The sequence below is a fragment of the Callospermophilus lateralis genome, chromosome 12, assembly GCF_048772815.1.
Source record: "Callospermophilus lateralis isolate mCalLat2 chromosome 12, mCalLat2.hap1, whole genome shotgun sequence".
Classification (NCBI taxonomy): domain Eukaryota; kingdom Metazoa; phylum Chordata; class Mammalia; order Rodentia; family Sciuridae; genus Callospermophilus; species Callospermophilus lateralis.
The window spans coordinates 56,047,427-56,191,605 of NC_135316.1; the positions used below are offsets into that span (position 1 = coordinate 56,047,427).

A 144,179-nucleotide genomic window follows, 5' to 3' on the forward strand; every position below is an offset into this window, starting at 1 on the left:
TAGGAAGATCTTCCCTTACATCCTCCAGCTTTGTGGCAATCATAGCAATTTCTGCTACATCCACAGGTTAATCATCCCTTCTCTTATCTGCTTAAAAGTATATAGAAAATGTCACAAAGTAACATTTATCTTTAAGTTCTTCATTTGTTAAAAATATATGCTCTTATTCTAAATACATCTTTCTATGAAGAAAAAAAAATAAGTTGAACTAGGAATCAAGCTCTCAGAAGGAGAGATTAGTTATACAGAAATGACCCAATTTTTTGACTAGGAATATATTTTTAGTTATGAGAAAAAGACAGTAAATAATGATGTGTTGATGATATTAGAAAGGTAAAACTTGGTGTTATAAGTCATGAAATTTTGACAGTAATGTCCCAAAATGATACAGTAAATGTCTCTTAACTTTTACAATGTCTTTAGATTAAATCAATGTAAAGATGGGAGTAATAAAATATAGTCAAACGATGGCAGAGGGAGTATTGTCATATATACTTTCTTTATCATGTATCATTTTGTGGTCTAGTAATTTCCACCTAATAAAACCATGAACTTACAAAGGGAATATATCCAATACCTTCAAATATAATCATTTAAGGATGAAGAACATTCAAATATGTCAAATATACAATCACAATATATGATGGAAGACTCCTTGTTTAAAATAATTTTTCTCACATGCAATTTTTTTAATTGTAGATGGCACAATACATTTTATTTATTTATTTATTTTTATATGGTGCCGAGGACTTAACCAAACACAGTGCCTCACAAATGCTAGGCAAGCATGCTATCACTGAGATACAACCACAGCCCTAGAAGACTCCTTTTACAAAGTACTTTATGGATTTGAGAATATTGAATTTGCCACTAAAAGGTAAATAAATTAAGAATAAGTATATGACACATTAGTGAACGTTAGTGTAGTTGGCAGATTTTAATTAGACAAAAACAATTATGTGGTGAGAACTCCTGAAGATCACACAAATGGTTTCTTAGCAGAGATATTTGCATGGTAATGGTTACTATCTGTTAATAAAATAGATATTATCTCAGAAAATATTGAAAAACTATGAATCAATCATACAAAGGGTTAATGTACAGAATATATAAAGGAACTCAATTCATTTGGAAAAGAACAAAGATTTCAATTTTTTTAAATGTGTAAATGACTTGAATAGACATTTCTCTAAAGATATACAAAGGACCAACAGTACATAAAAAAATGCTCAACATTACTAATCATCAGGGGAATGTAAATTAATACCAAAGACATATCGTCTGACCCCAATTAAAGTGGTAACTATCAAAACAATAAGAAATATTATCACAGATTGAAAGAAATGGGAATTCTATACACTGTCAGTGGGTATGCAAATTGATAGACATTACAGAAAACAGTCTCGTACAGCTTTCAAAATTTTAGAATAGAATTACTCTATGATTCTTCAAACCCACCACTGAATATTTATCCAAAGGAATGAAATCAGCTTGTCAAATAAAACCATGTTGTTTGAAGAACTATTCATTAAAGCTAAAATACAGAATTAGTCTAGGTTTCCATCAACAGATAAATGAATAAATAAAATGTGGCATATATATACAATGGAGTATTATTTAGTCATAAAAAGGAATAAAATCCTATCACTTGTGGTGAGATAAATGAAACTGGAGGACTGTCTGTTAAGTAAAAGTAGCTAGAAACATATAGACAAGTAGCTCTATAGGGAAGGTAAAAAAAAAAAATGTTGACTTCAATGTAAATAGTGATTACCAGAGGTTGGGAATAGTGTAGAACAGATGGGAGGATGGAAAAATTGAGGTTAGATTTGATTAGTGAAAGTTGTAAGGATGCATGGAAAAATCACACAGAAAAACTATTAACATATACAATTAACACAGGATAATCAAAGTAAAATAATTTTTTAAATTTTGTGAAATATACATGTGCTTGTATTTTTTCTGGCAGTTACTTAAGGGTAGAATTTGTGGTGTGAGACTTTATTATAATTTGTTTATGGGTCAAATCAAACATACAAAATATTATTAGGGAAGCACTATAAAGCATATATTATAAAAGACATGTTACAACCAAAATGGATTGCATTGGAGGGGTTCCTCTTGGAAAATGAATTAAGCTACAGTATTCAACAAAATATTGAATTTTAGTGTCACTGTAAACTGAATACTGTTTCAGTCCAACTATCATGTACACTCTGTGGAGCTGTAGAGATCCTCCATTCTGCATCAGTTTGAATTCCATGTATACAACTTCAGTCTTGGGGAAAACTCCATTTTCTGCTCTGAGATTAGCTTTATTGGCATCATAAGAAGTTATATTTTTGAAGCATAACCAAGGCATGCACCATTATGAGAATGTAAAAAAAAAAAAAAGAAGTGTAAAGAAAGCTACATGAGGCAAAAATATTAAGGTCAAAGTTCAGTCTGGATCAATTGTACTTTCATTATTCTGATGAAGAACATATTCACATGATGTCATACCATCCATCATGTGGATAGAAATTAAGTGATAACTGAAATTACAAAAAGCTCTTGGATGGTGGAGATACTTGTAGAATGTCAGGTTTCCAGAAAAAAAAAAAAAAAAGTACGTATTGGAATGTGGCTTAGTGAAAGTTTTATTTTCCTAAATATATTTTGCTCTGAGCAAACTTATAGAACAGAATTTGTCACAACAAATTTTAGGTCCCTGGGTTCCTAGAGCAACCACTCAAAGAGTCAGCCCCAAGGTCACAGTATCATTAATTAGTAATTAAGTGTCTTTGAATTCTGATATCTCTCTCCTTAGGGCCAACCTGGAGAAAACAATCAAATGAAGAAAAAGGAGGAGTAGGAATAAAAAAAAGGACATCCAGTAAAGGACAACTGTTTCCCTAATACAGGGTTCCTAGTTGGGGTCAAGCTTGAGCCAATCAAAGAGGAAATACTGTGAACTGGTATGTGGTGAGAACATATTATTTAGATTAAATTGGTCACATTTATAAGCAAAATTGAGAACAAGCAAGTACTTAAGTGAAAGAAAAGATATGGAAATTGCTCAACATATCAGCCATAGGTGAGAAAGAGATGTGGAAAAATGTGGGTTCAAGTGAGAAAAAAATGACAACTTCTTGTTTACTTCCTGCCATGATTTGAATATTGAATATTTCCCAAAGTTGCACATGCTGAATGCTTGGTCCCAAGTTTGAGGCCATTGGAAGGTGGTGAATTCTTTGAGAAATGTGGCCTTGTGGGAGATTCATAGATTATTTGGGGCATGCTTATTAAAGACATTAGGAGACACTGATCTTTTCCACTATCTCTTTTACTCACTGGAAAGAGAAAAGTTTAAGCACCTTTTTCCCTGCTGCTGTGTTCCTGCCATTAGGTGGTTCTTTACCACAGGCCCAAAGAAACTAGATTAAGTGATGATTGAATGGAACCTCTAAAACTGTAAGCCATAAAAACCTTTCCTTTTTATAAATTGTTTATTTCAAATCTTTTATTATATTAGTGGAAAGCTGATTAATACCCTAACTAAAAGGACCATCTCATTAAACAGGCTAGTTACAAATAAATGCACATTTCTTATTTTTATATGAAGATATGAATGATAATTATGGTAAGAAGTTAAGATGTTTATTCCCTGGCATTTTGAAAATATACTAGGGGAATTAATATTTCAAATCTCAATTCAGTGAAAGATTAGATTAAATAACAATACATCAGGATGTACACATAAATGTCACAACAAACTTACTTTAGCAAAAAGAATTAAAATAACCATGCTGTTGATTCATAAGAATCCTTTCTGGAAAACAAAATATGAGTGTTTTATTATTCAAAACAAACAAAAAAATCATTTTCAGAATAGGTTTCAACAAATGTGAAGTTATTAATGTAGATTTTTTTATTGCCTCTATTAGGAAAGATGTGCTTTGGGAAAAGTGAGGTATCTAGTAAGATATTTCCATTAGTTAATTCTGGAAATTAGGAAGAAGAAGGAGAAAAATGATCTACTTGAGAACAATGATAATCAATAGCAGTTACAAAAAAAAATCCGTGAAACAAATATCTTTTCCTAAAAATTCTGTATCCTTGTCAAGTCACTTTAAATATGAATCATGTCCCTTTTGAACCAAAAGACAGACATAATTAGAAAATTAGTGAACTGAATGAACTAGGATAGATTGTGCCTAGAGAAGAAAGCAGTTATAAAATGAATAAGTTCTAGGAATATGGTGTACAGCATGGTGACTATTATATATAAGAGTGTATTATTTACTTGAAACTTGATAGGAGGGCACCACAGCACAGATATGTATGTTTGCACACAAGCACATGAATTCAAGTGGTAAGTAGATAGAGGCAATATGTGAATTAATTAGGTGGTAGTTACCATTACACAGTGTGTATGTATATCAAAACATACCATCATATACATAATAATTTACTAATACAAAAATAATATGAGCATTTATTAGATACAACCATTCAATCATCATATATTTAAGATAATGCAGGTTTGTAAATATATTCTTCTCATTTTGATCCTTATTATTTAAAGAGAAACCACAAGTACATTGGACTTTTGGAAAGATGACTAAGAAAACTCCCAAGAATTAGAGTTTCTGTCTTGTTAGTATAGAATGTGGCTTAGTGAAAGTTTTATTTTCTTAAATATATTTTGCTCTGAGCAAACATATAGAACAAAATTTGTCACAACAATAATGTAGTGGCCATCTCTGTGTGAGCTTATCCTTCATAATTACTTTAGTAAATAAGTGTCCCATAGTGATACCTCAATAGTTTTAGGAGAAAAAAGGTAATTAGTTTTCCAAGATTTAATAATGCAACAAGGAATATTATCACACTTATTTAATAAGTAAAGTTTAATGTCATCTTGACATATTTGATAAATCATGTCAACTAATGCCAAGAAAAATAACAAGTCAGCTTTAGCTTATAAATAGAAATAATCAAGGTAGATAAAATTTCCATGGCTGAAAGCAAAATTTCACCAATAATATACACAACAGGTGGCTATCTCTTAAGATGAACAGTCAAGTACCAATAAATAGAATGTTCCACTGGTTGAAGTTAAATAAAAACTCTCTGTAGAATCTAAGCATTTTAGTGCAGAATCCATATGTCTTATGACTGTCAGAGGGTTGAGAAAATTATTTAATCATACATGAAATGTAGTGAACAAAACTCAATTTATTTGAATAGTGTTGTATTTTTTAAGTTTCCTGAAAATATAATGCATTACATGCATACTTCAATCTATAAAAATTGACATGAAGGAGACAACAAAATAAATGTAAACCTAGTAAAATTTCGAGAAAAAATAAAAGTGAATGTCTTTACAACCTTGCATCAGAAAACTATTCTTAGATTTAAATCTATATGCAGGATCTACACAAATCACTCTTAAGAGATTAAAAAAATATTAGTAATAAATTTCTAATTAGTTTCCAATATGTTAAATCAGTTGATATAAAAGATAAAATTTTATGTTAATATATGAACACTAAAGGAAAAAATACATATCATTTTCCTAACAGAAGAGCAATAATTTTTTCCAAAGAAATGGATAAATAAAAAAATATAGAAGACATTTGTCATAATTATCACTATTTGATGTTAAAAAATTGCTAGATATTTAAGGATATGACCTTGTTAATGATAATTTACCATCACATGTATAATTTTTATGGTTTTATATGTAGGTTTCAACATAAAAGTAATTTAAAAATGAAGATTAACATACTTTCCAAAATTCTTGGAAGACTACATGAAACAAAAAGCATAAACATCAAGAATAATAAAAATATAAATGGCAGGTTTTCTTAATGAGCATAGTTAGCTACCTGAAGATATGCCACATTCAAAAATTGTGACTACATTTCGCTTCTAATGCTCATTTTATTATCATTGTGTATATATATATATCATATTACTAGTATCACTTGTAGTTTGGCAACAGGACATCAATGTGCATGATGAATTGTCAAGAAAATGTATGTCATTTTCACCCTTTGCACCATTGCTCCATTTTGGAAACTGTTTAAGAAAAATTTGAAAAGGAATTGTTTAATTTAATTAAGGAAATCTAAGTCTTGGGAGTTTTCTTAGTCATCTTCCTAAATGTCCAATGTACTTGTGGTTTGTATTTAAATTGTAATGATCAAAATGAGAAGAATATTTATAAACATGCATTATCTGAAATATATGATGATTGAGACAACAAAAAGCACATACACATAAAAAGATGGAATAAATAAAATAGAATGGAAAAACTCATTTTTTGATGAACATTCTGCCTCCTCAAAGAAAATGAATTCAGAACCTCTTCAAATTCCTTGAAGCTCTAAATACTTTTTCTGAAGAGAAAAGATCAAAATTAAAAACATTGCTTTCAGGTGTAGAGCTCTGATTTTGTAGTCTGATAAACCCGGCTCGTTTTCTAATTTCCCCTTATAATTAGTTATCAGTCAAACTGTTTCTTAAAGTTGCTGTTTTGGCTATCATATCTAAAAGTAGACTTGATAACTGGTATCTCACAGAGCTGCATTGATAGTGAAGAGAGTGAATTTTATGCTTATTAAACAATTCCTTTTTTAAATTTTTCTCTAAATATTATTTCATTAATAGGGCTTCAAAAATGCAGAAGGCTCTTATTCAACACCACAGGTTATTCAGAAAGATATTTTACATTGATAAAATATTGCACCAACAATTAAGTGAAAGTTTTCCCTCTTATATACTTATATTTATAGTGCTGTTTCCTATAAATAACATCAACATTGAGTGTAATTTAACCTGATTCATACTAATATAATTTTTTTAACTAAGAAATTAGCTATAAGCAAACTGAATTGGGACTGGTATCTTTGTGCACAACCAAGTCAGTAATGTGATCTATTAAGAGATTATAATTTATAATTATCTATAATTTCATGAGTCTTGCTATCTGATCATGTTTGATAAAGTACTTGCTGATAGATAGCCAGATGATGCAGATAGATAGGAAATTTAAAAATAATAATAATAAAGATCAAACCTGTTTGCCTAATAGAGATATTTCTCTTAATCAATGTCAAATTTAACTCTCATCTCCAGTGAATGGATAATTGCATCATTATTTGCCTTTAAATTTGAAAGATAATCTATTTGGATTACACAGCTGGTAATTCCTGCCACAGAAATAGATGAGGTTGGTCTTTTAGATTTATCATCATAGCCACAAGAGACAATATTGAACAACTTAGGTTCAGTAAAGAGATTTGATGAGTATATTGTCATTCACAGACAAGGTTCTGGAGGACTAAAACATGATTGCTAATTGCTCCTATTATGATTAATGTAGAATGTTTTTTTGTTGCATAAATTTATCTACAAGAAATGACCTTCCTTAAGGGTAGAAAATACTAATTTCACCATTTTTTGACAACAAAAACATTCTGAAATAGCAGTAAAATGGGGTACATTTGTGTACTCTTCTATATTGTTTTAATATGCCCTAAAAATTAGTTTATAGGTAAGAAAATTATGCAATTCAATATTAATATATAGTTAAACTACAAAAACATTGTTCTACATTTCATTTATATTGAAATTTTTGAACAAATACAGTTTTTGTAACAATTATGATTTTATTAGTCATAATATCAATAAGACTTTAAAAATAAATATTATAAATATGTTAAAATATTTTGTTAATTCAAAAATTGTCATGTGTACTCCTTATCTTTTGTAAACAGTGTTGCAATTACTGTGGAAACTATTGCACAATTTATGTGCTTGACAATTATGTATTAACATTATTGATGAATTTCCTGACACTTATTTTTAACATAGATTAGAAAATCATAATTTGTAACTCTTGTCTTTGTAAGATAAATCAACTAGGAAAATAATTTTAATTAAATAACTTGATAAGAATTAATTTGGCTATGACATAATTTTGACATGATAGAAAGTATATCTTGTACAGCCCTCTTCATAAAATTTAGATTTTACTAGGTTACAATAAAATAGAACTTTTTTTGTTTTGCTTTATAAATTTTATTTATATAAAATATAAACCTTTTTATTATATCATAATACATAATGTTTTTAACACTTGGATTTTGGTTTTTAATTTTTTATTCATTTTTTATTCAAATTAGTCATATATAACAGCGCAATGCATTATAATTCATATTACACGTATAGAGCACAATTTTCCACATCTCTGGTTGTATACAAATATCTTCATACCATTCATGTCTTCATACATGTATGTAAGGTAATGATGTCCACTCAATCCATCATCTTCCCTACTCCCATGCCCCTCCCTTCCCCTCCTACCCCTTTACCCTATCTAGAGTTTGTCTAATCCTCCCATGCCCTATCCCAACCCCATTATTATTTCAGCTTCCTTATCTGAGAGAAAACATTCTGCATTTGATTTGGGAGGATTGGATAACTTCACTGAGCATGATATTCTCCAACTCCAATCACTTACCTGCAAATGCCATGATTTTATTCTCCTTTAGTAGTTATTAATATTCCCTTGTGTATATATGCCACATTTTCTTTATCCATTTATCTACTGAAGGACATCTCAGTTGGTTCCACAGTTTAGATATTGTGAATTGTGCTGCTATAAACATTGATATGTCTGTATCCTTGTATATTCTGTTTTTAAGTCATTTGGGTATAGGCTGAGAAGTGGGAGAGCTAGGTCAAATGGTGGTTCCATTCCCAGTTTTCCAAGGAATCTCCATACTTCTTTCCATATTGGTTGCACCAATTTGCAGTCCCACCAGCAATGTATGAGTATACCTTTTTCCCCACATCCTCACCAATACATATTATTGTTTGTAATCTTAATGCCTGCCAATCTGACTGGAGTGAGTTGAAATCTTAGAGTAGTTTTGATTTCCCTTTCTCCAATTGCTACAGATGGGAACATTTTTTCATATATTTTTTGATTGAATGTATATCATTTTCTGAGAAGTGTCTGTTCAGATCCTTGGTTCATTTATTGATTGTGTATTTGTATTTTTTGTTTTTTTGGTTTTTTTTTGATGTTAAAAAAATTTTTGGGTTCTTTATATACCCTAGAATAGTGTTGTATCTGATGTGTGAAGGGTAAAAATTTTCTCCCAAGATGTAGGCTTTCTATTCACTTCACAGATTGTTTCTTTTGATGAGAAAAAGCTTTGTAGTTTGAATAAACCCCATTTATTGATTCTGGATTTATTTCTTTCACTATAGGAATCTTAGTAAGGAAGTCAGTGCCCAATCCAACATGAAGGAGATTTGGGTCTACTTTTCCTTCTATTACATGCCATATTTCTGGTTAAATTCCTAGGTCTTTGATACATTTTGAGTTAAGTTTTGTGCATGGTGAGTAATAGGGGTTTAATTTCATTTTGTTGCATATGGATTTTCAGTTTTTCCAGCAACATTTGTTGAATAGGCTATCTTTTCTCCAATGTATATTTTTGGCATCTTTGTTTAATTTAAGATAACTGTAATATGTGGGTTAGTCTTTGTGTCCTCTAGTCTGTACCATTGGTCTACCAGTCTATTTTAGTGCCAATATCATGCTGTTTTTCTTACTATTGCTCTATATTATAGTTCAACATCTGTTCTAGTATTGCCACCTAATTCACTCTTCTTGCTAAGGATTGCTTAGCTATTCTGGGTTTATTATTTTTTCCAGATAGATTTCATGACTGTCTTTTTACTTCCTATGTCATTGGGATTGTAATTGGAATTGCATTAATCCTGTATAGTGCTTTAGATTCTATGATCATTTTGATAATATAAATTCTGCCTATCCAAGAACAAGGGGTAGATAGAACAAGGGATTCCATATTCTAAGGTCTTCTTTAATTTTTTTCTTTAGTGTTCTGTAGTTTTCATTATAGAGGTCTTTCACCTCTTTCATTTGGTTGATTCCCAAGTATTTTATTTATTAATTTTTTTTCTGAGGCTAAATGGGGTAATTTTTCTCATTTTCCTTTCAGAGGATTTGTCACTGATATACAGAAATGCCTTTGATTTATGGGTGTTGATTTTATATTTTACTACTTTGCTGAATTCATTTACTATTTCTAGAAGTTTTCTGGTGGAATTTTTTTTGGTCTTCTAGGTATAGAATCATATTGTCTGCCAATAGTTCCAATTTGCGTTCTTCTCTTCCTATTTGTATTTCTTTAATTTCTTTTGTCTGTCTAATTGCTCTGGCCAGTGTCTCAAGAACTATGTTAAATAGAAATGGTGAAGGAGAGAATCCCTGTCTTGTTCCCATTTTTAGAGGGAATGTTTTCAATTTTTCTCCATTTAGAGGGATGAAGGCCTGGAGCTTAGCATAAATAGGTTTTATGATGTTGAGATATGTTCCTGTTATCCCTAGTTTTTTCTAGTGTTTTGAGAACGCATTTTCTGCATCAGTTGAGATGATCATATGATTCTTATTTTTAAGTCTATTGATGTGACTTATTTATTGATTTCTGTATTTTGAAACAACCTTCCATCCTTAGGATGAACACAAATTGATTGTGATGCACTATATTTTTGTATTCAATTTGCCAGAATTTTATTGATAATTTTTGCATTTATTAGAGATATTGGTTCATTAGAGATATTTTTTCATTATAGATATTGGTCTAAAATTTTCTTTCCTTGATGTGTCTTTGCCTGGTTTTGGAATCAGGATGATATTGGCCTCATAGAATGAGTTTGGAAGTACTCCCTGTTTTTCTATTTCATGAAATAATTTGAAGAGTATTGGTATTAGCTCTTCATTAAAGGTTTTTCAGAATATTATAGTAATAATGATAATAATAATGATAAATAATAATAATAATAGGTCAGTTTTAAAGAAAGATTCATCAGTCCAAAATTCAAAATTCTACATATGAAAATCTTACAAAGTTGAAGTATTTTTAATCTTATGTTCTTTTTATTGCATTAACTATTGTTCAAACTTTTATTGTGGACTTTAAAATACACAGTACATGTTTACACATATAAGTGTATGCATTTGTACAAACATCTTTGTTGACTATTTATAAAGCACAAGGGTATTAATTTATTTATCTGAAAGTATTCTATATTTACATACAGCAGTATAAGAACTGTGAAGAGTGATTGATGAACATATATCCTAGAAAAATATTTCACCAGATACAAATAATTATAAAATTATAAGAAAAATATAGCAAAATTATTTAAAATTATTTGAAATGCATACTATTTTAATTTTACCTTTTTATTTATTTTTGTGTGTAATATAAAAATAAAGTTTATTAAAATTCCTTAATAAATATAATAACAAGAAGGTCAGACACAGAAGAAAAAAGATGAGGGGAATATATATTAAATAATTTTTTAAAATTTCAAAGCAAACTTATTATCAGTTACATTAGAAATCATTGATTAAATATTTAGACCAGAGGCAGAGATTATCATACTCTGTGAGTAGGTATGCTACAAATTTAAACCTACCCTTATCATAAAACCCATCAATCCCACTTCTGGATGCTTTACCATAGAAATGGGCACATAAGTTCAGAAAAAGAATACCACATTAATGTTCATTGAGGTCTTGTTTATACAACACCTAAAATTTGGAAATTTTAAAAAATTCCTATCACACATTGCCAAAAAATGGGCATTTTTTAAAATATAAACATACATTAAAGACTATAGAGCAAACAAAACAATCATGCATTAACAGAAATAACAACATGGATGGATTTCAAAATCCTATACTAAATGAAAAATACCAAAGTACACACTATATGAATTATAATTGGATTTTTATGAAATAAGGTAATACTTATGTTAAAACAATAATCAATTTGAAAGGTATGGAATGGCAATTAAAGTCAAATCTGTAAACTTTAGACAACTTCAGTTTTTAATATATTTTCACATCTTACTGTGATTTTTTTTGTTTGGATCTCTTTTTTACTATTTTTAAATTTATTAAAAATGTAAGGTACAATTAATGTTTAAGATAAAATCATCAGCATAGAGCTAAATGCTAACGAGATTTTATAGCTTGGTTTGTAAAATCAGATTATTTTTTGCAAGTCTTAAAAAAAGCAGTATATCTTTGTTTTACATTAAATTATCATCAATATGAATATTTTCAAAAGTCTTGTCATTAATCTAAACATCAGACAAAATCTATTCACAACTGTGAATAAACATTGAAAAATTTGTGTAGGTGAGAGTTCTCAAAAAGCTGAATTTTTTTCAATCTGATATAGAAATTGAATATGGCTCCATATATAATCTATACCAGAAGCATTTGTTAATCAACTTAGAAGAAGCAACATGTTAAAGGTCTGGATTTAAAAATGAAAAGTTAAGAGTTGCTATCTAACCTGTAATAATGAACCTAATGATGAATCTCTGGGTATAACCTTTCCTAAGAGGAGCCAGATAGGTTTCTGGTTAATAGCTGATTATATTGAATAGCTTTCTGCATGGATAGACAACAATTTGTCCTCATTAGAATACTCATTTATTTTGTATATAGATTCATTTTTCATGGTTTGCTGTGCTTCTGCAATCACATGGAGAATCACTGTTATTATCATTGTTTTGTGGGTCAAAGTTAAATATCTAAGTTGCTTTATGATCATTATCTTCTTGTAAATCTACCCTATTAATAAACTAGGTTTACAGTTCAGGTACATAGAGCTTTGTACAAAAATTTAAGAATTTGCTCTGCTATTCAACAAGGCAGTGATTCTTATCTCTAAGTTACTGTTCCAAATTCTCATATTTAATCTTTATTTTAACAGTAATGAGCTGACCCAAACTGACAAGAATATGCCAATTATCTAAGTAGAATCATAAGGAGACTAGTACTCACTTCTTAGTGATGAGACATCTGTGTCAATGAAATAGCAAAACAAAGCATCTTTATTTGCTGGGACAAAATATTGCAAATTAGGCAATAATATGCTGTTAACATAATTTTCAAAATCAAATATCTACAGAATATAAACTGAGCAGAAAACTCTTTGTTCATTATTTTTTATGCAAATATGTCTATGTATTGTTTTAGGTATATATTGCTATATAGTTTTCATAAGAAACCTTCAAAACTTATTTGCTTAAAACAATGAATACTTTTCCGGACTCTGTCTAGGCTTGCTGAGACATAACCTAGAAGGTTATTCTTACTTGAAGCCTGTCAAGTAATTCCAGTCAGAAATTGACAAGAGCTGAAACATCCAAAAGACTTCACTCACAAGGCTTAAAATTTATTAGGATTTATAGGGGTCTCCTTGCTCATAATAAATCTTGAGTTTTTATTCAAGTTCAGGAGATAAAAAGTCAAAGCTGATGCTTCTCTTTCTAAACTAAAAATTCCAAAGTATCCTTTTCATGACACAACATAATTCTGTTATTCTGTATACACACACACACACACACACACACACACACACACATATATATATATAATGTAAATAATATGTATTTATGTCAATACACACATTTTATTTTTTTCATGTTTTTAAATTATTTATTTTTTATTGCAATTTGTTATATATGGCAGTAGAATGCATTACAATTCATATTACACATATGCATCATAATTTTTCGTATCTCTGGTTGTATACAAAGTATACTCACACCATTTGTGTCTTCATACATGTACTTAGGGTACATTAGGTACCTCTCATTCTATCACCTTTTCTATCCCCATCCCCCTTCCTTCCCCTCCCACCCCTTTCCCCTTTATAGGATTCATCTAATCCTCCCATGTTCCCCCTTCCAACCCCACTATGAATCAGAGAAAACATTTGGCATTTGGGTTTGGGGGATTGGCTAACTTCACTTAGCATTATATCCTCCAACTCCATCCATTTACCTGAAAATGCCATGATTTTATTCTCTTTTATTGCCGAGTAATATTCCATTGTCCATACACGCATTTCTTTATCAGTTTGTTTGTTGATGGACATTTAGATGAGCTATATATTCTGGCTATGTTGAATATTGCTTCAATAAACATGAAAATGCATGTGTTGTTTTGACAATGTTTTCATTTCATTTGGGCATGTACCCCTTAGTGGCTTAAACAGCATGAAATCCTGTCATTTGAAAAAAAAAATGGATGCACTTGGAGAACATCATGTTAACTAAGTCAAACAGAAAAGAAAATAAAAACAATTTCACTCATATATGCAGTCAAAAAATGTTGAATTCATAGAAGTTGGAAGTAGAGTGGTGGTTGTGAAAGACTAAGGAGAAAAAATGGGTATAGATAAGAGAAAGAAGATAGTCGGAAAATATTACAGTTTTACAGGGTAAAAAAAATCCCGTTATTCTATGGTACATTGGAATGAATATAATTTATAAAAATACTTTATATATCTCAAAATAGTTAGAAGAGACTAATGTGCAATGCGTTCACTGTAAAGAAATGATGAGATTTAAGATGATGGATATGCCATGACACTGAGTCATTAACTACCCAATGTGTACATGAATCAAAACTTATCATTATATTCCATAAATATGTACAAATACTTTTTAAAATATAAACACAAGACTCCTATTATTTATTTATTTTATTTTATTTTTTCTGGTGGCGCTGGGCATTGAACTTTATGTATTAAAGACAAGCACTCTACCAACTTAGCTATATCCCCAATAGGTACAAATATTATATGTCAATCCAAAAATAAAATAAATTCCATGCTGAGAGTGGTGTCACATGCCTGTAATCCCAGTATATTAGGAGGCTAACAGAAGAGAATCTTGAGTTCAAAACCAGCATCAGCCACTTAGTGAGGCCCTAAGCAATTTAAGGATACCCTGTCTCTAAATCAAATATTTTAAAAAGGGTTTGGATGTGGCTCAGTGATTAAGCATGTCTGGGTTCAATACCTGGTACCAATAAATTAATAATTAAATAAATAATAAAAGAAACTCCAGAACATCAATTTGAAAGCATTATTCAAAGCCAGAAGGAGAGAATGAGAAGCAGTTAGCCTATAGGAAGAAGACGAAATTGTGTTTGTTATAATTGTTTGTTTCATTATTTTTAGCAACTAGGGTCAATTTGAAGAAACTATCTGCCCAGTACCTTGTTAATATTAGAAAAAATAGATTCCAAACAAGATATTTAGAGGATGAAGTTGCTCCCTAGATCTTCTGAGATGTGATTAGATAATTTTGGGTGTACACAACTAAGTATATCTTGCTACAGTTTCAGAAAGTAAAAATAATAAATTTTTATATGAACTTTAAGTCAAAAGATATGATTGGCCCATTTGAATCCATCCATCTCTTTTACTGGGCTCAGGGTTTCATGGACCACAAGCTAGGAAAGAAATTTTTCAGTCCCCCCTTACACTTTTACATTGCATGTCTCCAAATATTCCATGTGAGCAGAAGTGGTGGGTTCAATATCTACATACGTTACTTAAAAGCTATTTGAACAACCTGTACATTCACTTTTTCCCTTTGGTTGTGTTAACTGAACTGATTTTCCTGAACTCTATTTATTCATTCTTGGTTTATTGCTTTGGTGGTTAAGATTATTTTAATGTCAGAAAGTAGGTGGAGCAGTAAGAAAGAAGAAATCAGGGTCCATGAATCTCGTGAATGCAGCAGGCTTCCAAGTTAGAAAAGCATAACTTTTAATTAACTGACAACTTTTTTTTTTCCTCCGCTTAAACCAATACAATGTTTTTGATAGTAGAGTGTTTAGTCTTTCCCAATCAAAAATAAATTCTGTTATGATATTGATTTTATGTGTATTAATAGGGTCAATCTCACTTTAAACCAAGATGAATTTACAAGAATTATGGTCTTTGAACACAATGGAAATTATTGAAGATTAAAAAGGCATATATGAAAAAGAATGGAATAAATTTGAATAATTTTGTACTTTTTTAATGGTACTTGTGATTAAACGCAGAGACACTTTACCCCTGAGCTGTATTCCACAGTTATTTTTAAGTTTTATTTTGAGAGAGGGTTTTGAAAAGTTGCTGAGGGTCTCATTAAGTTGCTAAGACTGGCCTCAAACTTGCAATCCTTTTGCTTCATTTGCTGCAATTACAGGTGTTCACCATTGTGCCAGGCTCTTTCATACTTTCAAAATATATTCACTTTAGAAAGATTTATTTCTTCAGTTTCTCTGTTAGAAATTAACATATTTGATATATATTAATTAATTAAAATCTAATGATAGAAGAAATAAGAATTTGCTGGTGTTTAAGCATTTGTTAGGTGTCAACCTAAAATAAAAAATGGATAACGATTTTTAAGAAAGCATAGACAAATAGCGAACAATGACAGAAATGAATCTGTAAATCAATAAACAGAGAATTTTTCAGAGGGCTCTTTTTAATCTAGCTCATTCAATTATATTGCTACAAATCAAGAAAAAGAATATGTTTATCTAACAAATACATTCCTCTAAAAGACCAAAATTATATCATAATTTAATATGACTTTGTTTCACTTTAAAACATTTGGTTACATGGCCTTTCCTATGTTTTACCTAAGTACATTGTAAAATGTCCATAGAGAGAGATGTAAATCTATCTATATATTCATTCATTCCATTCTGTCCAGTCATCATTCATCTAGCTACCTAACAAGTTATGAGCACACAAACATAAACATATAAATATGAATTTTCATCACAGTAATTAAAATACATGATGTTCCTCTGTAATGTTTGATTCTTCTGTATCTTTGCTTCTCTATTGTAGTTTTCAGAAGTTTCGCTACAATATCTTCAAGGGCTTTAATTTGCCTAGTGTTTTAATCTGACAATTCATACTTTAGCACTTTTTTTTTCCACCTATTTCTGCTCTTCTCTCCTCATTATATACTTAGAACTATGCAAACTTTTAATTTTTTTAATTCTAAACCCCATTAATTTTAGTTAAACCCAAGCTTAAATTCTCTTGAATTTTCATCTTTGTTGTATAAATGTTGTTTCTGTGGTAACTGTAAAATGTTCATAAGTCTTAATTCTCTAACACATTTTCACCTATGGGTAGCCTGTCCTTTCTTTGGTAAGTGCAAATTTTTATATCTAGAATTTTTAATTAGTTATTAATAAAGATTTATAGACTTATTTTTAAAACACTTGTTTGATGATTGTGGTTTTGGTCTATTTGTGGTGTGAGACTTAATGCCACAGACCAGGTAATTTATAAAGAATAGAAAATTACTTCTCATAATTTTAGAGGTTGGGAAATCCAAGATCAAGAGGCTACTCTCTGCTTCCAAGTTGGCACCTTGTTTTGCATCCTGTGGAAGAGAATAACTCTATGTACTAATGTGGCAAGAGACAGGATGGTAAATTAGTCCCTGAAAATTTTTAATAAAGCACTAGTCCACATATGAGGTTGGAACCTCTTAAAAGCCTCACCTCTTAATTCTGTTGCATTGAATATTTAGTTTCAACATCAATTTAGATGGGACACAAATATTGTAATCCACTATTTTTGTGTAGATCATACAATTATTCATGTTATAGTCTTTGTATTTTGCTTTATCTCTACATACTCTAGTATTTGTTTCTTGGTTTACTGAGTATTTCATATTTGTCCAATATTTTGACTTTATTTTAATGCTTTGTAAAACTTGATTTTAAAATCATCTTACACAGAAGATACATTTTACTTGACCTTGCAAAATTCCATGCATCTCGTTTTGACTAGAGCTTCCTAAGCAAGCACTCTACTTATTGTTCTTCCAAGTATGATTCCTATTATGTGTAGGTTACTTGGTATTGATCCATACTTCCAGACCCTAGACAGGCTGGGGTCTGGTTGAGAAGGATTGCTGTGCCCAATGCTCATTTCACATTTGTAGTCTTTTCAGTTTTGAACATACTCAGGCTGTAAGACTCCAATCATGGGATCTCAGCCTTTTAATCCAGCTGTGTTTCTCTACTTTCCTACAAATGGCCTAACTTCAGTTTCTGCTGTACAATGTGCAGGTGGTCTGCTTCTTCCTTCCCCTTCCTGCCCACTCCTCTTCTTATTTATTTATTTATTTGTTTATTTATGTGTTTATTTATTTATTTATTTATTTATTTTTGATCAGTACTACATTTTCTGTGTCTACATGTATTTTAACATGTTTTCAAGTCAAGGAATTTTCAATGTTTTGTTTTGTACAGTACATCAATTCTTCACATTTCAGTCCTGTAACACTTGGGTTGTTTTTGTTAACTATCATAAATACATTTCCTGACACCCTTTTAAGAATTTCAGTTGTCTAAGGCATAGATTTTCACCAAGAAAAATCTAGTATATGTCAGTTGTAACCTCAGGTTTTATTTTCAAAAGTGTTACCAATTTTCAGTGTTCCAAAAGGGAATATTATAAATATAAGTCATATGTTTACAAAAATAATACAGCCTTTCTGCTTGCTACAATTGCAGACCCCTTCCGTTATCCCAATAATAATTGAATCCTGTGTGTACTGCTCCTGGCTATAGTGTAATTATTTATCACCAGGAGTTATGATATGTACTATAAGGGTATAAATAAAATACTATGAATCGCTTGCCACCAAATATATATTACTTTCATTTGATATTGCAATAATTGGTTCAAGTTCTCAATTTTAAACCTTAAAAGTTATTAGTAAAGTCTATGGTGCCTGGACATTTTTGCCTCATTATAAATTATTACAGCATTGACAAGAGGCTGCTACAATAAGGAGATATTAGCTTAGAGCAGCATCTTAGGAAAATGTTCCCAGTAATGTGAGAGAATAATTTCTTCTGCTTACACAGAATATGCTTAATGAAGGAAACATGAAAACATTATTTTGAGTGAAAAATCAAAATTTTATGTTGTAAAAATATCTACTTAAATCTTATTTGTTGGATAAAAAAAGCCCTGAGGTTATGCTGTATTTTTGAAAGCTATTTATATCCCTGTCTGTTCATCTTAGCAATATAGCTAAATGATTTATCACAGCTGTGTCAGCATTTATCTCGACAAAGTTTTCTAACAGAGTATGGAAAGGCATGCAAGCCAGAGGAAGATTTTATGACTAGTCAGTGTACATGTGTTTGGTAGTATAAATGATTAATATATTCAAGTTGTATATCCACAACACTTCTCTCCACTGACAAAAAAAAATATAAAACTATTAAAATTAATTTGTACATATTATAGGTGTGGTTGTGTGGACAAGGACACACACACACACATACACTCACAGAGACACACACATGCACATACCTCAGTTATTCTTGGGGAATTTCCATATTTTCTAAGGTAATAACTTGCTATGTCCTTCAGTTTTATGAACCATAGTATTTAAATATCCAGTATGGTCAGAAGTATGACACATGATGCTTTTTTCTATGGATTTTGTAGATTTTTATGTTTGAAATCATTTTTCTATAAATAATTTAGTGCATGGAAAAGGAAGATCTGTTGTGTATAAGGTCAGATTCATTGTAGGAAACTCAATGGGGTCATCTAGCTCTAATTTTGAGGTTCCAAGCTTTGGTACCCAGTTTTATAAAAATCCACTGGAAAGTCTCAATCTAATTTTCATTGACCTGTCACCAATATTGTGATAATGTCTACATATATAATTTGATTCTCAAAATCTCAGAACAAAAAAAAAAAATATGTCTTTAACATATCTTTAGCCATCTGCCACTTAATTCTAAGTCAAAGAGAAATTGTTATAATATATGTACTCCATTGAGTTTTCTCCATATTTCTAGAGATAGGCTATATATCTATATCTTTTTGAAAATATGACAGTTTCTTTAAAACATACCTTAGAATCTTTTTCTTCCACCATGTTCTCTAAAAATTCATTAGTTACCAGGCGCAACCGGTAAATATTTAGCCAGGGACTCCAAAATTGTAGCATTTTGATTGTTGAGTAGTTGACAATAAGACTCCATAATAATATTAATAAATATACAGATAAATTCCTGATATGGTCATAGAGATTCATATTCTGCACAGGTGACATACTGCCGGGAATTCATGTTTTTAGCCAGAGATATTTGCAGACATCACCACAGTCAAAGTTAGTAGATTTTCATCAGCATTTTCTTCAAGATGCTATTCAATAAGGACATAAGTAAAAGAAGCACATACATTACTTAATAGCTATGTACCTATTGTATAAAGTTTGAATAGATAAAAATAAATAATTACTATTTGCCAAAGACATAATTAGGCTTATAAGGAATCAATAAGATCCAACAGATAAATGACTTAAAACAGTAATTAAAACTGGCAAAGTTAACATAAAGTTAATGTACATAAACTTACATAGCAATTTTTAAAAAGCAAAATTAAATTTAAACAAAGCAAATGCATAGTAACATAAAATCAAATGTGGAGTTATAAAAAGAGATATAGCATCAAACAAAAAATTGCCATAAATTAAGAAAATCTATTTAAATAAATGGATTTACCCTGTAGACTGACTGAAAAACTTTGCTTTTAATTTATTTCTAAGTCAATCTTCATAATTTCTTCAAGTAAATTATACTTTATATAATTAAATCTTACAAAATTATTTATAAAAGTAAATTGTAGTGGTATTTCAACAGATAATGTTATGTGGAAATTCAAAATACCACAGCCAATCCTACTGAAATAAGAAGAAAAGAAACTATAAGTTTCCTGATGTTATAAAAACGTAGTAATTAAGATACTGTGATATACATAAAGAATGAACAAATAGTGCTAGTATACAAATTCCCTGTGCCTACCTGGAAACTTGATTTTGACAAAGGATACTTAAGATCAATAGTAAAAGAATGCCCTTCCACAATATAAAACAACTCCAAAATAATAAAAACAAAAGATAATCTAAGAAAATTGTGCATGAGTCCAATTTTATATAGAAAGTCTACAGTCAACCTTAAAATAAATCTGAAATCCATTTTATATTAAATGAATACAACTAAAAAGAGTGATATATTACTATAATACCAAATATGGGTTGGGATGAAAAGTAATAGGTCTTCTCATTATTTTTTTTTAGTAATTCATTTGTAACTTCACTGAAAATCAGTATGATAATAAAATATGCACAAGAATGCTGAGAGAATTATTATTCATAGTAACCAAAAAAATAAAGGTAATACATAAATGTTTTGAGTTATTCAGTCATTAAATGGAATATCCTACATCATTGAAAATTAACAAGCTATTGATATATAAAATTCATAATGAGTTATTCTCATAATTAAATAGTTCTTTTATATTTTCTGCTTTGATTCATAAAATTCAGACACTATTGGCATTACTGAAACTTATCTATGAACTTGAAAGTCTTGATAGTGATTACTTTGGAATGGGTAGAATGAGAAATGCTCCTGATTTTCAAGGAACATAAAGAAAGCTTATATAGGCTTTCAATATTGTTCTATATTTTGTACTGTAGACTATAGATATGGATGTGTTTCACATTAAACCTTTTTGAATTCCCTACTCTCCCAGAAAGAGATTATTTTGTAATCACAGAAAGAAGTAACAATCAGGTTCCTTTTTTAATCTAATTAAATTTATTGGTGTCAACCTCATTCAGTTTAATCAATTGGACCTTTGAACCAATAACACTTCTAAACCTTTTCCAGGTTAGCGGATACATTTGCAACTGAGCCAATCAATGTAAACCTCCTGCATTGAATGCACCATCAGCTATTCAACAGTCTCACTTGAATATCCACACTTAAACAGCTGACTTTAACCAATACTTCTCTGTAAAACAGAGAAGTAAAAACAAACCTTGAATCCCTTGAACTTCTCTAAACCTTGAATTTTATTAGATCTCTGTTTTGTACAGAGAAACTGAGCTACAAAAAACATAGCTCTCTCCTATTTTGTATGTAATGCATTGTTTTGTTTTCTGAATTCCATTGCTTCATTCTCTCTCACCTTTTATATATGATTGATAATTTATTAACTAAGTGTATTTAAAATTTTTGCACTGTTAGATTTATTTAGTTCAGAGAGTGTTTGTAAGTCTAACAATGTCCCTTAAAATTCAGAAAACTTTGCAAGAACAGTCAAAGGAAATCAGTGTAAAAAGCAACTAGGTTCAGTCCAAAAGCACCAGTAGGCTTTCGGCAACAAAGGATAAAGCTGCACGTAACATTGGCTTCATATATTTTGCTAATGCAATTTCTGTTAACTAAAGCCAATTTATCATTATTTGTTGTTAACAGCTGATGTTGGTAACAAAAGTATAATAAAAAATAGCAGTGTTAAAATATGACAATAAAGTTCCTTTTCTTATATGTTCATTCTCATTGTTTTCATGGTTTGGGCTGTTTTGTCTGCTGTGAAAAGCAGTTATTAACTATCCCACTTACAACGCTAATAAGTCATTATAAAGTATTCTGTGCAATTTCTGCATGGATGTGTTCACAGTCTTTCAGATACCTAGACTGGAAGTCCAAAATGTAGAGATTTTTATTTTTTTTTTTAACCAACAGGAGGCCTTAACTTTATTAATAATAGAAACAGTACAAAGTCAAACCAAGCTACAATTCATAGCTGCAATTTAGTTGACAAGTTTACTAAAGTCACTATCCAGAAATCTAAGCATATCCTCTTTTCATTACAAAAAAACGGGTCATAAAAGAGTCAAGCCTTAGACATCAATCAATCAATCAGTCAATGCCTGATTTTAGAAGGTTACACTGTTGATTCTACTACAGCATTACAAGATGATTGATGTTGTTCTTTAAGGATCAGACTGTCTTTGCTCTCTACACATTTGCCTCTGAAACCACCAATTCTGTGTCCTTAACTTCCACTGCTGTTTTTTATTATAACTTTTGTTACCAACATCAGCTGATAACAACAAATAGCAATAAACTGGCTTTAGCTAACAGAAAATGTATGAGCAGAATATATGAAGTCAATGTTATATGCAACTTATACTTTTTTGCCAAAAGCCTCCTGGTGTTTTTGGACTGAACCTAGTTGCTTTTTACACTGATTTCCTTTGACTGTTCTTGTAAAGTTTTCTTAATTTTAAGGGACATTCTTAGACTTAGTCTTACAAATGCTCACTGAAATATATATATATATATATACACATACACCCAGTTAAGGTTTCATCGACCTCTCCCTCTTCATTCTCCTCTTGTACAACTGGAGTAAGAGTGTCTTTCTGAATGTTGGAAGGAGCTTCACCTTGAACTTTGAATTTCTTCGCAGCTGCTAACTGTGCTTGCTGAGATAAATTCTCCATCTTTGTCTTCAGCAAAAGGATTTAGGTATCTGAAGCTGGGCTCTTGTAGATACCTGTCTTTGTAATGACAAAGAAGATGTTCTTAGATTTCTGGATAGTGACTCTAGTAACCTTGGTAACCTGCTGGAGACTCAGTTTGGACATAGCCTTCTTGACTTCTTTTCATTGTAAAAAAAAAGGAACTCTTGCTTCACTCTCCCCTCCATTTCAGTTGCTGCTGCCACTTGGTCTTCTGGCATGGCTTCCTGTGTTAAACTTGTTTCTCATGACTGTCACATTCTGTTCCAAACCTTGTCTCAGCCTGAGGCTGTGGCAATTCCTGCTCTGCAGCAAGAATGGTTTCCATGGAATCACTGGACATTTTTGTGGGGAACATAAGATGATGATGGCAGAATAAGATGATGGCAGAAAGTCACAATGTAGACTTGAAAGTCCTGTTTCTCTTCCCTCACCAATCACATCCAGTTATGTAAGTATAAATCTCTTAAGTCTGTTCTTTAATTTTTAGTCACATTGCCACCACCAGTACTGGAACCTTCATTTCACACCCAAAGTATAGCCACAGTCTTCCTGCCCAATATTGTTCATCTTTTCTTCCAAATGTAATCATTCTATCAAAAAGACAATTGCTTCTGTTGTAATCAGTGGTTTATTAAAACTGACACATCACTATTCTGCTTAAAATAAATATTTTGATGCTGTATTTTAAGAAAAACATGTTTAGAGGAGTATCAAGTTTCTCCATAATTGTATTTTTTCTCTGTCATCTTATTTATCTCAGTATGGATAATATTAACAAAAAACCCCGCAGTTTTAATTATTCATATTTCTTTTTAATAACTGAGGTCCTTGCCTTACTATTGGATATTTGCATTTTTATTAAATTCAAGAATGGTATCTCCAATGATAGTGGAATAAATTCAGTTCTTGACCTTTATGTTTTAAAATCCTGTTTCTCGTGATGCAATATGTGTATTGCAAGAAATTAAAAAGTAGATTTCAAAGTTACATGGTGAATCAAATTAAAGTGTCTAACCTCTGAAAATAGAGCTGCTGCATAGTTTGAGAACAGTCAGAGATAAAGGGATCAGAACATAAATATATCCCAATTCCCAAGGGCAGGGGCAACCTTGTTCTCTTCCCTGTTTTTCCCTAGGAAGTCCATTGTTGAAAATAAGTAAGTGATAGAATTTCCAGATGTATCTGTACAACTCAAAAGTCCTGGATAATCAGAGAAACAATAACATACCAGATTAGAAGAGTAGCATGGTTCTTGGAGAAGTCTCCTGAATTTCAGAAAGGACCAGGACAAGCAGAATGTCTTCATGTACCTGGAAAAGGCAGGAGAACCTGAATCATCCCTGATATCCACACAAAAATAATTTCAGCAACAATTCATGAGTTCTTTGAAAAATACAAAAAAAAAAAACTGGTTAAAAAATAAGATAGCTTTATAATACATCAATAAAAATAGTGATCAACATTAATATGACTCTTAGTCACTATGAATTCCTTAAGGCTTAAATTAGTCCCTGAGACTGAAAAGAAATTCAAAAGGGAGTTAAATTATCAGTCAAAAATTTAAGACTCACTCAACAAATGAAATTATAGGAAGATTAAGATAAATAGATTATTTTGTAGAGTGAATCATATAGGATATATAACTTCCAAATACTTTTTTAAAGTTAATTGTTAAATATATCTGCAACTGGGGAGCGGGGGAGGGAGGAAGGGGGGGAACGGGGGAGGGGGGCAAAACAGGGTCTCACTAAGTTACTTTGGTCACCATTAAGTAGCTGAAGCTAGCTTTTAACTTAGGATCCTACTGCTCAACCCCCCCCCCCCCCGCCCCATGTTGCTGGGATGAAGGGAATGTGCCACAACATGGTCCCAATCCCTTTCTTTTTACAAAAATTTTTCTGAGACACGGTTTTATTAATAGCTGCCCAGGGTGACCTCAAACTTACTACTTTCCTGCCTCACCTTCCAGAGTCACCATGCAAGGATAGTTTTGTAGACTGAATTTCATCAGATCTTTCATTGTTTTCTTCAACTGGCTTCACCTAATTTTTAGGTAGTTTGCAAAAACATTGAAGCCAGTTTATGTGACTCAAAACATACCAAATAAGATCTATTTTTCTAAACATTTTTTTTCTTTGAAATTGATTGATATATTAAGTTCCTCTATGAAACAACACATTTTTGAGGTAATAAATTACCTATCACTTAAGTATTATATGCATTTTGATAATTTAATAGCTAATATGTCTAAAGCAAATTATGTATAAATCTATAAACTCATGCAATTTTAAACCCATAATATTTCTTCTACACTGTAGATGACAAAACAAAAACATTCAAGTGAATGAAAAATTTTCATTATGAGATCTAAAGACAGATTGATAGCCCACTGTTATGGTTTGGATGTGAGGTATATCCCTCAAAACTCACTTGTGAGATAATGTTCAGAGAAGAAATGACTGGGTTATGAGATCCTTAACCCAATCAGTGAATTAATCATCTGATGGCATTAATTGAGTGGTGACTGAAGGCAGTAGGGAGTGGTTAGAGGAGGTGGGCATTGGTGGAATGGATATGGGGTACAAATTTTGTATCCAGAGGGTGGAGTCTCTTTCTCTGCTTTCTGATCATCATGTGAGCTGTTTCCCTGTGCCAAACTCTTATCCCCTTATGTTCTGCCTCAGCTTGAGCCCTCAAGGAATTAACTCTGATGTGGATTGAAACCTCTGAAACTATGAGCCCCAAATAAACTCTTTGTCCTATACACTTTTTCTGGTTGGGTCCTTTTAGTCACATCAGTGAAAAAGCTGACTAAAACATCCACTGTCATATATTTCTAGTGTGAAGACTAACACATATAAATTAAAATGTGAAAAACATAAGTAGAATCATCAATGAATTATCATAATTTGTCAATAAATATACCTGAAAAATCAACATTTAGTTTGAAATGTCCATTCGTTGTATCAGGATACCCAAAGTCCTCCTCATATCCATTTCAATTACTAAAATCTTCCTCCTTTACAGGATTATCAATAGCAAAATTTCTTATAGTATTTTAGATTTACCTTTACTCAAAATTTTTAAAAATAAGTTTATACTTCATTTTTATTTCATATTTGACTTTCTTTACTCAATAGTGTATCTGTGAGCTACAGCATGTTTTATATATTCCTCAAATTTCATTTGGTTTTAATGTTCATTGTGATGAATGACTGAGGCAGGATCTTAGCACCACATTACTGTTCAGAATGGATTTTTGAAATTTTTTTTTCCTCTCTAAAACCTAAATGGGCTACTGAATAATTTCTATTCTTCAGACTGCTATATCCTCAAAATTCTTTAATTCCAGGTTTCATTAGTAAATAATCCAAACGAAACATAGCAGATCTAGAATATAGTAGCCCCTAAAACTACTTCATTTATATTCCATCATGTAGATTGTAGCAGAATGTTGACTAGGAAGATATTGAAATTCAACATTAACTCAGAAGTCACCAAAGAAGCATTATATTCACCTATTCTTAATTCTTCAGTGCTAAATGTATGCAAGCATTTTTTGCCAGTTAAATGTGATGAAAAATTACCATTGTATTAGTGGCTTGTCTCTTTTAATCTCCTTAAATATGGGGTTTGGTAAATATCAAAATTTAACATTAACATTATTTAAATTATAACTTTGATTATTGTTTGATGTTTTATTTAATACACACTCCCTACTTCAGTGTTACATACACACCATGCCTAAACTGTTTTCTGAAATCTTCAGAATTTTTTCTTCTGCTTTTAGTTATAGAAAACATATGTATTGTTATGAATTGTTATAAATGTCATGAATCAGCATGAGGTATTCAAAAGGATAAAGATATTCCATTGAACCAGCACCATTTATCAAAGGCCTTTTCTTATTTTTTTTTAAATTACAATTCTATCTTTTTTTTTTCAGTCAAGTGCCCTACACATGGATCTATTTCTGCCCTGTACATATATTCTTTGTTCATTTCTTTTGAATCTTAGGCCAATACCATATGTACCCCTTCATATTTTTTATAATTTAATATCTTCTTGCCAATGTTTGGATCTTTCTGTTTTCACATACAAAATATCATTATTTTAGTTTCCGCATCTTTTTTTTATTATTTTTACTAACATTTCATTAACTGTTTAAATCAATTTTATCAAATTAAAGACACTTAAAAACTTTCAAATTTTTAATGACTGAATTTTTCCCAATATCATTTTTATATATGTGTTGTGCATTTTTTAGACATAGGCTTATGGCATTTTGGGATAGTATTTTAAATATATTTCAATTTCCTTTTCAAATATGCATTATAACTGTGTGGAAATGAAATTAATGTCTGTATATTGATGTACAAAAACTGTATTAATCTTATCTATTTATTTTAATATTTTTTTAATTTACTACAAAGTTTCTGGAGTGAGAGAAGAAAAGAAAGAGGTAAAGAAGTATTCAAGTTACAAATTCAATAAAGGGTTACTTAAGTATTCTGTGTATTGTTTTGCTTTCATATATAACATAATCCTAGCAATTTTATATTCCATCTACATTTCAACCTGACTAGTGCTGTTATCCATATGTTATTATTAATGTCATATAGTTGTTAATCAAGGAAGAGCTTACGAATTTTATTACTTCAGATGAATTTGTTGAAACGCTATCATATTTTTGTTTTCTCTATCCTTCATTTATGCCTCTTCCTGTATTATCTCCTTTCCTCACAATTTTTTTTAATATTTATTTATTTATTTTAAGAAGGAATAGTTTATTTGTGGGCTCACTGTTTCAAAGTTCTCAGTCCATAGACAGCAGGCACCATTCCTTGGGGTGTAAAGTCAGGCAGAATATCATGGCAAAGCAGTATAGTAAAGGGAATTGACTCTGGACATTACACCAGGAAGCAGAGAGACAACACTAGAATATATTCATACTCCGCTTTACATAAATCATTGAGATAAATGTTTTTTTCATTAATTTTGCCCTTTGTTTTTTAATAAAATAAAATTTTAAGATGGTACATTTTCTTCTGGCTATATCAAATAAGTGATAACATGTAACACTTTTTTAAAAATTTCTATATACATTGCATTTTTATTTTGATACATGAATAATTTAGGTGTGTATTTCCTAATTTCAAGTTAATATTTGTAATTGGTTTTAACATTAATTCTACTATGATCAGAGTAAATACTGGGCATGCATTTAAGCTTTTCAATTGTCTTTAGTTCTGCTTTATGTTCTCTGTCATGTAATTAAAATTAATTGCTTCTGGCCAGCACAGTTGTAAAGAATGCATTCCAACTCTTGGAGGCTAGACATACAGGATGAAGGAGTTTACAGGTTTCATTTCTCTTGAAGTGTCCCTCTTTGTTTTTAGTCATTTTCTTCTTATTTTGTCCTCACATGGTCTTTGACCTGTGCATGAACATTTCTGATATCTCTCCCTCTTAGAAAATCTATTGGAGGAATTAGGTCACTAGGGGAAATGACCTGGAAAGGTTTATCTCCCCAGTACCTTCCTCTCTTTGTCTGTGCTTCCTGCCTGCCATAAGCTGAGCATCTTTCCTCCACCATACACTTACTTCCTCCATGATGATCTGCCTCATCTCTGGCCCAAATAAATGTAATCCTAATGGACTAACTGCCAGTAGTTCATTAAACTGTCGACAGATTAATATATTAATGAATTAATCCACTGATGAGGTCAGAGTCCTCATGATTCAATCATTGCCTAAAAAACCCTTTGTCTAAACCTTGCTGTCTTGGAGCTATACTTCCAAAATATGAGCCTTTTGGAGTATATTCCAAAGACTCATAACCATAACTATGTATTAAACAGTTAATTTACAAGTTTTGTGAAAATTTGCAATTCATTTCTTATTTTCTCAGTTGTTTCTTTTAATACTGTTACAAGATACATTCAGTTTGAATCATTATATATTAGTAATTATAAATCCAATCTTTTTATTTTTCAAGGTTGTTGTCTTTTTCTTACACAACTGCTTGCTTTAAGGTCATATTAATATAATAAAGCTTTTTTGGTTAGTATATATTTTAGATTTTCATCACTTTGATAAAATATGTGATGAAATCAACTTTCAGCAGGAAATTTTTACTATGACTCCTGGTTTCAGAGCCTTTAGTCTGTGGTCAGTTGACTCCATTGCTTTGAACCTAAGGGGATGCAGAACATCATGGTGGAAAGGTGTGGCAGAGGAAAGCCTCTCAGCTAATGGCAGTAAGAAAACAGAGTGAAAGAATCTGAAAATAAGATTTAGGACCTCAGAGCACACCCCCAAGACCCACTCCCTCCACAGTAGTTCTGACCCCCTCAGACTTCACCACCTTGGAATAGTCCATCATGATTATGAATCCATCAATAAATAAGTCACTAATTGATTAGGATAACAACATTATGATCCAATCACTTCTCATAAGTCCTGCCTCTGAATATTGCTGCCCTGGGGACCAACATTTTAACACATGAGACTTTTGGGGACATTTCAAATCCAAACCTTTTTTGTGCATATGCATTATTTTCCTCATATTTCCTTGTATGTTTGTTTAAGTATTATTGATCCTATACAGTTGAAGTGTTCTTTGTAGAGTGTGTATTTATCCTACTTAAATTGAGATTCTATTCTTTAAATGTATTAGTCTATTTACATACATTTAACTTTTGATCTACATATATAAGTCACACACTGTTTTTTGTTTATCCAATTCAATCTTTGTTCATTCTTTCTTTTGGATTAATATACAGTTTTAAAAAACATCATTATTACTATAAAATTTATAAGGTTGTTAGTTTTTCTCATTTTTACTTTTTTTTTACAAACATGAAAATTTTTTTGGAATGAAAAAAGCATAGCAAATTACAAATTTTTAAAAACTTTATAATTGTTTATTATGGAGTGGATATTATGCTTCTTATCTTTTAAAAACCTCTATGCTAAGCAATATTTCCCTCCTTTCCTAAGCAAAGTTAAGTCCTTTGAACACAATACTTCTTTAAATCTCTCCTGATATATACACTACATTTTCTTTAAACTACATTAATATTACATTTTCTTTAAACAATGAATTTTAATTTGATAAGCATATCAAATTATGAATGCATTTCTATTTGTATATTATTTTCTTGATGCATCACAAACTTTTATTTTATGTTTATCTAAGAAAAGCAGTGTAGATTTGTTAAACAATTAGTCAGTGACAGCACCATCACAACATAACTCTTGAAATGTCCCTCAGCACTCTATTATTGTTGACAAATACAATTACCTGTAGAAATTATTGTAATGTGTTTTATAATCATAGGTATGACCATTTAATTAGAATCATGAACATTAAAACAAAAGTAAAAGTATTTTGCATTCATATAACATGTAATTACATTAAATAATGGTGATTATTCTTGAAGTATTGCTTGGATGTCATTAGCCTAAAAGTTTGTCATTCCATATAAAAATTTTTTATAGTAACTTTACTGTGGTGTAAGTTGAATTAAATTTATGCAGTTTCCTCATTGTCTTTATTTTTGTGAGTTTATTCTATTGAAATATCTGTCTGGACTTTCAAACATATTTTCTGTATTAAGCCAAGCACAAATCTCAACTTGCATTATTTTTCAAAGATAATGCTATGAATCAGTCAATTGGTATTTACAGCAGAGCTTATGAGCAATATGCATCTCAATGTAGATTTTATTAAAGAACAGGGTACAATATTATGTGTAATCTGTTCAATGTTCCAGGTTAATTTTAGTAATTACTTTTAGAGTTCAAAATTAAATAACTAATACAAGATTTATGAATGTGCATAGTATGAAATGAAGATAATCTAAAAGAATATTCAAAAAATAATCCCAGAATCATTCCTACAATACTTAACTTTTAGTTCAATAACATGAATCATGGCTTCAAATCTGCAAAAGCAACTAGCCTCATAAAGCAACACATTCACTATACAAAAGTAGGAAAGGGAAATCCTAACCTCCTTTTTGTACCCCTTTCCAGCACACACATTTCCTGACATCTTAATCAGAATCCTCATTTCTCAGTCTCCCATTTGAAGGTAATTATATGAAAAAGGCAAAATGGTTTTGACAATGAAGATTAAAATAAAACAATTTAATGAGCAAACTAACTTGCTGTTGAGAGAATTTTGGTTGAATATATAAATAATCATTTAAGTAGTCGGAAAATCACTTTTTTAAGTTTTTATTTTAATATATATAGAACATATCAATTCTCATCTTGCATGGAAAGGAAAATTTGAAAGGACTAAAGTTATAAAATCAGTACAAATTAAAACAGCAAGATAAGTAGAGGTACTATGTAAATCACTATTTCAGAGTCCCTAAAACTCAGAGTATGAGTAAGGATGTTTAGGAATAATTGGCAATGTTTAAACATAATTAAGGCAATTTTATGATTAGGACTATTTTAAGAATGAGTAAGTTGAGGAGAAAAATTAATTGTAGTTCAACTAAAAAAGTAAAGTTTTAAGAAGGAACTCAAAATTAACTTCAGATTAATACAGTGATTATTAATTTTCCTGGAATGAATTTACTGTGCATTGCTTGATAAATTTATAATGGAATACTTTCTATATGTAGAAGGAAAATAAAGATCTAGAATAATAAAATTGCTTGCTCAATTTTATAGCCATATATTTCACCATATTTAAAGTAAATGTGTTATATATTTTAATAAGCATATTTGTATACATAATTGTATAATATTAAGTTTAAAAATCTGAAAAACACTTTCACACATTTGAGCATCACATTGACATATAATGTGAAATTGAAATGAAAATTGACCATATCAACCTAGTGTAAATTATGTAAGATTCATTTTTTTCCATCAGACCACAAAAATGTAATTATAGATATATCAGGCTGTCTTATACAGTTATGGAGTGAATCTTAGACTGGTAGTATGCCTAGTATTACATTGAATCACTAATACAAAACACCTCTGACATTCCCTATAGGGTTGTATTATAGGCTAGATAGTCCATTTATGCTCAAAACAAGATGAAACAATAGAAAAAAAGTTTTTCAAGTTAATTTCCAAGATTGCTTTTGTTAAGTAACTTGTGCTTCCATACTGACCATATGTATTTTTATTATTCGACTCAGTTGACAATTTGGTAGGGAAAGTTATGTAAAAATTATTATGTCCACTTTACATGTGTAGAAAGCTGGTTCACATAGGTGAAAGGCTATATAGTGACAATAACCTTGAGTTTTCACCCCTTAGTCAATGTTTCACTTAGAATGTAGTGAGTGGAAGGCGAGTGACCCACTCGAGATGGAAATTCAACCAAGAGATTTTATTGGGGGGGGGGGCTGCCTGAAGGGGAATAAAAGGAGAGGAAGAGAAGAGAAAAGAAGAGGAAGAGAACAGAGACAATGAGCTTGCAAGCTTCAGCTTAAGAAGGGTTGCATAGGGGACATGGTGGGTGTTGATTGGCAGGGTGACTCATGAATGGGCAGACACTGTGTCCCTAGGGGATTGGTTGAGAAAACTTTTGACTTTAATGTCCTTCCATTTGGTGTCCTTTTGAGAGGAAGCAGAGGGGTAAGGGGTTATGTGATGTTCTTCTACTGGGATGGAAACAACTTCAGCCAGGAGAAACCTGATGTTTTGGGAAAATCAAACGAAAAGTCAAGGTCTCCCGCAGACCCAACAGTGACTCATAATTTTCAGGAACAAATATTGTGAACATAAAAATTAGGAGTTGTATCATAAAACTAGTGGCTGAATTGATTATAGAGAAAGTGAATCAGAGAAATATAGAAATGCATTTTGTTAATCATTGTGAAATAATTCAGTTTTGAAGATTTTGTGGACAAAAGCAAATGACCAACATATTTGATATCATTAGCACTTTCCTGTTGTTAGCACTAAAATTTCTGAATTTGGGGATTATCCTTGGTCCCAAATAAATTGAGATACAATGCTTGAGAATGTAATAGTTTCAAAATTTATATATCCACATGATAGAAAAGCCCTCAGTTCTGGGTAATCTGGAATGGCTGGTAATCCTAGGACAAAGAGTAGACTAAGTTCTTTTAACTCTAAGGGCTACCTGCAAGAAGAAAAAGTGAGATGAGGTAAGGGCATGGTAAGAAATATAAGAAGAAGTAAAAGAAAAATAATAACTGGAATTTTTAGCATGAAATAAGAGAAAAACCATGAGAGGATAAAGTTCAATTGACATATTTTCTGGGATTAATTAGAGAGAAAAGTGCAGGAAGTTTTTGAGTGAAATAAGTAAAAGAACAGAAAGAGAAAACTTGTTCCAAACTAAGAGAGATTATAGGACCAAGCAAAATAAAACATTAAAAAGATATGAGAAAAGAAAAATAATGGAATGAAACAATCTTTATTTTAATTCAAATTGGTAGATATTAAACTATGACCAAAAGAAAAGACCTAATTTTTAACATATTGTATTGATTCAATCATAAAAATATTCTTGCATAATGGACAGAAAGACAGGCAACAAATTAATTGGCTTTAGGATAAAGAAGGCAGAGGACATGTTCTTAGGTAAGAATCAGGGAAGGAATGCTTCCTTGCTGTGATGTTTTATTCCCTTCAAAATGTTTATCATTATTTGTATTGCTTCATTTAGTCATCAAAATTTTATTCTATGATCAGCTACAACATGCTAGATACTCTAATAAATGTTATAAATAAAACAGTGAAAAACATATTTTAAAAGGTTGCCAAGTGAATATTATAATTCTAGTGAGTGATAAAAGAAATATAGTTTGTATTAGTTCCTGTTTGTGTTATAAAAAATTACCAGGGACTTAGAAAAACAAAACTTTTATTAGTTGTGGAGTTCATAATTCTAAACTAGGTCTCACGGAGTTATAATAAAGGTGTTTGCTGGGCAGCATTTTGTTCTGGAAAGTTCTTGGGGAGGATCCATTTTGTGGCTGTTTCCACTTTCTAAAGGTGACTCAACATTCAGGAATATATCCACATTCCATCTTCAGTGCCAGGGATAATCTCTTCAGTCATTTTATATTGCATCACCCTGACATCTCAACTTTTCTGCCTCCTTATACACTGGTTTAAAACACCCTTAAATTTGTATTTATCCTGCCCAGATTATCCTGGATAATCGCTTTACTTTAATGTCAGATAATTAATAACACTAATTCCATCTGCCACATAAATTTTGCTTTGCCATACAACATAATAGTTTCTTTCAGTCCAGAAATCAGGACAGGAACTTCTCTGGGGAATCATGACACTTTCTATCACAAAGCTGAATAAGTAAAGAATATTCATTATTAAATAGAAGTAGTTGTTGTGTACAAGGAAAAGAGATTAGAAGTTACAGTGTGGGTATAGGGGATAAATTTTTTAATTGAATGAGAAGCCCTAAAGGTTTTATGTTTCAAAAAAAAAAAAAAAAGGAAGACATGGAAGGAACAAGGGTATTAATAGCCCAAAAAGAGTAAAGCAAGCAGGAAAAGTTAGCTCTAAATTTTTTTTAAGAAGGCTTGTGTGTGTGTATGTGTGTATGTGTGTGTGTGTGTGTATGTGTGTGTGTGTGTATGTGTGTGTGCATGTGTGAACAGAGATAAAGAATGAGAACAATGAGGCTAGTTGATACTTTTTTGTTCTAATCCAGGTTGCAGATGTGGATCTGGATAGTGTGTCAATGCTGGGGAAAAAATGGCAAGAGTTTATTTTTGCCACATTAATATAATTTTTTATGTATCAATTATCAACACATGTAAAAAGTAAATAATTCCATTATTTACAAAGCCAGCACCCAACTTTGTTTAAAGCAAAGGTCATTTTTTAGAATTTCTCAGATTTAGTCAAATTTTACACTAACTTTGGTGAAAATCATTTCACATATTATTTTAATTTATTTAAATAAATGACCTCAAACTATTTGTGAAACAAGTGTTTTTTATAATGGTGTAGTATGCAACACAATGTTGAGTCATATTTACTTTTTCTGATGAAAGGTATTAGAAAAATAAAGTATTCATGGACTCTCTTTTAATAATCCTATCTACATGCCACCCTCATAGCTTGTGGCTACTTTATGAAATTTATTTCAAAATAGCTTAAATCCCTGCAGCTATATGTAACATTCAAAAGCTTTGTTTTCATCCTAAAAGGCATATCTGAGTATAGGCAATAATCTTTTCAATTTAATGGTTGCTCTGAGCATTTTCTCCTGCTGAGGATCAACTGCCTTGAGCTGCATAGAAATCACAACCTCGCATTCTCCTGCTAAAGAGAAAATCCAAAATGGCAGAAGAGATTTTCATAGCTCCTGAGATAACTTTCTGAAGATCTCAGCTGCTTGTGTATCTTTCTGATATATAACAATAGAAATGTAAGAAATAAGAATACAATTAATTAAGTAATCACTGATTCCCAAACATAGTTCAAAGTGAAAAGCACTAGAGTGCTTCACTTTAGGGGTGAAGAAACCATGATTTTTCTTTACTTGGGAATAAAGAGAAAACAGACTTCACCAACAAATCAGGTGGTATATAACAGAAGAAAAGAAGTTTAAACTTTCCTTAACCATTGTTTTGGCTGAAATTATGGAGAATATATATTTCCTATTTTCTCCTAAGGACATATGATGGAAGGAATACCATGGGTATTAAAAATAAAAACAATGTGGTTGGAGACAGCTTGAATTGAAAAGACTGACTTTTAAGTGTGTGGGCTCCCTCTCATCCAATGAGGAGGTTCATGGAACAGGGTGGAGGAGAGTGTGGATGTGGAGCCACTAATCAAGAACTCTGAAAACCAAGCAGGAAGCAGGTCTAATTTTATTGTGCAGTTACCAAGTATATATAGTCAGGCAGTAGCTAAGCCGATTACAGGCAGCCACCAATACAATTTCTGGCCAACTGTCCTTGCAGCGACCAATTGAGGAGCAGGCCATGGAGCAAGTGCAGGGACTGCAACACAGTGGCCTCATGCCCAGGGCTGTGCTTATGGGGTAAGCAGTTTGCCTTACCCCTAGCACCTAGCACCTGGGAGTAGTTTTTCACTAAGATGCCCTTAATATATGCCATGTATGCAGTACTTCAGGCACTTGTCCCCACATTTAAGAAGAGAAGTTTAGTAAGAGGTTAAATATGTCACTCTAAGATTTAAAGAAAAGGTTATTATGACATAAAAATTAGGGGTATAACAGCAAAGAGAAAAGCACTAAACTGGGTTACTTATAGATCCTCTATAAAATAAGTTTTATATATAAAATATATTAACTTTATATCAATATATTAAGAGGTCAAAATGTGCATTAAATTTAAAATAAGATAGTCAAGACTAATGAAATAATTTAGCTATTGCCTAGAATTAGCCTGAATTTTTTCTTCAATATGTGTGTAGATGGAGACAAATAAAAAACATAAGAGCTGTTGCCTAGGGTATCTCAAAGTTTTGGTTGAGATAGAAGAAGGAAAAGGAGAGATCCAACATGGCGGCGGGCGGAGAGGCAGCGCTTTCAAATCCCCCACAGTGATGGGGTCATAAAGATGCATAGATAACACTTAGATTCTGCCAACAGAGAATCTCCTAGCAAAATTCCACTGAAGAGAGACCAGCTGGGAGCTACTAGGATTTTTTGAAGCGTCACTTTGCCCCAGATGAGCGAAACCCTGCCACGAGACGCAGAGGTCCAGATCCACCAGCCGCAGTCCACGCGCCGCGGGGGTGGCTGCCAGTCTGTCCGCCCACAGCCAACATGACTGGGTCCCACTAGCCTCTGAGACGCAGCTTGGCAGGAAGAAGTCTTTAGCCAAGCCTTCATGAAATAGCGAGCCAGGAGCTGAGGCCAACCGGGGATGAACCAGTCCCACCCCTCCCTTCGGACACCCCAGCAAGGAGCCTGGGGCCCGCCATAGCAGAGAGGTGATGTCATCAGAGTTTGGCCGATGGAATTCCTTCCCAGCAGAATCCACTTTAGCAGGTGAGTGACTCCCTCCCCATCCAGATACAAGCAGCCAGGAAACTTCAGGGACCTCTCAGGGGTCGTGTCTGTAGGGAAGCAGAGGGGATCCCTGACCTCCAACCCCCCATATCACCAACGGTGATTCCCAAGGTCTTAGCGGCCAGTTTACCACAGCACTGGGGCTTAAAAGGGACACGCGGTGGGGCTGCAAGTGTAACTAGATCTCTGGGGAACCGCTTCTGGGGAACAGGACCTGGCTGGCTGGCTGACAGGAGGAAGGGGGGTAAGGGCTGGAGAAGTGAAACGGCTCTGGACTGACAACTCTGAGAGACTCCCAGTAGACACCTTACAGGAATTGCTATCAGCAGGTAGAGAGCAGAAGCTCCGCTCGGAAGGCACAGCTCCGCCTACCGGAAGAGAAGAAAGTGGATCTCTAAGACTTCAATATTTTTTTTGTTTGTTTATTCGTTGTTTTTTTTTCTTCTTCTCTCTCTGTTCCTTTTTCCCCTTTTCCTTCTCTCTTTCTTTCCTGTTTCAAATTTTATTGTTCTTTTCATTCTCCTCTAATCTATCTATCTCTCTCTCCTTCTTTCTTTTTAAGAGCACCTTCGTTCCCCTACCCCCCAACTTTCATCCCAAGCATTATGTCTTCCATTACTTGTAATTGTCTAAATGCAAATAGGTGAATGTCTCGAGGCTGTCTATAGGACTCCTAAATACCTAGCTACTACCAACACCCTGATCCAATTGTCTGGTAGTATCCACCTTCAGTGGAGCAATCTTCTAAAGTAGCCAAGACATACTAACCCTCATACCATCATAGTACCTAACCTAAACATATAGTCCTAAGAACAAACAACAAATCACTATATGCATACAGAACCTGGAAGCCTTTATGAATTGAATGAATCAGCTTTTAAGTACAACAAAGCCCAACATTTCTAGGCATAATCTCCCACCACAAAGGAGAGACAACAGAGATATACAAAGTCAAAACAAATGTATAGCAGAAAGCAGTTACAAAGCAGTCAAACAGAGCTGGAAAGTAAAGTGAACAACATGAAAAAACAAGGGAAAAAAGGATTACAAACAATGCAGGACAACTAAAATATACAGGAGGACCTAGAAGAATCAGAAACATGAACAGGGGAAGAAATCAAGGCATACCTAACTCAGATGGAACGGAATATTAGAGAAGACATGAGACAGCAAGTCCAAGCAATGGAAGTATATTTTGAAAACGAACTAAACAAACAAATTCAAACTGCAAAGAACGACCTTAACCAGGAGATAGAGATTTAAAAAAAAAACAAAAACAAACAGTAATCCTAGAAATGCAAGAAACCATAACCCAGATTAAAAACTCTAAGGAGAATATTACAAATAGACTAGATCAAGTAGAAGTCAGAACATCAGATAATGAAGACAAAGTTTATCAACTTGAAAAGAATATAGTCAACACAGAAAAGATGCTTAAATCTCACGAGCAATCTATCCAAGAGATATGGGATCTCATAAAAAAAATCAAATTTGAGAGTCATTGGGATAGAAGAAGGCACAGAGGTTCAAACCGAAGGAATGGATAACTTATTAAATGAAATAATCCTAGAAAACTTCCCAGAGATGAAAGATGGAATGGATTGCCAAATCCTGGAAGCCTACAGGACCCCAAACATCCAAAACCATAATAGACCAACTCCAAGACATATAATTATGAAAATAGCTAACATACAGAACAAGGAGAGAATATTAAAAGCTACGAGAGAAAGGAGGCAGATTACATTCAGGGGTAAACCAATTAGGTTAACGACTGATTTTTCATCACAGACTTTGAAAGTGAGAAGATCCTGGAACAACGTATTTCAAATACTGAAAAATAATGGATTCCAACCAAGAATTCTGTATCCAGAAAAATTAAGCTTCAGATTTGACAATGAAATTAAAATATTTCACGATAACAAAAGCTAAAAGAATTCACAGCCAGAAAACCAGCACTGCAAAGCATTTTGAGCAAAATACTACAAGAAGAGGAATTGAAAAGTAGCGCCCAAAACTAACAGTGGGAGGTATCTCAGTAAAGGGGGAGAAAAATAACCAAAGAGGGAAAACTAGCCAAACTAAAATAAATAAATAAATAAACATGACTGGAAGTACAAACCATATTTCAATTGTAACCTTAAATGTTAATGGCTTAAATTCACCAATCAAGAGACATAGGCTAGTAACCTGGATTAAAAAAACAAATCCAACAATATGCTGCCTTCAGGAGACTCATATGATAGGAAAAGACATACAGGCTGAAGGTGAAAGGTTGGGAAAAATCATACCACTCACATGGCCCTCGGAAGCAATCAAGAGTGGCCATACTCATATCGAATAAAATCAACTTCAAACCTAAGTTAATCAAAAGGGATAAAGAAGGACACTATATACTGGTAAAAGGAACCATCCACCATCAAGACATAAGAATTATCAATTTGTATGCACCAAACAATGGTGCTGCAATGTTCATAAAACAAACTCTCCTCAAGTTCAATAGTCAAATAGACCACAACACAATAATTATGGGGGACTTCAACACACCGCTCTCACCATTGGATAGATCCTCTAGACAAAAACTGAACAAAGAAACTATAAAACTCAATAACGCAATCAATAACCTATATTTAACCGACATATATAGAATATATCAACCATCATCAAGTGGATACACGTTCTTCTCAGCAGCACCTGGATCCTACTCAAAGATAGACCATATATTATGCCATAGGGTGACTCTCAGTAAATATAAAGGTGTGGAGATAATACCATGCACCATATCTGACCATAATGGAATGAAATTGGAAACCAATGATAAAAGAAGGAAGGAAAAATCCTGCATCACCTGGAAAATGAACAATATGTTACTGAATGATCAATGGGTTACAGAAGACATAAAGGAGGAAATCAAAAAATTATTAGAGATAAACGACAATACAGACACAACATACCGGAATCTATGGGACACAATGAAAGCAGTTTTAAGAGGGAAATTCATTTCCTGGAGTTCATTCTTCTAAAAAAGAAAAAAACAACAAATAAATGAACTCACACTACATCTTAAAACCCTAGAAAAGGAAGAGCAAAACAACAGCAAATGTAGTAGAAGAAAAGAAATAATTAAAATCAGAGCGGAAATCAACGAAATTGAAACAAACAAACAAAAAAAAACATGAAAAAAATTGATAAAACTAAAAGTTGGTCCTTTGAAAAAACAAATAAGATCGACAGACCCTTAGCCATGCTAACGAAGAGAAGAAGAGAGAGAACTAAAATTACTAACATATGGATGAAAAAGGCAATATCACAACAGACACTACAGAAATACAGAAGATAATTAGAAAGTATTTTGAAACCCTATATTCAAATAAAATAGAAGATAGTGAAGATATCGATAAATTTCTTAAGTCATATGATCTGCCCAGATTGAGTCAGGAAGACACACACAATTTAAACAGACCAATAATAAAAGGAAGAAAAAGAAGAGACCATCAAAAGACTACCAACCAAGAAAAGCCCTGGACCGGATGGGTATACAGGAGAGTTTTACAAAAACTTCAAAGAAGAATTAATACCAATATTTTTCAAGCTATTTCAAGAAATAGAAAAAGAAGGAGCTCTTCCAAATTCATTCTATGTGGCCAACATCACCCTGATCCCGAAACCAGACAAAGACACTTCAAAGAAAGAAAACTACAGACCAATATCTCTAACAAATAACCCAATCAACAAATGGGCCAAGGACCTGAACAGACACTTCTCAGAGGAGGACATACAATCAATCAACCAGTACATGAAAAAATGCTCACCATCTCTAGCAGTCAGAGAAATGCAAGTCAAAACCACCCTAAGATACCATGTCACTCCAGTAAGATTGGCAGCCATTCTGAAGTCAAACAACAACAAGTGCTGGCGAGGATGTGGGGAAAAGGGTACTCTTGTACATTGCTGGTGGGACTGCAAATTGGTGCGGCCAATTTGGAAAGCAATATGGAGATTCCTGGGAATGCTGGGAATGGAACCACCATTTGACCCAGCTATTGCCCTTCCCGGACTATTCCCTGAAGACCTTAAAAGAGCATACTATAGGGATACTGCCACATCGATGTTTATAGCAGCACAATTCACAATTGCTAGACTGTGGAACCAACACAGATGCCCTTCAATAGATGAATGGATAAAAAAAATGTGGCATTTATACACCATGAAGTATTACGCAGCACTAAAAAATGACAAAATCATGGAATTTGCAGGGAAATGGATGGCATTACAGCAGATTATGCTAAGTGAAGCTAGCCAATCCCTAAAAAACAAATGCCAAATGTCTTCTTTGATATAATGAGAGCAACTAAGAACAGAGCAGGGAGGAAGAGCAGGAGGATAAGATTAACATTAAACAGAGACGTGAGGTGGGAGGGAAAGGGAGAGAAAAGGGAAATTGCATGGAAATGGAAGGAGACCCTCATTGTTATACAAAATTACATATAAGAGGTTGTGAGGGGAAAGGGGGATGGAAACAAGGGAGAGAACTGAACAACAACAGATGAGGTAGAGAGGGAAGATGGGAGGGGAGGGAAGGGGGGATAGTAGGGGATAGGAAAGGCAGCAGAATACAACAGTCACTAATATGGCATTATGTAAACATTGTGAATGTGTAACTGATGTGATTCTACAATTTGTATTTGGGGTAAAAATGGAAGTTCATAACTCACTTGAATCAAATGTATGAAAATCATATGTCATGAGCTTTGTAATGTTTTGAATAACCAAAAAAAAATTTAAAAAATTAAAAATAAATAAATTTTCAAAAAAAAAAATAAAATTGACTCATAATTGTAAAAAAAAAATAAAGAAGAGGGAAAAGAATAATCCAGGAGACTGAGAGATAGTTATATGTAAAGTAGGAGCAAAATCAGTACTGCAGGTGTTCAGAGTCATGAAAGAAGCAGGAACTTATCATCTAGCATACTCCTGAGAAACCAAAGTGTTCAGGACAAAGAAAACTGAACAAGTTTCAGATAATTTGTGATCTAAAACTATTCCTATAATGGTGGCAGCAGAATTTTGATTGGAAGAAATTTTAAGAAAAAAGTAGTTGAGGAAGAACTGAGTAGAATACATATTACAATGCTTCAAACTGTTTGGGCATAAAAGGTAATAGAAATACTGTAGAAACTGCTGGTGTATGTGATGGAATATATACTATATTCTGATAGGAAAAAATAGATCATATTGTTATATGCTATGGTTTGTATATGGCTTATGCTCCAAATGTTCATTTCCTACAAGGTTAGTCCACAATATAATCATAATGAGAGATGGTGGAACCGTTAAGATGTGGGGATCCTGGGAGTTAGGTCACCACCCTCAGAAGGGATTATTGCCAGTCTCATGGGAGCTGGCTAGTTCTCCAGGGACTAAATTGATTATCAGGAGAGTAGTGTAAGAGAAAGTAAGTACATTCTTCTCAGATCACTTTTTTCCCCCTCTTCCCATGTTACCTCTGTCACACATACTCCTAACATGTGATGCTATTCACCATGTGCCAACACCATATTTTGAGACCTTGAGGACTTTAAACTGAACAAACCTCTTTTCTTTGTAAAGTATCCAGCCTGATGTTTTTATAGCAACCTAAAATGAACTTAAGATGTTAATTGGAATTTTTAATAAAATGGTGAATCAGTCTAAAACAGAAGAATAGCTGAGGGCATTTTCTTGAATAGTCAGGAGAAGGACAAGGTTATACATATAGAACACTAATCCAACCACATATGTAGATATAAAAGTAGTGGATAGATAGATGTGGTAATGGGATTTGTAAGTTTCTTTTTGTTTCACTTATGTAAATTAAGACAAAGCACAATCATCTACTGTGAGTAAGAGCAGCTATTATTAACAGTATAAAAAGAAAGTTTTTGCATTGAATAAACAATAATTCAAAACCTTAATTTCAATAGTTTTTACGAAAAAAATGGTAGGGTGTTCAGAAAGAATCTAATGAAATATGCACAAGAATTGTATTTATGTATGTATGTATGTATACATATATACACATATATGTATATTAGCAATTCATTCATATAAAGCACTATATATCTGTAGTATGGTACTTTCTACAGATACTGAGGCATAAACAAATTATATTAAATGTTAAAAGAACTGAGATTTCTTTAGAACTTATAAGGTGTAAGGGAAAAAGTAAGTATATGGGAGTCACCACAGAAAACTTTATTGCATAAAAATGATAGTTTTAAAAATGATATTTTTGAAGCTCTTAAACTTTTGAGAGAAAGCATAGGATTGTTCATGTGATTATAATTTTGAGTTATGTTTCTTCCAAGAATCAGGATACAGTAATAGTTTATCCTTCTTTGTATATAGTGGTTTCTTTTAGAGTTTAGAATTCGTGTAAGACTTTATGTATTAGTAAAGCAGTATTATTTTGCATGTTTATATTTTTAAAATGTAATTCAGACAAAAATTGTAATCAAATTATGAGATTGTCAGAATGATATATTTTATATCTGTATTTTAATATCATTTAAAATCAGTAGCTCTGAATTTAAAAACACGTATGTTCATAAAGAAAAATTATTTTACATATCTATGTAAGTTCCATTCTATTTGCCATATGAAAGATATGTTTTGAAAAAAAAACTGATTTGCTATTGAACATAGGCTTTTTTAGAGTATAAGGAATTCATTGTATGTAAAGTTCATTTCTTATTCTTCTGCATCTAATGTCATTTTAGCATAAGTTAATATTACAAACACAATAAAATTTACAAGTTCAAATATTCTTTTAATCATGTATTATTACCTTTTTTCTGGTATTTTAATTGATTGTTTTATTTAGATCTTCATCTCTGTCATCATCATACCTGACAAGAACTATGTTGAGGAGAAAAAGTTTATTTTGGATATTTATTCCATGGTTCACCAACTCCAATGCTCTGGAGGCAAGGGGAGGCAGAACATTTTGGTGGAAAGGTGTGGTGGGAGAGTGCTCCTCCACTCAAAGCAGCCAAAAAGCATGGTGAGGTATGTCCACAGTGACCCACTTCCTCCAGCCATCCCTGAAATGCCTATAGCTACCACCCAGTTTTCCATTCAAACTAGGATGAACCAATTAGGTTATAAGTGCTCAGAATTAATTTCTGCATTAACACAGGTGATTTTGAAGGACACCTCATATCCAAAACAACATTTTGCCTCTGACCCCAAAAATCTCATGTCCATTTCACAATGCAAAATAAATTTAGTCCAATACCAAGAGTTCCATAGTCTAGCATGGCCCAAAAGTGTAAGTCCAAAGATTCATCTGAGACTTAGCAAACTGTAAACTGTGAAGTCCTGTAATGACCAAAGCATAATACATATATCCAATAAATAATAGCAGAGAGAAAATATTCCCATTACAAATGACAGGAATGGGGCATAGACGGAAGAGATTGGGCCAAGATGAGAATAAAACCAAGCTGAGTAAATATTTCCTGTAATTCAACATCTGGCATCTGGGGAATTTGTTGGTGAGATGTGATCTTAAAGGGCTAGGACAACCCTGCTCCTTTGGCCTTGCTGGTTGAAACCCACATGCCTTCTCTTTTAGCCTGGATCTGTCTGCAGACAGCAACTTTGCTTGGCAGATATACCACGTTATGATAATCTCTTAATCCCTGGAGTCTCCACTTCAGCTTCTGCTTCACCTTCATACATTGTCCTCTCAGAGGCATGCTACAGGGATTTCAACCCTGCTACACTTTGCCCAGCCTTCCTGAACTTCCTTTGAAATCTCTATGGAAACCTCCATGGTTTACTAACTCCAGCATTCTGCATTCCCACAAATCCACCACCATATGGATAACACTAATGTCTGCCACTAATTTGAGCACTAACTCGACCCCCTTTGAACATGGCTGATACTATGTGAGTTTCTTGACAGGTGTGCATGGAGAAACAATATCCCTTTTCCTCCCCTTCACCTCATGGAAGAAGGGTGGCCCCTGAATGTTTTCTCAGTGGGAATATTCCTTTGTAACCCTTGAACTTATAATGGACATAGTCTTTCATATTCCTCAAACTATCCTTTCTATTATTTCTGTTGAAAATACTTAATTTCTCTTGATTGATGGCAGTTTCTTGAACAACCACACCTTCTGTGGCTCAAATTTTGCATGTACTTTTGTGGTCAAATTTCAAATCTTTAAAATCCTTCTGCTCTGCAGTTTGCTCCCAATTTCACTGTAAACCCGGCAAAAGTCTGCAAGCAAAGCCTGTTCCATGTTCTAATTGTTGTACTGCCTTACAATCTTCTTCACCAAGTTAATTATCCCATCAATTTTAAATTCGGCGTCATACAAAGTCTCAGAATATGGGTCAAATGAAACCAAAATTCTTTGCCAGAACATCCCGAGTACAATTTTCAATTGAGTGCCATTTCCCTCTGAAACCTCATGAGGACAGCCTTTACTGTCTGCATTCCCATGAGCATTCTGGTCTTCTGAGCTTCCACCAGCACGAGCCACTAACCTCTGCTAACAGTATTATAAGATTTCTGCAAATTGTATCTCCAAACTTTTCTAATATACTCCATCAAATTGTTTCCATGTTTCTGGTTAGTCACATAAATGATCCTACTCCTTCTGGTACCAATCTGTATGTTAGGTTTTCTTTACTATGAACAAAATACAAGAGGAAAATAACTAGAGGAGGAAAAGTTAATTTCTGATCATGGATTCAAAGGTTTAGTATGTGGTTTGTCAACTCCATTACTATGGACCCAGGGTGAGGTAGAGCATCATGATGGTAAGGTGTGAATGAGGAGTGCTGCTTCTCTCATACTGGCCAGGGAGTGGAGAGTAAGATGAAGGGGGTACAGTAAAGTTGAATCCTTTCAGGAAATGCTGACAGTGATGCAACTTTTCTAGTCATGACCCATCTACCTATTGTGACCACACTGTCCATTCAAAGTAGGATGGACTGATCAGGTTATAGCTTTTGAAATCTAATCATTATACCTCTGAATATTTCTGCATTAACACATAAGGTTTGGGTAGACACCTCATATCCAAATCATGGCAAGACCATACACAATTATACTAAATGTGATTAAAAATTCCAATTCTAAATGTGTAAACTCAATTTTTCAGAAAGCATCTTATTCATGTCTGGTCAATTTGTGGAACAGAACCTGCTCAGGCAGTTGTTATGACACTTTCTAAGTTCCATCTCCATTCTCTTGATTTGACCCATGGACTTCAAATTTGTGAAGGGTTATAAAGAAGAGTTTGATACATTTCCAATATACTAGATTGTGGTTGCTTACACTACTTTGAAACTACCAATAACAATGTAGATTTTAAGATTACAACACAGAAAATAAATCACAGCTGAAAATAGGAATACTAATGATTATTTGTTAGCACTTAAATAATAATTTAATTTGTTTTGTAGTTCAGAATTCCAACGGAATAATGAAAACAAAAAATAAAATAAAATTAATTTTAAAAGATTAAAATCTGTTGGAGTATATAATGAGTACTTTAAATTAAATGAAATATTAATGTTACTTGCAGAAAGAAGTTGAGTTATAAGAATCACTTGTAAATATGTTTCATACTGTTGAAATTTTATTATCGTACTCAGTAGGGCTTATATAGTAGGTAATTATAAAAAATAACAGGATTTAGGTGATGGAAACAAAAAATGCAGGACCATCTTCTTTAATTTTTTAATTCTAATTTGTTATATATGGTAGAATGCATTAAAGTTCATATTACACATACAGAGCACAATTTTTCATATCTCTGGTTGTATACAAAGTATATTCACACCAATTCATTTCTTCATACATGTACTTTGGATAATGATGTTCATCACATTCCACCATCATTTCTAACCCTCTGCTCCTCCCTTCACCTCCCACCCCTCTGCCCTATCTAGAGTTTCTCTATTCCTCCCATGCCCCCCCCCCACCTCACTCTGCTTCAACCTCTTTATATCAGAGAAGACATTCAGCATTTGGTTTTTGGGGATTGGCTAATTTCAGTTAGCATTACCTTATCCACCTCCATCAATTTACCTGCAAATGCCATGATTATATTCTCTTTTACTGCTAAGTAATATTCCATTGTGCATATACATCACATATTTTTTATTCATTTATCTATTGAAGGACTTCTAAGTTGGTTTCATGATTTAGCTATTGTGAATTGTGCTGCTATAAACATTGATGCACCTGTGTCCCTGTAGTGTGCTGTTTTTAAGGCCTTTGGGTATAGACTGAGGATAGGGATAGCTGAGTCAAATTGTGGTTCCATTCCCAGTTTTCCAAGGAATCTACATACTGCTTTCCATATTGGCTGCACCAATTTGCAGTCCCAACAGCAATGTATTAGTGTGCCTTTTTCCCCACATCCTAGCAAACATGTATTGTTGTTTGCATTCTTAATAGCTGCCATATTTCCTGGAGTGAGATGAAATCTTAGAGGACTTTTGATTTGCATTTCTTTAATTGCTAGAGATGATAAACTTTTTTTCATATATTTGTTAATAGGTTGTATATCATCTTCTGAGAAGTGTCTGTCCAGGTCCTTGGCCCATTTGTTGATTGAGTTATTTGTTTTTTGTTTTGTTTTGTTTTGTTTTTTGTTTTGTTTTTTTGATGTTTAGCTTTTTGAGTTCTTTATATACCCTAGAGATTATTGTTCTATCTGATGTGTGAGGGGTAAAAATTTGCTCCCAAGATGTATGCTCTGTATTCACCTCAAAATTTGTTTTCTTTGCTGAGAAAAAAAAACTTTTCAGTTTGAATACATCCCATTTATTGATTTTTTTAATTTTAATCCTCTTGCTATAAGTGTCTTAGTAAGGAAATTGGGGCTTAATCTGGCATGATGGAGATTAGGGCCTAATTGTTGTTTTTTATTATACGCACTTATCTGGTTTAATTTCTAGGTTCTTGATCCACTTTGAATTGAGTTTTGTGCATGGTAAGAAATAGGAGTTTAATACCATTTTGTTGCATATGAATTTCCAGTTCTCCCAGCACTATTTGTTAAAGAGGCTAACTTTTCTCCAATGTATGTTTATGGGGCCTGTGTCTAATATAAGACAATTGCAATTTTGTGGGTTAGTCTCTGTAAACTCTATTCTGTACTATTGGTCTACCAGTCTATTTTGGTGCCAATACCATGCTGTTTGAGTTACTATTATTCTGTAGTATAGTTTAAAGTCTGATATAGTGATGCCACCTGGTTCACTCTTTCTGCTAAGGATTGCTTTAGCTATTCTGGGTCTCTTACTTTTCCATATCAATTTCATGATTGCTTTTTGTATTTCTATGAGTAATGCCATTGGGATTTTGATTGGAATTGCATTAAATCCGTATAGTGCTTTTGATAGTGTTGTCATTTTGATAATATTAATCTTGGCTATACAAGATCAAGGTAGATCTTTCCAACTACTAAGATCCTCTTTGATTTTTTTCTTTGAGGTCCTGTAGTTTTCATTGTACAGGTTTTCATCTCTTTCCTTGATTCCCCAAATTTTTTTTTGTTTGTTTGTCTTTTTCTTAAGGCTATTGCAAATGGGGTAGTTTTCCTTTCAGAGGTTTTATCACTGATATACAGAAATGCCTTTGATTTATGCATGTTGATTTTATATCCTGCTATTTTGTTGAATTTATTTATTATTTTAAGTTTTAGAATTTTTCTGGTGAATCTTTTTGGTCTTGTACGTATAGAATCATATCGTCAACAATTAGTGCTAATTTGAGTTCTTCTTTTCCTGTTTGTATCCCTTTAGTTTCTTTCATCTGTCAAATTGCTCTGGAAAGTGTTTCAAAACCATGTTAAATAGAAGTGGTGAAAGAGGGTATCCCTGTCTTGTTCCAGTTTTTAGAGGGAATGCCTTCGATGTTTCTCCATTTAGAATGATGTTGGTCTGGGACTTAGCATAGATAGTCTGTACAATGTTGAGATATGTTCCTTTTAACCCTAATTTTTCTGGTGCTTTCAACATGAAGGAGTGTTTTATTTTGTTGAATGCTTTTTCTGCATCTATTGAGATGATCATGTGATTCTCATCTTTAAGTCTATTGATGTTATGAATTATATTTATTGATTTCTATATGTTGAACCAAACTTGCATCCTTGGGATGACTCCCACTTGATAGTAGTGCATGATATTTTTGATGTTTTATTATTCAATTTGTCAGAATATTTTTAGAAGTTTTGCATCTATTTTCATTAGAGATATTGGTCTAAAATTTTCTTTCTTTGATGTGTCTTTGCCAGGTTTTGGAATCAGGGTGATATTGGCCTCATAGAATTAGTTTGGAAGTGTTCCCTCTTTTTTGTGTTTTCTAAAAAAAAATTGAAAAGAATTGGCATTCATTCTTCTTTAAGGTCTTGTAGAAATTGTCTGTGTATCCATATGGTCCTGGAATTTTCGAGGTTGGTAAGCTTCTGATGGTGTCTTGTATTTCATTGTTTGATATTGGTCTGTTTAAATTGTGTATATCATCCCGATAAAATTTGAGCAATTCATATGACTTAAGAAATTTTTCAATGTATTCATTTTTTTCTATTTTATTAGAGTACAAGTTTTCAAGATAATTTCTAATCATCTTATGTATTTCTGCAGTGTGTCTGTTGTGATATTACTTTTTTCATCATGCATATTAGTAATTTGAGTTTTCTCTCTTCTTCTCTTTATTAGCGTAACTAAGGGTATGTCAATTTTATTTATTTTTTCAAAGAACCAACTTTTTGGTTTGCCATTTTTTTAAATGGTTTATTTTGCTCCAATTTCATTGATTTCAGCTCTAATTTTAATTATTTTCTGTCTTCTACTGCTTTTGGTGTTGATTTGTTCTTCTTTTTCTAGGGCTTTGAGATGTAATGTTATGTCATTTATTTGTTGACTTTTTCTTCTTAAGAAAGGAAATCTATGTAATGAACTGTTCTCTTAGTATTGCCTTCATAGTGTTCCAGAGATTTTGATATGTTGTATCAATGTTGTAATTTACCTCTAAGAATTTTATAATCTCCTCCTTGATGTCTTTTACAACTCTAGGTCTTGAAGTAGTTTTGATTTTTTATTTTGTCATTGTTTTCTAATTTTATTCCATCATAATCTGATAAAATGCAGGGTAATTTCTCTATTTTTTTTGTATTTCCTCAGAGTTGCTTTGTGCCATATTATATGGCCTATTTTAGAGAAGCATCCATGTATAAACTCATTGAAGGATAAATTATTCTATATATGTCAGTTAAGTCTAAATTATTGATTGTATTATTATATCTATAGTTTCTTTGTTCAGCTTTTGTTTGGAAGATCTATTCAGTGGTGTGAGAGGTGTGTTAAAGTCACCCAAGATTATTGTGTTCTGGTCAATTTGACTCTTCAACTTGAGAAGCATTTGTTCGATGAACATAGGTGCTCTATTGAGGGATATATATTGATAATTGTTATGTCTTGTTGGTGTATGGCTACTTTGAGCAGTATAAAATGTTTTTCTTTATCCATTTTGATTAACATTAACTTGAAGTCTACTTTATTTGATAAGAAGATTCAAATCCCTGCTTCCTTCTGCAGTCTATGTGAGTGGTATGATTTTTCTCAATCTTTCACCTTCAGTATGTGTATGTCTTTTCCTACCAGATGAGTCTCCTGGAGGCAGCATATTGTTGGGTCTTTTTTTTTTTTAAATCCATTCTGCTAGCCTATGTCTTCTAATTGTGAAATTAGGCCACTAACATTCAGGGTTATTATTGAGACATGATTTGTATTTCCAGCCATTTTGTTTACTTTTTGTTATTTCACTTGACTCAGTTTCTCCTTTGATTAGATTTTTCTTTACTTTCATGCCTCCCTCTGCTGACTTTCATTGTTGGTTTTTTGTTTCCACTTCATGGAGTATTTTGCCAAGGATTTTTGTAGTGCCCAGTTTCTAGCTGTGAATTCTTTTAACTTTTGTTTATCATGGAAGGTTTTAATTTCATCATCAAATATAATGTTTAATTTTGCTGGATATAATATTCTTGGTTGGCATCCATTTGCTTTCAGAGCTTGATATATGTTGTTCCAGGATATTCTATTTTTCAGGGTCTGGGGAAAACAAGCAAACAAACAAACAAAAAACTGCAGTTATCCTAATTTGTTTTCCCCTAAATGTAAACTGATTGCTTTTTCTCCTGCCTTTTAATATTCTCTATGTTGGACATTTTTATTATAATGTGTCTTGGTGTGGATCTGTTGTGATCATATACACTTGGTATCCTGTAAGCTTTTTGAATTTGGTTTTCCAATCATTCTTTATGTTTGGAAAGTTTTCTGATATTATTTAATTGAGTAAATTGCTCATTTCTTTGGTTTGGAACTCTATGCCTTCCTGTATCCCAATAACTCTTAAATTTGATCTTTTAATCCTATCCCATATTTCTTGAAATCTGCTGTTCATGATTTCTTACCATTTTCCCTATGTGGTCTACGATATTTTCAAGATTATATATTTTGTCTTCATTGTCTGAGGTCCTATCTTCCAAGTGCTTTTTGTTATTGTTGTTTTCTTTTGTTTTGTTTTAGAACTTTGAAAAAGTTTATTGAAATAATCTTTTCCTTTCTGTATACTTTATGTAGCTCTTTTTTGAAATGAAATTTGCTCCATTTTCTCGCTTATATCATCCTTTAATTCACAGAACATTTTGTCATGTACATTCTGAACCCCTTCTCTGTCTTTTCTTCTGCTGTGCTAGCCATGGATTCTAAAAATGTGGTATCTTGATTTGTTTGGGGTGCTTTCCTTTTTTGTCTTTTCATGTTGTTCATGTATCTTCCCTTCTAGTGCTGTGGGTCTGAGGCATTATCATTTTTTGCCCTATAGGCTTATTGTGCTCCTGTAGGTTTGCAATACCCTTCTTTTGTGGGGGAAGGACAATATTAACAGATCCAAATATAAAGAATATAACCTATAAACAATTTGTTGTTATGGAGACATTTACAGTTAAGTCACAATGTATGGAAATGTTGAATTTGATTATTATCTACAATAGAAACAATAGGTTTGCAAAGGATTTACAGTTTCTGACAGTGGACAATAAACTAGGGATGAGGTGAAGAATGATTTGCTGAGGAGGCAGGATCTGAGGATAAAGAGCTAGTATATTTTAGGAAGTGCGAAAAAGGACTATAATGAAGAGATTGGTAGCAGAATAGACAAGAAGTAATTTTGAGTAGACAAGTATGTGGAAAAGCAGTAGAGTACATAAAACAAACACACATAGGTATTAAGAAAAATAAATGATATTTCAATAGTAAAAATTGGAGGGAAAAAAAAGAAGAGAAAAAAAGGCATACACAACACAACTATAATATGCTATTCAGACATCCCAGTCCTCAAAATCCTAATGCATGCAAAGTACTTGGCTTCACATATGCTGGGGGTGTGAGGGCAGGAGGATAGAGAGGGAGGAAAAAAAAAAAAACAAAGAAAAACAAATCTCGAAGGAAGAAACCAGGATTGTTAATTTTTTGGGTTGGAGATCAGTATCTTTCCTGCTTCCCTTCTCCTCCAATAGGTGGCATTGTCTGTTATTAGGTGGTATCTCCACCCTCAGGATGAAGAAGGTAATGAGGGTGGGAAGGCTGATCCTAGAGCAGGGTACCTGGAAGTGAGGTATAGCACCCACCAGTCCCTGAAAGGAGACTGCACCTCAAGGGTTTCTTTTTTGGATCTGCTCATATGACTTGGGCACCCAGTCCTATCTCCCTATCTTGCCTGAAGATTCCCCAGTTCCTAGTCTCTCTGTTAGTCTTCAATCTGTTATGCCCTCTCCTTCTCCCTTACTAATTCCCTATTAAGGGGCCTCTCTCACAGGGGTTCCTGTGGGTGGTTACCTGGTCACACTGTGCACCCAACCCACTGAGAGCTGTTTTGTGTTAGGTAGTTACTCTTCCATGTTATGGGGGGAGGGTGCTGAAACCATATACCTGGCCAGCTGTTGTTCCAATCTGGGAGCTGCCCTCACCAAAGATGGAGAGAAAGGTGGGCTGCTTCCAGCACTGGGGTATTGGGTCAGGTGGGCAGAGCTAGGAGAAGAGATTGCTTGTGCAATGTATTCAGAGATGAGCTCAGTGGCATGTAGCATTGGGGCTTTTGGCTGTCTTCAGAGCTTGTGGGATGTCCCCAGGTACAAGCTGACTACCACTTGTAAGGGACTTTGGCAGTAAGTGTTGAATCGAGTCAAGAGATGGAGGCAACTGGGGTAGCCCCTTGTTGGTAGATGGGATCCTCAGGGTAGTGGCTGCCAGATTTCCTGTGGGTTGGTAACACCTGAGTGTCCTTTGTGGGAGCAGAGCATTGTTTGGGAGTTCTGCAGTGGTGCGGATGTGGCAATCCTGTTGAGGTCTTCATGAGCCTTTCATGGGCTAGAACTTCAGGAGTTGGGTTTTAGGAGTTAGTAGTCCTCTCTAATGCTTAGGCCCAGAGCCCTGTGTGCAAGAACAGCTCTAGTGATTTCTGCATGAGAGCAGCAATGTAGGGGTCCTCTGTCACTCCTTGAGAAGCAGAATTCCTACTATTTGAGACCTGGGTTATAGTGACACAGAATGCTGCCTGCCTCCAGCCTGCCATCTTGGATCCATTTGAGGAGTCAAATGAAGCACCATTTAAACTAGCCTGTTTTTGTTTGGAATAGATAATAAATTAAATGACACAATTGAATGAGCTCATCTGAAAACATCTTGATTTATTGAAAAATGTAGAATAAAACATATAAAATAACCCAGGCTTGAGTTTCATATTCATGCTCTACTAAATGTACAGACATTATTGATTGACAAGAACTGTTTAACAATTATAATCAATTTAACTCGAATTGAGGTAATAATGACTATCATAATACTTTCTGAAGACTAACTTAAATACTCCAAAAATTGTTCCACTGGCTCCAAATTTATTTAAAAAAAATTGGTTTACTTATCAATTACAGACTATAGATTTGAAAGGACAGGCATTTATATTTTACCAATTTATTTATTTATTTATTTGTTTGTTTGTTTATTTATTTATTTTTAGGAAGTATGGAATAGCAATCAACAGTTTTGTGGGCCATATAATTTCAGTCACAACTACTTAGTTCTATCATTGTTCTAAAAGAACAGCTCTAAGCAATACATAAATAAATGAATGTGACTGTATTGCAATAAAGTTTTATTTAGAAAAAAATATGTTGGCTTGATTTGGCCCATCATAATTATTTATCTTTGTTGTAGATGATAATATTTAACATTAGACACTACATCACAAGAAGAGATTAATATCTTTGTTCATGCACTTTTAAAAAAAATTGGGACTTTAACTTTAAAAATAAAAATGAAAAATTAGCTAATATTTTTTAAAAACAATATTATTATAGATTAATATGACCAAAAATAGACTTTACATAAAGTGTTTGAGTCAGGAAAATGTTTAGCCTGTAAAGTCTTATTAGTTGTCCTATTGGAAGACTGAATAAGTTTCTTTTTTCCAAATATTCCTTCACTTTACCATGATACTCATTATTATGTCTGTATTTAGTGGGGCCATTGGTTTTAATTTAGAGTTGCATAATAATCTTAAAAGTTTATCTAGTAAATCTGGAACATTTGTTTTGTTTTTGAGTTACTGGAGACTGAACCCAGAGACACTCTACCAGTGAGCAACATCCGCAGTTCTTTTTATTTCTTATTTTGAGACAAAATTCTGCTAAATTTTCAGAGGAAGGCCTTCAAGTTGCAAACCTCCTTCCTCTGTCTCCCAAGTATCTAGGATTACAGGCATGCACTACCACACTTGGTTAAATTCAGAATTTTTGCACTTGCTGTGGTAACTGCATAGTTCATTTTACTATATATTTTCAATGAATACATTCTCAGAAAATTAAACAAAATTTTAAAACAGAGAGTTTTATAACTATAAACTGGACACAAAACAACTCTTTATATTGGGTATTTTCTAAATGTCTTACTTTATAACCTTCATGTAAATATTCCTTAAGTCTCAAAAATTATTTCTCTTCTAGTATCGTTTTCTATTTTTATCTCTTGTTATCTTACTTTTATGGCCCCATTTTTATAATTTTCATCTTTGACTGTTCAGTTCTTTATCCTCCCAGCATTCTCCAGCTTCATATATTTAAACTTTCATTGGAAAATTTCTTTTTATTGGTTTTTTTTATTATTGTTGTTGTTGCTGGTACCTGGGATTGAACTCAAAGGCACTTAAATACTAAGCCACATTCCCAGACCTTTTTATTTTTATTTTGAGACAAAGTCTCACTAGTTTGCTAACAGCCTTGCTGGCTTCCTTTGAACCTATGATCCTCCTGCCTCAGCCATCTGGGCGTCTGGTATTACAGGCATGCACTGCTATACCAGGATTACTGGCTTTTATTTATCTTTACTGATTAATTAAAAAAAAAAATTATCCAAACAGCTTATTTTCTTTTCAAAGATATTGATTTTTTAGTTGTAGTTTGACACAATACATTTATTTTATTTATTTATTTATTTATTTTTATGTGGTGCTGAGGATCAAACCCAGGGCTTCACACATGCTAGATGAGTGCTCTGCCTCTCAGCCACAACCCCAGCCCAAACAATTTATTTTAATTTCCTTGAAACAAAGCCTATTTCTTCCTTTTTTAAAAAACTAATATCATTATCCCTCCCAAAATTGTATTGCCTTTCAATCTCAACATCATTGTGGTTTACAGTATTGGGTGAATAATGTAATCTCAATTTCCAATTCCCTTATTTTGAGGCATTGTTCAACTAAGTCCAGCTTTGTAACAAAATTAATTTATTGAGGCACATAACAGATGTGGTGAGAATTTTAGAAAATAATTCTTTGTTTTTTTCATATATAAAGATATAATAACTCAAAAACATAAACTATCCAGTATCCATGAAGAAAAAGCCATAAGAACATAAAAATTCAGTTCTAATATATTTGACCTTTTTACAGCTGAACCAATACTAGCAGCCACCTACCTCTTTGACATATTATGTGAGAAACAATCTCATATCTATTTAAGACACTTTCAGTAGATTTGTTATGCTCAGTGAAAGCATTCTAACAGATTAACTTATGTTTATTTGAAATTTTCAACTCTTTAGCCCCTTCCTTGGTATACTATTAGCTTCCAAATTCTTTTGGTACTTTTTTAGGAAATATGTTTCTATTGCCACTCCCAAACATTACACTCTGATTCTCTGACTTAGATGAATTTTTGTACTATACGAGCAAACAGATATGGAAGAATAATTTCTAATCTTCTGCTCTTTTGGTGACCACATATCTCAATTTATCTAAGACAGTCACAACTTATACCAGGTGTACTGGTATGATTATTAATAGCTTCCTTTTCCAAGAGTGTCCTGCTTTATACAATAAATAATATCATTGCTCTATTACTTGGCTACTTGAACCAGTTTAATTAATATTGATGTACCAGAATCTTTAAATTATAATTGCCATTTAATAAATAAAAAATAACATACAGACATTAATTGTTCATTTTTTTCAATGTTGACTTTAATTTTTAATATTTGGACTAGATATTTCAAATACCCTTTAGAATACATATTCATTGATTTCAATACTATTAAAATTGTGTTTTTTTAAGAAAGCATGAAATATAATTGAAAAAGCAGAATTCATATCACAGTGACTCATCTTCTGAATTAACTCTAGACTTCTCATAGGATCTCCCACTCCTTCTGTGGTCTTCAAAACAGATATTCTTCTTCTCTTGTGCATCAGCATCACAGATGTATGACACATAGTGGAATTCTTTTAGTTCTAGAATCTGCTTATCAGAAAATGTGGTCCATGTAAAGTTGGTTCAGATTCTTTGTTTCTTAGAAACATAAAGCTTGAATTGCTTTATTTTTTTTTTCAAATTCTTCTCAGTCAGATCAGCAATGTACAGTTCATAGCACTGGGGATGCTTTCATAGTAAATACAGTTTTTGCATGTAAGTTTGACTTTTGTATTTTTCCCCATCATTCATGTAAACTCACACAGATACATGTTTAAATAGCTCTCAATGCAATCTAGTCAAAATGATTATTTTTCTCCCACTTTTACTACAGTGTCTATTTCTAATGACTCAGTCAAATTTACTCCAAATTTAAGATAGATTTTGGAGAGTATCTTTCTGAATATTGTACTAATAGAAATATCCTCCATATTTGTACTATTTTGCCATTTAATACAATATTGCACTTCTCTATATTTTGTTTCCATGTACAATGCCTTATTTTTACTGAGAAATATTTAGAAAAATTGAATATACAGAATGTTATTAATTTGGCTTTCATGCTCAAATTCTAAAGACTTGATAATTCTTCTGTAAAATCAAACTTAACCACCTCAGCTTGACATAGTTGTCATGCACAATAAATCCCAGCTGTTGTGCCACCATTTTTTTTCTTTTCAGATTTTCAGCCTCTTAAGGAAATGTTCACAATCCATTTTTATATCTCATTTGAAGTTTTTCTCAACTTCTTCCCCAACTGGAATGTTTTCATTTCTCTCTCTGTCTCTCTTAAATTTGAATACCTACTCATTTCTTAACTGAAAAATGTCTTGCCCAAATGAGAACACATAAATTTCTTTTTCTTTGACCTTTAAGACACTGGGCATCTGTGAAATACATTTCAGCATAAACTCTGCTATATCCTATCTGAATTAGGATATATATGTATTATGTTTCCTCTAATTGTTTTCAAAATAGGTCCTGGAGACAAATCATACATTTACTTTGTTTTAATTTTTAATAAATTATTTTAAAATAATAGTTATGTGTAAAATACAAAGTGAATAACCTTCAATGAAAATTAAATATTGAATAGGTATAATATGGGCCAAAATTATTAATATGTGGATTTATAAAGTATCTGGTCATCCTCTGATATTTCTTAGCTTATTCTTCAAAGCTATTGAAAAATAAAATTTTTTTAAAGAATTTTTCCTCGTCTTTTTGCCCCCTTCCTTCAGGTGACACCCCCATGTGAAATGGAGAAACTAAGTAGTCAGCACTCTTTATATCACAAGGAATGATAAAAACATTATATAGATGTGAGCTGTGCATAAATATTTTATGATCTCTCTCTGAAAGATAACTTTCTTCCATATTATATACCCTGAGGGGCCAGAGCCAGGTTCCTAATCCAGCAGTTCCTACCTGAGAAAGGAGAGCACATGCTGATTTCGATAACTGCTAGATCAGAAAGTGAATATGTCTTCCTCACTGCTGGAGACTCTGTCTGTGACCAAAGGTTTTCTATTGATGTACATGTAGAACTCTCATTAACACTCTGGAAGTTATGCACGCACTTCACCAAGGGTATGTACCCCTTAGTGTTGAAAGATGAACATTCCTAAAATAAACTCCTTTTACATCTAAATTGCAACTTGCAGGAGGTCTCGCTCCTGAGCTGTGCAAAAATAAAGAGAAAAACTCTCATGAGGATAATGAGTATATGCAGAATTCTTTAGTGGATAATCACAGACACTGGCTAAGGCAAGATGCATCTGTGCATGCATAATAATAGTCTCAAAAGCTGTGCTGCTTGAAGCATGGTTTGTTGCTGTATGTAAAAGAAATTAATCTAGGAATGAAAAGTTATTATGGCACTGGCTTAACAAACTATAAAATAAACTTAGTGTAATTACATTTGATATGAATTTAAGCATGTAGCATAATAAATGAATTTGAAAAAGATGATTCTGAGTGGATATGAAATATCCATAGTGATAATTATTTAATAATGCCTCAGGAAAATATCTACTTAGAAATCTGGATATGACTCCAAAGCGAAAGACAAACAAATTATTCATATTTAGGATGAATAGGATCTGAAAGGTATCCCTTTGCTAAATAAAAAACTTACTCTAAATGGATTTGGCTAAAACCAGGGTGTGAGACCAAAATCAGACTTATACAGATTTTGCAAGGGAGCTGATTGTTTTCCCTTTATAATACTTCATCCTTTTCTTGTTTTTGTTCCCACAGTATACTTTTCTTTCTTCCTTTGTACTCCTGTTTTTCTGCATTTCTACTTTTCCCTTTGTATTTGACCTTTTTCTATTCACCTTATTTAAAAAAAAATCCTAACAGCAAAATCTTTTTGTTTTTTCCTACAGCTTTCCTCATGGTATTTTAGAGAACTTTTTTTTTTTTTTTTTTTACATATGAATGGTGGGAGGGAGAAAGAAAAAATGTGTATACAGCCTCCATCCTCATCTTTACCCTCCAAAGGAACAATTTTTAGTTAAAAATGAACATCAAATTTTGTACAATTCCAACAAATATTATATAATAATCCATTAGCCAGTGAAAGAAACTTGGAAATAATCCATAGTGTTGAAACAACACAGACTCAACTAGAACTAAGGGCAAAATTAACTCTAAGATTTTCTTTATTGATTTACAATCTCTAGTGAAAATTGCTACTTAAATTAGACCTTTTCATACAGTAAGACCTATTCCTTTATTACTCTATTGTTTGTCATTATAAGAATGCTTTTTTAAAAGTTTGGTTACTTAAATAAGAATTTTTAGACACTATCCCTTATAATTTTAGGATTTTGTAGATAAAAGGACCACCGAAGTTTACTCAGGGAATAGAAGCTCCACTATGTAATTTGATTAACTGATCACAGAGCTCTACAACAGAAATTTCATTGTTTGTGACTTATTGCCTTCAGTCAGTGAGGTTGATTTCAGAATATTGGAAGGTGTTACCTAGTCAACACATACCTTCTTCCAGATAACTGGTTCTCTAATCTGTCTTCATGTTAGAATTATGTGTTGAGCTTTTAAAAAATTCATATTTGAGCTCAATCTCAAAATCACTCAGGATGGTGTGTGAATATTAGTACATTTATAAACTCTGTACATAATTTTTAAAAATACTGTTTAAGAATCTCAGCCAAAGATAATTGAGTTAACTTTGTGGTTAAAAGATCCAGAGATGTCAGAGCCACACAATTCCTTTTTCAATAGGCAGGTTGAGAGACATAATCAATGTTTATGCAAAGCAAATTCAAATTCTAAATTCTACATGTAAGATGTCAGTTGCATAAAGGACATATTATTGATCTCAATCCCTATCACTACAATCATAAGAATGACAGTCTGTCTCTTAAGCCTCCCTTAAGTATTTCAGCTCCTTTAATGCACTGATTATAAGTTTTCAGAAAAGTGTCTCTCAACCTCAACCTTAGATTCAATGATTTCCTCTATCTCTGTCAGTTGTATCTGCTGGAATTTACTATGGTTGGTTAAGCATTCTCCCCACTACTTAAAAAAGATGGCCATAATGGAAACTGAATATTGGCTAATGTTTTTGAGTTATGTTCCATCTAAGGTTACCAGGATTGCCATCTGGATCTTCTGTGGTTATCATTATTTATTAACCAACTAGCTTGAAATTTTTATTCCCAATACTTGAGTTGTTAATGAAACTCGAAGGTATCATTACTATGAACAAATAAATATCTACATGATATGGACTCTCAGGGTAAAATTGAGTCTATTTGGTCATTGTCCATATAGTCTTGCCCATAATACATACAAATTCAATTACTCCCTTATTTGTCTCAGAATCTCTGCTAGATGCTACCCAAGAACTCCATTTCTGCAGTAACCTCTAACCTGCAGTTATCAATAACTATGTTTCTTCAGTTACCTCCAGTACAGTTCCTGTCTTCTGTTGATGTCACAGAATTATCAAGACAGACTCAGAGACCTGCCTGAATCTGTTCTACCCTATGCAAGAGAATTTCTATTTCTGCTTTTGTGACACTGTATATTTTTTGCTAGAAAGGCACCATTGGATTGTTATTGAAGTCTTCTCACAGTTACTTATTTTGAAAATATTTTTTGACTATCATTTTTAACAGTTTATATATTTCCTAGGGAGTTTGTGAAAAATGTGTGTACTTGTGTATGCAATGGGTAAGAATATTTCATTCTAAATAACATGAACATGTTCTGTTAAATATATTTTTTATCTCTTAAGTTTATGTTAGTGCTCATAGAAAAAAATATTCACATTTTTTTTTCACTTAATCAGTTTATTTAGGAACTTTTCAGTTCCTAAATGAAGTGCCTTAACCACTCACACAAAAAGACTCCTATAGAAATTTTATGTACCATAGAGGACTTATAAGTGGGCTTATGATATAATACTGACAGTAATTTACACAATTTTCAATTTATTTTTTTTACTCTATTTGTAGTTTTGAACATCAATACTCTTTGTTAAATTCTAAAAATATAACTTTGGTTTTGTAAGAAATAATTTAAAATTGTTATAGGACACATGTCTTAATAAATTTTAGTGGTTTTATAAGAAAGAGTGTTTGCTTGTGACAAAAAATAATATATTATATCCATAGACAAGTCATTTGAATATACCAGAGAAAGCTTTTATTTCTCAATTTAGAAAAACAGCAAACAAGAATCTGTAAAAAGAAAATAAATTATCAGCATATTACTCAATATTCCACAAGAACCATTTATATTATTTATTCTATAATAGTGTTATTAATTTAATGATATATTTTGTTTTAATGTATGCATTTCTACTATCAGGATCTACTAAAAAAAAGTGGGAAACAGAGGAAAGTAAAAGAGAGGAAGAGAAGAAAGTCTTATTTTGAACCTAAAAATGAAACGTGTAAACAGAAAAAGGCAGTGGGTGGCCACTGGCTTATCCATTGATACAGCTCTTTTCATTTTCTCCTGGCCTCTTGCTGATCATGGGATTGTATCAAATATTCTTAGCAGCATGAAATAATCAACAATCCTGCTCTAGAGAAAAATCAAGTTGAATAGGTAGGAAAGTGTTCTGATGGATTAAAGAAAATAGCAATAAAATATGGGGGACAAAATATTCTATTTTTATAACTTTATTTAAAATATAAAATAATTGTGAAAGAGCATAATAGTGTGGTTAACCACTTATAAAAATCCTATCCTGTATCAGCATTCACGTATGAGATTTATAACAACTAAAATTTTTACTTTAAAACTAGAGAAAAATGCTACATTTAAAACAAACAGAGATTTTAAGTAATTCTCTCATATTCGTTTTTTTTTATAACAAGGTCTCTCAAATATATGATTCAAAGAAGGAAATTTTGACACTTTTTACAACATGATAGACCTAGAGGATATGATGTTAAAAATACAAATCAGACACAGAAAGAGCAATAGTGCATGATCTCATTCATATGTGGAATCTAAAACACACCAACTTACAGCAGTAGAAAGTAAAAAAGCTTGTCAGAGGCTTGCATATATACAATTTTTTTAATTTATTAATTATTCTGAAATAAAAAATCTCATTAAGAGCAATAATAGAAGATTATAAACCACAAACATCTAAAAATGTTCTCCATTTATTTCAAATTCTTTTTTCATGAAAGTTCTTTCTTATTCTTATACCTTGTATTCCAAGCTTAGCCCTCTGACATACAGAGGTTTTCTGGGGGAATGTTTTATAATGTGACAAATGTACACTATATAGTCATTTCCAGAATATCTTTGGGGATTTTTATTTCTCATTGAGAAACTTTTATTTATTTTTATTTTTTATTTATTTTTTTAATGTAGCATTTGCATTGTATTAGATATTATAAGTAATCCAGAGATGATTTAAAGTGCACAGGAGGATATGCATAGGTTAGGTGCGAATACTACATCATTTTATTTTATTTTATTTTATTTTTTCTTTTTTCTTTAATTTTTATTGTTAGTTGTTCAAAACATTACATAGTTCTTGACATATCATATTTCACATTTTGATTCAAGTGGGTTATGAACTCCCATTTTTACCCCGTATACAGATTGCAGCATCACATCGGTTACACATCCACTGTTTTACATATTGCTATACTAGTGTCTGTTGTATTCTGCTGCCTTTCGTATCCTCTACTATTCCCCATCCTCTCCCTCCCATCTTCTCTCTCTACCCCATCTACTGTAATTCATTTTTCCCTCTTTTTTTTCCCCTTTCCCCTCACTTCCTCTTGTATGTAATTTTGTATAACCATGAGGGTCTCCTTCCATTTCCATGCAATTTATGCGAAGTGAAGCTAGCCAATCCCTAAAAAACAAATGCCAAATGTTTTCTTTGATATAAGGAGAGTAACTAAGAACAGAGTTGGGAGGAAGAGCATGAGAAGAAGATTAACATTAAACAGGGGTGAGAGGTGGGAGGGAAAAGGAAAGAGAAGAGAAACTTTTAATTATATTCATTTATTTTGATAATAATTCATTCTTTAAACTGTGTGGGTCATCTGGATAGATGATTTTTTAAAATACTATATATTTTTAGAGCTAGGTAGGGCCAAATGATAATTTTCATCACACACACACACACACACACACACACACACAAAAAAAAGCCCGATAATTAAAAATAGCAGTACCCTTGAGATTTTATCAAAACTTTACTTGAATCTCATGCTATCACTCATTATCTCTCTTCAATAATAGTCTTAGCACATATGATAGACTTCTAAGACAGTGGTCCTTGATGAATCATCATTCCCTGTGTCTACAGTCCTTTCTAATGTGACTGCCATTGAGAAGTAGTTCATTTTCCAACTCCTACATTTAGAACTGCTCTATAACTCATATCTACCAATGGAATGTCATAAAATAATAATGTGTCACTTCAAGGTCTTATGAGGTCATGTAGTATCCATTCCTACCTGATTAGAAAGCTTTAAAGGTAAAGCTTTTTTTTTTTTTTTTTCCTGTTGATTGCATGAGTCCAGTGAATCATAGTACTTACTCAAGTTAAGCAAAGTATATTTAGTATACACCATGGAAAAGCAGCAAAGTTGGTTCCCCACTGATAAAGAAATCTTCCCAGGACAGATGGAGTTTTATCTCTGGATATCCAGTTTCACACCACTGCTGAGACCCTGGAAACATTCCACTTTGTTTTATACCCTGATAGACATTTGGCATGCTGAGTTTAATACTGAAGAATATCATGTTCTGGGAAGAACAAGGACATACCTTTCTTCTTATGCCGAGATGTTACATTCTTAGTATATTCAAAAGCCACATAGGGAAGAAGGAAAACCTGGGGAAGACCAAGAAAGAAAGCCATAATCCCCTATGACTCTTATTTCTGAAGGTAGAATTTTAAAGAGAGCTATAATTTCATAAGAATGCATTTGATGAGAAGGATCCACTCACTTTTACATACACTTTGCACTGTATGTTATTTTTAATTGATTTTAAAACCAGCAATCTGTTCTTTAATGGAATAGATTATTTTATACTCATGAAACTACACTTCTAAGAAGAATAATCTAACTAGCTGAAATCTCTTTGAATGTGGGATTGTGATGGTGGACATCCTTTTGTTACAGAAGAAATCAAAATAATGTATCTTGCTATGTTCAGGAGAAAATGTTGATGATCCTGGAGAAGGAGAACTCTTAGGGGGTAGGATATCAGAAATATCATTCTTTCTGTGATTGTAATCTGGAAGCTGTAATGAGGAACTCAGCAGGAAGTGATATGTTCAAGAAAAGGGATTAACTAGAATATTGGGACACTAAAACCAGGGTCTATTTTATGGTTATTTATTTTCTTTTCCTTTCAGAATATTGCCTGAATGCCCCTTTTGCTTGAATTTTTATGTATACCATATTAGGAATGATGACCTTTTCATATACCCCAAATCAGTTATAGAACACTAAAAATAATCAATATCAGTGAATATGACAAAGTGTCATGAGTGGGAAGAAATACTTTCATAATACTTTACAAGTTAAATTCAGGTAAAGCAAATGTAAAACTTCTCTGCTTTTAAGTTTCTTCAATAGCAAAATTTTGGAAGGATATAGACAGAATCTCTTAAAGTAATAATAATATAAATATAAAATTAAAGCTACGAATTAGAAATAAAGTAATAAAACATAGAAATACAGAAATACAAAATATTAATTCAACCTGGTTTTTAAAGCTACATTAATGTCTACCGGAGAAACAAATCAAAACTGAGTTGCTTTCATATTTTTGCATCAAATAACCTTCATATTCAACAGAGTAAATACTAATACCTTCCAATTATATAATAAATATTGCCCTGCCACTGGAGTCAGGAGTCAGAATATTTGTTTATAAATGTTTTAACAAATATCACTAATCTTTTCATTGTAAAGCCCTTTAATTTGACAATAGAATTGACTTTCCTGGATTTCATCCTATGTAAATGATGAAATTATCACCTCAGCCAGATACCTTTATTTTTCTTGGTGTCAATGACAAAAGCAGAATTGAGCCAGACCTTCAAAAAGAAGAATAGTTAACCATTTCTAAGAAGTGGGACCTTTTAAATTAGACATCAGAAAATATCTTTGTAAGAAATGCCAGAATAAAATACAGCAAAGCCAACTTCATACTGAGAATCTTTATATCAGAGAGCATAACTCTTTTCACATGTGGCCCATTATCCTAGTGTGAAGATCATAGGGGAAATAATTGCTAAAGTGTGCATCCAGCTGAGTCTCTATTTTATCTTTATATTTATGAGACAGAAGATAAAGGTCAGTTCTTAATCTAGCAAGATCCGAGTTTCCCGCTCCAGTTGGATGTTAGTCTTGAACTTGTGCAATACAGGTTGCCATTCCTAATGAACTGACAAAATGTGAAGACAACTTAGCCTCTCTCTAGTCAAAGAAACTTTCCAGTGGAATTTCAAAACATCACAATTAATTATTCCTTTTTGTTTTTCTCCTTCAATTTGCTCTCAGTTTTTATGTTATGAAACCATATTACACATTCAGCAAATGAAAAATATGAGTATTGTTCAATTGAACAGAAAGCAAAGAATAAGTTAATTAAAACAAAATTGAGTAAGGAAGAGAAGAGACTGAAGGCTTGTGAAAACACCTTCAAAAGAAATGCTTGATTTGCAGTATCATTGAACACAGAGTTTCCATAGAAAACTTAGATGCTTGACAGACCTTGTCATTTTTTGTTTGTTTGTTTTGGCAGACATAGTGTCAAACTTGGTATATATTACTAGAAGACAAGAACTCACATGAAAATTTATATTGTTTAAAAAAAAAAACAGTGTCAAAGATCTTATCTTCCATTATACTGAGGTTATTTTCTGCATAGGGAAAAAATAAAGTACCTGTGTGCTTTGTGTGGTTCAGTGTTACAAAAGCCCCAGTATACTATTTACTCATCCCAAAGAAAAAAAAAACTTGGAGGACTGCATGGAGAGGGTTTGGACATTTTACTATTCAGGTGTTCCTCAGTGGCAAGGGTGGACTCACAATAGGGAGGGCCTCACCCCAAGCCCACAGCAGGGCTACATGTAGGATAGATTGTATGCCCACTGAGCACATGGAATTTTTTCAAATGTTTTATGAGTACATTCTTTTACTTCATACTCAAGGTAGCTCTGCTTTGATCCTCAAAGACTGGAGACAAGGGAAGTGGCCACTTACCCTTCTCCTTCCTCATGCAAGAACTTCTTTGAAGTTCCTCTTTCCCAACCAGGAATAAGCAACCTTCCTAGTTGCTGACCCATGCTTGCCACAACACATTTTTGTTTTCATTTGCTTATAGTGTTCTTTCATATAGAAATATACTAAGGTAGAAATTCTCATACATATTTAATATTTTTGAGTAAATGAAGATTTTCTAAATTATTTATGGTTTCTCAAATCTCAAAGAATCTTAGTGGTTATTTTAAAATGTATGATTGATTGTTAATGATTACACACCAGTAGAGTGCAGTCAATATTTAAATTTCACATGGGTTTATAGGTAACATTTAGTAGGGAATATAATCTGGATAGTACTACCTTTAATAGATGGAGTTTACACTATACCAATGGGTTGAAAAGTAAATGTACTACTTACTTTAAAATGAAAATATTTGAAAGTGTTATAGAAACAGATTTCTACTTAGCTTTAAAAATTTACAGTTAACTTACAATGATGGCTATAAAAGACAGAGATAAATTCAACAAGTTTTCTATATGAACTGATTGATACTTAGACTAATTTTCTTAAAACCATAAATGATATTTTATTTTTATGTAGATAAACAATTTGAATTTTACCTGAATTTTACTGTGAGATGAAGAATTTGTAATGGTATCATGAACACATCAGTGATTGCAATACTCCAAGTGAATCCTTCTAGAGTATTAACTGTCAACCACATTTTATTCAGCACAGCATAAAATCTTGACAAGGTCAGATTCAAAGTATTTAGAATTGATGACATAAGAATCAATAATTAAATCAGGGTGATCTTATATTTTAACAAAATCCTTAGATAATAATAATAATGCATAGTTTATAGAGAAAATGTGAAAAAAGGAAAAATATTAAAAATGTTCTTAATCCCAGCTGAGTGTTTTTTTTTTTTAATCTAGCAGTTTGATATAAGGTCTAGTGATCTAACTACATTAAGGTTCAGTTTCTTATTTGTAATAGAGATAAATGAGCATTTTCAGTAACATTTAACATATTGTCTCTTATGCAGAATATGCTAATTAGGAAACAGGTTAACAATGATTAACCTAATTTCTTTCTTTTTCTTTAAAGAAACTGGCCTTCCTTAAGTCTTTATCGCAATTCAAATGCAACAGAAAAATTAATCAATCATAATATTATTCACTATTTTATTTTATCAGTATTGTATTTGTAAAGTTGATAACATGAAAACAGAATTTTAAGTTAGCATGAAGAGTATAATGGTCACTATAAAAGCAAAGGATCTAAAATGAAGCTTAACTCAGAGGAACTAAGTAAAAAGATCAATGTGCTCCAATCTCCAGTGACTTCCTAGATATGTAGATGCTAAGGACTGAGAAACTGTTTTCATACACACACACACACACACAGACACACAGAAACATACACACACACACATACACACACACACTTACTCACAAGGAACTGCACCTCCTGCCTAATTTTTTCATAATGCTTGCTTCCCTGAAATTCCATTCTTTAAATAATGCAATCATACATATGTTTACGACCAAAAAGAGTCAGTGTATACCAAACCTGAATGCAAAATAGAAGGTTTAACAGGTCTCTTAAATAGGTAAAAAGAGCTAAAACTACTAAAATTTGCTTTGTCTTTGACTGAATCTTATTTATATAACTTTCCTCTTTTGCAATCAAATGAAACATACTTTTCCCCTTTGATTTTTGTTTTTTCTCTCACTCAACCACAGTAATTCACCCAGGAGTGCTTTAATCAGTGAAGACGTTGCTTGGATTCCTATACTTGAATCCCTAGTTGACAGCTCAGCTTTACATGTCAAATTAGAACAAAACAAAACAAGAAAACAAAAAATTGACTATATAGTTCCTCCAACTACACATTACAGCAAAAATTCAAGGTATGGAGATTATAGAGATCTCTGCATGTTTATTGTGTATACTGTTTCTTACATTTGCATTCTGTTGTACAGTTCTATATAAAAATAAATACTAAGATCAGTGTTCTTTCTCAAATCTTAAAAGTATTCAATGTTTTCTAATTTATATCATTATTTTTAAAAGAAAGAATCCCTGTGTAATATTTCATCTGTGATATTTTCAACCTAAGAGCTTGGATTGGCTTTTTTTATTAAACATAATTTTTAAAAGTTATTTACAGAATGGCTGATTTGTTGTTATGATTATGAATTTGTATTAACCATTTAACAAAGTGTCTAAAAAAATAAATGAATTACATAAAATCTAGTTAAATAGATTTCTAATGAATTTTTAATGCAATAATTCACTTGAATTTCATTTGAAATTAAAAAAACAGCTCTGAACATAACAATGTCTCTGACATAATAAATTAATTTGTAAAATAAAAGTGAAAATTTAAAGTTTAATATGTAAATAAATTAGGTCAGTAAAAACATTTTGACTTTAAACATAAGAAAATTACATAATAATCATTACCATATGGTGAATCTGAGAAAAATCATCTTACAAAATCATTTAATCAAAACAATTTTTTGTTTTATTTCTTTCTAATAATAAAAAATATCTCAAATTTCTATTATAAGAATTCAAATATGCAATGCTAGTAGATAGAGAAGAAAAATCCTGTTAGATCTTTTTCCTTTGGGGCTTTTAGAATTCTCCAAGTAGCCCCTGAGAATGTTTTCTTTGCATGGATGACACATATCTGAGAAGCATTTCAACTGGAGTCTTTCTATTTACTTCAAGTGAACAAATAGCTTCCGGATTAGAAGTAAATTAAAAATTAAAAACTTCAGATTTCTCTTTAGAACAGTTACTTCACAGCATTTGATGTATTCTCATGATCTCTCTTTGCTTTCCCTGCACATTATGATAGACAGCCTGATAAAACAGCCTGGGATTACGTAATGACTGATTGAGTTTTAGTTCCTTTGGAACCACTGTGATATCTTGGCCAATATATTGCTGATATACTTCTCTTTCATCTATTTTTAAATCTTATCTTGGTTATGAACTATTTATCAGGTTTGGAAGCATAATTTCACTTCATCTGCATGATAACCTCAGGATCTGGGTATTGGTTCCTATTTTATAAATGAAGGCATTGAGTATCAGAGGTTAGGTAGCTAGTTAAGTGTCATTCCAGTGAGAAACAAGGAGATATCAAGGAAAATTCTTTATGTCCTATCCATGGCTTCTCCCTCTGTATGCATTGTTTTCTATTCACCTATACTCAGCTTCATCTGAAAAATCAGTCACTTCCTTTTAAGAAGGAAAAGATGGAGAAAAGGATGAAATGAAAAGTAACCTTGTACTCCATATAACACATTTTACTCTTCCACATCAAGTTCTTTAAAGAGTGACATGTTTTAGTGTTTATAAATTAAAATACTTACATTCAGGTACAAAAACTTCAAGTGAGGAAGTTCAGCACTGCCATCAATTAAATAAGGAGCACATTATCCAGATAATCTCAAACAGGAGACTGGAACTCAGTTTGATGTCAGTTGAAGCAGACATATGCAGAGATTGATAGGTCTTCCATTTGTTCAAAGACAGTCAAAAACCCAAACATTTATGCAAATCTGATTTTTAATCTCATACATTGAATTGAAAATCACAACCAATTTGCAGCTTTCCGTATGTAGTCTTCACTTGAACTCTTCTCAGATTATTTTCTAACTCTGTAATCTGTATTCTGCCACTGGCCCTCTTCAATAATGGAGGTTGTGGATGACTAAAATGTTCTTTTTGAATGTTTTATTTTTTAAAATATTAATTCACATTTTAATTGATTCATCAGTAGTTCAGAATTGTTTTGTACGTATGCACTAGAAGATTCTTTCATTCGACTTTCTTTCTTTACTGTTTCTCTGTGTTAGTTTCACAAATTACCAAATTTCAGGTATTATCTATCATATCACCAACTTCCAACCTTAAGCATTTAACACAGATTGTTATTCAGGCTTTCTAGGAATATTCAAATACCTCATATTCACATCTAAGCATGGTTCATTTTTTTAAATCTCGGTAAATGTCATTTTATAGCATTTTATTTTTGTTTCATAGATCTTCAATGTTGTTTTATTGCACCTTTAATTTTATGATAATTTCTTTTGATAATATATCCCCTACACTAGTGTAATTTCCATATGGACAGTAATTTCATCATTTATCTCCACTATGAATTTTATTACCTAGTATGTTGCTTGGAGGACTATATGTTTGAGAGTAAACATTTATTGCTTTTCAGTTTCACATTTATTCTTCAGTAAATTTCTTCACATTGAGCGCGATGCTAAACCTGGTCAGTAGAGGGCGCAAGAGAGACAGAGTGTAGGACAAGGGTCCTCTGAGATGACTGGCTGCTAGCAGTGAGTACAAGGTGTTGAGTGAGAGAATCACCGGTGTTGCTCTACCTGAGCTCACAAGGTCCCTCAGCAACCTAACAGCCAGCGCATGACTGTTAACATCTCTATCCGCAGGAACATCACAAACTTCAGGTTTCCTGGTGCTCTGATTCGCTGTGCTCAACCATCGCCTGCGACTGCCTGGATCCTAAACTTTTGTCATTTCCCTGTCCCTTCTACATGTAATGGCCTAGGTCCACCAAAAGAGACCCATTATTTGCCACCTGTACTGAAGATTAAAGACTAGCTCTCACAGCGGCTCGTAAGCGGACTCCTGTGCTAACCAATAGGCTACACAATACCTTTTCAAACAGACATGGCTTTAGTAGAAGGCGACTTTCCTTCCAAATTTGCCCAATGGGGATTATTCTTTCCACCCTAAGGTACCATCCACAATTATTCTTAGATTTTATAGTTAGTATTCTACAAAGGAACAAGTTAGCTAATCCTTTATCTCACTATTGTTTAATATGTAGTTACTACACCTTGGGAACATAGATTGACACAAATTAACTATTTTTTTTTTTTTTAACAAATATATAATTCCTCAGTCCAAATTAGTTTAACTGCTTTGGAAGAAATCTACGGGACATTTTCATTGTTTCTAGGAATTAAAACTGTGTCAAAAAAATAAATAAAAAATGTGAGGTTTGGTCAGATTTTATATTTAAAAAAAAAGGAAGTGATGACAGTCCTGTCTTTAAATTATAAATAATTATAAATAACTTATAATTTATTGTTTCCTACATTTGCTTATATTTTAATATTTTTGGCACTGTTTCCTCCTCTGAAACGTGAGAGTGTTAATATTAGTTTTGTATAAGAGTTATTATGCCTTCTCAACAAAGTCATCACTGAAGAGACAAGAAACTTAATAGGTAATACAATCACATGAACAATTAATGATACCCATTATTTAACTATTTGATATTATTTATCTACATTTCTTGTTTAAACTTCATCCCCCCCCCCTTACAGGATACAACACAAGCTAATTTGAAGATTCTGCAGATTCAGTATCATAAGCTTATTTATGAGTATGTAGTTGACTATAAACTATGTTATAATACATTTCTTTGGGATAATATGAAAGATACAGAAATATAGAGTTTATGGATTAAACATAATGTAAATTTTTATTTGTGGTTTTTACTTTCTGCTCAGAACCTAATGTTGTCAACTATGTAAAGAATTTTTTTATGTTTTCCAATTTTCAAATGAATGTTTCATTTGGTTTAAATTATAAACATTTGAAATTTATCATTGTACTGTCATGTGTAACTAATTAAAACAAATAAAAAAAGAAATTTATGATATCAACATATATCACACACAAGCCATAAGCATGCTGATCATGCTTATCAGGGGAAAAAAGTCCTTTTAAATAGATGCAGATGCCAACTGGAACTGCCCAAAGGTTATCTATGGTAACACATTTATTTTGCTTGAAGGAAAAGGGTCAACAAACCGAATGACATATAGAATGTTGTCTCTCAAAAAAATCTTTGCTCAATTAAGATAAATATAACTTATTCTTGATAACATGTCAAAATAACACAAAATGAAATCTTTAAAAAACAACAACATAGTTTACTATTCTTTGTATCAGTTTATGAGAGCATGATAGGCCAAAGTTATGAGTGCCTTGTTTATAAAAAATAAATATAAGAAACAAAGAAGAAGTAATTAACAATTCCCATTGTCTGGCAATCAACTATAAATCATCTTACATTTCATATCTTTAATTATGTTTGACCTGTAGGAAAGCTAAATTTGACCAAATTGTTATAGGCATAATCATGAAAAGACCAGCTTTAATGAAGTGTACACAAAAGTTTTAAAGTTAAATTGTTAGTTTTGATTTGTCAAAAAAGACATAAATAAAACAAGCCTTAATTTAATTAGCACATTATTGACAAAACAAATAAGAACATTCTTATTTTTTACGAAAGAATAACAAAATGTTCCTGTGATTGTGATATTGATACATAAGAAATATCTATATCCACAGGCAAATTAAAAACTGAAGTAGAGAAGAAAGATGACTGATAAAAAGTAGACAAAATAGAGACAATACTAATCATTTGAAAATGACCTAGCCATGTTGGAAAACATGGACTATATTGGGAGGTGGAGGTCGTTACGTTGCAGATATAAACAGGATTTGGAATATAGCATCGTATAAGAGGGTATTGTATAATTGGGTAGGGTTTGAAGATTTCTAAGATTTGTTCCAGAAAATGGTGACATAAATGACAAAATAGATAATCAAATTTTAATTACTGTACTTCAATTATTTTTATGAATTTATAGTTTTTATGCCTCATTGATTCATTGTTTTTTACATTTCCCTTTATCCTTCAATATGTAGCATATATTTAATATATCTAATATAAAGCATTCATTGGGTGGAGCTTTTTGTCTACTTACCTGGTGATATAGCAATTTTCAAACCACTTATTATTTAATTTACATTATTTGTCCTTAATTTAAAAGTTATCTTCTTGAACAATCAGTTTACATTTATTCCTTTGTAGATAGAATACTGTTTAATATCGTGTTTCATACGTAAAATTTACTTTTTAAAAAAAATGCTTATTTAACCTAGGTGCCCTTCAACAGTTTAATGGATAAAGAAAATATGGTACATATACACAATGAAATATTACTCATGATAATGAAGAATGAAATTATGGCATTTGCTGGTACATGGATACAACTGGGCAATATCATGCTAAGTGAAATAAATCCATCCCCAAAAACCTAAGGCTAAATGTTTTCTCTAATACGCAGACACTAATTCACAATAAATTTGGTGGGGTAGAGTAGGGAAGAATAGAAGTATTTTGGATTAGAACAAAGGAGAATAAAGGGAAGGGGGAGAATGGGACTAGGAAAGGTAGTAGAATGAATCAGAGGTTACTTTACTATGTGTATAGATGATTACACAACCTATATAATTCTACAACAAAGTTATGCTCCATATATGTATAATATGCCATAATACATCCTACTATTATGTATAGGTAATAAGAACAAGTAAAATGCTTGTGAAAACATATTATCCAATTAATAAATACATTGATTGATTTTGGAAAATTTTATTTTGTATTGTCAGAGTTACTATGATGCGACTGTAATTGGTGCTATTTCAGGAAAAAAATAAGATGTAAAGCCCCCAAGATCCAGTAATAAAATGGACTTTAACTTTTTACCTCTTTTGTTTCTCTTCTGATTGTTTTCAAATTTTATTGTATTTTATATTTTCATCAATGAACTTCAATGTTTTATACAAATCATTAATTTTTATGCCCATATAGGTTATATGACAAAAAAAGTTGAATATAAAACATTTTCATCACTCAAAACTCCTTCCTGATACCTTTCTATGGTCTTGCTTTCTCCCCTCTTAAGCCCTAAAGCCACTAATCTATCCTATATTGGTCTAATTTTGTTTTTTTCTATAGAAATTCAAATAGATAAAATTAAATATCATACAACCCTTTGAATCTTGCTACTCTTGTACTCTCTCATATCAATAGTCTATTCTATTTTATTAATGGGTAATAACATTGGGGAAAACAGACATCCAGAAGCAGAAAGCAGCACTGAGTGAAGAACTGCAAAGTTTACTTTATGCCAGCAGGTCCAGAGGAAAACAAAAACTCCAACCTCTGAGCCCTGATCCACAGTTCCTCAAAATATTTGCAAGTTATTTGACACCATCTTATACACATCTTATCATTGGGGCTTTTTTTTCTCTTAAAAAAAAATCTATGTGGCTGAAGTCCTTGGGTAGGGTCTCTAACATAAAGAATACTCAAAGAAGGGTTCTTTTCAAAGGCATCTGTTACATATCAAGAGGGAGTCCTCAGACACCTAGGGCAGTTATTTACAATTCAAAAGGTAGGGACCCATGGTTAATTATGCTTCCTGGAGAAAGGCTAAAAGAGAGGATCCCCTTCCCCAGGCATTGGTTTCTTACCCTAATGCTTTTTGTAATTGTATTTCATAACCAGGTCTGGTTTTGCTGTAACAGTAGTTTATTGTGGATATACAAATTTGTTTACCCATTTATCCACAGAAGGATAATCAAATATTTCCACTCATTGTCAACCATGGAGAGAGATGCAATGAATACTTTTGTATGTGTTTTATTATTTTTAAGTGAAGAACTATTTTCCTCTTCTCTATGGACATTTAAGTACAAGTTTTAAAAGTTTTGACTTGCAATGTAAAGAGATCAATATACAGGTACAATTGCTTTTTTCTGCCAAATAGTTGGGTTTATGTTTGTTTGCTTGTTTATTTTTTGTCCTTGCAATTTCCTCATGCTGAGAGTGGATGTTGAATAACTAATTCCCCATGGTCTAAGGCAAGTGAGAATGGAAATGGTCCTGCCACTGTCTTATTTAGCACAGACTAACTAAAGTGCCTATGAGTTTTTCCCATCCTTGGTCTCATTTGACCCCCTTTTCAGATCAACTAAATAAACATACATATATCACATGATTTTACTTTCTGTATATTGTAACTGTTCTGTGGAACTAGCAGGAAATACAATGGAGATGCTTCTTTCCTGTTAGTTCAAACTGAATAAAGCTCATTTTTTTCTTTTTCCATATTTTGCCTATTTCTTATGTAGGCAAGTAGCTGAATCCAGCCACCTGGAATCCAGGAAAGGTCATTGGGTTAGGCTTCTAGTAACCTGCTTCAAGCCTGTAAGTTTCAAGAAATTACTTTACTTAGAGTTTGTACTTCCATATCCCTAGGTTGGAGAAATATCTGAAACTGAGTGAGTGCTCATTAAGCATCTGTCATGCAAGTAAGTGCATGTTTGTGTATTTGTGTATGTGTGTATGAGATTAAAAGGGAGTTGGAGATATAGAGAGATGCAGTCATCAACAGTGTTCACTAGGTTCTAGAATGAAATTGTAGCTTTATTTTATAACAAGTATTGCTGAATACTAAATAATGTTAAATATGCAAAAAGTAATTTTAAGTTCAGAATTTGAGTAAAAATCAATCAGAATAGCTGGGGAACAATAGATTTGATGAAGTTTTAAATCCATAGGAAAGCAAAACAGTAGTTTTTTTGTATTCTGAAGTTTACCTAATGATTTTCACCTCTATTTTTTTTTAATTTCTTGTTTCATTTGAAGAAAACAAAACAATCAAAGACACTGTTACAAATTTTATACCAAAAACCTTAGGATCTTTCTTTAACATTAATATAATGAAATCTATATCACTATATTATTTCAAAAACAAAAAAAAAATTGGTGTCCATTTTTAATGATAGGAGAGAAATGAATATTTGTGAGTATTTCAATAACTTCATGATAAAATAATATGTGAAATATACATATTTAAAACATTTATAGCATTAGGGTTATTGACAAATGTTTATCTTGATGAATTAATGCAAGAAATTGTCTCAGGACTTTATCAGTGTTGTGTTGCTAACTTTCCTAATTTTGCAAAATAATTCTGAGAACCATAAAGTATATGGTCAATGTCTTAATTAGACTACTGTTAAGAAATCAGAAAAATACTATATTTTTGCCAGACATGGTGGAATCTGGAGGATGAGACAGAAGGATCACAGGTTTGAGGTCAGCCTCAGCAACTTGGCTAGGCCTTAAGCAACTTAGTGCAACCCTGTTTCAGAATAAAAAAATAAAAGGTCTGAGAATGCAGCTCAGTGGTAAACCACCTCTAGTTTCAATTACTAGTGCAAAAAGTAAATAAATAAAATGCTGTACTCTTTCATCGAGATTTAAGCTCAATTTCTTACTGAGCAAAAAAGTAATGTGAGGATGAGAAAAGTTTTCCTCTAATTTGCAAATACAACTTAAAAAGAAACTTCTGTCTCCTGTGGTTCACTATCCTAACCAGATTTAATTCCAGGATGTTCTTCCAGTTCTAAACATCATTGATCCCCATGATGGTAGAAATCTCTTTAAAGACCACCAATTTTTTTAGGGCATTCATCAAAAGTTTGGTGCATTATTTCAGACTAAAGATATATCAGTGCAAATATACTTGCAATTTCCACAGCACCAAAGTTGGAATACCAAAAAGTTCATGATTGCTTACTTTTATCCATGAATATATCATAATGGCCTGATATACTGCTCAGGAAACAAATTTTCTTCTGGGACATGGTTCTTCTGATTAACTAACATTGTATCACAAAGAATGACACTAATAATGGAAGTTTTAGTCCAGGGATATTTAATCGTTAACCCAACCCTGTACATGTGAAATATATTTAGATGGAAAATAAACAACAACACAGTTTATGAGTTGTGCAGTAATCCATCAAGAAGCATTTAAAAGTATTATCACTTGCTTTCTACTCTGTAAGATGGCGGTGGAGGAAAAATGTAAGTTGTGCTTCTATATTTTAAGTATGATTTAATTTCATAAAATCTGTTTTACTGTACCACGTGGGCCTCTGCAGAGCACAGGCACACAGCAGGGTGGGTCCACCCCTTTTCCAGTTGGCAGACACTTGCCAGAGCCTACACTCTGATGCAGGACCATACCTTCTGACCATGGGACTACCAGAAAAGTGGAGATCCAGCCCTGACCACCCACACCAGGCCACTCAGATTCCAGGCTCTCAGTAGGCATGGTTGACCCATCACCTGGTGGGGCACACACCACTAGAGCCTAGCCTTTGGTGCAGGACCACCCCTTCTGACCAGTAGACTACCATAGGAGGGCAAGCCCAGGGACCCAGATCCACCCACTCTAAATTATGCAGGTCCCAGATCCAGGATGCAGTAACATCCATTGAAGGACACCAGCAGGGTCTGGAAGCCCAACATCAAGGTGAGGTACAGACAATCTGCACAGGTACTATAAGAATATAGGAAAGAAACTGTAATATCTCAGATCCACACTGCAAGAAAGGAAAACACAGAGACAAAATGAAATAAACACTGGAGCAAAGTGTCCCAAACAAACCAGGACACTATAATACCAAAACCCATGGACAGGGAAGTTGATGAAATGTCAGAGAAGGAGTTCAGAAGGTTCATAATTAAAATGATTTGTGAATTAAAGAATGACTTAAATGAGCAAATACAGGCAAAAATTTAGCACTCCAACAATTAGATAAGAGAGCAAATATAAGGAGTAAAAGATTACTTCAAGAGAGAGAGAGAGAGAGACTCTGAAAAAAAAAACAGAAATTCTTGAAATGAAGGATAGTAAATCAAATAAAAAATTCAATAGAAAGCAAAACCAACAGACTAGATCACTTGGAAGAAAGAACTTCAGATAATGAAGACCAAGTATACAATCTGGAAAATAAAATTGATCATAAAATAAAGAAAGTTAGAAACCATGAATAGAATATCCAATAATTATGGAATATCATCAAAAGACCAAATCTAAGAATTATTGGGATAGAGGAAGGCATAGAGTTTCAAACCAAATGAACGCACAATCTCTTCAATGAGGTAATATCAGAAAATTTCCCAAGCACGAGAAATGAATTGGAAAATGAAGTACTAGGAAGCTTACCTGACACCAAATATAAAAAATTATAACAGATCTACACCAAGGCACATTATAATAAAAATACCTAGCATATAGAATAAGGATAGAATCTTCAAAGCCGCAAGAGAGAGGAATCAGATCACATATACGGGGAGACCAATTCATATCTCAGCAGATTTTTCAACCCAGACCCTCAAAGACAGGAGATTGTATAATAACATATATCAAGCTCTGAAAGAAAATGAATGCCAACCAAGAATCTTATATTCAGCAAAACTAAGTTTTATACTTGACAATGAAATAAAACCCTCCATGATAAACAAACGTTAAAATTATTTACAATTAGAAAGCCTGCACTATAAAACCTCCTAAAGAAAATATTCAAAGAAGAGAAAGTGGAAAACAATGATGAAAATCAGCAAAGGGATTACACTAAAGAAAACTCTAATCAGAGGAGAAACCAAGTCACGTTAAATACCAAAAATAAACAAAAATGGTTGGGAATACAAATCATGTCTCAATAATAAACTTGAATATTAATGACCTAAATTCACCAATCAAAAGACATAGGCTAGCAGATTGAATTACAAAAAAAAAAAAAAAAAAAAAAAAAAAGACCCAACAATGTGCTGCCTCCAAGAGACTCAGCTCATACAAAAAGACATTCACAAACTGATAGTGATGAGTTGGGAAAAATCATACCACTCACATGGACTGTGGAAGAAAGTAGGGATTTCCATCCTCATATCAAATAAAGCAGACATCAAACTAAAGTCAATCAAAAAGGATAAAGAAGGACACTACATACTGCTTAAGGGAAACATACATCAACAAGACTTAACAATTATAAATATGTATGCCCCAAACAACAGTGTAGCTACATTCATAAAACAAACTCTTCTCAAGTTCAAGAGTCAAATGGACAACAACAAAATAATTATGGGTGATTTTAACAAACCTCTTTCATCACTACATAGATCTTACAAAAAAAATTGAACAAACTATAGAACTCAATAATAAAATCAATAACTTAGACTTAACTGATATTTATAGAATATTTCATCATGCAACAATAGAATTTCTTCTCAGTAGCACATGGATCCTTCTCTAAAATAGACCATATACTATGCCACAAAGCAACTCTTAGCAAATATAAAAAGTAGAGATACTACCCTGTATTCTTTCAGATCATAATGGAATGGAATTAGACATGAATGATACAATAAAACATAAAATTCACTCCAACACAAGGAGACTAAATAATGTTCTACTGAATGAACAATGGGTTACAGAAGATATCAAGGAGGAGATTAAAAAATATTTACAGGTGAATCAGAACACAGATAACACATATGGAATTCTCTGGGACACTATGAAAGCAGTTCTACAAGGCAAGTTCATTGCATGGAGTTCATTTCTTAAAAGAAGAAAAAGTCAAAAAATAAATGACTTAACACTATATTTCAAAGCCCTAGAAAAAGAAAAACAAATCAATACCAAAAGCAGCAGAAGACAGGAAATAATTAAAATCAACTGAAATCAATGAAATTGAAATAAAAGAAACAATTGAAAAAATTGACAAAACAAAAAGTGCGTTCTTAGAAAAAATAAATAAAACTGACAGACCCTTAGCCATGCTAAGGATGAGAAGGAGAAAGAAAACTCAAATCACTAACATATGTGATGAAAAAGGAAATATCACAACAGACACTACAGAAATGCAGAAGATAATTAGAAATTATTTTGAACACTTGTACTCCAATAAAATAGAAAATATTGAAGGCATCAACAAGTTTCTAGAGTCATATAATTTTCCAAATTGAATCAGGATGATATACAAAATTTAAACAGATCAAATTTAAATGAAATAGCAGATGCCATCAAAAATCTACCAACCAAGAAAATCTCAAGACTGGGTGGACACACAGCCGAATTCTGCAAGACCTTTAATGAAAAACTAACACCAATACTGTCCAATTTATTTCAGGAAATAGAAAAAGAGGCAGCACTTCCAAACTCATTCTATGAGGCCAATATCACTGTGATTCCAAAACCAGGCAGAGACACATTAAAAAAAAAAAGAAAAGAAAAGAAAACTTCAGACCAATATCACTAATGAACATAGATGCAAAAATTCTCAATAAAATTCTGGCAAATCAAATACAAAAACATATCAAAATGATTGTGCGGGCTGGGGATGTGGCTCAAGCAGTAGCGTGCTCGCCTGGCATGTGCAGGGTGCTGGGTTTGATCCTCAGCACCACATTAAAAAAAATAAAGATGTTGTGTCCACCAAAAACTAAAAAATAAATATTAAAAAATTCTCTCTCTGTCTCTCTTTAAAAAAAAAAAAAAAGATGTGCACCATGATTGAGTGGGATTCATCCCAGGGATGCAAGGTTGGTTCAACATATGCAATCAATAAATGCAATCCATCACATCAATAGACTTAAGGATAAGAATCATATTATCATCTCAACAGACTCATAAAAAGCACTTGACAAAACATAGCACCCTTTCATGTTCAAAACACTATAAAAACTAGGGATAACAGGAACATATCTGAATATCATAAAGGCTATCTATGCTAAGCCCTAGCCCAACATCATTATAAATGGATGAAAATTAAAGGCATTTCCTCTAAAACCTGGAACAAGACAGGCATGCCCTCTTTCACCACTTCTATTTAACATAGTTCTGGAAATACTGGCCAGAGCAATTAGACAAACAAAAGAAATTAAAGGGATACACATAGGAAAAGAAGAACTCAAATTGGCACTATTTGCTGAAGATATGATTCTATACCTGGAAGACCCTAAAAGTTCTACCAGAAAACTCCTAGAACTAATAAATAAATTCAGCAAAGTACCAGGATAAAAAGTCAACACCCATAAATCAAAGGCATTTCTATATATTAGGGACAAATCCTCATAAAGGAAAATGAGGAAAACTACCCCATTCTCAGTAGCCTCAAAAAAAAAATACTTGGGAATCAATGAAAATTACAGAACCCTAAAGAAAGAAATCAAAGAAGACCTTAGAAGATGGAAAGATCTACCTTACTCTTGGATAGGCAGAGTTAATATTATCAAAATTACCATACTACCACAAGCACTATAAAGAATTAATGCAAGTCTGATCCAAATCCCAATGACATTCCTTATAGAAATAGAAAAAGCAATCATGAAATTCATCTGGAAAAATAAGAGACCCAGAGTAGCTAAAACAACCCCTAGTAGAAAGAGTGAAGCAGGTGGCATGACTGTACCAGAACTTAAACTATACTATAAAGCAATAGTAACCAAAACAGCATGGTATTGGCACCAAAACAGACTGGTAGACCAATGGTACAAAATAAAGGACACAGAGTCTAACCCACAAAACTACAATAATCTTATATTAGACAAAAGTGCAAAGAATATGCATTGGAGAAAAGACAGCCTCTTCAACAAATGGTGCTGGAAAAACTGGAAATCCATATGCAACAAAATGAAATTAAACACCTATCTCTCACCATGAACAAAATGCAACACAAAATGGATAAAGGACATAGGCATTAAACCAGAGACCCTGTGTCAAATAGAATAAAAAGTACGTCCTAATCTCCATCATGTGGAATTAGGCCCCAACTTCCTTAATAAGACTCCTGTGGCACAGGAATTAAAATCAAGAATCAATAAATGGGATGGACTTAAAAGTTTATTCTCAGCAAAAGAAACAATCTGTGAGGTGAATAAAAATCCTTTTTCTTGGGAGCAAATCTTTAACCCTCACACATCAGATAGAGTACTAATCCCTAGGATATATAAAGAACTCAAAGAGCTATACACCAAACCAATCAAAACAAACAAATGGGCCAAATACCTGAAGATGATGTACAATCAATCAACAAAACATGAAAAAATGTTCATCATCATTAGCAATTAGAGAAATGCAAATCAAAACCACTCTTAAGATTTCATCTCACTCCAGTCAGAATGGCAGCCATTATGAAGACAAACAAGAGTAAGTGTTGGTGAGGATGTGGGGAAAAAGGTACACTCATACATTGCTGGTGGGACTGCAAATTGGTGCAACCAATATGGAAAGCAGTATGGAGATTCCTTGGAAAATTGGGAATGGAAACACCATTTGACCCAGCTATCCCTCTCCTTGTATGTACCCAAAGGACTTAAAAACAGCATACTACAGGAACACAGGCACATCAATGTTTATAGCAGCACAATTCACAATAGCTAAACTGTGGAACCAACCTAGATGTCCTTCAATAGATGAATAAATTTTAAAAAAAGTGTGGCATATATATATACAATGAAATGTTACTTAGCAATAAAGGAGAATAAAATCATGCCATTTGTATGTAAATGGATGCAGTTAGAGAAGATAATAAGTAAAGTTAGTCATTCCCAAAAAACCAAATGTTTTCTTTGATATAAGGAGACTAATTCACATTGGGATAGGGAATGGGAGCATGAGAGTAATAGATGAACTCTAGATAAGGCAGAGGGGTTGGAGGGGAAGGGAGGGGACATGGGGTTATTAATGCTGGTGGAATGTGATGATCATTATTATCCAAAGTACAGGTATGATGACACAAGTTGGTGTGACTATAACTGTAAACAACCAGAGAAATAAAATATTGTGCTCTATATATGTAATAAGAATTGTAATGCTGTCATATATAAATAAAATATTATAATATTAAAAATATTATAAATAAAAAATAAAAATAAATTTTTAAAAAATCTGTTTTACTGTAGAAGTCAAAAGAGTACATTTACTCTACTAAGCTCTTTCTGTTGAATATTCTCAACTAGCATCCTTGAGCACTATTGGCTTATTTTTTTAATACAAGTTTCTCCAGAAGTGCTAGTCAATTCAGTATTTTAACTACACCTTTATTCAGATATTTCAAATTATATCTATAAATTTGAACTTTCTTTTATATCCTAGGGATCTATTTTCATATTGAGTCCCTTGGCTATGGCTCTCAGCAAGTCCCTTGTTTATTTAACAGATGCATTTATTAACTACCTTCAATAATCTCTTCTGTCAATACTCTTAACAGATTTTTTGTTGTTGTTGTTTTATTATCTTAGAGTAATCTTTGTGTCTTTTGGGGGGTGGTACTGGGAATTGAACTTGGGGGCACTCAACCACTGAACCACCTCCCAGCCCTTTTTTGTATTTTATTTAGAAACAGGGTCTCACTGAGTTGCTTAGGGCCTTGCTAAATTGCTGAGGTTGGCTTTGAAATCACAATCCTCCTGTTTCAGCTTTGAGAGCCACTGGGATTATAGGCATGCCCCACTGAGGAATCTTTGTATCTTGATAAAAGAAATCTAACATAACTTGAGCATCAAGTCAGGCAATTGTAATTTAGGTTTGTCAATTATTTTTAACTAAAAAATATTTTCAAGATAGACTCCCCCCAAATTTTCTGATACTTATTAGAAATCTTACATTCTATCTTCTGGGAGTGTACATGCAAAATGGTATTTTCTTATTTGATTCTCTACTTTATCTAGAAGTTGAATTTTCAAAAAATTCCATAATATATTCTGCCTAACAAATCATTAACAATTCATTTCAGGTTTTACTTACAGATATGAACTTGTGACCTTCCTTCATTATTCATCTGCCTCATTTATCTATCCCAAGATTAATTGCAAAAAAACTGAATATCTATCTGCCTTTTCTTCCTTTCCCCCTTATTATGAACTTCCTGTTCTTTCTTATTTTTGTAATTGCCCTCAATGAGAATGAATCCTCACAGGTTTCAGTGTTCAATTAATATGGTTGAGTAAGAGATGTAGAGAAACAAAAGCCTTTAAATGCGTTTTTAGGTAAAGAAAATACTTCCTTGAGTAAGGATTGCTGAAATATTATGGTGGAGTTAACTTCATTTTAATTTGTGGAATTAGGTGAACTATTGAGAAGAGTATAGCTTCAGTGCTTTCCTTCCGGAAGTCAATGGATTGATTCTTCCTGTCACTTATAAGTCCATTACCAAGAGGGAAAAAATAAAGAAAGAAAGAAACTTTTCCCTTTCTCGTTTATAGGAATTATGTCCAAGTAATCTGATCTGATTTTATGCTGTCTTTGCCTAAGAATGGGCTGTTAAATTTTGTGTGCTGTGACTTGTGGAGAGAGAAGGTAGTGAGAGAGATTTAAGTGGGTTATCTCAGGGGGCTAGGCAAATTGAAGCTCCAATTCTTTGAGGTAAGAGGTTTAATATGGAATGAAAAGTAGAGTTGGCAATCCTGAAACTGAGATAACTAAAAGGTTTGAGTGAATAATTAATGAATAATCTGGAATAATGTGCATATGTATTCCTTCATAAGACTGAGTTTGAATGCTTATGATTTCTGCTTTGAAATTCCAGGGAAAGACTCAGTGGCTGAATTTTGCCTCCAAAGAGGCTCTGTAGGCCCAGAGAAGGAACATCATCAGCAGTGCCAGTAATGGAACCAAATCATCCACATTTTTTTTGAAGTGTATAAACTACAGGACTTGTAAAAACTTGCAAGTAATAACTTTCATAAAACATTAGAGATTCACTGTGAAGAAAGAGAGGAGGCAGGAAAATTTTATTTTTCTCAGGAGGGGGAAAAAAAAGAAGGAACATAATGTTTCTTTTCACCTTTAAAAAGTACTAAATACCCTTGAATTGTACTCAGCTGTGAATTTGTCATATTAAACCTCACTTAGAAGAATGTGCACTCTTTTAGAAAAAGGATATTTATTAAGTCTCTAATGTGTAAAAATTATATAGTGCTATAGTTGCAAAACAATCTTTACATATATACATTATGACCAACACTGCTTTTTCGTTGTTTTAAATTGAAGGAGCCCAAAGGATAATGAGCAACTTCACACATGCTTAGGTACGTGTTCAATGAGGGTATTTGTTCTCTTTCATTAATTCAATATTTATTGAAGCCTTGATTAGTGTATGTGTGCTCACACACAGACATGCATATACACATACATGTTGTATATATTTATCTTGTTTTAAAATTCTGATTCCTAGTACTTTGTCACTGCAAATATCTTCTCTCTGTTATGTTTTTTTAAAATCATCTTAATGGTTTTGTTAGATAATCAGAAAATTTTGATTTTCATTATAACTATTTTAATATTTACTGATCTATTTAATAAGAATTCTGCCTAAATTAAAAATGTGAAGATACTCTCCACCGTTTTCTACTAGCTTTCTATGTTAACTTGCATATTTCAGTTTATTGTCTATCCTAAATTAATAGTTATTTTTTTTTTGGTCTAAGCCTAAAGTTGAAGGGTTTTATTTTTTGTCTAATATAAATATCAAATTTCTCCAGAGTGACTTATTAAAAACCAAACTACATTTTATCTATTTTTCATATGTTATGTGGATCTATAGGAGTGAGTTTTTCTTTGGATTTATGTTCCATTAGTGTATATATTTGTCTACATACAACAATATCTTAATTATTGTGGATTTATAAAAAGTCATTATGTATATAAAATGTATGTAACCAACTTTATTTCAAGAATAACTTGAGTCTTCTAGTTTCTTTGACTCTGGTTTCCACATAAAAAATAAAATGCCACCAAACAAATGTTTAAAGTGGGAAACTTTCTATGACCAAAAATATTAGAGAATATAGAAAAAGTGCTTCAAATTTAAAGCCAATTAATTTTTTTCACTTAGAAATAAATTATTAAATATTTAAATTCACTTAAGTAAAGGCAGTAGATGGAACAAGAATAAATTTTTTAAAAAATTAGAAAAAGTATAATGCAAAATCTTTCAGGAAAAAAAGGAAACAAGTAAATAGTTAGAAAATCTAAAGATAAGAAGTTTGTTAAAAAAAAAAAAACTTGAAATAAGACTAGGCCATCAGTATGTAAAGAGGCTACCCACAATATTAATGTACTTCAAACTACATTAATACTACATATGTTTGAAAATAATATTTTTATTTGTATGAAGAAGACCGCAGTAACAAAACATCCTAAAGGAATATTAATAGTGGTAGATCAAATATTACTTCCCTTCCAAGAGGGAATATGGAAAAAGCTTTTTGATATACTAAAAAATTTTGAGGACTATAATATACATTATTAAGGTATAGGAATCATTATTCATTTTAATACCTAAAAATGGCTCTTAATTTAAATAGTGTTATCTTACTCATTTTTCATTTTCAGCATTTTTTAAAGAAAGAAATTAATGAATGGTATATTCCCCTATGAAATATAACTGAATTTGCAATCTTAGAGAAACAGAGAATAGATATTTTTCATTAAATTTATGAGTTATTCAGCAATGTAGAAAAATAAAATTATTCACAAGCATTATGGAATAATCTAGAATCTAAAGTAAAAGTTTGAAATGTATGCAGTGGAACAATTTTATCATACATATGTTTAAATAAAATGTAGGCATTAAAATTAAAGTTTTTAAAATTTTACGTGAAGTATTGAACCTAACTGAATATGCACAGAAATATGTTTATGCATGAAATAAAGGACATAATAAATAACCATTAATAAATGTGTTGAGGCATCATCCTGCATTCAAATTATGCTTATGCTTATTCAATCTCACCTTGCCCCTAATTATTATTCATTTAACCAATTGTGTCCCAGAGATTTTCAGATATAAAAGAAAAATGCAGCATAAAGCAAAAAATTAATACCCAAATGCCTTCATATCCATACACCTGGATATACTTTTACAATTCATAGATGCTTTTCTGTCTGTTACTGCTGCATCAGTTAAATGAGGTTAACAATTAACTTTTTTTTTTTTAACTTTAGGCAGATTCTTCAGGGAACAATTGGAGTTTGAAAATGAGATTCTTTAATTTTTATTCATCTAATCTGCCAACTTCTTAAAGTAAATATATGCCATTCTCCGCAAAACTATAACATACCCACTTCTCTTGACAGTCTAATATAATCACAAATTCTACCTGTGAAAACACCTTATATTAAATTGTATATCACAACAACTCATAGGATTGTATTCTTTGCCTACTTAAAAATCTAATAGGACAAATATTAAGTATCCATATTGTCATATGTACAAGTGATCATTTCTCAAATCAGCTTTTCTTCTTATTATGATTGAATAAAAGCATGCTTTGTGACTATGAGAAAAGTAAGGATGTATTAAATATATACACTCAGAGGCTCTTAACTGATGAGTGCACATAGAGATAAAAATAAACCTTTCTTGACTGATCTCTATTCTGCTTTTCACTTCAAATTATTTCTAACCCATCATTCCTGTCTTATTCCTCTCACACAATTCCATGCATCATATTCAATTAATAAATGTAACTAGGGAAACATGGCTTTTTTCTGTTTATACAAGTGGTATAATGGAGGTTGTTTATTTTACATGCTGCTTTTACCCATTTTCCAGAAAACCACCATACTTAAAAGGTAAACCCATCATTCCCACATGAGAATACAGGAATTGTAAACTTCTGCATAGTGCCCACATCTATAGTTCAAGGGGAAGGATTAATGAAGAATTATTGAATCCATAGGAAGTAGATCTTTCATTTTCCAAATCTGGTTATATATTGGTGATAGAAAAAAATGTACTACATAACTCACTACAGTTTATTTTTTTATTTTTATTTTTTTAAAGAGAGAGTGAGAGAGGGAGAGACAGAGAGAGAATTTTTAATATTTATTTTTTAGTTATCGGCGGACACAACATCTTTGTTTGTATGTGGTGCTGAGGATCGAACCCGGGCCGCACGCATGCCAGGAGAGCGCGCTACCGCTTGAGCCACATCCCCAGCCCCTACAGTTTATTTTTAATAAATGTTTTAAACAAAATTTCAAAACAGTTCATTTTCCCATGAAATGAGGTGGGGATATTAGTGAGAGATTTATGTATATAAATATACTTGCCCATGATATTGTGCTTAGAGTTATTGAATAAATGGTATAAGGAGAGTCAGAGAAATGCAAAAGATGTTTCATCCCATTAAAATAAGGTACATTTTTGACTTAGATTATAATGGGTTGCTTTTTGGTAGGGTGTGGGAGTATAGTTGTAAAAGGAAAAATGATTTTATTAATATATAGAAGATGTAATCATTATGATGAATATCTTACAAATTTCATTTTTCAATTGCCTTGTGGAATAGATGAGATAAATAAAAGCTGTTGTTACAGCTTGATGAGGTAATTTTTTGAATACTTGCTTTAAAGGAGTGTCTGATGTAAGCTCTTTGGCAATTTTTCTAGGTTTCTAATTTCTGAACTCTCATTTGAATTAAACTTTATATTATTATCTGGCTCCTTGCATGAGTAGACATAACATAAGAACTGAATTAAGAAGCTAAGAAATATATTTTACTAAATAGAATGTTTTAAGTTGATTATAGTAAAGAGAAAATAAAATTTCCAACAACTGAAAATTTATCTTATTGTCTAAAAATAGATAATTAATAGCTAAATTGATTACTTAGCTCTATTCCCTAATTCTGTCTTTGCACGTTTTAACTTATAGCATATAATTATTCAAGACAAATGCTTAATAATTACAGTCTAAGGTGTAGCACTTATGAAATTATAATAAAAGATGATAGTGTATTTTCTTAGTTGGAGATATCAGAATGGGTTAGACACACTTCTTTGCTTGGCTGATACCAATGGAAAAAAAATGTCCTTTTAATGTAAAACCTACTCCTTCTTTATACTCTCCAGATCTGCTCTGTGAATTCAGACAAATTTAATAGCATTGTCAGTGCATTTTCCATTAATGTAACCTTGCTCCTCTCAGTTCCTTCATTGTCTAACATATTTTTTCAAGGTGACTCATTATTGTATAAATTCTCTTTAAGTAACACTTGAGCATGACACATTTTTTTCTATGTAAATATGCAGTACCAAACAAAATACATTTTTAAACCTATGTAGTTATCTAGAAATCTCCATATATTGTACCAAAAGTCTTAGTGTTTATGTATTTAGTCAAAATTTCAAATTAATCTTCGTAATTGCAATAAACTTAGATAAATGCTGCAAACTTAAAAGAAGTATGGTTCAGAGAGAATGAATCAAATCAATTAGGAGCAACTTGAAAAATGCCAGGGAAATAACTAAAAGGTCAAAAGATAAATTGTCTTAATATAATTATTTCAGTCATAAAATTAAAAATGGATTTATGATTAAAGAAGTTTTAGGTACATCCTGATACTTGCATAAACATGTATTGGACCAAAGGAGACAGTCTGGAAACTTATATGATTAGAACATGAAATAGTTTTACTTAATGTGTATTATTATTCTTCCTTTATGCAGAGATAATTCTGTAACACAGGAAGAAATCAGGATTATTTTATTCTGAAGATAAATATAATATTTCAAATAAAATATAACAATTGTAGAGTAAGTTTCACCACTTGTTACTGAAGGAAAAGCATGAAACAACTTAAGAAGCAAGTGTAGAAATAGCAGAGAAGAAACATGAATATGAATTTTTATACATTGAAGAGAATTAAGGTTCATGCAATGAGGAGGAATAAGCAAAGGGGAATGAGAAAGGATGGCAGCCAAACAAAGGTAGAAAACTGTCTTGGTCTAGGGAAATTGGTGTTCTAGAACGTGTAGAGTGATAACAGGATGTGAAAGGAATCTACTAACGCAACATAAATATTAACCGAAAATTGATCACTGTATTTAGGTGTGCGGAGATGACTTTGGCATGTGCTATTCCTTTGGATTGGAAGAAGCAAAGTCTGGCTGGAGTTAGTTGTAGAATAAGAGTTTAGACATTGAGTGTTTTTAAGGAGTTTTGTTGAAAAGAACAGTAGTCAAATCAGGCAATAGAAAAAAGAAAAATTGAGGTCAAAGGGATTTCATTTGGTTGTCATTTTGTTTTATATCTTAAGTAAAAGATGCCATAATATGTTTTCATATAAATGGTATGATCAAGTGACAGGAAAAGTTCTGATCATTCATCAACATAATAGAAAAGATAGAGCAATTTTCTTTGTCAGAAAGAGAGAATGAGATCTACTGCCCAAGTGGAGGGATGGGTCATATATGACAGCAGATTGCATTCATTGTAAGAAGAGGACAATATTGAAAGGATGTAGACAGCTTTGCTCATAAGTTCATGTAGTTGTTTTCTTCATATACCTTCTACTTTAATGGTGAAATAAAAATAATAACCATGAAGGTGTATTTTGTAGAAGATTCTGTAATTCAATAGAAAGGACAATAATTGAGAGATTTGTGCAGAGTAATAGGAGTATAAATGACTTTGGGAAATGAAATGGTGTTGGCAGCCTTGAGGTCTTCTTGAAGGCTTGTAATCAGAAAATTGAAATGAGATCATTCAACATGGTTGTAAGTTTTTGTACTTGAAAATCACTTATATGGTGATGTCTTAGAGAAGACAGCCAATGAAAACAGTGGGCTTTTCCTCAATAAAATAAAACATGAAATAGGCTTAGTATTTGAATTGAGGCTTTAGACATAAAGAGGAGGGATTTTAGTGAATGGACACAAAATGTAAATCAGATATATAGGAGAAAGAAGTATGAGAATATGTGAACAGTGAAATCACAGTAATAATAATGGATTGTTTGGAAGATAGAATAAACCTAGTAATCATTATGGAAGAGGGGTAAGTTGTCATTGGCAATTTTCAAAGTCTAGATAGCTGAACTAATAGGGGCCACAAGATCACTAAAGGATAATTCTTCAAGAAACTATTTTCATGAATATTGAAAGCATAATGTATATGGATATTAAATGTGCTAATAATTCATAATTTGGGAGAGACAAATCAATAACTTGGATGATCAAATCTTGAGGAAAAAAAGGGGTTGAATTGGAGATCTACAAATATTTGTTGCCACAAAATGGACAGTGTGTATTATGGACTGTTGAAGTCAGCCTCAAAGTATTTGAGAATTTGAAGAGAGAACATTAGTCTGCTTGTTGGAAATAATGTACAGATCATTACAAAATGAGTGTTAAAACTCTTAGATGAATCAAAACAATCAGACAGATCAAGATCTACTAGAGCATAATGTGTTCCTTGATCCCAAATCAAGTGAGCTTGATAGTGAACTGTATTGCTATTGATACTTTTCAAGATTCTCTGCCTGGCTTTTGGCTTGGCACACCTCAGGATCAAGGTCTTCTTTCCTAGTCAACAACATTTGGGTGCTTAAGATGTCATCACTCTACGATGGTGGGGAATCACCACCTTGTCCCATGCTGTCAATAGATGTCCCTTACCACTCTAGAATTGCACTTCCTTTTTGATGCAATAAAAAGGGGACACAATCTCAAATATATAAAGGTAATTATTTGGGGGGAGTATCAATGGTTGAACCCAGAGGCACTTAAACACTGAGCCACATCCCAAGACTGTTTGCTGTTTGGTTGGTTGGTTGGTTTTAACAGAGTATTGAGAGTTATGAATGAATTATGGGTGTATCTGAGCCAACTCTAAGTGTAGGTGGGCCCCTCTGAAAACTCTCAGTATTATCCCACCCACCTAAGACTGCTCAGTTGCCTTGGCAAACATCATGATCACAGAAAATTCTGGGATACCATGGAATTTATTGGTTTAGAAAATCCTATATTCAAACACAACTCCCAGGAAGTGGAAAGTGATACCAGTGCACCCAACTAGCCTAGAGGAACCAGCTGCCTGGAGAAAGAAGAATTATACCACAAGAGATAAGCCTGTATCAGGCTAACTTCCCCATAGCCTCTTGCTTCTTATTTACCATGAAAAACCCTTCCCCACAATAAATTCCCTTGGTGTGTTTCACATAAAGCATTCCTGGGCTTTTACCTTTGTTAGGATCAGAACTATCAAGACTTTCCCATCCATAAAGCCCTCCATTTCAATATATTTCTTGTCCTTTGTTTTTATTTCTGAATACTACTTTTCAGTCTTCTATTTACCAGGTGACCTGCGCCTTCATTGGTTACTTCTTCCCTCCCAGTACAGGTAGTAGTGAGAAGGCAATGTCTTGCTAAGTTTCTTGGGAACTCATTTAGTTGCTGAAGCTGGCTCTGAACTTGCAATCTTACTGCCTCAGCTTCCGGAGCTGCTGGGATTACCAGTGTGCACCACTCTGCCAGGTTTTAAAGGTAATTTAAATAAAGTAGTTCCGTGAAAGGAAATCAACCACCAGAATATAAAATACTCTGTATTTTATAGAACTATGTTGTAGAGCCATAGTAATTCAAGTTTGCTTATTCCTGTATTTGAGGTTGTATTTCAACCAAGAAATTTTTAAAAATGAAACTTAAAAAAAAAAATCATCAGCACTCTCGAGCGTCTATAGCCTAGAGATTTTGACAAAGGTGCTAAGAACACTCATTAGAGAAAGGATAGTCTCTTCAGTAAATGAGGCTGAGAATATTGGATATCCACATAAGGGAAAAGAAAACTAGATCCCTGGACTAAATACTTAAATATAAAACAGAAAACTCTGAATACACCTAAAGAAAATAAAGAAACACTTCTGCACATCGGAGTGAACAAGGATGGTTTAGACAAGACCAAAAATCATGGGAAACAAAAGCAAAGATGAAAGTCCAATCTGCACAGCAAAGGACATATTCAACAGACTGAAGAAACCCATACAATAAGAAAAAAGAATATTTATAAACTAAGATCTTTATATAGTCTCAGAATATATAAGGAAATCCAAAAAATTAAGCAACAACAACAAAATCAAATAGCCTGTTTAAAAATTGGACAATACATTTAAATAGATACTTTAAAAAGAAGACATGTAAATGGCCATCCAAACATGAAAAAATCCTCAACATCACTAATCACCAGGGAAATATATCAAAACCACAATGAGATATCACCTTACCCCTAGTAAAAGGGACTATTTTCAAAAAGAATAAAGATGACAAGTGCCAGTAAGGATATAAAGGGAACTTTCACACTATTGCTGGGAATGTAATTTTTACAGACTTATGGAAACAATATGGAGGTTCCTCAAAAAAAAAAAGAAAGAAAGAAAGAAAGGAAGAAAGAAAGAAAAGAAAAGAAAAGAAAAGAAAAGAAAAAAAAACTAAACTTAGAACTATTGTTTTTGAGCCCAACTTCATTTGCTCATTGCCACATAGGAATTGAGAGAATGTATTGAGGCAAGGAAGGTTGATTTCATTTGAAAAGCTGCCTCAAGGAGAAGATAGAGGAGACATCCCCCAAGTCCATCTTTCCTAAAAGCTGATGTAAGAGTAGTTTATATAGGTGATTAAAAGGTGCTCCCAAATCAGCTGACATCTTCTTATACCAGGTGGGCTTGTTGATATACATATATTCCTAATGTAGTCATGAGATGCTTTTCAGTTCTGCAAATATCTAGAACAAATATCATTACTTTGGGGCTATTCTTGTCACTGATTAGTTTGCCCACATGTCATTCCTGACATATTACACAAAGGACATGTTAGCTTCCCTTAGGACCACACGCAGACTATGAAATTCACAATAATGAAAGAAAACATCCTTAATGTTCAGATTTACTACCATGTGACTTAGAAATCTCACTACTGTGTACATACCCAAATAAAATAAAACCATAATGTTGCAGGGACAGCTGTACTTGTACATTCATTGCAGCACTATTCACAATAGCCAAAAAATGGAAATAACTATATGTCCCCTGACAGATGAACGGATAAAGAAGATGTGGTATATGTACACAATCAAATATTATTCTACCATAAAAAGGAATGAAATCCTGAAATTCATTATCACACAGATGGAAATAAAGATCATTATTTTAAGTGACATGAACAAGGCACAGAAAGACAAGTCTTAAATGATCTCACTCTTATATGTAAACTAAAAATGTCAAACTCTTAGAACTTGAGAGGAGAATGCTGGTTACCAGAGAAAGAGAAGAGAGGGGTCGGGAATAAATGGGAAAAAGTTGATCAATAGGTATGAAGTTAAACCTTAGATAGAAGAAAGAAGCTCCGGTGTACTATAGCACAGCAGGGTGACCACAGATAAGAACCAAATATTGTATATTTCAAAAAGCTAGATGAGAGGATTTCAAAAGTTTTCAACATGAAGTCAAGATAAATGTGTGCAGAGATAGAAATGCTTAATGTGATTTAAACATTATGCAATGTATTCATGTATGAAAACATTACATAATAACCCCTTAATATGTATAATTTTTATACTTTTATGTCTCAGTTAAAAATTTAAAAAAGAAAAATAATAAAATCTTTAAAAATATTTAAACTCAAAATCCATTATTTAAATGGCAAACTTGTCATTTTGTAGAATTTATGCTTGAAAATATAGATTGGCAAAGTGGTCATACTTAGTTTGAAGTGCAGAGATCTGATCTCAAGTTCATTAGCTACAAAGTATTCATCTTCACAATGTTAGAATACATCAGCCTAAATAGATGCCTATCTTAGAAATCCTGCAGAGAAACACATCCTGATCATCCACACTTAAATCAAAAGCTTATGACAACCTTTGAATATAGCCAGAAATGTTTCCTTTTATCTAAAACTTATCCTGGGTTACCCTAAGAAAATCTTTCAGTCAGTTTTATTTTTTTTCCCTCACTGTGACCAAAAGACGTTCTAACAAGAACAATTTTAGAGGAGGAAAAGTTTATATGGTACTCAAAATTTCCAAGGTCTCAGTTTATAGATAGCACACTCCACTGCCCTGGGCCTCAGGTGAGGGAGATCATCATGAAGAAAGGGCATGGCAAAGGAAAGCAGCTCAGAGCAAGACAGTCAGGAAGCAGAGAGCTCTCACTCTCTAGGAACAAAACTCAGACTCAAAGGCACACTTCCAAGTACTCACATCTTTCAGCCACATCCTATTTGCCTACAGTTTCCAACAAGACAATTCATTAAAGTGGAGTGATGGACCGATTATGTTAAGGCTCTCATAACTCAATCATTTCACATTTAAACTCTCTTGTATTGTCTTACATATTAACTTTTGGAGACACCTAATATCTAAATCATACAGAGAACAAGATTGAAAACTTTATAGTCAAAGCACTGTATTTAAAAATTATTTGATGAAGCCAGAAATTTTAGATATTTCTCCTAAATGATATTGTTTCTTTAATTTTTCTTTGTATATGATCTATTTGTGACTGCTGTATTGTTTATAATGAGGTGGTTTTATTGTCTTTGTTCTTTTATGCTTTCTAGCATGTGTTTTTTGTTTTTTTTTTTTTTCCTGGTGTGTGTGTGTGTTTGTATTTTTCAGAGAGTATTCTGCAAAAAATTTTAGAGCTTTAAATCTCATGAGACTCTTCTTTGAAGACTGTGAATATCTGGAGTTGACCTCAGTGTGGGAAATTTACATGACATAAATTAAAACTCGTTAAGTAAATACGAAGAGATCTAAGTTAACACAGTCTCTAATAGTCCCACAAGGTGTTACAGTTCATCTGACAAGATTATAGGGCTATTTCATTAATATGAGTCATTATGCTCTGTCTTACATTCTTTAAAGAAAGATTGTTTACTTTAGCTCCTAAGAAGCAGTCACATTACTATCAGTGATAATTACTGTCATTAAAACAATACCTAAGTAGAACACTAATTTGAGGGCTTTCACAACTCTTTCATAGGAAGCTTTATATAATGAGTGGTTGTTACACTTACTTTAACAGAACACCTAATACTAATGAAGCACAAGAGAGCCTCCCACTGGGAAATGCTTTGCCAAACATTACAGAATGCCACATGAAGTACTTTTAATGTAGACACAAGTATAGTCATAACAATTCTAACTTGTTTAATTATTTGTGTTTTTATAAGGAGCAAACAAACACAATAATTATATTTTGAGTTTGGAGAAAGAGACATCATCTTCAACTATCTGAGTTTAAATTGTAGTTAATTAAACTCCTTGATCCAGAGGAAAATGTAATAAACATATTGATCTAGTCCAATAAATTTGAAGATTATTGATTTTTTATATATTTTTCTTTTATTAGTGCATTATGATTACACATAATAGGTGGATTCATTTTGATAAAATTATATATTCATGTAACAGAATTTACACTATTTCAGTCCTTGATGCTTCCACTTTTCTTCTCCTCCTCCCTCCCTCTGTTCTACTTTGTCTACTATATTGGTCTTCCTTTTACTCATTTAGTTTATTTATTTAGTTTTGATTGGTGTTTATACATATACAATGTGCTTATGTGTATTTCCCAGTAATGTGTGTGTATCCCATATATATTTATATAAATATATTATGTTTCTATTTATGTGTTTATGTATATATAATATATAAGTAGTAATTTGTAATCCACTGTAGACACATGATTATGAATATTTATGTATATGTAGACATACCCCACTATTGTTATTCAAATAAGGTGAAGAATCTTTCATTTCATTACTTTTTCACAAAATGGGAATATATATTTTGGAATAATAAGTATATTTATTATGTATGTATATTATCCCAATATGTTATTTTGTTTCACATTACTTTAAGAATTGCTATTCCCATTTTAATTAAGACCAAATGTTGCTTGTATTTTTCTAATATTTAACATTTATTAAAAGTCTGAGTCATTATTTGAGCTAAGATTTTTCTAGCTTCAAAATCTGGCATCTTAGATTATATTGACTGGGAAAATTTAAAACGACCACAATTATTTTCAATATTCATTTGCCTTCAACAATGTTTGAAAGAAAAATTCTTAAAAGAGTTCATTTAAATATGCCCCACCCTTTTATAAATCATATATAAATTCCCATTAAAACAAACAAATTTCCACTAAATCAATTGTATTTTATTTAAGCTTTTAAAACACATCAATCCCCATTTATAATGAAAGTATGATGCTGTTTTCCTTTTTTTAAATTTATATAATTGATTTTATTTTTTAAAACACACCACTGCAGAATGCATTACAATTCTTATTACATATAGAACACAATTTTTCATATCTTTGTATATAAAGTATGTTCATGCCAATTCATGTCTTTATACATGTACTTTTTTTTGCATTACAGATCTTATTATACATATATACCACAATTTTTCATATCTCTGTTTGTATATAAAGTATGTTGACACCCAATTCGTGTCTTCATATATGTACTTTGGATAATGATGTCTATCACATTCCACCATCCTTGCTAATCCCCTGCCCCCTCCCTTTTCCTCCCACCTCCCTTCCCTATTTAGAATTCATCTATTCCTCCCATGCTCCCCCTCCCTACCATACTATGAGTCAGCCTCCTTATATCAGAGAAAACATTCAGCATTTGTTTTTTAGGGATTGGCTAACTTCACTTAGCATTATTTTCTACAAAGCCATCCATTTACCTGCAAGTGCCATGATTTTATTCTCTTTTATAGCTGAGTAAAATACCATTGGGTATATATGCCACATTTTTTTCCATTCACCACCTAAGGGCATCTAGTTTGGCTCCACAGTTTAGCTATTGTGAATTGTGCTTCTCTAAATGTTGATGCTGCTGTATCCCTGTAGTATGATGTTTTTAAGTCCTTGGGGTATATATAGTTCAAGGAGAGGGATAGCTGGGTTAAATGGTAGTTCCATTTCCAGATTTTCAAGGATTCTTCATACTGCTTTCTATATTGGCTGCACCAATTTGCAGTCCCACCCATTTAAATTTCACAATTTCCCTTGGACATTGTGTCATACATATTTTATGCTAATAATACAACTAATTTTTCTTATTTGAATAGTTTTAGCTTTTGTAAACTATAGAAATTATCTCTAAAAAATACAAAGTAATGATCACTGAAAGTGTTGTCTTTATTTTTAGCAATTAAAATAACTATTTGTATAAGTACATCAGTGTTTTTTGAGCATCTTAAAGATAGTCTTATGCTGAGTTTTGTTGCAATTTTTTAAACTAAGCATTCCTTTAACCTAGAAAATTACATTCATAAGTTTTGTTTGTTGAAATGATTGATAAAATCAATATAATTGTAATTGTAATTTATTAATTGTATGGAAGCAATGTTTTTGTTTTGTTCTATATCCTAAATTTAACATGTTATTTGTTATCACATATCAATTAACATATAAAATTAGATAATATGCTGTGCATTTTGATATAAGTAAATATAATTAACCTCTATATGCTTGGTGCTTTGCAGTTATCTAATCAATTCTTATTTTGGGTGAGTCCCAGGATAAAAATCATAAAACTATTAAAGAGTTACATATTTTCTGTATCAATTACAGAGGAAACCTGTGTTTTATCAACAAATAAAATCTATCTCAATCTAATTAAGCATTCTGATATCTATACCTCTTTGACATGATTATTATAATTATGAATGGAATATAAATGATCACTCAGGCTACAGAAAATTAATGATGTTAAAATTGAATCATGCCTTTATAAAAGCAGGGAAGTCCTATGATGTTCATCATAAATAAACAGCTCTTTCAAAAAAATTTTTGAAAAATTAAAGCTAACAAAATGAATTTAAGATTGTATTTTCAATAAACAGGGCTGGAACAACTAGGCATTGATATGCAAAAATGATTTTAAAGTCAGATTTTTTATGTTCTGAAGAACATAATTAAATTCAAAATGGATTATAGATCTAAATTTAAAATGTAAAATTATAAAATTACTAGAAGATAACATGGGAGACAACACAGATGTCTTGCATATGGTAATGACTTTTTAGATACAACACTAAAGCACTGATTACTAAGGGAAAAATGATAAACTTAACTTCATTATAATTGAACACTCTGCTATGTAAAATCAGCACCAAGAGAATGAGGAGTCAAGTTATAGAATTTGAGAAAAGAGTTGCAAAATACATATCTGATAAGGAGATTTATCCAAAAATATACAATGAACTGACAAAATTCAACAATAACAAAACAAACTACATGATTAAAAATAGTCCAAGAATCTTAACATCAATTCACCAAAGAAGACATACAGTTGGAAAATAAACAAGTAAAAAGATGCTCCGCATTTGCACATTATCAGGGAAATGCAAATTAAAAAAATGAAATACCACTGCACACAATTAGAATGACCCATATTTGATCACATTTAGAAGATTAAATGACAGTAAAAATGTATAGTAATCACCCTTTTTATTCATTGCTGGTGAGAATACAAAATGGTGAAGCCACTTTGGAAGATAGTTTAGAGTTTTCCTACAAAATAAGTGTATATTCCAGCAAGCACACTACCTTGTATTTTCTCAGAATAGTTGAAAACTTATATTCACAAAAAACTAGAACATGGATGTTTATTGCAGCTTTATTCATATTTTCTAAAACTTGGAAACTACAAAGATATCCTTGGAAAGCAAATGGATAAGCTATAAAAAATGCAGACAGTGGAATATTGTTCAGCACTGAAAAGAAATGATCTATCAAGTAATAAAAATATGGAAGAAATTTAAGTACAATTCCTAGGGTATGACATTCTGGATAATAAAAACTATGTTGACAATAAGATCAGTAGTCATCAGGCTTTGGAATACAAGTAGGGATTAATGGGTATAACACAGAGGAAGGTTGAGAAAATACTATAAGTAATACTTCAATGATGGACATTATCATTACTATGGGTGTTCAAACCCATAGGGTGTTTAACATCAAGAGTGAATCCTAATGAAAAAATAGACTTTGGTTTAATATGATGTGTCAATGAACATTCACCAATTGTATAAATGAACAACTTTGGTGGTGGATGTGGGTAATTGGGGTTTTGCATGTGAGGGGAAAGGGTATATATTAATTCTCTACATGTTCTGATCAATTTTGTTGTTAGTCTAAATGGCTCTGAAGATAAATAAACCTTTAAAAGTAAAAAAAAAAAAGAGCTGATTTGTGTTAGCCATGAAACTATACATAGTTATATAATAAAGGTCAAATTAAAAAAAATAGAGAATGATCTACTAACAATTCACAGGCTAATGTGGCTAGTGTGATATTATGAGTATTGTGCCTCAGAGAATATAAGATTTAAATAAACCCTTGAGAAGGAGAAATGAGATGGCCAAGGAGATATATGGGAGATGTGCACCCCATGTTTGTGGAGTGTTCAAGGAGCAACAAGGTGGTCAGCACGGCTGAGTGGTCTTTTTTTTTTATGGAAATTCTCTATTTTTATGAAAAATCTCTATTTTGTGGGTTTTTGGTAAAATGCATTTCATTTCTTCAATTGTAAGCTACCTGGGGGGCCAAGAGAATACACACACACACACACACACACACATATATATTTTATGCAACCTGAGAAAACATATATATGTAATATATGTTTTATATGTATATCTTTCAAGAATGATAGTGAATAAAAAATATTATGTCAGCATATTACTTATGAAATATATTTTCTAATGAAATAGCTAATAAGGCTTAAAATGAAGAAAAAGTTATTTCAAATATTAAATTTCAGAATCAAAATGTAATAAAAAAATTGTAAAGTAGGTAAGTCAAGTATATAGATTACATAAAATGATAGTGCTAATAATATATGAAGGATAAAAATTATCCATGTGCATTAAGGAAAAAATTTAGTTGTAATTCAAATTTTCAAAAATTATTTTTATTTAGCTTGATGTAAAGACATTGGATAACTTTTAACCACTGTTTAGTTGACACATTTTCTGGTTTCCGAGGACATTTTCAGTTAAAGACTGTATACTTTAACTGTGTTCTCACCGTAAATACAAAGAGAACTCCTTTTTACTTTCCCCATTGTCCTGGAACAGATGGCAAATCATATGATAATAAACAAAAGACTAATACATTAGTTTCATAGGAAAAGTCTGTCAGGTAGTATTAGTAAAATAGAAACAGGATATATAATTTAAAAGTTACAAGAGAATAGGAGAACAATTTTTCAAACAAATCAATTATAAAGAATTAAATTTATAAATTTATAAAGAATTAAAAATAATCAATAGCAAGGGTTGGATTTTTCCTCCCCCAAAAATACCTCATAGTGAAAATATATTATAATCTTGAACCTTAACTGTACTTGGCCATTTCTCTCACCTTTAATTCCTACCATGATGCAAAGCACTTTGTGCATTAAGAACTTGCTGCAGTCTGGCTGGGCACAAAATCACGAGCCACTCAAGCAGGAACAAACTTTACTTTTTGAAACTGCCGCCAGTGCTCCCTAGGCGTCTGGGAAGATTGCCTATCAACCCACACCTGTGTTCTTCGGGATTCCAAGAGGAAGTTCCTCCTCCGGAATTCCCTCCTACCCCAATCAATGGGAACTCTCCAGGAGTCCTGTAGCAGGCCAAGGTGGACAGCAGGAGTCCAATATCCATATGAATGCAAATCTTAACATAATCATATCATCTCAATGGCTTGCTGGCATCACCTTTCAACCAAAAATGCCATGCATCATATTACTTGGCTGTGGCTCTTAGCAAAGAACAAGTAAAGTTTTATCTTAACTGACAATGAAGTACAACTACAGCTGTTTATTACATTCTCAAGTATGTTTTGACTAAGCAATTTATCAAAAAGCATTGAGGTAAGCATCTCTGAAAGACGGTGAGCTCTGCAAAATAAGCATTAATATATCTTGGAGCTCTAAATGTGATGATTTCTCTGCCACCTCCCACAGCTTTTGTCCCTCTTTTATAATTCTGGATGAACACAGGCTGGGCAATAGGGCTTGCAGTCATTGACCTAGCACACTTTGTGTTCTAAAACTGTTCTTCATCAATTCAACTCCTTTTGAAATTGGCTTCTGCAATTGTCCTGATTCTTATCAAAGCTGTGATTCTCAGTCTAGCATACTGTCCATCATTATAGTTCATATAGGTGTGTGAATGTTCTTTTTCTGAATATGCTGAAAAATATTTGTAAAACTTGTGTTGCTTTCTTCTTAATGATAAGATCTAAATGCTTACATGCTTGAATAAATTTCAGAACAGAATATAAGAATTATTTCCCCACATAAGCAAAATATAACTTGTTCCCCTCTATGTTAATGTTTGTTTTTCTTTTGGAATTCTATAATGTCTGTTTTATTACAAATTTGCATAATTATTATTTTGACAGCTGGACATGATAACATGACATTAAGTGTGGAGGAGGCAGTTTTCCTCCCACCACATTCACTATTACAGTATTTATTGTACACAAATTATAATTTGAACATGCTTCATCCTACAAGTAGCAAATAACAGTATATTGAAGGTAAAAATCCCTGGGAAACAAATTTTAAAATAGAAAGGAGGAAAAAAAAGTGCACAAGACATTTAAAAATACCTGTGTACTATGTAGGAAAATACTCTATTGATTACCTAATAATAATTAATATTAAATCAAAATTTCCTAAAAATTATTACAGAAAAGAGGTTCTCCAATTTCTAATTGTTTAAATTATAATATAGTCCACCAGTTAAAAAATAGGCGTGTGTGTGTGTATGTGTGTGTGTGTTAAACAGAATTGTTGCTAAAGAAATTATTTCCCTGTAACAAAATGATTGATGGCTACAAGAGTTCTTAATTAACAGTCAAGCATGAAAAAAGTATAACTAAGATGAAAAGAGAAGAAAATGCTCTCATACCAATTGATTGAGCATTTTCTCATAAGACAAAAAAGAAGTCTAAATATTATATTTAATACTGGAATACAATATTGTTTTTCTGTCTAAGCCAGAGTACTTTCTGAAAATTAAAATAAGTTCCATATACAAACTGTACTGTTAGACCCTTTTCTCAAATAGGGTGTTACCATTACTACATTATATCTACTTGAAGTGCATTATTCCTGGAGGAATAACTAGTGATTACATTTTGCATTTCTCTTACAATTTCACATTACTCTTTTTTTCTGAAATATTTTATACACATCTGTCCCTCAATATACCATTGAACATCAGTTTTCACATATTTTGATTTATCAGAAACAGTTTTAGAAATTTATTTGTAATGCCAGAAAAAAGTTTTCTTATTATCTGTGGTGATACAAAACCATGAGTTATTAATTAAAGTGAATTTTTCAACAAAATATCAGTAAATATACTTTAATATATTGTTCTTAGAATCTATAGGATGAACTACATCAGAGAATAATTCAATTCTGATTGCAAATTTTCTCTCTATTCTCCATTCAATGTATAATTAAGAATTTTTAATCATTAATTGGAGCCAAAAATCTCCAAGAATATAGCTATGAATTAAAAGAGAAATGTGTGATTAATCAAATATTTATTATTAAAATGCAAATTTCTCTACCTTTTTGGAAAAGCACAATTCACTTTTTCCCTTTGTGCTTTTTCTGATGTTATTACTAACTTTTTGGTGTAGATGATCCATAAAAAGCAAGTGAACTTAAGTTTTTATATTCAGACAAATATCTTATAGGCAAGCAATTAGGATCCCTATCAATGATACTTAATTCATATAAAAGGTTTTATTAATAAGCCTTATTTTGTAATAAGGCTAAGGTAATATTAAGCTAACTATGCTAAAGCATTTTTGCATTGTATTTGTTGTGAATCATTTATTTAAATATATAAGACATATGAGGAGGCAATGTAGTGTTAACAATCATAGAAGATTTGTTTTCATTTCCATTTATTTACTGGTTAGAGAGTTATGAATTTATTCTAAAAATGCACAGAAATCTCCTATGTTTATCAAGAAGATAAAAACACAAGAAAAAATAAAATAATTTGAAATAAAATGCAAATGAATATTATTATAGGTTGTGATGATTTACTACATCTATGTATATTAATACATATAATATGTATTAATATGATCATTTTTATTATTCCAGTTATAAGTATTACCATTGAGTAATATTTAGCAACATGATTATTGAATACATTAATACATTAATGAATACTAAGTCTGACCATTTTGTATTACCACCCCACCAACCTTGTGGACACTATCCTAATGTACATTATCAGCTGATACCTTTGTGGTATAGTAAGTAGCCTCTTTGTTGTTCTCTTCATTTCCACTTCTGCCATGGAAGACCTGAAAAGCATGTTTGAGAATATAAACCATCTCATTTTCCTCCTTTGCTTAGAACACTCTGACAACCTTCCATAATCATTACAAAGAAAAGAACAAACAAACAAACAAAAAGCAATGCTTTCCCTGTCTCCCCCACTGAATAATGTGTTTACCCTGGATAAGTCCTATAAACCTCTAGGTAAGCAAGGATTATGAAGGTATAGTTGTAGCTCAAGAAGCTAAAACATAAAATATTCAAGCACATAGTATGAATGTACTATATATGCGTGTGTGTATTTGTGGTGTGTCTGGTGGATGAATAAAAAATTGCCATTTTGATTCGATTCCTTAATGCAATTGCATTCATATATTCCTCTTCCTTACTGAGGCTGCAAAAAAGTTTTATTCAAAGTAAAATACAATTGGTTATCACAAGTTCAGAAAAAAATAAATTGTCATTATGATGATAAGAAAATTTATCAAGCATTATATTTTGGAAAGTAAATTTGCTGGTAGTACCTATGCCCAGCAGCTAGAAAACTATTGCAATATATTGAATGTTTGCAAATCTACTTCTGTGTTAATGTACTGGAAGAATATTTTTTAACACTGCACTTTAAATTGGCTGAAGCTAAACTTTATCCAAAAATCTAAATGGAAGTAAAGATATTGAAGAGTGAAGAGGGTGAAAAGTAAAAGCTTCAGGGGATTTGTTCTCATTTTAATAAGGATGCAACTAAATTTTGGTTTATTAAGTGTGAATGAATAAACAGGAGCTATCTGAACTTCATGTTTATAAAGTTCACACACATCCACACACACACACACACACACTAGTATAAAAGATTTGTCTGTCACTCTTGGATACAGTCCGGAGGGAAGAATTCTTTTTGAGTTTGACTTCTCTGTTCGCTAGGGCAATAAAAACAGATACCTCTGCAGACATGCTTTGTTTTAATTGTATCAAGTAGTGAGAAATCATGCTGAAATCTAAGACTTTTTCTATGCACGTTTTCTATAATAAAGTCTTAACTATTTCTCCCTGATTTAGAACCCTTATCAAGAGAGTTTCATAAAAATTATCATGATATTCTTGAATTTAGGGATTACTAACTAAAGAACATGCAGAGTAACTATGCCTTAGGGACAAAAGTTGAATAAAATAAAGTCTCTCCTTTCAATAAAGTCACAAATTTTGATAAGGTGATGCAATGCCATTTAAAAGTAACATTGTTTTCCATTAAACAGTAAGGTCATTGCCCCAGTAAAGTATCATCAAATAAATATGGATAAATGGTGACCTTTGTCTATTTTCGGTTCATGTCTTGTGTGTTAATTTTTAAGTGTTGAACTCAGTATAATTTACATACTATATGTTTTATGAGGAGATAAAGTTTATGTGTTTTGAGTCCACTTCATTTTTAAGCTCTTTTAAATTTGTCTTCAATGGTCATATATTTATATATTTCCAAAGCACATTAATCTCTTCTGAGAGTTCATTAGATATGAGTGTCATATTTTACTACAAGATATGCACATAAATCTGAAAATTTAATACATTTAATATCTACAGAATAATATATAAAGAGGAATTAAGTAATCTTATTCATCCTGACATATATTCTTGATGAAAATTATCTAAATTCGACCAAAAATTGATAAACCGTTTACTATTTACTGAAGTTTTTTGGAGGACAATATCAGTAAATATTTTTTCTATAATCTTTATATTTTTAAAAAAATGAATTTTTTTTCTCCAAAATTCACTGCCTGTATAAAAATAAACTTATATTAATTTTTTCTTAATTTAAAAGCCTTCATGAATTATCAAAATTGTTTTATTACTTTATATACAAATAGAATTTTAGATTGAAATATTAATTTTAAAAAGTTATGTGTTTATCCTGAGATAGATACTAAAATATTTGGTTTGTTGACAATATTTAATTTAACAAAAATTTTAAAAAGAGGAAATCATACTTTACCACTCCTATGTTTTTGATGAGGAAATAAATATCTCTTCACATTCCATGAAAAGAAGACAGAATCTTAATCAGGCCAGTCTAATTCACATTTCATAATGCTGGAAATATACATCATGTTCACATAGACCTAAAATAATCTATTTTTATGATGATGATGATAATTATAATCATGATGATAATATATCTTGTTGAAGCATTTTAGATTGAATTAAATATAACATTTTCCAGATAACTCATTGTATATGGCCTTTAAATAGTATTCAGTGCATGTACCAAATACACTTTCCAGATAGACACAACCAAAAGAATATGAAAACACTAAAGGTAAATTTGTCACTTATTTAGGGTAAGTGCTCATAAGAAAGCAATTAATGTCCTCTCATCCATGGAAACTGGGAATATATAATGAGGGGCAATAGAATAAAGTGTAAGAATATCAATTTTTTAATCAAGTACAAATGTGTTTTAATCCAAGTTTTCATGTATATTTTCATTAGTAAATTATATATGTTAATCACCAGTTTCTTCATTATAAAGTCAATTACTGCTAAAATGCTTGTTCATTTTTTATTTGAAAATTTTTTGTGTGTATTTTACTCTTTGATATTTTACTTTTAAAAAGATTATACTGGTGTGTATCAGAATCTTTGTATTCCGACTATATTGCTTAGGATTTATTCTGACTTTTAAATCTTAACTTTATGTCTTTCCTGAATTTCATAAAATTTGTAAAAATATTTCTTCAAAAACCGACCCTGATTCTCCTTTTGGTACCCTAGGCAGCATAAATTTGTTCTTTTGATTCTATTTCCAAAAACTCAACCTTCTTTTCTTCATTCTGGATATTTCTGCCACTTATTTTTTTTTTACTTCATTCATTATTTTTGCAACAGTATATTATCACTTTGCTTTAAACTCTTTTCTTGAATTTGTACAATCATTTATTGCCTTTAAAATTTCAACTCACATCACTTTTAATGTATTCAGTTATCTATAGAAGTTTTCCCTCTTTAAAGAAGAAAACCCCAAGTTCTAATAGAAATATGACCTGCACTTTCTTAGTATGAAAACAAACATGTTGGGGTTGGGGTTGGGGATTTAGCTCCTTGGCAGAGAGCTTGCCTAGCACACGCAAGGCCCTGGATTCAGTCCTCAGCCCTGGGGAAAAAAATAAATAAACAAAAAGCTAGGAAACAAACATGTCAACAAAAACTTACATTAAGATTTCAAAGCATTTTCAAACTAATTTTGCCAATTTATTCCCATGTATTGTCTATATAAACATAGTTGTCCTGGTCATATGAGTTAACTATTTCACTATAATCAATTACACAAATCTTTTTTATTTTTTAATATTTACTTTTTAGTTGTAGGTGGACACAATACCTTTATATTATTTATTTATTTTTATGTGGTGCTGAGGATTGAATCCAGGGCCTTGCACATGCTAGGCAAGTGCTCCACCACTGAGCTATGACCCTAGCCCAATTACACAAATATTAATGGTTTCAAATAAGAACATTTATTATTTCTCAATAGTGTGCCAGACTCATAAGGCTCCCAGGGCAGGACTCAATTATGTTCATCTGGCTTTTAAGCTTTGTGGCTGCTCTGCGTTGCTGTGAGGCTGAGTGCTCTAGGATGGTCTTAGTCAAACAGGTCATCTCCTGATCCACCTTGTTCCCCTCTTTCTTGTGACAGGCTAGTAAAGGAAGATTCTCACAGTACTTTTAATAAATAATGGAAAGGTATTAAGACTCTTGAGGACTAAAATTGGAACTAGAATATCTTCACATCTTCACATCTTAGATTTTTTTTTTTTTTTTTTTTTTTTTTTGGCCAAAGAAAAGCAAAAAGCCAGTCTAGGATCTAAGGGTAAAGAAACAAATTCCAACTCTTTTTTTTTTTTTTTTTTTTTTTTTTGTGTGTGTGTGTGTGTGTGTGTGTGAAGGGTAAAAATTTGTTCCCAGGCTGTAGGCTCCCTAATTACCTCACATATTATTTCTCTTGCTGAGAGAAATATTTTTAGTTTGAATACATCCCATTTGTCGAGTCTTGATTTTAACTCTTGTGCTATAGGCCAACTCTTAATGGATAGATTTTTATTCACATCGTAAGTGATGTGAACAGGTAAGATTAGAGAACTGTAGCCATGTTTTTCATCAATGCAACATGTTAGCTTGTAGTCAAAATAATGTTTAAATAGAACAGTGATCTAAAACTGAATAATCATGTCTGAATTGAAATATTAACTAATGAGGAATGAGGAAGAATAAATTACTTAATAATTAGCTAAAAGTACAATACTAGTTTTTTCCAATGATCTAGTAGCACATTAACCCTAGTTCAGAGTTGTTAAAAATATTAAAAATAATATAATTAAGAGCAAAGCAAATGGTCTATAACATTCATATACTTTATAAATTATGAAAGATTAGTCAAATGATGACAAAAAACATAATATAGTATAAAAAAGTATAGAAGCTCAGAGTATATATTGTCATAACTTTTTATCAGAGTTTAACTTCAGTTATTTTCAAATTTTAGTCAGTGTTTATGCAGTGGTGTAAATTGTGTAATGCTTGGCTTTACATATATATTTATATATGTATATATATGTGACTCATAAGGCTCTTCAACATAGGGAATATACATTTGAAAATACATAATTTGTCTTATACAGCACTAATGCATTGAAATGAAATGGAAAGTAAGAATTTTAAATCAATTCTCAGACTTTAATTCAAATTTGGTAATACATAATTAAAGGATTTTAGACACTGCATTGCTGAATTAATTTTGACATAGAACATTTTTGCAAGCCCAGTGACCTCAATTATGGAATAATAAATGATTGCAAACACTTCTAATCCAAGGGCTTGGTATTATGTCTTAATTTTTGAACAAAATCCAATATTTAGTTAATAACTTTAGAATCAAGGTCATCTTAACTACAAACTCAAATCATTTATCTTTGTTTCATATTTTTTATGAAAGAAATGTTCTTTAAATGCTCTTCAGCATAGCAAAAGCAAAATAAAAATATATTCTTAATTCTCTTAAGAGGAAAATGTTATTCCTTACTCCATGAAAACCCATCAGAAAAAGGAGAACACTTTTATATGACAGATTTACTAACAGTGAAATAATCGGTATTGAAATGATACATGGTAATTCCTTAATGTTAATACCTACTTAAGATAATTATATTTTACTTAACAGTGTATTCTTGCTATGTAGCAAATGTAGTTGCTAAATAAGCATTTAATAAAGCACTGTGTGAATAACAATGAAAGATAAATACTAAACTGTCAACAAGTTTTAATTTATGTTGTATACCATGATTATTTAATTATCATTGGTCCTCTTTGTCTTTCAAGGATGAATTCCAAAGAAGAAATTTCTTTTTCTCTCTGGGTTCAATTTATCCACACTTTACTGAGCTTCCTTCTCCACAGATAACTTTATCCTTTCCTTTCACACCTATATTCCCTTCTTCAACACACAGATATCCAGAGCACAGGTGTATGATACAACTAGCACATTTACTGAGAACTGATGTTCACAAGTAAGTACTTTGGGAGTCTCTTGTCATTCAGCCTTGTGCATAAAAACTTTGTTTCTCAGGATCACCATATCTACACAGATTGGAGTTCATGTACAAATGGGTTACAAAAGAGGTGTTACCCAGGCTTACAATACATGTGAATGAAGGACTTTAGAGAAAATAGATTTTAGAGAAAACAGAACTTTAATAGAGTAAAAAACCACTATTTCACTAGTGTGAGATGAAGACTGCAGGCACCATCTCAGCCACACGTGGGGCCCCAAGACCCGGAAGCAGGCAGCAAGTCATGCCCTGCACTAAGGAGACTCAGTGGAATCAAAATGCATTCATGTTTATGACCATGGATACTTGCAATGAAAAGAAGCAAAGCAAAAAATGAAGAGGAATAAAGATGCATGGGGAAAAATGGAAGAAACCAAGCACAAAAATCCAAAAGTTATATTTCAAGGACATGTTTTTATTACCTCCAATAATGAGTTGTCACAATAAATATGAAATACTACCTATATCTCATTAGCTCATTCTACTTATCTTTTTATAGAGTCAGTACCCAGGGATTTTTGTTGGGGTTGGGCAGATAAGCATTCTCTGCTTTATTTTAAAAGAAATAAGTCAGAATTCCACCTTATCCATCATATACTCATATGGAACTATGAAATGATTGGGAAATGGAAACCTGAGGTAATTGGGGTTTCAAAGGTGATGGAAGTCTCCCAAATATCTTAATTTAACTAGTGACGACAATGACATTTAGAGAAGTTTAGTAAGTGCCTGAGGTTCCACACACCTATTAGCTTTTGAATCTTGTATTATATCCCCGAACTCAACATATTTTTCTTTGAAACTCATATTCCATCAATAGCAAGTCCTATCAATTTTACATACACAGTCAATTTACATTCCATTCATTCTCTTTTCTAATGGTTCCACCATCTAAGGGTTCCACCATCTCCCTGTAGTGCCAGAGGCCTGCAACCAAACATTCAGCTTATGGGCCTTTGGGAGTCATTTAAAATGTAAACCATACCATCTAATTATTAATTTAAAAATTTCCCTTTTTGGTTCACTTTTCTTTTTATACACTGTTGGGATTTTTATACCCTTTGGATAGCATACTGCTTAGAACATTGTAACATTGTAAACATGAGCTTTTTTAGTAATATATTTTAAAATATTAGAGAGTTCATGAGTGTTATATAATTTTCTAACTGAATTTGTCTTATTTCAAATATCTTATTAAGTTAGGTTCTTTTTTTCCCTCCTCTCCTTTATACACATGACAAAGATAGTAAATCTTAGTAAACTTTCAGGCAGTGATGTTACCATTCAAGTGACATCATAGCCCCAGTTTTTCCCTAATCTATATACTTATTCAATCAATCTGATATTCAACATTAAAATCACCAAAAGTTTTCAGAGATTTTCTGGAAATTTCATTATATATCATATTTTCATCACTTTTAGGAGTTAAATACTATGATTATACATTACTGATACATGAAAAGTATTATTTTAACATTGGCAAGTAATGTACTTATTGAAGTTAACCACTGTATATAGTATAAATGGCAAATTTGTTTTAACCAAAATATTCAGGAAGCTAGAGTAATTCCTCTCATTTCTGTGATATTTTTTATTTACATGTAAGTGTGTTTACTTCCCACTGGGAAAAATGTGTTTCAAGCACAAGTTATTATATAGATATTTTGATCTTAAATAGGTGTTTATTGGAAACCAACTGAAATAAATTACAAAGTATACCTGACTGGTAAAAATTTTCAAAGTATTAAAATAATTATTAAAAATTTTTGAAGAAACATTTAGCAGTTAATAATGTATAAAATAAATTCTTTAAGGTGATTTTTTTTATTATTTAGTCAATTTATTTTAAAATTTTGTACAAGAAGACTCATACTTCATAGAAGGTAAAGTATATTTTGTGAAAAATTATTCAGTTTAACTTTTAGAATATTTCTCTTGTCATAATCATAACTGAATGTTAAAATTATAGTAAATTATAGGGAATCTTGAAATATGAACAAAACAAACTACATGTATTTGGGGAAAAATATTTATCTGCCTATTCTAGTACAATATTTATGTTTTTAAAATATTATTTTAAAGCCTATGAAAAATTAAATTATGTAAACTTATTCTGAATATATATTCTAAACTGTGTAATAATAAAAATTAGTTTAAAATAGGAGTGACCAACTCATTATATGTAAAACACCATTTTTCTAAAATTATTTATTAGAACTTATATGTTATAAATACACCCATAAGGTATAATGGTAGCAAATAAGAAAAAAATAATTATATGTCCCCAAATTTTTATAAATTAGTTACTCAATGAGACTTATAATAATTATTTCTTCTGACAATTACAATTGAAGGAACTCTTGTTTATATTCCACTCAATTGTAGACTATAGAATATGAAAAACTTATTTTTTTAAAATCACTGTTTTCATTTTTTTGCAAAGAGTGGTGAACTTAAAATAATAAAGGATCTTGAGAATTCTTTTAATAATATATAATATTAAAGATTATTACAGAAAAAATTATCCCAAAGAAGAAGAAAATTGTCAAAGCTTATTATAAATTGTAGAACAGATTATGAAGTTACTGACAAAATTGGAATCAATTAGCTTGGCAAAAATATCAATCAGGAATTTATTTTGATGTGATATATATCAGTCCTGATAGGCTGATCCTATTTTGGAGATACACAATATCAAATAATAGAATATTTTTCAATTGAAACTATTATCTTAGTACTACCTTAGTATTTTCCGTTCTTTGATCTCTGGGGATGCAGCTTGCAAACGTGCATGTATATAGGCTGTATCTATGTAATCAAGGACGGGAAATTGCTTCTGTATAGAAGTGAGAGCTATCACTTCATTTCATATTCTTTTTCAAAAATAAGCCATTTGGCTGTGGCTTAACAAAAGAAAACAGAAAAGTTCATTCCTTCCATTTTACAAAAAAGGGAAGTATATTGATATAGAAATAATACACTAGATATTATAATTAAATATATTATATTATTATATTATAACATATAATAATATGCTTATAAAATATAATAATATACTTACTGATTATTGTTTTTAATATTTGTGTTATAAACAAAAGTTAGTAGAGACTGGTATACTTACTTAAAAAGCATGTTTTAAATTGAATTTTGGTTCCAATGACAACTAAAACTTTGCATAACATTTCACTACTTAAAGAGGACATCTCTTAAAAGCTCCATAAATTCAGCAGTGTAAAACTATGCAAAAAATTATTCAAACATTGTTTTTTTAGCAGATACTATATTGATTTATGAAGATGTTAACATGTCATTTAACTGTTAAAACTATTAATAACATGACATTCAAAACACAAATCTTATTTTTCACGACTAAAATAAATCTGTCATTTTGAAAAATCAAATTTTAAAGTTGTAATTATGAAAAAGGAAGCATTTTTCAAGAATTTCTGAGAAAAACATAATTACAATAATGTTAAGACAAAACTGTAAGAATATTTCCTTTTCAGAAATAGTCAATCAAAAGTTTAATCCAAATGACTTAATATTATTACAGTGACCAACCTATTCCATAATGTACTGATTTAATTAAGTGATAAGAATAACTTTTAAAATGAATCCTGAAAAATCTACAATTTGTAAAATAAATTATTTATCACTGCCACATATTAATAAAAAATCATTTTTATTTTTGACATTATATAAGTAAGTTCTTGTGTTAAATCTTTAAAAATATAATCCTAGGTGAGCTTGTTTAATATTTAACATTAGACATGAAAATATGAAAGCCAGTTTTAAAATAATTTTTTTTGTAATATAGCAAAATTTCCACTATTTATGGGGGGAAATCCTGCCTCTATTTGTTCTGTTACATGAATGACATACCATTGAGTTAGGCAATTATTTTCTTTTCCTCTCATATTTTAGAAATTTCATCTAGAAAACATATTATAGTTCATTATCATTATAATCTACTTTAAAAATTGGTTATTTAGCTGTTTTCCACTCACGTCTGATAAATATAAATCCAAAATATCATAAACTGAAGACCTAGTTAAATATTTCAAGACTAACATATCAAATTATATTCCATATATTTTCAAATTCTTGAACCAAATGATAAAATTAACAACAAAATTTGTACTAATAAAAGGAGGAAAAAAACCTAAAAAATATGATAAGCAAGATGAAGGAAAAAAGTAAATTACCACTAGAAACTACATGTACACCAGTCAGTAATGATATGAAGATTTTATCTGTGCTCTATGGGGTAAACAAAATGATATATACAAATTTTACTTAGACACTAAGCATAATTAATATTGTTCACTATGTTAATTACAAAATGTATTATAATTTAAAAGTTTATATATAGTTACTCCTTAAACATTTGGAAACACATTTATAATTAAACTTTTGCTTATAATATCTTTATATGGAAGATAATTAAATCTTTTCTGTAAATTATATAGCACTCTCTCCATCTTCTGTTTCAATCCTTCCAGTCTAACCAATTTGGGAGCTTTCAATCAGAGGACCACCTAATAAACCACAGTATTGAATTTAGAGAGATTTGAGGATGTTAGATGAAATGGAGAACTAACAAAAGGAATGAATTATTAATGCTATGAAATTTTCTGACAGGTGGTAAAAGCCCTACGGTTATAAAGATCAATGTACAGACATTCTTCAGATGTCACAGTCTTGTTCATACTGAAAACATAATTTTTTTTTGGAAAATATGTATTAAGATAACAAAAATTAAGGCTCACATAAAATTATTAAAATATATATTTTACTTCAAAGGGTATAGATAAGAAAATCTATAATATTTTCTATAATAGTATGTTTATATTTTGTATTTTCAAGTATATATTTTGTTATTTTCCTCTATTTTAAATGGCACTAGTATAGAAAGTTATTTAAAAGATATTTTTCAATAAGAAATATATAACATTTACTAGAAAATTGTAAACGAAGCTTTTATTTCTAATTCAAAATATTTTTTTCATTTTCTGATTTTAAAAAATCAAAAAAGCTTAATTTTTCCAATAAATTCTAAATCTCTAATTTTACATAATATCTTCTTCATAAGAATAATCTTATATAGTTAAAATATTTAGAGGGAATCCTAAATATTAAAGTACACTTAGAAACATTAAACAATTGTTAATTCATGTCTGCAATATTACTATCAACTTTTCAGTATGGTATGTGTATTAGTAAACTTTGGAACTTTTAAATAATTTTTCAAAAAAGAAATCTCAATTGTAAAGCATTAAAAATTTGATTTAGGGTTTTTAAAAACTTTCTTAATCTATTAATATCTTAAATGTGTTTGCCTTATTTAGCCTTTCTAATAAGTCCATTTATAGACATTATTATCTCTATTTAACTCACATAGTAATAGCTATAGTTGTCATATTTCATATTATTTTCTCATTTAATCCTTACAATATTCCAATAAAAGGATTGGTATCTGTTTCTCCATCATTTAATTGAATGAAATTGCTCTCATTATTTCATACATGAGAATACAGAGACACATGAGTTTTTTGAAACTTGCCCTAGTCCCCAGGTAGTTTTTGGCCATTTGACATTGAAGTTCTGCTAGGTATGATATTTTTCTTTTGTAAATATCATTCTTTACTTAGATTCTTAAATAACTACCACCATATTTAAAAGCATTTGCCTTAATGTCTTTCTGTCTTTCATGATTCTGTATTTCTCTACTCTTCTTCTTTTTGTAAGGATTTATTATTTGTGTAACTCTGAACTTGATTTAGCAGGACTGAATTGTCTTAATGACATGCAACATTTTCGATTCAATAAGCATATATCTTATGCTTACGTTCTTTGGATACAAATGTCAGAGAACAACTTTGATGTGTGTCAACAATTGTGCCTTCTGAATTAGCAAGAAGTAGTGTAATCTAGTGTATTTTTTATATATATTAGTTTTGCTTCATTAACTCAATACTAAGAACAAACCAATGAAAGTGTATTAACATGTCCTTGATTACAAAAGATACTTAAAACTGTCATACACCTCTCTTTTTAAATTACTTGCTCAGAAACATAGCTACCTTCTAAAATTATTCATAATTAATTATTAACATGCTTCAGGATCAAAAACTTAAGTATGCCATGTTGTTTTCTGCTAAGAAGTGAGTCTTAAAAACATAATGGTGACATTCTAGTCTGGGCAGCAACACCTTAGGTTTTTTCACAGTAAGTATTGCTCATTGGTATTTCTGTGACTTCAGAGTGTCTGCAAGGTTTCACTATTTTCAAACTCAGGTCTGATCAAGTCAAGATATCAGGTTTTGTCAAACTGCTGGGATATTTAGAAACTCAGTATCAGATTCACTAAATAATCCTTTACAATAACAACAAGACTCCTAGGACACTTGCTTTTTAAAGTAGGTTTAGGTGAATCATCTGATTTAGCTTGACCTCTTGTCTTCCTGCACCAGCTAAGACAGATTCCTAATTTAAAAATACCTGGGGAGTAAAATCGGTAGCATCTGGAAGCGAAGGCTTTGTAGCATCTGGAGCGATGAGAGCTTTTGATCCCCATTTCCCTGTAGGTCCCTGACTTTGCAATTACATTTGAAGGACTTCTCTATTGAGTAATAGTTTCAGTCAAGGTGATAAAATCACAGGCAGAGAAGGAAAACAAAAACAAAAACCTTGAAGTTGAGAGTTTATTTTTCCTTGCTATTGTAGTAAAATAAAATAAATGTTTTTCCTGCTTATAGAGTCTTATATTTCTTTTAGGGTGTCTTGACTCTTACTGGGTAACACACAAATAATCTGTTTTTTAATGTAATAGCATTTGCAAAGGGAAAAATCTACATTTTAAGTAATATATGAAACTAAAATACTTTTTAGTAGCTACGTTAATCACAGAGGTTGGCCATTCTTTCAGTTTCCACATTCAGTGACTTTCATTTTGCAATTAGAAAAAAAATTCCATAAATTATCAATATTATAAGTGATAAAAAAGAAAAACAGAATTAAAGCAGAAATAAGATGATGGGAAACACACAGAGTGACAAGGGCTGGCTTCAGTAAGGAGGGAGCATTTGAAGAAAGAAATGAATCTGGTGAAATGATGTTACATGTATGTCTGGTAAAGAAATTTTGAGATGAAAAGAAGAGGAAATTCAATAGACACCAGACAGGAGAGTGCAGTTGTGTTTCATTTTTGAGAAATTCCAAGGTTAGCAAAACAACAGAAAGAGCAAGGGGCGGGAACAGGAGAAATTGAAACACTGGATCAGGAAGGAAAAAAAGCACTGGGTGTTCTAGGATTTTATAAGGAGTGTAGCTTTTATTGTGAGAAGTTATCAAACAGAGAAGCACATAGTCTCACATCTTTAAGCAGGATCCCTCTGACTGCTGTGTTTAAAACAGACTGAAAAGAGGTGATGGCAAAAAAGCAGAGAGATTATTAAAAAGCAATCACAGTGAGCCAGGCTAGAAATGTTGAATATTTGGACCAAAGTAGTAGCAGAAATGTAGATGAATTGTTGATGCAAAGTACACTTGGTTAGGACAAATTTTATGACCTAATAAATGTGGAAACAGCACAAGGGTGATTCTAAGTTTTTGACCTGAGTAACTGGAATAAGATAAATTCTATTGTTGGAAAAAATGTTGTTGAGTCGTCCTTAAAATTTTTTTTCTGTGGTGATTAAAAATGACACAAAGAAATCTGGTACTTCAAATTATTTCTTAATATTTTTAATAATCTCTTAAATTTTAGCTATATTTTGGAACTTAGGCATTCTTCTCTGAAAGTGTTCTCTTAAAATATAAATGATTCTTTTGTAAGGGACTAATGCAATAAGAGAAAAACAGTATCAACTTAAGAAATTACTATGGATAATTTATACAATTTGTGAGGTGTTGCCAATACAGAGCTTCACAATATAAATAATATAAAAAATATACAACAGGGATGTAAATAAAAAGGATATTGATAATATGGGTGAGTGTTAGAAAAGCTTTAAAAGGCATAAATCCAGAGCCTAGGATAAGGGCATTAGGAGACATTAGAATGGTAAATGAAATTATAAAACAAATTTTACCAATTACAATACTTTTCTTTTGACCAATATATTATCAGTCTTCATTAACTAAAGACTACTAATAAAATAAGCAAAAATAGAATCTTATTATATGTCATTTTCAAAGTAGATGACTTGCACTGCATTAGACAAGGTTAGTCCTTCATAGAAAATTATTAAATATTTTAAGAAATATGGAATAGTGTAACAGATTATTTTATAGATGGAAAAGACAGATTTAATGCTTTGTCCTGTGACTACAAGAATTCTAAATATGCAGGATGATTCTGTTCAACTCTTTCATATAATAAAGCAGAACATAAGTAACAGCACTTTAATAATTTTTGGTTGATGGGGAAAATCACACTTTCAATGTATTTATATTTACATTGTTAAATACTTATATTTATTTCTACTATACCATTATTGCTGAAAAATACACCTAAAGACTTCATGACAAAATATAATGACCATCAAATTTCTCTTGGATCCAAGAAAAGGAAAAAATAAGACTCATAGCATTCCGGTCCAAACTGACTAAATTACAAACCCAATGATATAGAAAGTAAAGGATTTTATGTGAGACGACTTCACCTTCATTTATACAGATCCAGGTAGGCTCTCTTTACAGTAGTGTTTATTGACAATTTTAACCAGTTTTAAAATCAGATCTCATTTCTACCTTGAGATCTTGAACAAATAATTGCACTCCTCTCAGATTTCATTTCTTCAGATGTCAAGAAGGTAAACCAAGGGACTTTCAGCCATTAAAACCAATTGAGTTGTTATTAAGGGGTTGTTTTCCCCACCTCCCTTCTCTATTTTCAAATTAAAGTTCCAGAAAAATAAGGAAGCAGAATCAGTTTTAGATACAGAGATACATTTGAGACTATATATCACTGGTTATTCAGTGACTCTGAATTGACTCATACTTATCCCCAAGCTTTCTGAGAGCATGCCAAATCCCTGGAGCCCGAACTATGGAATACATTAAATAAAAAATAAATAACATTCTGTGACCACACATTTGTGAGTTGTTTTGGGAGCAAGCCATACTATCCTGTCAGCATTATTTAGTAATAGTAATTGGATTTATGATTTAAACCTGGCTTCTGTGAAGCCTGAGGGATTTTGATAGATTAGGCTGGCCATGTAGTGGGAATGTGCTTACCTAGCCAGTTTATGGAAGGTACTTCCACCATGTGCAGATTTTCACCTTCCTGGTACAAATTGCTTTGCATGCATGCTGCGATGGTTTGAGACCTGGAGACCCATGCAGTCCAGCAGTGTGGTGACTAATGAGCCTGTATCTGAGATTTTGGGACTCCTTTCAGTCACAGCCTTTTGCTACCACTATACTGAAATCATTTGCTTCTGTAATAAACAATTCTATGGCTAAAATTTTGTTATTCCCAGACTGTTATCTTTAGTTAATTAATGAACATCAATGCAAAAACAAAGGTAGGTAAATTCTAGATGCCAGAAATTAAAAATTGAATCCAAGTCATAAGAGTATGTAAAGCTAAAATTTTCCTAATTTTATGGAAGTCAAAGATAAGTTTCTAAAAGCCTGTGCTCAGGAGTTTGAAGACTTTGTATAGTGAGGCAGGATCTAGAAAACAGGTGCTTTTTACCTGGAGAGCTCCAGGGCTGAAGTATCTCATAATACCTGCAATTGTAGAGTATTGCCTCTTCTAGGGGATTTTAGCTAGCAGAATTTATTACATTTTTTATGGAGAAAATACAGGATTGAAGTATGCATCATTCTTAGGGTATAGAAATGAATCACTTTCCAGATATTGGAATTGTCATCCTCTATATACATAATATTTTAAGGTTGATTTCTCTTTCCAGTCTCAAGATATAGCCAATAAAAGCCAGGGCTGCATATTTCTGTGTCCATCTCAAGGGACAGAACAAATGGACATGTATAGATGCTCCATAGCAAAGAAAAATGTCTCATAAAGAGATAAATAGGCTTCTAATTAACAAGAATTAGTTCACATACCATCCCCCAAAAAATAATTGTGAGATTTCCCAGATTAAGTGTGGCTTCAGCTAAAGCACATGGAAGTTGCAAGGGGAAATTTATAGACCAAATTATAATTATCAAGATATAGGGCCAAGGAGCTGGGGATATATGTCAGTAGGTAGAGTGCTGTCCTCACCCACACAAAGCCCTGGGTTCAATCCTTAGCCCCACCAAAATGGAAAAAATATAATTATATATATATTCTTATTTACATTTACATTACATATATATATCTTGCGCAGGGGCTCAAACCTGTAATCCCAGCATCTTGGGAGTCTGAGGCAGGACAGTTGAGAGTTCAAAGCCAGCCTCAGCAATCAAGAGGCCCTAAGCAACTCAATGAGGCCCTGCCTTTAAATAAAATACAAAGTAGGGCTGGGGATGGGGCTCAGTGGTTGAGTGCCCCTGAGTTCAGTCCCCAGTAACAAAACAAAATAGATACAGTGACAGCAACTATAATTTGTATTTCATTAAGAAGTTTAATAACTAAGCCTTTAAATATGTATAATTAAGGTACTTTTCCAGTGTCTTCAATAGATGTCTTTTATGTCTTTCTTTTTAAAAACTACTCTTTAAGCAATAACATATTTATTTTACATTTTATCCTAGTATATTCTCTATGTATCTGTAATCTAAATATTTATAATTTAAGTTAAATTCTTTGAAATATTCTTATTTACATTTGTGACTTCTCTTTTCTATTCTGTTTCATTAATGTTTATAACTCTGGTTTACAACCTAATAAATAAGTTGTTTTCATCATATACTAATAATATATCAATTTTCACTTTGAAATAGAAAAACTCACAACCCTGTGTCTGAATATTTCCATAAATGTACTTCAGTATCAAGGACCTCCCATCTTATATTATTAACAAACTTGAATTTCTTTGAGAGATAGGAAATTTTTCCAGTTAGATATTATGGCCATTATTGTGCTACAAGACTGATCTCTGGATTGACCTGAATCAGCCCAAAAAATCTAGGTTCTTTTCTAGTATCCTCTAGGAACAGGATGTCCTTTACCAATTTGTCCTAGTAAATCATATAATCAAAAGGGGCGGGGGGGAGGGAGAGAATGGAACAACAACAGATGAGGTAGAGAGGGAAGATGGGAGGGGAGAGGAGGGGGGATAGTAGGGGATAGGAAAGACAGCAGAATACAACAGTCACTAATATGGCATTATGTAAACATTGTGAATGTATATCTGATGTGATTCTGCAATTTGTATTTGGGGTAAAAATGGAAAAGCATAACTCACATGAATCAAATGTATGAAAGATGAAAAAAATTAAAAAAAAATAAAAATAAAACACAAGGAAGGCTGCTTTCCAGGGTCCCTCAGTTGTGCAGGAAGTGAGGAATGCATAAAGGAGACACCATCTGCTCTAGTAAGCTTTACTGAGCCTTGGGAGACTGGCTGTCAACCAATGCTAGGCTTTGGCTGTCCTTTGCTGCCTTTCAGTAGGTAACAAACCCACTCTACATAATTGGGTAATTTGGTGCTCTGTCTTGCTAGACTCAAGACAAGTTGATAACCAGTACACAGGGAACTTGTTCACACACACCATGCAAATTTGACTATTTACAGAGGAGGAGAAATATATGAGTTCAGTAGCCGCCCAAGGAATTTTTAGTTACCGTATCATTTGTCCATAAAGAATGATTACTTAATGACCAGCAATCTAATCTCATTGTGTTTCAATATTTCCATACTTAACTCCAAGAAGTATCTATTTTGATTGTCAGGATATTCTGTTTCTTAAACATGCTGCCTGAGTGAAGAAGTAAATTTCAGGAAAAGGGAATAACTATTTGTTCTGTGAATAAAGTTACGTGTATTGTATGTGTACACATGTGTTCACTTGTCTATTTCTAATGATATTTGATAGAGAAGATTAATCTTTTATGATCATCAGTTCATATAGCAGTACCCGCTAGGGTATTCTGTTTAATCCTTTGATGATAACCTGATAAGCATTGTCTCTATTTTTCAAGTCTGAAAATGGAAGCACAGAGAGCTTAAGGAGCACGTCCCAAATCACATAGCATTTTGGTGCTGAGCCTATGACTAGAATGAATTCCAAAAGTTTTGTTCATTTTTTATACTACTTGGGGATAGGAGGGAGTTATGAAAATGCATGTACTGGCTCAGCAGTTTATTCAGAGAAGAATTATTGGGGTTTTTGTTCTAAAGGTCTAAACAATCCAATAGGCACATTATGGCAAATACAATTAAAGAAAACTGGAGTCAACCAGAAAGTTTGAAGAATAAGGCTAGCCCTTCTTTTAATTAAGGAATATTGTTAGAATTTTATTGCTGTTGTTTGAACTCAGTGATCTTCTGTGGCTGATTTTTTCTGATGTTAAGATTGAAACCTGAAAAGATAGCAGCAAAGGAAGAAAAAACTGAGGATTGTTGTTCTGTTGCTTAAAACAATATACCTTTTAAAACTCAGGCAGAGAGAAAAGGAGACACAAATTTTGGAGTAAAAAACAGAATTATATCCAGTTGATAAAAAATAGAATTACACCCAGTTCATGTTCAATGTGCTAAGTAATGAAAATAACCAGTTCTCATGAATCCACACTGCCTGATTTTGCTCCTAAATTGACAAAGTCTGCTTCTATGAATAGGAGTCCACTCTTCTAATTTTTAAAAATATCATTATTTCAGTTAAAGAGGAACTTTAGTCAGTAGGACTGATGATCTTCCTATTTTCCACAGAAAAATGCATGTATAAAATTGATTCAAGATTTTCTCTCATTAAAAAGCCCTTGACAAAAGGTACCAAGTTTTGAAGTAGTCCTAGCCTTGAAGAGTAATTTAAGAATCTTGGTTTAGAGTTATTGGATGGCTATTTTTGAAATTTCCTTTCTCATGAATCTTTATTGATTCAGTGTCATTACATTTTTGGATCTATAAGGAAGTTGCTCACAACTGAAGGATTTTCTTCAATGGGCAAAATTTTGGATAGTTCAGTTTTTCATTTTGTGGAACTGAGGGAGATTGCTCAAGCAAAATGTAAAGTGCTGAGTTAAGAAATAGCCTTCAGGTTTTACTAAGGAGACTCCACATTTATAGTTGTCAGACTTATGTTTTCCCAGCAAATATGTGTTTTTAAGTCCACTTAACAATGAGTTAGCTATAAAGGGGAAGGGCAGGTGCTTTTGATTATGCATTGGATTCAAACTAAAAGTAAAAACAGAAATATTTCCAAAACTTACTGAAATAAAAATAGAACAGCATAATTTAAGAAATGTCATTTCTCTTTTACAAATACTCTCATTGTTCAAGCACAGAGTGAAGAGTAAGATTCAATTTCTGTAACATTGATCTAGACTCAGAAAGCAGAAGCAGATGAGGCTGAGTAAGATCCTCCAGAGATCATCTTCCCAAAGAAACACCAATTTAATCAGCTATTCATGTACCAAGCTACCTCATAAGAACTAAGGAAGCAGGGCGAGAGACAATAGTGACTGTCTTTAAAATAATAAGATAAACTGAAGAAGACAGGCAAGAGTTTCCCACTTCATTCCCCCCTTCTCTTCAAACAACATGGAGAGAGACACAAGTCCAGTCCTGTGACATGAAGTCCATTGCTAGGTCTGCTACAATTGTCACAGGAAAATGGGAGATTGAAACTCCAAGCCTTGGTTCTTGTGTTCTGATGGAAGAAGATTTAAAGTCAGACATGAAGAGCCAATAAAGACTTAAACAGAGATACAAAAGTAAAAGTAAAAACTAAAACAAACAGTACTCTCAAGAGAAAAAGAGAGGGCTTGTCTCCAGCAGAGACTGACAAAGGAAACATAATGCTACTTACAAATTTACTACTGTTTGATATCTTCTAGGAGAAATGGGGTCCACCTTTCTTCTGTCTCTTCACCAATCAGAGGTTTAATTCTTCCTTCATATCAGGTAAGCCATTTTTTGACAGTAGTTGGTTCCTTTTAGGGTGTCATGGTGACCATTCCATTGTATAAAGAGGTTTACTACTAGTCCTACATTAATGTGGGTTCTGGGATCAATGATCAGGCAAATTTTATCTTAATGTACCTGTGCTACTAAAGAAATTTTCCTTCTAATATACCTTTAGAAGATTATGACTATAAATCCTTATTGTACAATAATGCCAGTAGACCCAGCCAGGAATTACCTCCACTGATCTTTCCATCTTGATGTATTTCTTAAATAGCTCCCTTTGTTTCCATCTGTTATTCTCAGGGTTAATATGCCTATTGTTTTTCTATACATTACTCAGTTATCCATTAAAGGAAATTTGACCCTGATACATTATTTATTTGTATTCTATTGCTCATTACTAATCACTACTTACCAGTGATGAACTCACTCCTAGTCAGAGCCCCTCACTTTTGCTCTAGGCCCATACCTTTGGACTGAGACTTTGGAACCACCTAAGCCAAGTTGCTAAGAGTCTGCCTCTACCATCCTTCCCTGTGTTACTCAACTTTATGTTGCTGTGACCAAAATACACAACAAGAAAAAGTTACAGGAGAAAATGTTTATTTGGGGTTCATGATTTCAGAAGTCTCAGTCCATGGTCAGATGGTTCCATTGCACTAGAATGGAACCAGAACATTGTGGTAGAGGGTGTGTAAGAGGAGAAGAAAGCTGCTTAGCTCATGGTAACCAGGAGGCAGAGAGTGAGGGGAAAGGGGCAGAGATAGATATTCTCCAAAGGTATGTCCTAAACTTACCACACAGCATTTCATTCAAATTATTAATACATAAAATGTATTAATTCACTGATTAGTTCATAGCACTTCAAATCCAATCTTTTCACATCCAACCTTCTTTGATTGGAGATCATGCTTTCAAGACACATGCTTTGGGAGTAACACTTCTAGACTTAAACCATATCATCCCTTCAATCAAAGGCAAAAGGGAGGGGACCAAAAATATAAAAACTGAGGAACAGGGAACAAAAGCTGAGACAGAAAAGTGTCTTGGAGCTCAGGGCCAGGGAAGAAAGGGGAAGACTCAATACCAGAAATAAAAATTGAATCCTCTGCAGTCTAGCAATAGTTGGAATCTGTAGATCTGCTCCAGCATCAACCATAGACCTATGCTTGGTAGGATAGATTCATGTTTTACCTTGCATCATTGCTAGTCATAGAGTGGGCTGAGGGGAACCCAAACCCTATCAAGACTGCATGAGTATTTCTGCATATGAGGCTGAGGTGTGTCCCTGTGTTGACAATCAAGGAACTGTCTCTATCACCCATTCTCCAACTTTGACCATCATAGCTATATTCAGGATAGTTTTCACAAACAAAGAATTTAGCCTGTATCATCACCGTCTGCAGTGTGGCCCAGGATGCACACCGATGACTGTACAGATTTCATGGCTATTACACTCAGGTATGACCAAACTTTTATAAGACACAGTGGTCAAGGACTTCCCTTCACTAATACTACCCCATTCTCATGCAGCAAAATTGGAGTAAAAATACTTCTGTTAAAGTTAGGATAGGATAATAAACACAGGACTTTCCATGGAACTCAGTAGCAGTTTGGTGAAATCTTACACTGGGAAAATTATAATGGCCCTCATTCCTAGGCCAGTGTCCATGGACAGAGCCTCCACAACAGACCTAGTGCTAGGAAAAGACATGTTGCATCCGTCTATTGAACTTCTCTTCTTGGATAGATAACCTATACCTGTTTGTAGTGGTCTTGAATCATGAGTCTACCTCAGCAGGAGGCATTCATAACAGTGTGGTCTTCGGTCATAACACAAGGATGAATTAATATTGGTGAGCTATGAGTTCAGGGTACATGATAACAAGGCAGCACTAGTGGCCATAGACATGGGATAGGCTCTTGGGCTAGCTCCTCCATAATTATTCTGCTCAAGAAAGGACAGACATCCTTATTGCCAGACAAAGGCTTTTGACAGTGGACAATATATTTGTACCTACCTGGGCCCCAGAGTAAAGCCCAGCAGAGGCAAAATTCTTTTTACTTCCCAACTCATGCTCTATTTGAAACAAACCTGGGCTTAGATAGCCATCTAGAGCAAAAATATACTAAGAGCTGACCTTGGCAAATCTATCCTTAGATCATCATCTAGTGTAAAAATTGTGTAAGTGACTACGACTTCAGAGAAAATAAGCCATCTAATTAGAGTTTCTGGAAATATAGTCATAGAATAGAGTATGAAGAGTGAAATGAACATGTAATTCTTCAATGCTCAAATGACACTGTATACCAAAAAACATCAAGAACTTTCAGGAAATCACAGCTTCACTTCATGTTCAAAATATGATGGATGAAACTGACCAGATAGTAAGAATTATGATAAACTCTTGGATGAAAATTTTAAAACAGCTGTTCTTAATAAATTTAAGAAGTTCCAATATCTCACAGGAAAGTTGTAATACTCTAATAGAAACAGAAATGAAAGAAACTAAGAAAAAAAGAAAAAGAAATCCTCTAGTTGTTCCTAGCAATTCTAGCCTTTAGGAATGAAGGAGAAATTAAAATATTTCCATATAAATATTGACTACTATGTCTCCACTAGACATGTACTAAAAGAAGCACTAAAAGTGTTAAAAAACTAAAAGAAAATGTCAGGGAATCAGAAAACAACATTAAAAGGTATAAAATTTACTGGTAAGAGCCACTCTAAAGACAAATTCAGAATGTCCTAACATAGTAAACATGGGTCAAAAAATACTCATATTTTATAAAGAGTAAAAATAGGGAAAATTAAACTAATAGCTATATAAATATGTTGAAAGATATATAAAAGTATAAACTAGCACATTAATCATCAAAAATGTGGGGGAAATCAAGTTCAATATTAGGTTGTTATTAGGTTATTAGGTTGTTATAGTTTTCTCTGTCTTCTTCATTTCTTTTCCTTGTCTTTATAATCATGATAAGTTACTATCAGTTTAAATACCTTGATAAAATTGAAAGTGTTTTAAAAAATATAATAGTAACTGCAAAGCTAGAATCTATACTAGACAAATAAAAAAATAATAAGGAAACAAAATATACTAACATAATAAATAATTTAACCACAAAGAAGACAATTTAGATGATAAAAGGAAAAAATAACTATAATAAAACTAGAAAACACATTTTAAAATATCTCTACTAAGACCTTTCTTACTGAGAATTACTTAATATATGAAAAAAAAATTTCCCCAATTAAATGACATGGAGTGACTGAAGAGGAAAAACAAAAACAAAAAGAGGACCAGGTACATGTTGTTTGTAAGGAACTCACTTCACCTCTAAGGATATGCCTAAACTTAAGATGAAGGGGTAAAATAAATAATTACTTGCAAATGGAATCTAAGAGAAAGCAAGAGTAGCCATACTTGCATAAGATAAAATGGAATTTGAAGTCAAAGCAGTAAAAGGTGACAGGAATGACATTCAGTAATGATAAGGAGGTTTAAATCTGAAGAAATAGTGTTTCCTAAAATATATTTGGAAAACCCAAATATATGAAGCTAATATTAACCATTCTACAGGAAGATACAGTTTCCAATGCAATGACAGTAGGGTAATTTAATATCCCACTTTCAGTAATAAAAAAAATTGTTCAGAAATAAAATCAACAAAGAAAGAGCAAAGTTAAATTTTACCCTAAGAACTTAACAGACATCTTCAGAACAGTCCATCCTAAATATATATTTTCTTATCAGCACATGAGGCCTTCTCCAGGAGAAATTGTACGATAGACAATAAAACAAGTCCCCCAAATATATATATATATATTTCAACATATTGAATGTTTTCTCCAATTACAGTGTAACAAATAAAACTCTGGAAATTATAGTTAAATGGAAATTAAGCAACCTATTTTTGAACAACCAATGAATCAAGAAATGAATCAAATAGAAAAATTTTAAAGTGCTGAAAGAAATGAAATTGGAAACACGGCACACAAAAATTGCGGGATACCTCAAAAGAAATATTAAGAGGGGAGTTTATGGTAATGAATGCCTACATCAAAAACCAGATAGATCACAAATAAACAGACTATTATTGCATCTTAGTAAACTAGAGAAACAAGGAGGAAAACCTTCAAGATTAGTAGAAGGAAGGAAAAAAATACAGAGAAAAATTAAACAGACTCTAAAATCAATACAAAAGATTATTGAAACAATCATTGGTTCTTTGAAAAGATAAGCAAAACTGATAAATTCTCAATTAGACTAGCAAAAAAGAATGAGAAAATTCAAAATAGTGATTAGAGAAGGCATTCAAACTGACATCACAGAAATACAAAAGATCATTAGAAATTATTATGAATACCTCTGAACCAACAAATTTGATAACCTAGAATAAATGGCAAATTTCTGGACACATAAATATTCCTAAGAGCAAATCATGAAAAATTAGAAAATCTAAACAGATTGATAAAATGTGACAAGATTTAATTAGTAATTAAAAATATCTCATCAAAGAAAATCCCAAGACCAAAAGGCTTCATTGCTGGGTTCTAACAAACATTTGAAAAGAAACAATAGCAATTCTTCTAATTTATTTCCAAAAAATTAATGAGGGCAAAATTTTTCCTAACCTTTGACAAGTTCATAAATACCTTCTTGCCTAAACCAGACAAGAGCATAACAAAACATAACAAAACAAATCTGTAGGCCAATATCCTTGATGTAAATATCCTCAACAGGATTCCAGCAAACCTAATTCAATAAGACATTAAACCATTTATCAAATATGACCAAGTAAGATTCATTTTAGGGATGCAAGAATTGCTCAAAATCTATAAATTAGTAGACAATAAGATTACAGTAAGATGCAGCAATCCCACTATTAGGTTTATAGTCCAAGGAAATGAAATGAATATGTCAAAGAGACATATGTACCTCCATATTTATTATAGTACAATTCAAAATAGCCAAGAAAAGAAACAACGGTTGTATATATTACCCAATGAATGGAAAAAGAAATGTGGTACATATATACAATGAAATACTATACAAACAAGAAAATAAAATTGTGTTATTACTTACAACATGGATGGATATAACTGGAGACCAGTATATTAAATGAAATAAATCTGGCACAGAAAAACAAGTACTACATGATCTCATTCACACGTAGAATATAGAAAAGTTAACCTCATAGAATTTGAATGGTTTGATAGTTTTTTGAGTGGAGAGGAATTGAAATGGGAGCCAAGAGAAATGGGGAGATATTGATCAAAGGATAATAATTTGTACTCAGGAGCCAAGCTCTGTTGTACTACTGCATAGTACAGTGACCATAGATAACAAAAATGAATCATGTATTTCAAAATGCTACAAGACAGGACTTAAAATATTTTCACCATAAAGAAATTAAATATATCTGAGGAGTCAGGTCTGTGTAACTTGATTCAAACTTTATATCATGTATAACTATATCAACAGATCAAATGGTAGCCTAATAACATATACATATATAATTTTTATGCTTATATGTATAAAATATTAGTAGATAAATGAATAAAAAAATTAAAAATAAAACCTTTTTCTGGAACTGACTTTAGCTAAGAAAGAATATTCCTGCCATATAGTTAGGCAGGAATAAGCTAAGACTCACTGACACATGCTAGATAGATAACTAAATTATTCTTGACTAAGTGAAGGAAAAACCTGTTTGAGTATAAATGCAGATTTTACAAGGGAATGATTATGCAGTGAAAAGAAAAAAAGAATTACAAATCAGTTTAAAAATGGTTTTGACTTTGTCATCACCAGCATGAGGATACAAATATGTTTGTTATTGCTCTTCTTTTAAGTGCATTTTTATTTTTGAACAATATGTCTTTAGTTTTTAACCATGCCATTAACAAGTTAATTTATATTCCACTAAAGCAAAAGAGAAAGAGGAGAGAATAAACTGACATATTTTTTTTTTACATGGAAAGTAGAGGTTTCATGACACATTTAGACAGATGATTAATTTCTATAGGACTTCTAGTGTGGACAGTGAGGTAAAAATAAAACCTTCAGCAGACTGGCAGCTCCTTTGCCAACTGCTATGAGATTCCTAATGACACTCAAAAGGTACTCTCCTAAATGGTCAATGGAAAGGATGCATTTTTGTGATATTTGGATGAACTATGTCAACAAAGTTGTAAGTAGTCTATAATAACTAAAAGTAAAGAGCAGACTGAGGTACATGCTTTAGGATGAAAAGCTCAGATATAAAAAAGCAAAGTTGAAAAAATGAATGAATGGGATAGATAAAGAGCAACGGGATTGTTGTAACTCAACATATAGCATGCTAATTCTAGGAAAAACAGAAAAGTAATCATATTTGTGAAGGTAATGTTAATAAGGTAAGAAATAAACTCCCAAATTTTTGTATCTTAGTGAAATAAATATTTATCTTTAACTCACACAAATCCTCACTTCAAAATATAACCCTGAGTTCTGATGTAACATTGAACACCATGCTTTAAAATTTGAAATTAAGAATTCTGTCCTTAGGGATATAGACATCCTCACAGAGACAAGTGTAAATGGAAAGTCAATTATAAAGTAATTAGGTTTCGAAATAGGAAAAAAAAGACAAAACATAAAATAAAATGCTCAATTTCTAAAAATTTAAATATATTTACTTTGAGGAAACTACATGAATTATTGGCAGAGCAAAGAGAGAAAATTTGGTTTCCCTGTCATGAAATGACTTATCTGTGAAAAGCACCCTGCCTCCAGTCATAGGTAGGATGTGCAATATGTTCTGACAAAAGGCTTCTGAATCATAACAGAGATTGAAATAAATAATACTGGTAATTTTCTTTTAAGAAGCAGTCTCTTGGTAAACTGAAGCACCAAATTTGCATGGTCACTGCCCCAGGTTTTTCTTGTCTAGGCTCTTTGTCACTAAAGAACCTTAGATTCTGATTTCTTCTTCCCCATGACATTTGCGGTGACTCTCTACCTGATCCTGAGTGTGCTTAACTACCCATACCCTATTGACAGGGAACAAGGATGGGCAACCTGTTCCATAGGCCTATGACACGTACCAGTAGGAAGCAGTCAAAGAGAGATCCTGAAAACTACTTCTCTAAAAGGTTTCAGGTTCTCCAGTCTTTTATGGGGGAATAATAGGTAACAGACATGAGTAATCAAAACATATAGTTAAGGGTTAATTCTATAAATTGGGCCAATTTATGCCTGGCCACATGCTTATTAAAAAAAAAAAGTAATTTTCAAAGGTCATTCTGGTTCTTCTCTGGCTTAAGTGAATAGGATAAATTATATTCCTGGGCAAATAACCTGCTATCTGTACAAGCACTTGATCATAAGATTCCTCCCTGCTGATAAGAACACAAATTACCCTGAAGTTGGAACTTTCATAACCCATATTAAGATTCACTTTCCATAATAATATCTTTAAAACCAAGTTCCAATTAGAACCAGTTAGTGAAAACTAAGTTGATTCAGAGTTACCTTTATGTTCTTAACATATGATTTTAATCTCATTATCATAGTGAAATCATAACCACTCCTATGGATTTCACTTGGGTACCTGTGGGTAAGACCATGAACTGTAGAGATATGAATCGGATGCAATCCTTCTCTCAGTCAAAAGATGAGGTGTGGTTCTTGGGTGGAACTCTCTAGATAAGTCCCCAAGATCCCATACCAATAAAGCTAGAAAATAACGGGGCACATTATCACTGTGTCCTCTCATTGAACCACTGTCCCGGCATTCTTGAGAGTGCTTTCTTTCCTAACAAACTTTGGTATAGTTTTACTAAATAATAAAAGAAAAAGAAGAAGGAGGAGGAGGAGGACAAGGAGGAGGAGGTGGAGAAGTTGTGGTCTCTAGGGAAATTTCAGGAAAATAGGAAAACAAAAAATGAATACAATAGCGTCTGAATCCTATGGAAGCAACAAAGAGTAAACAGATTACCACCTAGACAAATAAACATAAAACATGACACTAAAATCTTTTTTACCCTAACTTCTTCTATATAATACATCATGTTCAACTTCCAATAAGAATATATAAGCATGATTATGCGGCAAGAATTCTGAATGAAGAGATAAAGCAATTCAGATATGGAAAAGGTTTGGGAAGCAATAGAAAGGATATTTAAAACAACAAACATCAATGTATTCAATGTTCTAATGAAAGAAGAACAATATCCAAGTTCAAATGAATAATATAGATAGAAGAGCAATATTCTAAGAAAGAATTAGAAGGCAAAGCTACAAATCAGAAACACTGAATCAGAGATGAGGACAGCCTTTGACAGTTCCATCAGTGAACTATGCATAGGCTAGGAACAAATCAATAAGCTACAAGATATGTCAGTTAAAACTCACTAGACTAAAAAGCAAAAACAAAATGAAAAAAAGTGGAATATAACATGTAAGTAGGGTTATTATTATAAAAAGAAAAAAGATATGGATTTTAAGAATATTAGAAGAGAGAGCCTAAGAAAAAAAATATTTAAAGAAATAATGACCGAGAATTTTCCAAAATTAATAACACATAGCTCCACTTAGCTAATAAAACACAAATATAAATTAAAAATCCCTGTATGTAGACATATTAAAATTACAAAAAAATATTATAGACAAAGAAAATGAAAGAAACCAGCTTAGCAAGATGCTATCTCAAAAAAAAAAAAATTAGAAGGATAGGGATGTAGCTTAGTGGTAAAAGGAGTAAAGCATTTGACCACCATGCCTGAGGCCCTGCCTTCAAATTAACAAAAGAGGTGAAAAGACCTCTATAATTAAGACTATAGAATGCTGAATAAAGAAATTAAAGAAAACCTTAGGAGATGAAAAGATCTACCTTGTTCTTGGATAAGCAGAATTAATATTGGCAAAACGACCATACTACCAAAAGCACTATACAGATTTAATGCATTTCCAATCAAAATCCCAATGATATTTCTCATACAAATACAAAAAGAAGTCATGAAATTCATCTAGAAAAATAAGAGAACTAAAATAGCGAAAGCAATCCTCAGCAAGAAGAGTGAAGCAGGTGGCATCACTATACCAGACCTTTAACTATACTACAGAGCAATAGTAACATAAGTAGCATGGTATTGGCACCAAAATAGACTTATAGTTCAAGTGTACAGAATAGAGGACACAGAGACAAACCTACATAACTACAATTATTTTACATTAGACAAAAGCTCCCAAAACATAGCCCTTTCAACAAATGGTGATGGGAAAACTGGAAGTCCATATGCAACAAAATGAAAGTCTCTCTCTATATATATATACACATATACATATATACATATATATATATATATATATATGTATATATATATATATATATACACACACACATATACATATATATATATATACACACACATGAATATTTGTATATAACATTATATTATATATACTTTATCATTACTATTATTATTATTATTATTATTATTTTTCTACTGTACTTTTGTACTGGGTATTACATATAAACTTATAGTTCCTCCTATTATAAAGTTTACAGCATCATGTAAGTGAAAAACACAGAAAATTATTACATTGCATTAAAAATAATATAATGAAATCACATGCAACAGAAGATATGCTGAATAACTTTGATGATAATAGGAATATAGGTTTATAAAGAAAGTGTATCAGAATACTTACATTAGATTTAGAATGGATAGTATAGTTATGAAACATGCTGAGTCACAGGAAAGATGGTGGGGAAATGCAGGCAAATGACACAGAGATATTATAAACCTTGTTACTTATTACTGAGCTGTATTTTATGTGAATGTATTTTTGTTTTAAATGATAAAACAAACAAACAAAAAAAAAAACACCACAAAAGAATTTGAGACCAGTGTAAATAAGTTAAATGTCAAGGTATATCTATGAGAACATGACTTTAAATATTTAGACCATGTCTATAAATCTGGAGAGTGGTTTCTTATTATTTCTTATCTAATTCTTAGGGTTTTCTTATCTAATTCTTGAATAGAGGTTATGCAACTGGAAAGCCTTGTGCTGATCCTAATTCATAAAGAAAAACATTCAGTCTTTCAAGATTTTTTTGATGCATGTGAATTTCTACAGGGGCTCCTAATCACATGATAGAAGTTTTGACACATTCCTAGTGTGTTGAGTGATCTTTATCATGTAATGGAGTTGAAATTAGTCAAATGTTTTTATCTTTTGAGATGATCACTGGGTTTTTGTCCTTATGGTGTTTTACATTAATTAATTTTCACATATTAATCCTATTTCACTATCTAAGATAAAGCCCATTCATTCATGGTATGTAAGTCTTTTTATAAGACCCAAGATGCAGTTTGCTATTATTTAATTGAGGAATTTCAGACATACAATTCATAGAGGAAAACATGACAGACATATAGTACCTCTTGACATTCAATTTAATTCAAAATTACCACCCACCCTCATGGTCACATGCTTTTCTAGTGAAATCTGCTATACTTTGTTCCTAAGACACTATACATAAATATTGCTTATAAAATAATAACTAAAAGAACTTCAATATATTTATTATTCATGTCACCATTAAACAGTTACCTCACTTGCCCTTACATTTTTACTTGAAATGTGATTTACACAAAAAACAAGTTAAATTATTAAATTGACTTTCACTAATTGCTGTCATTCAAGATTTCACACGGAATAAGATTAAACACCAAGGTAATTTGAATTGTTGAACAGATAGAATCATTTTAATTTTCAATCATATGTTACTGCACATAAGAATTACATTGATAATATGCTGAATTTTGTTAATAGAGAAATAAATAAACATTTGAATTTTGACATATGTTATGGGAAAAGCCACTGGTTTAGCCAGAACTTGAGGTCCCTCTTTTTAATCCATGTTATATGTAGTTTATTTAACAAAATGTCATCAGGGAGAATGATTTATGTCTCATTTGTGGATATATCAAAAGTGTACAATTGTTTATATCTTGCTACCAAATTGGAAATTAAAAAATGGTTTACAACTGCTACCATATTTCTTTTCTCTTTGAAATAAAGTTATTATTATTTATAAAATTTGATTAATGCTTTACATCAATATTTCAAATCCATAATTTCATTTAAATGGAAGAAATGTGATGGAATTTACTTATTTCAATTTGAGTACATTTTTCATAGATATTCTTAGTAAATCATTGATTCCAATTGTTATTTCCCATTTTTTCCTAGTGTTCACCCAAATAACAGTCTGATTTTACTGCACAATATTTTTGCTTAATTCTTATCTCTTTCTGTACTCCTGTTTCCAATTTAGTGATAGCAAAACTGAGGGTTTAATATATTGATTCAGAATGAAAAAGCATTAGAATAAAAAGTCATATCATCTTTTTTCCTATAACTGACCATTTGTATAAACCTGTGTGTTATCAAACTCCACAAATCTTCATTTTGCTCATCTACAAAATGGGAATAATAGCTTTTGTTTGAGCATGTCAGGAAAACTAAATGAGAAAATTCCTTTACAAATATAGTGTTCAATTTCATGTCAGATATTTTGTAACTGGCTGTTTAATCCTGTGAGAAATATTGTAGCAGATTGTTCAATACATAGGGTTTAGATCCAGGAATAACATAGTTCAAATCTAATATCCATTAACTTTCTATGTGTTCTGATACTTTCTTTATCTTCAGATTATTCATCTGAAAGAATGAGTTAAATATGCTTACAAATGCTAAAATTAAGGTAATAAATTAAAAATTCTTAACAAATTTCCTCAAAAATAGCAAATTTTTTATAATATTTTACTTTCTCTAATTTCCAATCCTTTTTCCATCTTGCTTTCAGAGTAATCTTTTCTTAAAAATATGCATGTGTGATCAAGTAACTTCTCAATAAAGCCCCATAATATCCCAGAAAACATAAAAAAACATAAGCTGATAATTTTCTTCTGATTATTCATTACGTATATAAACTCGCAATTCTCTTTATATGTTCTTTCCTCTACCTTACTGTTTTTTTTTAATTTAAATCCATCTAGAAAACATCTATTTCTCTAAGGTTTTTTTTTAAGCATCTCTTAATCTTCATGCCTTATTATACCATTTCCATTATAGATATAGTACTCTTTCCTCTATGATGGCAAGAATTTTTTTGCATATTTCTTTATATTTACTTGCATTATATTTATGATTTATAGGGCCACTTTCAACCTTTCTGTTAAACCAATGACAATAACCACAATAAGACTTTTGACTTGTTTGCCTTTATGCTACCACTTCATATCAGAATGATGCACAGATAGTAGGTTCTCAAATGCTAAACTTAATTGTATTTAGGTTGTATAGTTAACATCTAGTCAATTAGCATTCATTAATTTATTCAAGCAATTGATCATCCAAAAATATTTATGGAACTCCCATAATATCCATATTGTAGTCTTATTAGTGGGAGCAATCATTTGAATAAGACTCATTCATCCAGTAACTTATAGTCAATATTACAAGGTAAGAAGCATCAAACAATGTGAATAAAATTTAATAGAGGTATAAGTAAAAGTAGCTAACAGAATATAAAGGTCAGCCTCCTTTAAAAAATGTTGTTGTTGATGGTCTTGATGTTTGTCAAGAAACCCAAGTTTAAAAAAAAAAAAAGCATTGAATTCCATGAACTGAAATAAAATTCCATACATGTATAAGTTTGTTGGGATAAAACCAACTACTATGTATACCTATAAATCTCTAATTTAAAAATTTAAATTAATCAGCACATCAAAAGAACATAACAGGTAAGAAATGTGACAGAAGTTTTTCCTATTCTTTATAGGAATGTGTACAAAAGGAGAGAAAATGAGGCAATAGCTTGGTGAGGTATTCAAGTGGAACCATAGGGTTCATTTGAGGGGTTTTTTTCCTCAAAAATATGTAATGAACTGTACATTCAGAAAAATGAGAAATTATATCCCATCTGATTCAAATGTATGATATGTCAAGATCATTGTACTGTCATGTGTAACTAATTAAAACAAATTTTTTAAAAAATGGGTTACTACCCTAAATACATAAACTTACAATTAGCTGACAATTTTGTGATGACAACTGAAGTTAACTTCTAAAGTATGTTGACTTTTATATAATGTTTACATAGTTCTACATAAAAAATAGTGCAAATTTTAAAATAATAATAAAAAATATGTAATGAAAAGATGCTTATAACACAGGGAAAATGAATCAACTGAAATTAAACAACATCTTGAAATGAACAGAGTGTCTTTGTAAATACCACTGAAGAGACCATGCTTTAAAACTCCACCCATACCTTGAAGTTCCATATATTCTCCAAAAAGTTTCAATCAAAGATTATCCATATCCAGGACTCCAGCTATTCCACTAGGATGTCAACTTTTAGCACCATGTCGGGAGTAGCATTAACATCTGCATGACTGTAGGCACAGCCTTGACAATGGGTAACCAAATGCTCTGTGAAGCTTCAGTTCATGTATATGGCATGTATTCTTTATTACCACTTAAGGTTTTTAATTTTATTTTGTTTCTGTCACCCCTTTCTCCAGCCTATGGTCCCCTCAAGTCAGTCATAAAAATGCAGTATTTTCCAAGCAGCATAAGTAAGTCTGAGATTTCTTTTTGTTATTATTCTTTTGGGGTATACATGACAGTGGAGTGCATTTTGACATATTAAACATACATTGAATGTAAAATATTCTAATTTGGATCTCATTCTTGTGGTTATATGTGGTTTATATGTGTTTATATGTGTTTACACTGGTTGTGTATTCTTGTATGGACATAGGAATGTTATGTCCTTTTCATTTCACTGTCTTTCCTATTCCTATGCCACCTCCCTTCTGTTTATTCCACTTCTTCTAATACAATGAACTTCTATTTTCTCCCCACCCCATACACACACAAATTGTGTGTTAGTATCCACATATAGGAGAGACTATTTGGCCTTTGGTTTGGGGGAATAGGCTTATTTCACTTAGCAGTTCCATCATTTTCCAAAATGCCGTAATTCCATTTTTCATCATGGATGATGAAAAATTGTACATATATACCACATTTTCTGTATCCATTCATCTGTTAAAGGGCACCTAGATTGGTTCCATAGCATAACTATTGTGAATTGTGCTGCTGTAAACATTGATATGGTTATGTCACTATAGTATACTGATTTATGTACTTTTGGTATAAACCAAGGAGTAGGAAAACTAGGCCAATTGGTGTTTGCATTTCAAGTTTTCTGAGGAGTCACCATTCTTCTTTCCATAGTGGTTACACCAATTTGCAGTCCCACCAGCAATATACATTTCCCCAAATCTTCGTCAACATTTATTGTTACTTGTATTTTTGATAATTGCCATTCTGACTGTAGTGAGATAGAAAGTCAGTGTAGTTTTGTTTTAATTTAATTTAATTTTTTGTAGTTCTGGGGATACAACTCAGCCCCTAGCATCATGCTAGACAAATGTAGTACCTCTGAACTATGCCCCAGCCCTGCTTTTAAATTTCATTTTGTGTTGCATTCAACAATGTGTGTCTCTGTTTTTCTTTTTGTTTCCCTATCTAAAAATGTCCTGGAATTTAGTTGTCTTATTTTGTTTTAGTTATTTTTTATGGTAGTATACTAAATTATGAGACTCCACAAAATCATTCTCAAATGTCATCTCCTTCAATACAACTTCAATAAGCACAATCAGAAATTATTTCCTGACTCCTCCCTTCAAATGCACTTGCAAACATCTTGACTATCTGCCATTTCTTGTTCTCCTACATCATGTTTATTTCATATTCCTCATATCAATGTGAACTCTATGAGGGTCACTACTTTTGTTCTTTCTCTACTGTACCTGGCCTATGATAGAAATGCAATATACTCTTGTTTAAATAACCATTGAGATAATTTTAAAATATTTTTAAGAAGAATTATTTTTGAATGTGAAAAGTCAAGAAATTGTGATCCAAATTTCAAGTATTTTCTGAACTTTTAAAGTTTTCAGTTCAGAATTCTAACTTTTCTCTCTACTTTTCATATGGAGACAGCTTTCTGTTCTTAAGAATAATTTGATGTGAGCAAGGATATACACAGTTGCATATATACTTACTGATGAAAAGGGAATTCTTTCTGAACTTTTGAATTATATAAAATATAGTCAGAAACCACACATTTGTTTAATTCTTTACTTCCAGCTGTGAAGAAAACAGAAAGGATTTTGCTTCAAGCCAGATGTGATCTTGTAGCCGAGTATAGATGATGAAGACTTTATTGGTGGGGAATTATGGATTATAATACAATTGCTTCTCTGTTTACATACAAAGGGAAAATGTTATAGTAAAATTTTTTTTTTTTTTTTTTTTTTGGTGTCTGGGATTGAACTCAGGGGCTCTTGACCCCTGAGCCACATCCCCAGTCCTATTTCCTATTTTATTTAGAGACAAGGACTCACTGAGTTGCTTAGTGTCTTGCTAAGTTGCTGAGGCTGGCTTTGAACTCAAGATATTCCTGTCTGGTTAGGTCCTTTAGTCACAGCAGTGAAAACTGACTAAAACAAGAACTTAATGAAGACTTTGTGCTACATGGAAATAATCTAATTACAATTTCAGTTGGAATTAACAGGAATAATTGCTAACTCTGCTACTGTAATTTTCCTATATATAGTTATTTTATGAGCATGTTTTGTTTGATTTGTTGCATTTGTATCCCATGATGATATTTTTCTGAAAAATCAATATTTTTGACATTTAAAAACCCATTTTAAAATAAAATTTGGGAACTACTTCTTTATACTTTAACATTTATTCCTAGTATTCCTAGTTGCCTATCATTTATTTTATAAATAATCTTTTAAAAATATAATAGAGTAGTTCTTTCAGTCTGAATCGTTAGTCAAAACTCTGGATTAATGATATTCTTTTAAAATAACTTTTGTGGTTTATACATTTGATTAATCTATCCTTGACACAAAAATGCACTAGAAAGGAACACAGGGAGCATTTTTAATTTGATATACAGCACAAAGCCTGAACAATTTGCAGGCCTGGAAAGTTAAAATACTAAATAAAAATTAATAAATGGAGGTGTTCTTTTATTATTTTTCTATTTCCCATGACTGTTTAAAATAGAATGGTTATAGAAATAAATTGTGTGTACTTAACATAAATAATTCAAATAATTGACACCAAAAGGATACTTTTAATTAATCAAATATCTTCATTTTTAAAGTTTATTCAAAAATCATTTTTCTCAGTTACCCATGGGACAGAATACACTCTTATAATTCCTAATATAAATGTCTTATATCATTTTGTAATTGTGTTTCTTTTGGATATTTCTTAAAGAGAGCTATGTACACTATTTCAGCAATCTGGCAAATACCATTAATAATACTCGAATTCTTACATAAAATATTTATTTTTTCCATTTTATTTTTAGCATACAACCGTATATATTTGTAATAATTGGAAAGTCATAAAAATAGAGATCACATTTTATATATGAAGTCTTATGGAAGCATCAATCTTTGTGTGTGTGTGTGAGCGTGTATAATATCTGTATATAAATATAAAATTAGACAAATACACACAAACACTTGAAAGTGATGCAGAATATATATAAAATATTTTTTTCATATTATTTCAGATGATTACTCTACAAAGTTTGTTATATATTATTTATACATTTTACAAATGAATGAATATGTTTATGTGTATCAGATCAAGTGTAAATATTGAAATAGTATAAAATATGTGTCACTTGGGTCTCAAAATTAACATTCTACCATGTTATCATATCTTTATGCCAGATATTAGTTAATGAATGAAGAATTTAATATAATATGAAACTTATTATTTATTTATACTACTTTATGTATTGATTTTATGATATCAATTATTTTTACTTATTTGTATGAAATAGAGTGTAATCAGGCTAGTAGAGACAGTCAGTAGGAAATTTTGGAAGTATTTGTGAGTCATGGCACTCTTGAAGTAACTCACAAATACTTCCAAAAGTATCTGTGAGTACTTTCCTAAATAAATTGTCACATAGATTTATAATGGAAATATATGAAAAGAATTTTGCACCAGATATATATAGTGGAAGAGATTTGGTGATAAACTAGCTGTCTACAATGAAGTACCCTTATAGTCATTTGAATCAGTAAGGTGAATGTACATGAAACATCATGATTATCATTTGAAAGCACAATACTGACTGGAAAAAAAGCACTATATAATACATTGGTATGGATATATATATATATATATATATATATATATATATATATATATTCAATGTAATTATCATTGATTATGAAATAAAAGGTCATAAAAATCCTAAATTTATTAATGAATTATTTCAAAATAACAAGAGGGAAAAGAATATTATATTAAATGCCTTAACTGCATTATTTAAGTACTTTTCTCCCAATTTTTGCTCTTCTGTAGAGATATTCTCCTATTTAGTACCAGATTTTTAATAAAATCATTTTAAAACATGTTTTGACTGCTCTCAAATAAATGGTTCTATAAACTATAAACTTACAAATTTGAGAGGAATTTCTCCCTGGTTGCCTGCTGCCTTCTAGGATGTAGATTGCTATAAACCCAAGTTTTATCTATATTTTTTAAAAGACAAGGATGTCTTAAAACATTAAATTACTCGTAATATTGTGTTTATTAAGTCTTATTTTTTTGAGCAAGTAATCTTGAAGAAATTAAGGGTTATACATTTATGGTTAAACAACAACTGCTATTTTAAAATATTATAATAGGTTATTTTCTTAAAAGCTAAATTTAATTAATAAAAAATCAATGTAATTGTTAAAAAATTCTGAGGAAGCTTTTTGATTGATTTCTTCTTCTTTGTCACCTTCAATGTAGTATTATCTGGGGGAAAACTAGTATGCAAAATTTTATATGAGTTTTCTCTCAAGGTTGTGGAAAGATACCTGTTCTGTATATGTCCTTAAACTGTCTTTAGGAAGAAAAACAGTTTGTTGTCTGTTGCAGTGGTCTCAGTAACAATGGCAGCAGTTAGAGCCACTTTCTAAAGAAGTCATAGTGGGGAAGCAATCATATTAATGTACTTTCAGTAATAATAACAGCCAATGTCCAGTGGCCAATAAAAATAATTATAAAAAAAAGATAATTGGTTTTATGGATTTTCTATGTTGACAGAGGAGAAAAACATGCCCATTAAAAATAGTGCAATATTATTCTTTGAGGTCCTTAATGTCAAATTAATTTTTAAAATAATGTCTGAAAACATTAAGGAGACAGATTTAGATTCTGTAATTCTCAATCATAATTTTCTCTTGATGTTTTAAGGTATAAAAGTATGTTTGGGTTTATTGCTTTCCAGACTAGCTACTGTACTTCTAAACTGCATTACTCTATTATAATTTTGCATTCATCTAAAAATGAGCCAGATGTAAATCCACAGGTGGTTATAAAGCTTTTATCCTTTGGTGTTCCCTCTATTATTTGGAAGAGAAAATTATGATATCTCTATTTCAAGAACAGATTGAATCTCAGATGGCATTTTGGGATAAATTTTTAGAATTTTCCAAAGTAACAGCACATGCAGCCATAAAGGTAATCACAACAGAGTGTCTTAAACCATTTAATTCAGGTGGAAGATATTAATCAATGTTGTACAATATTATAACTTAGGTCAAAAAATTCCATGACATTTAGAAGCCACATCCAAGTGACATAATGTGCATTGCCTCTCTGGGACTGTCACCTGGGAAGATGATGCTTAGTTTTTACCCAGCAGGGAAAATAACAGAAGCAATAACAGCACACCCCTACTGTTAATCTCTGGGCACACTTTATCCAGGATTACAGTGTAGCAGTCAGGAAATTGTTTAAATACGTAGGAAGGCAACATAATCTTCCTAGGTGCATGCCCCAGGAAAGAATTGCCTGAAACCTATAGACTTTCCTTAATAATTGGAGTACTTTGTAAAATTTATTGATTTACAAATATTTTTAGTTAGAAAGCAGTACTTAGGAAGCACTCATTTGTAAGGAACATGGAACATCTTGTATTAATCTATTTTTTCCTACATTAATTCCCCTATAATACATAAGAGCACTAAGTGGAGCTGAAATACTGAGAGGAACATGAAACTAAGGGAAGCATTACCAAAAAGAATCTTATGCTAAATTTTACTATTATTTTTATTAGCCATATTAAAACACAAAGTAAAATTTTACAATGTATCTATTGATTGATTTTTTTCTTAAAAAATAACACTCTAAATCAATTTTGAAGATGAGACCTATGACTTATTTGCCTACAATTCTGTTCTCTCCAAAATTTGGATTGGGTTCTACATATTCCTAAAGACACCAGTGCATAGTTATTTATTTACCTATTTATTTTTAAATGAAAACAAAGAATTGTAATCAGAGACACAGGAGAAAAACATACCTTCTCTGTATATAGGCACTAAAACAGAAAAATTTGTTTTTTCCTAAATCCAAATTTTTCTCCTATAGTCCATATCTCTTTGAATTACACCGCTAACCAGACTTGTTGTACATAATTTTATGATTTTTAATAGTCACATATAAATCCTAAATGATTCTCCTGATTTACCTACTTATCCACACTGAACTTCCTAAATAAGGAAGTTATTTATCATGTGCTTGAATGAATGCTGTCTTACTGTAATTGTTCTGCAGTTATGCTTCTTTTCAATTTGTGTTCCATATTGCCTCTAAAGAGATATTCTTAGCAAATATTAGATAAATCCCCTTCCTTTGTTA

At 31.8% G+C, this 144,179-nt stretch overlaps 1 pseudogene; it reads right to left on the reverse strand.

Moving 5' to 3' along the window:
- Nucleotides 1-22,747: 22,747 nt before the first annotated feature.
- Nucleotides 22,748-23,614, reverse strand: LOC143411669 (nascent polypeptide-associated complex subunit alpha-like; annotated as a pseudogene).
- Between the last annotated feature and the right edge of the window lie 120,565 nt (nucleotides 23,615-144,179).